This window comes from Phragmites australis, chromosome 10, assembly GCF_958298935.1.
Source record: "Phragmites australis chromosome 10, lpPhrAust1.1, whole genome shotgun sequence".
In the NCBI taxonomy this organism is placed as follows: Eukaryota; Viridiplantae; Streptophyta; class Magnoliopsida; order Poales; family Poaceae; genus Phragmites; species Phragmites australis.
The window spans coordinates 3,416,648-3,554,275 of NC_084930.1; the positions used below are offsets into that span (position 1 = coordinate 3,416,648).

At 44.6% G+C, this 137,628-nt stretch overlaps 14 protein-coding genes, 5 non-coding genes and 3 pseudogenes across 32 annotated transcripts in view; 10 read left to right on the forward strand and 12 right to left on the reverse strand.

Annotated features, from left to right (window-relative positions):
• The first annotated feature begins 13,501 nt into the window (after window positions 1–13,501).
• On the forward strand, window positions 13,502–14,113 carry LOC133931139 (uncharacterized). Its single transcript, XM_062377946.1, has one exon. It carries the CDS (start codon window positions 13,626–13,628, stop codon window positions 13,923–13,925), a length of 300 nt encoding a protein of 99 aa, XP_062233930.1. The 5' UTR covers window positions 13,502–13,625; the 3' UTR covers window positions 13,926–14,113.
• An 11,570-nt stretch (window positions 14,114–25,683) lies between these two features.
• Window positions 25,684–26,368, forward strand: LOC133931148 (uncharacterized). The gene has a single exon (XM_062377954.1). The coding sequence runs from the start codon at window positions 25,879–25,881 to the stop codon at window positions 26,176–26,178; it is 300 nt and encodes a 99-aa protein (XP_062233938.1). The 5' UTR covers window positions 25,684–25,878; the 3' UTR covers window positions 26,179–26,368.
• A 13,987-nt stretch (window positions 26,369–40,355) lies between these two features.
• Window positions 40,356–41,065, reverse strand: LOC133883569 (calcium-binding protein KIC-like). Its single transcript, XM_062322921.1, has one exon. It carries the CDS (start codon window positions 40,937–40,939, stop codon window positions 40,559–40,561), a length of 381 nt encoding a protein of 126 aa, XP_062178905.1. The 5' UTR covers window positions 40,940–41,065; the 3' UTR covers window positions 40,356–40,558.
• Window positions 41,066–43,897: 2,832 nt separating this feature from the next.
• Window positions 43,898–48,609, reverse strand: LOC133931444 (beta-glucosidase 25). 7 transcript variants are annotated; one of them, XM_062378324.1, is made up of 15 exons: window positions 48,469–48,609; window positions 47,310–47,615; window positions 47,124–47,205; window positions 46,980–47,046; window positions 46,832–46,890; window positions 46,129–46,200; window positions 45,972–46,059; window positions 45,781–45,868; window positions 45,407–45,662; window positions 45,214–45,329; window positions 44,877–45,100; window positions 44,761–44,792; window positions 44,561–44,663; window positions 44,363–44,471; window positions 43,898–44,234 (listed from the first exon to the last, which is right to left on the reverse strand). In XM_062378324.1, exons 6-15 carry the CDS (start codon window positions 46,168–46,170, stop codon window positions 44,048–44,050), a joined length of 1,245 nt encoding a protein of 414 aa, XP_062234308.1. In that variant the 5' UTR covers window positions 46,171–46,200; window positions 46,832–46,890; window positions 46,980–47,046; window positions 47,124–47,205; window positions 47,310–47,615; window positions 48,469–48,609; the 3' UTR covers window positions 43,898–44,047. The 7 variants fall into 7 exon arrangements, with proteins under 7 accessions (XP_062234308.1, XP_062234307.1, XP_062234306.1 ...); XM_062378323.1 differs by having other exon boundaries at window positions 46,129–46,204; window positions 48,469–48,608; XM_062378322.1 differs by having other exon boundaries at window positions 45,972–46,043; window positions 48,469–48,607.
• A 2,525-nt stretch (window positions 48,610–51,134) lies between these two features.
• On the forward strand, window positions 51,135–53,542 carry LOC133931447 (large ribosomal subunit protein uL24c-like). Its single transcript, XM_062378328.1, has 4 exons — window positions 51,135–51,349; window positions 52,634–52,672; window positions 52,754–52,981; window positions 53,103–53,542. The coding sequence occupies exons 1-4, from the start codon at window positions 51,227–51,229 to the stop codon at window positions 53,283–53,285; spliced, it is 573 nt and encodes a 190-aa protein (XP_062234312.1). The 5' UTR covers window positions 51,135–51,226; the 3' UTR covers window positions 53,286–53,542.
• Window positions 53,543–58,558: 5,016 nt separating this feature from the next.
• Window positions 58,559–62,565, forward strand: LOC133931446 (dihydroflavonol 4-reductase-like). Of its 2 annotated transcripts, none has more exons than XM_062378326.1 (6): window positions 58,559–58,819; window positions 58,923–59,093; window positions 61,263–61,480; window positions 61,565–61,727; window positions 61,844–62,057; window positions 62,172–62,565. In XM_062378326.1, exons 1-6 carry the CDS (start codon window positions 58,657–58,659, stop codon window positions 62,332–62,334), a joined length of 1,092 nt encoding a protein of 363 aa, XP_062234310.1. In that variant the 5' UTR covers window positions 58,559–58,656; the 3' UTR covers window positions 62,335–62,565. The 2 variants fall into 2 exon arrangements, with proteins under 2 accessions (XP_062234310.1, XP_062234311.1); XM_062378327.1 differs by having other exon boundaries at window positions 58,560–58,819; window positions 61,568–61,727.
• A 439-nt stretch (window positions 62,566–63,004) lies between these two features.
• LOC133883222 (uncharacterized) lies at window positions 63,005–65,056 on the reverse strand. The gene is made up of 2 exons (XM_062322459.1): window positions 63,873–65,056; window positions 63,005–63,781 (listed from the first exon to the last, which is right to left on the reverse strand). The coding sequence occupies exons 1-2, from the start codon at window positions 64,579–64,581 to the stop codon at window positions 63,132–63,134; spliced, it is 1,359 nt and encodes a 452-aa protein (XP_062178443.1). The 5' UTR covers window positions 64,582–65,056; the 3' UTR covers window positions 63,005–63,131.
• Window positions 65,057–70,897: 5,841 nt separating this feature from the next.
• On the forward strand, window positions 70,898–72,566 carry LOC133931449 (protein HEAT-STRESS-ASSOCIATED 32-like; annotated as a pseudogene).
• A 1,278-nt stretch (window positions 72,567–73,844) lies between these two features.
• On the forward strand, window positions 73,845–79,716 carry LOC133931448 (zinc finger CCCH domain-containing protein 13-like). Of its 5 annotated transcripts, none has more exons than XM_062378333.1 (11): window positions 73,986–74,130; window positions 74,835–75,507; window positions 75,619–75,753; window positions 75,854–75,887; window positions 76,699–76,834; window positions 76,938–76,994; window positions 77,509–77,606; window positions 77,727–77,798; window positions 77,888–78,093; window positions 78,317–78,516; window positions 79,355–79,716. In XM_062378333.1, the coding sequence occupies exons 2-11, from the start codon at window positions 75,492–75,494 to the stop codon at window positions 79,388–79,390; spliced, it is 990 nt and encodes a 329-aa protein (XP_062234317.1). In that variant the 5' UTR covers window positions 73,986–74,130; window positions 74,835–75,491; the 3' UTR covers window positions 79,391–79,716. The 5 variants fall into 5 exon arrangements, with proteins under 5 accessions (XP_062234313.1, XP_062234317.1, XP_062234315.1 ...); XM_062378331.1 differs by having other exon boundaries at window positions 73,990–75,062; window positions 75,151–75,507; XM_062378332.1 differs by having other exon boundaries at window positions 73,992–74,130; window positions 74,252–75,507.
• Window positions 79,717–81,458: 1,742 nt separating this feature from the next.
• LOC133883151 (uncharacterized) lies at window positions 81,459–85,339 on the forward strand. Of its 2 annotated transcripts, none has more exons than XM_062322372.1 (3): window positions 81,459–82,465; window positions 83,510–83,775; window positions 84,321–85,339. In XM_062322372.1, exons 1-3 carry the CDS (start codon window positions 81,549–81,551, stop codon window positions 85,058–85,060), a joined length of 1,923 nt encoding a protein of 640 aa, XP_062178356.1. In that variant the 5' UTR covers window positions 81,459–81,548; the 3' UTR covers window positions 85,061–85,339. The 2 variants fall into 2 exon arrangements, with proteins under 2 accessions (XP_062178356.1, XP_062178357.1); XM_062322373.1 differs by having other exon boundaries at window positions 84,327–85,339.
• Window positions 85,340–86,065: 726 nt separating this feature from the next.
• Window positions 86,066–86,151, reverse strand: LOC133883803 (small nucleolar RNA snoR20a). The gene has a single exon (XR_009903007.1). It is a non-coding gene; the product is annotated as a small nucleolar RNA snoR20a (small nucleolar RNA).
• Window positions 86,152–86,242: 91 nt separating this feature from the next.
• LOC133883774 (small nucleolar RNA R38) lies at window positions 86,243–86,333 on the reverse strand. The gene has a single exon (XR_009902983.1). It is a non-coding gene; the product is annotated as a small nucleolar RNA R38 (small nucleolar RNA).
• Window positions 86,334–86,546: 213 nt separating this feature from the next.
• LOC133883805 (small nucleolar RNA snoR80) lies at window positions 86,547–86,682 on the reverse strand. The gene has a single exon (XR_009903009.1). It is a non-coding gene; the product is annotated as a small nucleolar RNA snoR80 (small nucleolar RNA).
• A 93-nt stretch (window positions 86,683–86,775) lies between these two features.
• LOC133883796 (small nucleolar RNA Z157/R69/R10) lies at window positions 86,776–86,876 on the reverse strand. Its single transcript, XR_009903003.1, has one exon. It is a non-coding gene; the product is annotated as a small nucleolar RNA Z157/R69/R10 (small nucleolar RNA).
• A 75-nt stretch (window positions 86,877–86,951) lies between these two features.
• LOC133883797 (small nucleolar RNA Z157/R69/R10) lies at window positions 86,952–87,047 on the reverse strand. The gene has a single exon (XR_009903004.1). It is a non-coding gene; the product is annotated as a small nucleolar RNA Z157/R69/R10 (small nucleolar RNA).
• Window positions 87,048–87,888: 841 nt separating this feature from the next.
• LOC133883152 (uncharacterized vacuolar membrane protein YML018C-like) lies at window positions 87,889–90,918 on the reverse strand. Of its 2 annotated transcripts, none has more exons than XM_062322375.1 (4): window positions 90,431–90,918; window positions 89,354–89,934; window positions 88,824–89,244; window positions 87,889–88,593 (listed from the first exon to the last, which is right to left on the reverse strand). In XM_062322375.1, the coding sequence occupies exons 1-4, from the start codon at window positions 90,468–90,470 to the stop codon at window positions 88,283–88,285; spliced, it is 1,353 nt and encodes a 450-aa protein (XP_062178359.1). In that variant the 5' UTR covers window positions 90,471–90,918; the 3' UTR covers window positions 87,889–88,282. The 2 variants fall into 2 exon arrangements, with proteins under 2 accessions (XP_062178359.1, XP_062178358.1); XM_062322374.1 differs by having other exon boundaries at window positions 89,354–89,937.
• A 1,600-nt stretch (window positions 90,919–92,518) lies between these two features.
• Window positions 92,519–95,830, reverse strand: LOC133883577 (peroxidase 3-like). Its single transcript, XM_062322937.1, has 4 exons — window positions 95,509–95,830; window positions 95,223–95,414; window positions 94,989–95,151; window positions 92,519–93,243 (listed from the first exon to the last, which is right to left on the reverse strand). The coding sequence occupies exons 1-4, from the start codon at window positions 95,719–95,721 to the stop codon at window positions 92,816–92,818; spliced, it is 996 nt and encodes a 331-aa protein (XP_062178921.1). The 5' UTR covers window positions 95,722–95,830; the 3' UTR covers window positions 92,519–92,815.
• An 8,489-nt stretch (window positions 95,831–104,319) lies between these two features.
• On the forward strand, window positions 104,320–105,111 carry LOC133883485 (polyubiquitin-like; annotated as a pseudogene).
• Window positions 105,112–107,686: 2,575 nt separating this feature from the next.
• Window positions 107,687–109,711, reverse strand: LOC133883154 (polyubiquitin). The gene is made up of 2 exons (XM_062322376.1): window positions 109,550–109,711; window positions 107,687–109,066 (listed from the first exon to the last, which is right to left on the reverse strand). The coding sequence occupies exon 2, from the start codon at window positions 109,064–109,066 to the stop codon at window positions 107,921–107,923; it is 1,146 nt and encodes a 381-aa protein (XP_062178360.1). The 5' UTR covers window positions 109,550–109,711; the 3' UTR covers window positions 107,687–107,920.
• A 15,581-nt stretch (window positions 109,712–125,292) lies between these two features.
• Window positions 125,293–130,456, forward strand: LOC133930524 (CRIB domain-containing protein RIC10-like; annotated as a pseudogene).
• Window positions 130,457–134,369: 3,913 nt separating this feature from the next.
• LOC133883156 (early nodulin-like protein 18) lies at window positions 134,370–135,690 on the forward strand. The gene is made up of 2 exons (XM_062322377.1): window positions 134,370–134,749; window positions 134,870–135,690. Exons 1-2 carry the CDS (start codon window positions 134,578–134,580, stop codon window positions 135,559–135,561), a joined length of 864 nt encoding a protein of 287 aa, XP_062178361.1. The 5' UTR covers window positions 134,370–134,577; the 3' UTR covers window positions 135,562–135,690.
• A 165-nt stretch (window positions 135,691–135,855) lies between these two features.
• LOC133883157 (small ribosomal subunit protein uS11z) overlaps window positions 135,856–137,628 on the reverse strand; it is a 2,142-nt gene continuing 369 nt past the window's right edge. Inside the window, exons 2-6 of the mRNA XM_062322379.1 lie at window positions 136,977–137,096; window positions 136,854–136,899; window positions 136,682–136,767; window positions 136,403–136,532; window positions 135,856–136,271 (exon numbers count right to left, since the gene is read on the reverse strand). Coding sequence (XP_062178363.1) covers window positions 136,204–136,271; window positions 136,403–136,532; window positions 136,682–136,767; window positions 136,854–136,899; window positions 136,977–137,096 — 450 coding nt within the window. The 3' untranslated portion in view covers window positions 135,856–136,203. The remainder of the gene's footprint in view (window positions 136,272–136,402; window positions 136,533–136,681; window positions 136,768–136,853; window positions 136,900–136,976; window positions 137,097–137,628) is intronic.

Genomic DNA, 137,628 nt, shown 5'->3' on the forward strand with positions numbered 1-137,628 from the left:
CGGTGGTTCTCCTTGTCGCCCTCGGTGTGGGCGTGCCACGCGGAGGAGGATGCGTGGTCGAAAGCGGCGTTGTTCCACACGTGCACCAGCGGGATGAGCGGGTCGTCCTCCATCGCCGCCGCCGCCGTCGCCGTAAACCCCTTTCGCATCAGAGCCGGCACAACCAGAGGTCAGGGGCAAGTCATAATAATGACGACCAAATCGAATAGTGGGAAAGCGGTGGATACCTGGATCGATCGATGGGTGGAGACGACGAGTGGATTCCTCCTCCCCTCGCGTGATCAGGGGTGCGATTAGGTCGGATTAGGTGGCGATTTTTTCGAAATTTGCGGTGAAGATTGGGGATCGAATGGGATGCGGGGAGGAGGAAGAGGGTTTAAGAGGCGGGGTCTCACTCGACCGTTGGGACTCGGGAGCGGAAGTGGAGCGCGGCGATTGTATTATTGCAAGTGGATTTTCTAAAAAGGGGAAAAAAAGGGAAAAAACGCAGTGGGGCCAGCCTGGAAGTAGTGGATGGGAGCCCCCAGCTAGGGAGGTGGACGTTGTAGCCGGCAGATATTACAATTTTGTTTTATAATTTTTTCACAGGTGAAAAGTTGAAATTTGTGAAATTTCAATGAAGTTTAGGTTACTTTTCATCTTTTGGGTCACATATGGTAGTGAAAGAAAATTTTAAAATTAGATATTTTATTTTCTAAAAAATTCGCACAATTTCATTAAAATTTTAGTCCCTACTAGCAAGTCCGTATCCACCAAACACCGCTCTTACTTAAAAAAGAAAAGAAATAAAAAAAACTTTCATAAAAAAAGGGAAAAAAATCTACTCCTTATCTCTCCCATCAGAAAGCTTCACTGCATCACTTCTAGATTTTTAACAGTTTTTTAGCCTAGTTTTTAACTCTCCAAAGATTTCATCTTGCATCCATTTGCCGAACCAAGGCGAGTGTGTTCCCCGAGATTTCGTTTCTTCCTACTTACGTTTCCACGCTCCCTTAGCCGAGGCATAAAAAATCGTATGCATTGGAATTAGCGGCGTCAGGGCAAACTAAGCCTAAAAATTAAGTGAGTGCATACTTGGATGCTTGCCGCGATTTACCATGCCCCAGGTTAGGCGTGCTACACCACTTAGGCTATTGTTTGTTTCACGGCCAAACGTTTATTAGATAAAGAAATATTTTATTATTCCAACGTCTACAAAAGGTATACACATAGCCATATATTATTACATAATTTCAGCCGTCAGCTACAAATAAAAGGCCAATACATAGCAAAAGATAATATGACATGGATCATAAACATGATGAAAAACAAATTTCAAGCACCAAGCCTCCTAGTAAATATCTCTATTATTATGGTCTAAAATACATGACACTTCCACTTCATTCGATATCTTGCATCCTCCTTTTGAAGATCACTTGCATATAAGTGTTCATTTTGATTTGTCAAAAATAATTTTATTTCTTGTTAGCCATCTGACCCAACATACTGCACTTGTCTGAATTTCAACTTTAGATCCATATTGCATAGCTAATCACCAAATACATGTGAAACACTTTTCAAATGTGTAATACCGAAAGCAATATGCATAGATCTCCAAATAATCTTAGCAAACTAGCAATCAAAAACAAATATTGGATAGTCTCCTTATTATTAAAAAACAGTATTGGACACTACCATGTCAGTTTCACCTAAGTAGATTATCTTTTGTTAGTGACCCATCTAATTAAATGCCACAAGAAAACTTTGATTTTTTAAGAGGATTTTTAACTTTCACAAGAAATGATATGTACTATTAAAACCACGATTCCTCGTATTATTGTACATAGATTGTACAATAAATGTTCCATATAGCATGCAAAGACAATTTGAAAACATCTTCTTGGTCATTATGTTGCACAAATGTCTTCTTTGTTATCAAATCATTCCAATCATTCAATTTTCACCCTATTGGAGTCCTATGAAAGAATATATTAAAGGGTCCTAACTAAATCTGCAACAGTTAAATTTTTCTTTCTAGATATCCGTTATAGGTGTGGGTATAGTTCTCGAAATGTGGATCTTCCGAGTCATCTATTTTCCCGAAATCTAATTTGGGTACCATTATTTAGATGAAAACTCCCAATCTTAAGAATTGGTCTTTGACCTTCATTAGGCCCGACCAAAAGTGGAAATTCCTAGGTTTTCGTCCCACCTCGTCTATTGTTTTATTCTTTAAATATTTATTTCTATGCAATTGTTGCTACATCCCATCTTTATTTATAAGTTTGAAGAGTCATTTACTAGATAGACACTTGTTCTGGACATCAAGATTTTGGATGCCTAAGCCACCCTGGTCCTTAGGTCCGCATAAGATTCCTCATTTAATTAGGTGTTACTTTTTTGTGCTTGTCACTTTGCCAAACAAAATCTTGATCCATAATACTTTAATTTCTTAAGTACCCTGTGGGGAACCTCAAAATAGGACATGTACATCACAATGCTATTTAATATTGAATTAATCAGAATTAATCGTCCTCCAAACAGACAAGTGTTTGCCTTTCCAGCTACTCAATTTTTTTTTTCTGAAATCGATCCTCTATTATTCACCAATATTTATTACTTATCTTCCTGTTATACATAGGGATGCCAAGATATCTAAAGAGATAGTTACACATATCACACCTAAAAACTTACAAATATTGCTCCTCAAACTCTTTAGCCTTCCTGTAATAGAACAACTCGCTCCAGTGAAAATTGATTTTCAAGCTAGAACATTGCTCAAATGCACAAAGCAAAAGCTTTATATTCTCAATTTGATCAATATCATGTTCCATAAATAATATTGTGTCATCTGCGTATTGCAAGATAGAGTCTACCGTCAATTAAGTAAGGCACAACACCCTATATTTAACCCGTCTCTTTGACTCTGCCAATCAGAATAGACAGCATATCTACCACTATATTAAAGAGAATAAATGATAGAGGATCATCCTACCTCAGACCTTTCTTTGTCTGAAAATACATTTCTATATCATTGTTGACCTTGACTACAATACCCCATGTTATATACTGCTCAATCTATGAGCACCAAACATGAGAAAATCCCTTCATTCTTAATGTTTCTTGCAGAAATAACCATTTGAATTTATCATAGACTTTCTAGAAATCAAGTTTAAGGATCACCGTATTAAGCTTTTTCCTATATATCTTATGAATAGTTTTGTGTAGTATAAATACTTCTTCCATAATATTTCTTCCTGGAATAAACAATATTTTCAAAACACGATGCTCTATTATTATCCAAGCATGTATCATTTGTATATTTTTTTCATCGTTCATTTGTTTATACAATGCATTCTTGCTTCATTTAGAGAGTGTTGTGCCGACAGTCCAAGCGAGTGAAGGCGACGTTAATCTGCCTGAGTTATGTGAGTGTTGCGCTGAGAGTATCAGTCAAATACCGGAGCTGCAAGATGAGCATCTAAGTATATTGAACCTTTGTTTAAATTTAATGGAGTCTAAATTGATAAGTTGCTGCTTATGTACCTTCGCATGGTTAACGAGTCGATGCCGGGTTTATATGGGTAGAATCTATATTGAATTGCATTATCTCTCCCTTGAGTTGCTGATTATCCATATCCTTGTAGCCTTGTTAACCTTGTCAATGTCTAACTTAAGAGTTATTCGAAATGCTTAGCAATGCATAAGTTCGCGATAGAAGTCGAACGATGGTGCAACCATTGTTCGCGAGCTTAGGGTTTACTTATTGTTTACAAACGCAATGATAATGATGTTGGTTGTCTGAGTTGTGAGTATGAGACGAGATGTGGGCAGTGCTAGAGGTATCTTTTTCATCAGAGGAGTTCCTCGGTGTAGTTCAGGAGAGGAACCTAAATGCCATAGACAGCTTGCATCGTTTAAGAATCGTCTGTTGTTGTAGTTGGCTCTAACACTTTCCATACTAACCACGTGTTAATCTAATAGTAAGATAAGCCGACTACCATACGCCGTGCTGACACTTTCCGTACTAACCATATGTTGATCTAATACTAAGATAAGCCGATTGCCATTTATGGAAAAGTCTTTCCCACTCCACCGCCATCACGTTCTCCCATAGTTTACGGAATCTCGAGACGAGATTCTTTTTAAGGGGGAGATTTGTCATATCCTAAAATCCTAATTACAGAATTAAGCATGCATAATTACCATGACGATATATTCTATACGATTAGTTATTATTTTGAATATTTCGGGAGTGAAAATGGTGTAGAAAGAATTCAAATTGCCGCGCAAGAGAAAAAAAGAAAATGAGAAGCAAGGTGACGAGGAGCTGGAGATATCCAAGACACGCTCGCAGTAACCCCGATACTATAGGGGCATGTGCAAGTGGGCAGTTCCTGGTATGAGAAAGGTTTACACGAGACTCTACTTGTGGTGGCATGTGTGGCCACTCAAGCCGAATGGTTCTCGAGTCGTGTGGGTAAAGTTATACCCCCTGCAGAGTGTAAGAATAATTTGAATTGTCACACTCTTAGTCATGAGCATGTTTCTATTCATTTGCAGCGGTCGTAGAGTTACGAATGTGGGATATGTGGTATGGTTGGATGGGGTGGGTTTAAGATGGTTCAATTTACAGCTATGTTCATGAGATGGTTCCATTTACATTTATATGCAAGTCAAGGATTATAGAGTAGAAAAGTATATGTGGTTAAATATAGGTGCTCACATATAGGTGTTAAGGTTGCTTACGCATGTGAATTTAATTAACCTTGTAGCCTATTTCTTGCTAATCTTTGTAGTCAGATTATTTATATGTACGTATTATGAATTAAGTCTTATGAGTACCTTCGCACTCACGCTGCTCTTTCAGGACTACCGAGATAGAATTTTGGTTAATCATTATGAATGTGATTATGTTAAATGATCATTTCAGGTGATTAATTAGAATACAATTTGGACGGTTCCTTATATCAACGTAGCGAACAGAGCAGAGGTGGATGACCTCGAGGGCGTAGAATCAAAGGCAACGGAGTGCGGGAGAAGTCGAAGGAAACACGGCTTATGCGGCGAAGAGAGAGGCGCATGAGGTGGGAACAACCCGGTGGGAAGCTGAACTCGGAGACTATGCTCACAAAATAATCGGCAATATCGATGTGGAGGTCCTTGACGTAATGGTGGTGGAGGAGGTCGGGGCGCTGGAAGGCACAGCTGTGGATGGTGAGGGAGCAGGGCCGACACTAGAAGGGTGGGGGGACGGGGCGGCCGCCCTAGGCCCCCAAAATCCAAGGCCCTCTCATATCGTGTATTAGTGGTGTATGGGTTTTGGTCTTTAATTACGGTTAATTACTTTTACAAGCTAAGAAGGCTTTTGAAGTGAATTATCTTTTTGGTTATGGTTGATATGGCAAACGCTTTATTAAAAAATACATTTGATGAACTCCAAACATTCAAAAGAATATTTAGGTTTTTACTGAGCTCAATAACCTTGAAGTTATTAGATGACATTGAATTGAAAGATTGTTGCGCTAAATTTGCAAATATTTTCTTTCTAGATGGTTCGTACGATGTTAAGTTAAATGATTTAATATCTGAGTTAAAGGTTATGCAATTGACTTTGACAGATGTGCCAATGTCTTCTATAGATATTTTTAAGTATGTCAAATAAACATATTATTATTCTAATGTTTCTATTGCTTATCGAATCTTATTTATGGTGTCTGTGACATCAGCTGAAAGAAGCTTTTCAAAGTTGAAATTTTGAAAAATTATTTGAGGTCCGCAATGTCTTAAGAAAGATTAAATGGTTTGATAACTTTATGCATTGAGAAGAAATTGTCGGATAAGATTGATGTTGATACCATCATCAATAACTTCACATCTAGAAATGCTAGAAGAAATTATTTAAGATGATCTCTATGAAGTGTTTGAGGTGAGCGTTGTCTTAAGTGTTTATCAAAAATAATTTTTTAATGCATTGAATATTATCTTTATTATTTATATGTATTGAATTTTTTATGCTTCAATTTAATAAGGCCTCGTTTTTAGTTTCGTCTTGGACCACCAAAATCTTAAGACGGGCCCTATGAGGTTGAAGCGGTCGACACGGCGGCACCCACAGCGCTCGAGTGACTCGAGGAGCTGCTTCGCAGCGGCATAGGAGTGGAGGTGTAGGTCGAGGGAGGATGACGCGGGCCAGCGGCATGCCACAGTGACGAGAGCACGCCCGTGCGGATGGCGTACTTGAGTGGGAGCAGGGCCAGGATGCGCAGCCGTAGGTCCTCCGACAACATCGAGATGTGGTCCGCCTCCTCCTCAGGCGCTACCACCACGCTTCCTCCACCTCCACATCGGTCTGCCGCTTCTTCGAGTCTGAAGTGCCGAGCAGTATCGCCATTACATAGCTCTTAGCCCTCGCCGTCGGGTTGTCTCATTTTGCGCACCGACTTCCACCGCTCCGCCGCCCACTAGCTCCCCACTCGGCCACTTCTCTCTTCACCATGATTAATGGGTCGTGCAATCAAACCTACGCCATTACAGTGTAGCCCAGGGAAATCAAGTCTTGCCATCTCTTCCCTCTTTCCAGCCCAAGCTCTCTCTTTTTTTCACACTTCCTAAATTTTTTAGGTGCTTAAAATTTAAGAGCGTGAATCAGTTGACGGTGGCCGATGAAGTTTAGGGTTCAAGAGGAGATTTTCAGGATTATCGGTGTGCTTCCTGGGTTTATAGGGATGCTCGAAGAAGCAGGCTGAATAGTGAAGTAGGTGGGCACGAGCACGAGGTGGCAAGGTGGCGAGGGCGCTACGGACCGCGGATGGCGGAGGATGGTCAATGGGCCAGTGCCAGCGACAGGGGAGCAAAAATATCGGGTTAGTATGCCTGCGAGAGCGTCGCGGAGACAAGTGAAGGAGGCCACTAGGCGTGGGCGAGCTACGGCACCAGAGTTATTGTGCGACGAGGCTATGGATAGAGATTGAAAATGAGGATATCCAATAACTCATAACTGTCATCTCAAATTTTTCAAAAATATATACCTGTTTTTTAGCATTTTTTTTCCATCTAAAAAAACTGACACCCACACGCCCATCAGCCAACGGAACCAGTACTTTCGTAGATGCATAAGCCGTAAAAAAAATGGAATGTCAATGCAATTCATAGTATGTGCCCGTGGTTACGATCCACCAGGACTAAGAACTCCATTTTGTAGTTGCCATGTAAAACAAAACCAAACAGTGAACAGTTGCATCACGTTGGAACAAGTAACCAGGGATGCTAAATCGGTTGCCAATCACACAAACATGAACAGCTCACTATTGTATATTTTGTATTGGACCGTAGAGACATTGGAGAGCGGTCGGTCAGGCGGTCAGTTGGGCCCCCAGAGGAGCAGGTGCATGAGCTTCTCCGTCCTCTGAATCTCCGCCCCCGCCTCAGCCACCACCCGCCGCCGCGGCTGCTTCCGCTCACGCTCCGCCTCCCACGCCCTCGTCGTCGCCACCGTCTCAGCCTCGGCGCGCTCGGGCTTCCTCTTCGTTGCCTCATGCCAGCCCGCGGCTGCTGCCGGCTGCCGTTGCTGCGGCCTCGCGTCGTGCAGCGAGGCGCGGAAGGCGTGCTCCCGCGTGCACTCCTGCCCGTTGCACATGCCCGCCCACCCGCCTGGCCGACGACGCCCACCGCCACCTGGCCTGCACGGCTGCGCTCCGCACCTGCTGCAACCTCGTGTGACTCGTACGCTACGCTGCGCCTACTAGCCTAGTCGCGTGCGTTTAGCCACCACCGAACAAACCGCCTTTCTTATACACCCATGCCCGATTGCCTCAGCCAAACGATCGACGTGGACCGGGCGGGCGCCCACCCGGCTCCGCGAAAACAAGAAGCACGTCTCGGCGGGCGGGCGGGCGGGCGCGTGCGTGGGTTCCGGGCCAAATGGCGCGGCGCCCGACCAGATGGCGTGCGGTGCGGACTGCGCGCGCGGAAACGGTGGGGCTGGGAGGAGCGTCCACGGTTTTGGCTTGACCCGAGCGCGTGGCGCGGCCAGCTAGAAAAGACAGCGCGAACCCAGCGAACCAAAGCCACTGAAACCAGGGGTGGTGGCGTGCGCGGGTTTCGTACTTTCGTTTCGCCCGCGTGAACCGTTCTCAAAAGGGATCCCGGCACCGGCAGCCAAACTGCGGCCACGAGACGGCCAGCGACATGTCGTGTTCGTTCGAGAGGAGTCGGCATGACGGAACATGTTGCCCACTTCACCAGTGAAACCACGCGCCTTCTCCAGCGACAAGCTGATTCATTCATTTTTTACAAAGGAGGTTTTATTGACTTATGCTTACGTCAAGTTGATATAACAATTAATAGTTCATTTCTAGCTTCTACATAGCACGAGATATACACAGGACAAAAACGAAAAGAAATAAAACACCATTGTAAGTATAGCAAAAGAGGTTACGAGTAACAAAACAATACACCATCCGATGTTTAGTTTGACAGTCAAACCGGATAAATTGCAGTAACACCCATATACGTAGCACTGTATACATGTATAAATAGCCGGCAAGCTGATAAGCACATGGTTTGGTTGATTGAACTCCAGTGAACTTGCCTGTTGACCCCGTCAGTTTTGCGCGTGCCGAATTCCTCTGTGAACTCATTCTCGTACCGTCGTCGTACGTGGACTTAAGTAATAAAGCTTCTGATAATAGATACAGTGTGCAATTTCTATACAGCTAGAATAGCATAGCAGTTCAGCGAAGACCTAGCATGTAAAAAGGCTATGAAGCTCTGGTTAGCAAGTCCAGCTGTCCATATAAAATGTTCAATGACCGAAGTAGTTCCGTGTATATTAAAGAAGTGAACGGAACATGACTAGAAAAGTTGGATCCGACTACTGGACATTAGTCTGAACCAAGGGTCTAAAATTCGTTTGACCTCGAAATGCAGAGGTCAGCGAATTCATGGTATCCATGATATTTGAAAAAATTAATTAAAATTCAGTGAGAAATTAGCCAAATTCACTTGATCAAACTGTTTTGATCATGACAAAAAATGATCGAACTAGGCATTTAGTAACCAGATGATTTCACCTATTAATCACCCGATTTCGTCGATATTGAACCAATTTTAACGAAATTCAGTAACATAAAAAACCGTTGGATTTGTAACGAGGACCGACCAAATTAGAACAAAATCGAACGGGCAAAATAGTAACCGTAAAAAAAGGGGAAAATCATGGAAAATATGAAAATCAGGGAAAATAGGTCAAAAATGTGTAAAAAAAAACATGAAAAATAGTGGCATGACCTTTGCTATATTTTAGATATTTCGAAGGAAACAAATAGATATTAATAGCAATACGAGCATAATTATATAATTATTTAATCGAATATATCCATACATTACATAAATAGCACCTTAAATTAGCAAATTTGTTGAAATATCCATACAAAAGCTATAAACACAATCACATGCCACACAAGGTAGCACATTACTAGCATCCATCCATCAATACTTACTAAAGTGATGATCTATGCTTGAAATGTAGTTTCCATAGACCCACATCAGGTCCTATGAGATGGAAAGAAATTAGTATAATATCATGATATGCATATAAATTAGTTGTAGAAAGTAAATTATCATCAACTTCAATACCACTAGCTTCTATCGAGGCGATTACATCAGATTGTATTGTACTCCTCGGTAGACATGAGCATTATTCCTCATGTAGATAATAACTCAATCTTAAACTTTGCCCTGTCTATGCAGAAGTAGTTGATCATTATCCTTGCAATATAACATAAAACTCATAATCTTACCACTCATAGACTCACTGAATATGAGGTTGTGACTAAGCGTCAGGGACAAGATAGTGGTACTCTCCATCCCATAGTTGCCCCCGTGCTCGCACACCACATCTTTATCCGCCATCGATTACTACAAAACAACATATATCATACTATTAGCACTCCAAAAGTTCACATTGTCTTCAACACTTATATATATACTAGCTTGCAACACTGAATAAACATTGAATAAAACCAAATAGTAGGCGCTAACAAACGCTATCCGACACTAACCGACCCTAACAAACTAAAAACAAACCCTGACAGACACTAACCACTTGGAACCAACCCTAATCGACCAGACAAGATCAATAACTGACCACAAATCGACGAATAACAAGCGAATATGGAGAAAATGCGGTCGGTATGGAATGAATTGAACCTTAACCGAATTTCCTAGGACCACAAACTAATAATCGGCCGCATAATGTTAAAAATCGGACGATTTAGTGGTTTACTGAGCGGTTAACTCAAAATTTGTCAGCTCCTCAGGTGATCGGTTTTTGCATCTAAAATCACGAATACCGGAGAAGGTCGGTTGGTATGCACCATATACGGAGCAATTTTTGACCTTGCACTAGCGGATTTCCTCGGGCAAGCGACGGATCTAGCCGAGTGGATGGGTGGTCGGGGCGGGGGAGAAGATGTGTAACGCTTCAGATTTCAACAAACCCGGATTGCTACCGACTCTCATCTACAAACATAACAAGTTCGGAAGTTATTAAAAATTTTGGCAGGGTTTCCCTTGAAAATGTTGTTTTTCCTGCACACAATAACTATATGCACATCACAAACATGATATTAATAAGCGGAAGATGATCATAAAAGTCTAAAACTAGTACCCGATACAACTCATAACAATGATCCATTACACCAAAACAGTCACAAATTGCTTAACTAGCCAACTAGCCAAAACACGACGCTATGGTATGACTTGAGTATGATCACTTTCCACTAAGTGATACTATTTCCCCTTCTGAGTATGCCACAAACATTGGTGCCTAAAAACCAAATGAAACACAAGAGTAAGTAAAAACACTCAGGAAATACAGTATGGAACCAGAAGAACAGATGTATCAACAACACTATTGAAGAACGAGAAATATTGAAGTTTTTCCTTTCTCTTGAAAACCAGCAATAAAACTTTAGATTTTTTATCTGTGATGGAATGTATGATCTTCATTTGCATTTTACTGGTAAGTCGAGCAAGAGAAACCATCACTTACTTCGAGGGTCAGGAGCATTAGAACCAAATTGCACATCCGAAACACCGAAACAGAATTAGTATGAGAATACACATCCAGAACTATCAGAACATGATTGGCATGACATTACACATCGGAACACCAGAAGATGGTTGACTGAGAATTTCACACCTGAAACACCAGAACAAGGTTGATATGGAATTTCATATTCGGAACACCGGAACATGGTTGATTGGGAATTTCACATCCGGAACACCGGAACATGGTTGACTAGGAATCTCCCATCTGAAATGCTGGAACATGGTTGATATGGAATTTCACATCAGGAACACCGGAACATGGTTGATTGTTAAAGTAGAATAATTTGGACTGAAATCTTGATTTGAATGTATTCTTGAGATTGAATCACATGATCATAAGAATAGTCAAATATTGGATAAATAGAATTAAAAGGAATCAGTAGAAACAACCAATGAGAAATTTTGTGCTACAGCATGGGTTTTTCATGCACTTGCCTTAACCGTGGCGAGAGGTTGGTCTTACACCGCTAGCACCAACACTTCCAAATCATGTGGAACAAGATCACACTCAAAATCAATTCCATAATGTCCACATGAATATACATTGGATGCTTGAACTACTCTCTCGAATTGAACTCCAAATGGAACACTTAGAAACCCTTGTCAGACGGAAAACACCCCTCCTAGCGGTCTGACCGACAAAACGCACAATACCTAAAAAGGTCTTTATCCGCGAGCGGTCTGACTGCCCATCTCGCGGTCCGATCGTGACCCCAGGCGGTCTAACCGTGACCCCAGGCGGTCTGACCATGAGAACCCTTCAGAGCTACCAAAACTCTTTGTATGATTGACGGTCTGACCGCCACGCTCATGGTCTGATCGCTAGAACACATGAAGGCATGTTGATTGCTCTGCATGGTTTTGGACATAACTTCCACTTATCCAAACATAGCACATAAATACATCTGGAGCATCTAGAGAAAATTATCTACAACTTTCATGTTGCGTGAAAACTCGAATTCTATATCGATCGCACCCAGATTTAAAAAGATAAACTGTTGCATGGGTTTTCGGTTCCAGACAATGGTATTGTTTTGGCGATAACTCCCAAACCGCTTATCCAAATTGAACAAGACCAACGCCATTGGAAGGATATCGACGAGACTTACAACTTTTCTCTTTTCTTTTCTTTCTCTTCCTTACTCCCGGTGCTGGCTTCTCTGCACCGGGGCAGTAGCCCATGGGCTCAGCAGCTCCGGCAACGGCGAGCTCCGACCAGGGCAGCTCGGGATGCCGTCGGGATGGCTCGGCGATGGGTGGGCCAAGGCAACGGTGGGGCTCAACGCGACCGACGAGCGACAAGATGGTCGGCACGGTGATGACGCTTTGCGGCTGGTGGTGAAAATAGCAACTAGGGGCAGGTCAGCGGCCAACGGCTATAGGGTTAGGGTTAGGGTGGTCTAGGCTCGGGCATTGGGTTGCTCGAGCCCAATGCCCTTTTTATACGATGGCCAGCCAACTGAGTCGGCCAGTTGCTGATTTTTTTTTTCTTTTTAAACTAACAGTCTAGATTTATTGGGCTCGCTACGGGTCATCGGATGTCCGAAACGGACGTTTGAATAGCAAAATTGATTCATTTCGACAAGATCTTTGCATTTGTGGTCTCCGATCGTTCCTCCAAGCTACGATTTGAAAAAAAAAATACACTTTTCGCCCATTTAGAAGAACATGCGAAAAACATTTTATTTTGTCCCTTTTTCGCTTTGAATTTCTCCTAATATTTTAGGGCATTACAAGCTGCTCGGAGCCGGGGAGGTTCTGGAGCAAGAGGATAAGCTTCTCCTATTTTATCCATCCAGCTGGACTGAAATGGTCTGTTTGTATTGCGCATTCGGCATGTTTCGGTCTTTTTTATTTTTTCGTTCTTTTTCAATCCATCAATGTTTGAGCACATATCCCTTATGCAAACGACATTTATTTTGATTTTTTTCACATATTGTCTTAGAATTGTCTCTAGTTTTTAATAAAATTTTTTATTTTGAATTTTTTCAAATCCGATTTAATTTTTTAATTCAAATATGAATTTCAAGCAACGGTCCTCCTCAGCTCGCTCCCCCACCCCGCTCTCCACCATCGTCTCTGACAATGTACCAGATTTGTATCCGCCACCCTTAACACGCTAACCTTGTTTCACCGAACGATTTCCTTGCCCGCAGAAATAAAGGCCTTAAACCATTACCCGTAAAATTCTATTCAAAGATTTTTTGAAAAGGACGTTCCCGGCGTATGCTTTCGGTGAAAACAAAGGGAAGAATATTCCACTCCCGGCGCCCCAAGCGAGCCCTGGTTTTCGGGAAACTAGCAACCAGAGCCCCCTGTTTCGCCTCCCGCCCGTCGTCCTTGCTCGATACCGCCGCCGACCCTCAAATACCATCGGAGCTTCCTGGTATATAAACGCCTCGCCTAGTCGCCTCTAAGCGTCAACACAGAGCAGCCAACAAGCTAAGCTGTAGCTACTGCAAGACAGCCTCAGTGCGTGAGAGATCGATCGGCCTAGTCCGAAGCGAGAGGGAGCAAGTCGTCGAGTGAAGATGAGCGCGCCGTCGGTGAGCAGGAAGGCGTCGTCGTTCGTGGTGGCGGCGAGCATGAGCGCGGTGGAGGCGCTCAAGGACCAGGCGGGCCTGTGCCGGTGGGACTACGCGCTCCGCTCGCTCTACCAGCGCGCCAAGGTCAGCGGCCGCGCATTCCCGGTGTCCCTGTCGTCGTCCCAGGCCGCAGCGGGCAACAGCACCGCGGCCTCCACTTCCGCCGTTGGCAGGGCCAGGCCCAGGCGGTCGGAGGAGGAGAAGCTGCACAAGGCGTACCACCTCGTCTGCTGGGGCCCTAATTGATTAGGATTAGTTTTTCTTGCCCTTTTGGCACTGCTACTACTACGTATCAGATTTCTGCTCTTCTTGCCCATTTCGAGATGTATCTGCAAATTTTCATGTGCTCCGTCGTCTGATTGAGATGGGGATTGCTGGGTGAACAAATGGAAATGAAATATACCTTTTGGTTGTTGCTAATCTCAGCCTCGTCATCTTATTCTCACTGTCACTGGTTGCTCTGATACAGAGCGAGCTATCAGGTTGTGGTTGCTTGCTTGAGATGCCAAAGTCATCACTGAGTAGAGCGCCGGTGATCAGACGACCCCTCGAATGATAACACTGCTCATCAACGCTGCACTAAATGATGCATTTTATTCTCTCACCCACACCGGGCCATCAGCTCCATTTCTGAACTGATCTGCATCTGTAGTAACTCTTTAATACTCCTCCCGAAACACCGAGGCGAGTTCTATGCACTGTTACTGATGTACCACGGCTACTAATTTCGAGATGGATCAGCGTTGCGTTGTACTGCCGAATTCGGTGCTCGTACAAGCTCGAGGTAGCAAATTCCCAGCTGACCGGCGAGTCTCACGATTGTACTGGACAGGGAGTTGAGCAGTACTGCCTCCTTCTTTGGTACGACGAGTTGTAGCCTGAATGCCCCGGTGGGCTTGTAGCGATCAACTAATCAAATAGGAAAAAACTCATATTAGCTCTTTCAATTATTGCTTAAGTCTTGTTTGTCCCCTTCGAATTACAAATTCAGATATTTCACATCCTCTAACTATTCAAATCGATTCAATTTATCTTTTTAATTAGTTTTGATATTGATTTCCTCTTAAGTTAGAGTGAACTTCACATGTCATATGACATCTCATCTTTTCTTCTTCCATCTTTTCTCTCTCTCAAAAGAAAAAGACGACTGATATGCACACCGGAGCGTGTCTGCCTTGTTCTCGCCGATGAGCACGCCGGGGGAGCAGACAAGCCCCGTTGCCTAGCTGTGCCATACCATGAGCACCATGCCGACGATGACGTCTGTGCCGATGTGCTCCTTGAGGAACACCTCAATCATAATCCTCATGTTCACGGTGAGCACACACCGGCGCCCGCATGCCGAGAACACGTGCCATGACTCCAAGTGCAGGTCGGCGGCGCAGTAAAACTTAGGCAATACAGCACACGCCACGCCCTTGATGTTGGCGACCCTGACGCGACCATGGATGTGAAGATGAGCACCTGGATGCCAGCCATCTCAGACATGAGGTAGTAGAGGAGCAGCAGTCGTAGCTCATCACCGATCTTGAACGTCATGTGCGCGAAGCACACCGCCGAAGTATGTGAACGAGCTTTGGCCGCACAGCAGTGTGCCGTCCAGGTCAGCTTGAGCCGGGGCTCACCAAGGACGGAGATCGACGTGATGAGCTTGCCGCCGGACTTAGAGAAGAAAGGCATGGACCCTCAGTTTTTTTCCCAAAAACAGAGCATCGTCGTTGTTGTCGTCGATCTCCAGCTCTGGTCGATGTCCAACCCCACGGTGAACACCACCTGCTCCTACTCTACCTCCCTGGCCCCTCCTTTCTCTCTCTCTCTATAGCCGCAACCGCCTCCTCACCAAGCCGTCATGGCCGTTGCCTTGTCCTACTCGTCGCTAGTCGCCAGCAAGACCTCCCCATCCGATCCGAACCCATGACGAGCATCACCGTGGTCCTACCTCTCTTTCTCGGGCCCTATCTCTCCCTATTTGTCCCTGTGCGAGGCCCTCACCGAGAGCACCTCCCCCTTCATCCTTCTCCATCATCACTGGGCGCCGGTGAAGCAGTACTGGCCAAGGCAACACCACCAGAGCACTAGTCTCACCCCACATCACCCTCCCGCACCTCTTGTTTAGCCCCAAGCCACCACCGTCAATCCAGTGAGCTCTCGTCGCCGCTATGGCCAGCATATTGCGACTTGGACCCCACCTCCGCAAGCGCCTGTAGCAACGGCTAGGTACCACGAGGGATTCACAGTTGACCGCCTCCTCCGTTGTCAGCTTCCCAAGTGCACCCCCGAGCCAAGCCGAACTGCAGACGAGCTTCACTGCCTCCCATGGGCCCTCTTTCCGCACTAGACGCCGAGCTTCCACGCCGTTTGGCTAGTTCTAGCCAAACTTTGGTGAATGCGCCGTTGTCTACGCGTTGTGACGAGCCACCCCTCTCTCTCCCCCTTGGTGCTCTCTCTCTCTGTTTGGCTTATGCGTAGGACTCGCTACGCCACCCTAGTGTTTTTCGACCCGATCGAAACTGAGTTGTCGCTACGTAGGATGAAACCACTATCCAAACCGCCTTAGGGAGGAAAAACAAATAGTTTTAATTGTTGTGAGAGCCTCTATATCTGGTTTTTCGGTTCAGAGAGAAAAATCAGATAGAGGCAATAGTTAAATGAGCCAAAATAGACTTTTGCCAATCGAATAAGGATGACGAGCATGATGCGTATTGAGTTTGGCTTGCAGTGAATAAGATTTTTTATTTTTATATTTCAAAAATAAAAAAATTACAAAATAGGAGTCCATTTGAAAAAATTATAGAACTAGGTTACTGTCGTCCGTTGAAAGGGCGCCAGACACCAACAATACCATTTTTTTAAAAAAAATTATAATTATTTTGATAATATTTTAAATTTTGAGAGTAATAGAATGAAGTATTTTTAATTTTAAATATGTCTATCACCCTTTCAACGGATGACAATAGTCTAGTCTTGCATTTTTTATTCTAACTGATGTCTATTTTTGCATTTTTTTCATTTTCAAAATATAAAAACAAAAAAGAAAGCTCCAGTGAATAAAGGGTGGGGGTTTGAAAGTGCACGAAGCAAAGCAAAATCTGGCGTTTGCGCGAGTCAACAAATATAGAGATGGTATATCAGCAACTTTTCATTCGTTTCTTTTTTTATCCACACTACGGCCTGTGAGTTCAAATGTATACAGTACTATGGTTCTATGAACAATTCACCCAATACCAAACGGATGTACAAATGCACGTAGAAATACAATCCTGTGCAAAAAATCTCACCGACCAAACTGTAACGAGGGATCACGTCCAAATCAAACGTATGCGCACGCGCACATTTCAATGAGCAGCCCCGCGTGTGGACGTACGGCTACTGTGAAGAAACTGAGCTAGCTGGTGAATCTGTTTTGCGTAGAACTGGCACGTCTTGCAGCGCCGAAACAACTCGAAACCTTGTCAGAAGGTTTTTCCGACCAGCGTGCGGAACGATACATGACCACCACACTCGCCCTCGTGGATCTCAGCGAGAAGCTCACCGCCATCTGCCCGGGTGAAGCATTTCAGGAGGACACCGTTCGTGCCGCACCGGTAGAGACCCCCGTCTACTATGGCATAGCGTTTGGACTACCGTGTAATCCTCTCAGCTGAGGTATCATCCCCCGGAGAGGAACTTTTTATTTCAAGTACCCTCGAATCTTGTACATCCACGAGGCATCTTGAGAACCGCTAGCAAGAGCAGCGCACTCGCCGAGCGGCGGCACCCTGACGGGGCTCCCCACTGAGGACGCCGTCTGGGTCCCCTCAACTAGGCTCGAGGGTTCCCCTTCATCCTGGTTGGCAAGCAGGACGGAAGCCCGTGTGAGCCTATCTTCAAAGACTCCGGCAGGGACGCGCGCACGGGAAGAGGCCAGGTGAGAAAGGTCATCGGCCAGAGCGTTGTCGCGGCGAGATATATACCGCAGCTCCAGGCCGTCGAAGTGCCTCTCCAGCCTCCTGACTTCCGCCACGTACGCCGTCATTTAAGGATCCGTGCACTGGTACTCTTTCGACACCTGGTTGACCACCAGCTGAGAGTTTCCCTTGACCAGGAGGCGATAACTCCCGAGGCCCACTGCGGCTCGGAGGCCAGCGATGAGGCCCTCATATTCCGCCATATTATTGGTTGCTCGGAACTGCAGCTGCACGACGCACCGGAGTTCTTCACCCGTTGGGGAGGTGAGAACCACTCCGGCCCCCACGCTTTTCAGTGTGAGGGAACCGTCGAAGTGCATAATCCAGTACCCGGGCGCATCGTGCCCGGGATATGCGGAAATCTCTTCTTGGTCGATCTCGGGGACGTGCTTCCACTCTATCACAAACTCAGAGAGCGCCTGGCTTTTGATCGCCTGGCGGCTGAGAAAGTGCAGATCAAACTCCGTCAGCTCCACCGCCCACTTGACGACGCGCCCAGTGTCCTCTCGGTTCCGGAGGATGCGCCCCAGCGGATATGTGGTAACCACCGAGATCTTGTGCGCCTAAAAGTAGTGGCGCAGCTTCCGGGAAGCAACGAGCACGGTATAGAGCAGCTTCTAGGCCTGGGAGTACCTTGTCTTGGCGTCTCGGAGGACTTCACTGATGAAGTACACCGGTCGCTGTACACGGCGGGCCCGGACTGTGGCTTCACCCGAGGGCATGTCACAGCCCCCGAGCTCAGCGGCATGATCGGGAGGAGCCAAGTGCTCGGGCTCGACCCCCTGCTCGGGGGGGCCGCGAGGACTTGGGAGTGGTCGGGGGCGGTCGGGAGCTGGGACCCAGCACCTTGCCCATAGCACTCATCACGCTCCACCACCAGTACCATGCTCACGACTTGAGGGGTGGCCGAGACGTAGAGCAGTAGTGGCTCGCCCTCGGAAGGGGGCCACCAGTACGGGCGGCGAGGTGAGATATTTTTTCAAATCGCAGAAGGCCTGCTCAGCCTCCGGCGTCCAGTCGAAGTGACTGGTCTTCTTCAGGAGTTTGAAGAGGGGGAGTCCTCGCTCCCTGAGCTTGGAGATGAAGCGCCCGAGGGCCGCCATGCAGCCGGCGAGGCGCTGAACTTCCTTGAGTCGAGCCGGGGGTCACATCTGCTCGATGGCCTGGATCTTCTCTGGGTTGGCCTCGATTCCTCGGCTAGAGACTAAGAAACCAAGGAGCTTGCCCGCAGGTAACCCGAAAACACACTTCTCGGGGTTGAGCTTCAAGCGGGTAGTGCGGAGACTGTTGAAAGTCTCGGCCAGATCTTCGAGCAGGGTGGCGCGGTCTCGGGATTTGACCACGAGATCGTCGATGTAAGCCTCGACGTTGCGGCCAACCTGCGAATCAAGGATAATACGCACAGCGCGCTGGAAGGACGACACAGCGTTGCGCAAACCAAATGGCATTGATACATAACAATAAGCTCCCACCGGAGTGGTAAAAGAAGTTTTTTCTTCATCCTCTATCTCCATACGAATTTGGTGATAACCAGAGTTTGCATCTAGAAAACATAAAAGATCGCACCCCGCGTTGCATCTACAATCTGATCTATGCGGGGTAAAGGAAAAGGATCTTTTGGGCAAGCCTTGTTTAAGTCGGTGTAATTGACGCACATGCGAAGCTTGATGTTGGCCTTTGGGACGATGACTGTGTTTGCCAGCCACTCGGGGTGGAGGACTTCTCGGATGAAGCTGGCGTTAAGGAGCTTACTTATTTGCTCCCAGATGAACTCCAGGCGCTTGGGCGCCTGCCGCCGAATTTTTTGCCACACCGACCGTGCGTCCGAGCGCACAGCCAGGTGGTGCTCGATCACCTCCCTAGGGATCCCGGGCATATCGGACGGCTGCCATGCAAACACGTCGACGTTAGCCCGGAGGAAGGCGACGAGCGCGCTTTCCTATTTGCTGCCTAGGTCACCGCCGATTCGGACGACCTGGGAAGCATCTTCGCCCACCACGACCTCCTTCGTTGGAACGGAGGTGTCGGCAGCGAGTCGGGGTTTGGATGAAGAGGGTCCCGGGCCCCCTGGATGACCTTCGACCTCGGCTCGAGCTGAGACCAAGGCCGAGTATAACTGCTCGGCGCAGGAGATGGCGCTGCCAGTCTCGGCGGACACGGAGATGGGGCCCGCAAGGCCCGGCATCTTGACCGTGAGGTAAGCGTAGTGGGTGACCACCATGAACCGAGCGAGCGCCTGGTGCCCGAGGATGGCGTTGTAGGGGAGGGGAAGTTCCACGACATCGAAGATGACGTTCTCCGTCCGGAAGTTATCCCGGCTCCCGAATGTCACGGGCAGCTCGACCTGCCCAAAGGGCAGGGAGTGCCCAAGCGTCACCCCGTAAAAGGGGAGCGATGGCTTTAGGCGCCTAGAAGGCACCTGCAGCTTCTCGAAGGCCTCCCGAGAAAGGAGGTTCAGGCCTGCACCCCCGTCGATCGGCACCCTGCTGACCTTTACGTTGCAGATGGTGGGGGACACTAACAGAGGTAGTCGCCCCACGCATGCAATACTTGCGGGGTGGTCGGCAGGCTGAACGTGATCGGGGAGTCTGACCACTTCAGGGGCCTTGCGGTCTCTGCGCTCGGGGTCGCCGAGTACACCTCGCGTCGCATGGTCTTGACGCTGCGGCGGGAGGAGGGCGTGTACGCGCCTCCGTCGATGAAAGCAACAGTGTGCTCAGGCTCCTGAAAGCCAAGCTTTTGGTTGTCGGGGGCGGCTCTATCGTCGCCGCCCCTGCGGGGCTCCTCGCGGTCCCTCTGGCGCTGCTCGATGAGACCTTTGACCGTGTGACACTCTGTGAGGTCATGCCACTTGGTCTGGTGGATCTGGCACCATTTTTCCGGCTCAGGCTTCGCGGGAGCGGGGGCCCTTGCGGGAGCAGGAGCCCTAGGAGGGGCTCGGGCCGGAGCCTTTGCGGGCGCGGGCCTTCTGTCGGCGGTCGCTCGACGCGCTGGCCGGCGGTCAGGCTCCTGGACTGGCCCATGGGCGGGGCCCTGGACTGGCTCGATGGGGACAGCCTCACGTCTTCTTCTCTTTTTCTTTTCCCGCCTGTCGGAGCGGGAAGGACCTGGTTGATCGGCGGCGGGATGCTCAGGGCACGGAATGTGCCATGCCCGAGACTCCGCCGCCTTGGCACACTTGTCGGCCAACGCGAAGAGTTTCGCGGTGGTTTCGACTTCATGCGTGCCCAGCTTCTCGAGCATCCGCTCGTCACGGACACCCTGCCGGAACGCGACAATGATAGCGTGGGGGGTTATCCGCGGGATAGTGTTCCAGACCTGGCTGAAGCGCTGTATGAAGCACCGCAGCGTCTCCCCATCTTGCTGTTTAACGGCGTGGAGGTCGCACTCCAGGCCGGGACGTGTGAATATGCACTGAAAGTTTGCCACAAACTGGTGGCAGAGGTCATCCCAGGAGCCGATGGATCCTGGGGGTAAGTTCATAAGCCAAGAGCGGGCAGAGCCCCTCAAGGCAACATGGAAATAATTGGCCATCACATTTTCACTGCTGCCAGCCGCTTGGACAGCGGTGGTGTAGATTTGGAGGAACTCGATGGGGTCGATGGATCCGTTGTACTTCTCCGGCAGTTCTGACCGGAACTGATGGGCCATTTGACCCGGCGGAGCTCGCTGGTGAAGGCGCGACAGCCTGTGCCGTACCCTGCTGTGCGGGCAGTGCCCTTGGGCGGTGAACGCTGGTGAGCTGGGGAGCCCCGACGATCACGGGTCGCCACGGAGGAGGCCTGGTTCGCAGCTTCGGTCTCATGCCGGGACTCCCGTTGGCACTCGAGGGTAACACGCGCATCTTCGATGGCACTCCGCTCGTTGAGGTGCAAACGGAGGTCCTGAGGTCCGGTAGTGGATAGGGGGGCGGCACTCCTCTTGGAGGCCCCACGGCCAGTTCGACCACCACCTGATGATGGGCCGGTCTTGGCTGCGCCACGGTGGGAGGTAGCCCGGGAGCTTTCGGCCAACACCTGACGGTGAGTCGTGCCCACCAGAGCGGCCACCTCCTGGAGCCAGCGACCTTCTGGGGTTTCCCCCGCCGCCTAGACTGGCGGGTGCCTGAGGAGAGGTTGCGCAGCAAGCAGCGCACTCTCAGGACTGGCCTCGCCAAAGGCGAGCCTACACCGCAACAGCGCCCGGCGCTGTCCAGACGTGGATCTAGCGGCAGGAGTTTCCGCCGCCTGCTGTGGGTTAGGCGATGCGCTAGCGACGACGGTGGCAGCCCTGCTGAGCCCAGCGCCATGGTCCCCATGAGAGGGGAGCGCCGTGCGTGCGGACCGTGGCTGCTGCTGAGGAGCAGCGACGACCGGGGCCTCCTGCGCGAGGGGCTCCATTTCCTCACTGGAGATAGAGCCGGTGTGTCGGAGACGATGGCCACATGCCATTTTTTCTGCAGGAAAAAATAAACAAATTTAGGGATGCAACCCCCCTACCTGGCGCGGCAGCTGTCGGAGGACGAACTCCTAAAGCAGGGATCCAGAGGGACCCCCTTTGAGATTCGGCCGGAGGGATGATTCTGAATCTGTTTGCGGGAGAAATAAATGGGCGTAAATGCGATAGCAGGTGGAATGGAATGATCGAGTGCAGAATGCAGTAAATGCACTGGAGGTTTTAGACAGGCTCGGCCCGCACTGAGCGTAACATCCTACTCCTGTGTGGATGCTATAAATACACTGAGAATGTCTCTCAGGGATGTTGCTGGTTACAAGAATGTATGTCTATCCTAGAACTTCGGGCTCCTTGTTCTTCGGTGGTCTCAGCTTTTGTGCTCGTACTCAACCTCTGTCTTCGGTCTTCGTTCCCGTCCGAGAGAGAGAGTCAGAGAGCTGGATCCCCGCTCCTCGTTTCCATCGGCTCCTCTTAAATACTCGCCGGTGGTAGCGTGCCCTGAAAGGGAGGGCACGAGTTCCAAGGCACCATAAATGGAAAAGATGTCATCATGGACTGCTGCGTGAAGTGACGGCGGGGTTGAAAACGCGCCCCCCGCCTGGTCTCGGTCGTCATGATGCGCTCTGCAACGGGCGCCGTGGAGAGGGCCCACCGGGCAGCCACAGAGCGGTCCGGCGTGCCCGCTCGGTCTTGTACGCCTGACACAGCAGGGTGGCAGGGGGGGCGCCTTAGGACTCGTGATGCTATCCTGAGGCGCGCCGGATGACGCGGGATGGGACTCGTGCACTAAATGTCCTCACGCCCTCCTGCTAGAATGTGGCAGGGACTGACACCGAGCATGGCTGGAGCAGTTGGAAGTGACAGGCCACGCGCCCTCTTAAATACTGCATCGGGCCTTTCATTGGTTGACACCTCACCGCTGGGCCTCTGTGGGGGCCACCGGCGAAGGACTTCTTAGGCCGTCGGGGAACCGAGTGCTCGGAGGTTACTGTTCACAGCCCGGAGCACTCTCTCCCGGATATGCCTTCCTTGGGTCCTCGAGGTACTCGGGTGCTCAGGGGCCACTGTTCGTAGCCCCGAGCACACCCTTCCCGGTACTCAGCTTTCCTGGTCGTCGGGGGACTTGGGTGCTCGGGGGGCACTATTCATGACCTCGAGCACTCTCTTCCCGGCACTTGGCCTTCACAGATCATCGGGGAACTCGGGTACTCGGGGACCACTGTTCATGGCCCCGAGCGCCCTCTCCCGGGATTTAGTCCTCTCGCGCTTCGGGGAGATCATCCCCGCGGGAGGTCGCCACGTGGCAACCTGCTGGTCTGACCCCTGGTTCCTGTGTCATCGACAAACGTCATTGGAAGGATATCGGCAAGACTTACAACTTTTATTTTGGCACCATATTGAGATTATATGCCAATTAATCCCAGATATTTTATGAACAAATTAGCATAAATAACATGGAATCAAATCGATCTATTAGTTACTAATTTAGATGGCAAAATCCTCCATCCAAATTAATCCATAACACTCTAGGGACTAATTAGAGATTAACCTTATAGCGTAAACCGCAAATTTGAAACAAATCCAGCGAAATCTCAGAAAAATCCCATTCTTCCTTCCATTTTCTTTCTTTTCTTCTCTCTTTTTTTCTTTCTCTTCCTTACTCCCGGTGCTAGCTTCTCCAAACCGGGGCAGCAGCCCATGGGCTCAGCGGCTCTAGCAACGTCGAGCTCCGACTGGGGCAGCTCGGGATATCGTCGGGATGGCTCGGCGATGGGTGGGTCAAGGCAATGGTGGGGCTCAACGCGACCGGAGAGCGACAGGATCACCGGCACGGTGACGGCGCTTTGCGGCTGGTGGTGACAATAGCAGCCATGGGCAGGTCGATGGCCGATGGCCATAGGGTTAGGGTTAGGGTGGTCTAGGCTTGGGTGTTGGGCTGCTCGGGCCTAATGCCCTTTTTATACGATGGCCAGCCAACTGAGTTGCTCAGTTGTCGATCTTTTTTTCTTTTTAAACCAACGATCTAAATTTATTGAGCTTGCTACGGGTCATCGTGTTCCGAAATGGACGTTTGAATAGCAAAATGGATTCATTTCGACGAGATATTCGCGTTTGTGGTCTCAGATCATTCCTCCAAGCTACGATTAAAAAAACACTTTTCGCCCATTTAAAAGAATGCACGAAAAACATTTTTATTTTCTCCCTTTTTTCGCTTTGAATTTCTCCTAATATTTTGGGGCATTACAAGTTACTCGAAGAGCCGGGGAGGTTCTGGAGCAAGAGGATAAGCTTCTCCCATTTTATCCATCCAGCTGGGCCGAAATGGTCTGTTTGTTCTGTGCATTCGGCATGTTTCAGTCTTTTCATTGTTTCGGACTTTTTTTCAATCCATCAATGTTTAAGCACATATTCCTGGTGCAAACGATATTTATTTTGATTTGTTTTCACATATAGTCTTAGAATTGTCTCTAGTTTTTAATGGAATTTTTTATTTTGACTTTTCTTCAAATCTGATTTGACTTTTTTGAATTTAAATACAAATTTCAATCGCATTACAAATTCGGACCCCATCAATTTGACCGAATTTCACAATATTCAATCAGCTTTCGACAAATTTTTGAATCCCGGTCTGAACTCGACTAGCCAAGTGAGCTTGATTACCATTGAACGTCCACATTGCTCGTTTTAGGTTTTTTTAGAATACCTAATTATTATTAAACGGCCCATAATGTCAAAATACGAATGTTCATTCGACTGGGAAAAACATAAAAATTGAGTGCTAATTTTTAGTGACTAAAATTTTTCTTTTTTATAGTTGATGTTGTGGACCAGCGGATCTCCATCCAATAGTTCTTCCTCCAGCCAAGATCTTCCTCCTCGCATCAATCTTCAAGCAACAGTCCTCCTCAGCTTGCTCCCCACCTCGTTTACACCATTGTCTCTGACAGCGCACCAGATCTGTGTCCGTCACTCTCGACACGCTAACCTTGCTTCACCGAACGATTTCCTCGCCCCCCCCCCCCCATCCAAACCGGACGTCCTCCACCACCCACAACCAACAATGCTTGCAGTGAGTCGCCACCGCCGCGAGGCAGGCCATCTCTCTAAACCAGTAGCCAAGAAATCCTCTCCCCAAATCAAAACCCCACACCACGTTTCTTCGCTAACAGCGTCAACCGTAAAAAAACACCGTTTATTTATTGTCGTAGCGTGCGGTACACAACGGTGTCTCTTGGATGTTAATCATTTTAGAGCACGAGAGCAAGCGCTTTTCTGTTTCAGAAAGATAACTATTGCTCGCAAAAAGATAACCAAGGCCTTAGGACATCTCCAACAGACACTCTAAAAATTCATCTTCTATAATATTATTATAATATCTTTAATCATTTTAGAGCACCGAGAGTAAGAGCTCTTCTGTTTCAGAAAGATAACCATTGCCCGCAGAAATAAAAGCCTTAAACCATTACCCGTAAAACTCTATTCAAAGATTTTTTGAAAAGGACGTTCCCGGCGTATGCTTTCGGTGAAAACAAAGGGAAGAATATTCCACTCCCGGCGCCCCAAGCAAGCCCTGGTTTTCGGGAAACTAGCAACCAGAGCCCCCTGTTTCGCCTCCCGCCCGTCGTCCTTGCTCGATACCGCCGCCGACCCTCAGCTACCATCGGAGCTTCCTGGTATATAAACGCCTCGCCTAGTCGCCTCTAAGCGTCAACACCGAGCAGCCAACAAGCTAAGCTGTAGCTACTGCAAGACAGCCTCAGTGCGTGAGAGATCGATCGGCCTAGTCCGAAGCGAGAGGAGCAAGTCGTCGAGTGAAGATGAGCGCGCCGTCGGTGAGCAGGAAGGCGTCGTCGTTCGTGGTGGCGGCGAGCATGAGCGCGGTGGAGGCGCTCAAGGACCAGGCGGGCCTGTGCCGGTGGGACTACGCGCTCCGCTCGCTCTACCAGCGCGCCAAGGTCAGCGGCCGCGCATTCCCGGTGTCCCTGTCGTCGTCCCAGGCCGCAGCGGGCAACAGCACCGCGGCCTCCACTTCCGCCGTTGGCAGGGCCAGGCCCAGGCGGTCGGAGGAGGAGAAGCTGCACAAGGCGTACCACCTCGTCTGCTGGGGCCCTAATTGATTAGGATTAGTTTTTTCTTGCCCTTTTGGCACTGCTACTACTACGTATCAGATTTCTCCTCTTCTTGCCCATTTCGAGATGTATCTGCAAATTTTCATGTGCTCCGTCGTCTGATTGAGATGGGAATTGCTGCGTGAACAAATGGAAATGAAATATACCTTTTGGTTGTTGCTAATCTCAGCCTCGTCCATCTTATTCTCACTGTCACTGGTTGCTCTGATACAGAGCGAACTATCAGGTTGTGGTTGCTTGCCTGAGATGCCAAAGTCATCACTGAGTGCAGCGCCGGTGATCAGACGATCCCTCGAATGATAACACTGCTCATCAACGCTGCACTAAATGATGCATTTTATTCTCTCACCCACACCGGGCCATCAGCTCCATCTCTGAACTGATCTGCATCTGTAGTCTAACTCTTCAATACTCCCGAAACACCGAGGCGAGTTCTATGCACTGGTACTGATGTACTGCGGCTACTAATTTCGAGATGGATCAGCGTTGCGTTGTACTGCCGAATTCGGTGCTCGTACAAGCTCGAGGTAGCAAATTCCCAGCTGACCGGCGAGTCTCACGATTCTACTGGACAGGGAGTTGAGCAGTACTGCCTCCTTATTTGGTACGACGAGTTGTAGCCTGAATGCCCCGATGGGCTTGTAGCTATCAACTAATCAAATAGGAAAAAACTCATATTAGCTCTTTCGATTATTCCACATCCTCTTACTATTCAAATCGATTCAATTTACCTTTTTAATTAATTTTAATATTGATTTCCTCTTACATTGGAGTGAACTTCACATGTCATATGGCATCTCATCTTTTCTTCTTCCATCTTTTCTCTCTCTCAAAACAAAAAGACGATTGACATGTACACCGGAGCGTGTCCGCCTTGTTCTCGCCGATGAGCACGCCAGCCCGTTGCCTAGCTGTGCCATACCATGACCACCATGCCGACGATGACGTCTGTGCCAATGTACTCCTTGAGGAACACCTCAATCATAATCCTCATATTCACGGTGAGCACACACCGGCGCCCGCATGCCGAGAACACGTGCCACGACTCCAGGTGGAGGTTGGCGGCGTAGTAAAACTTTGGCAATACGGCGCGCGCCACGCCCTTGATGTTGGCGACCCTGACGCGACCATGGATGTGAAGATGAGCACCTGGATGCCAGCCATCTCAGACACGAGGTAGTAGAGGAGCAACAGCCGTAGCACATCACCGATCTTGAACGTCATGTGAAGCACACCACCGAAGTATGTGAACGAGCTTTGGCCGCATAGCAGTGTGCCGTCCTGGTTAGCTCGAGTCGGGGCTCACCAAGGACGGAGATCAACGTGATGAGCTTGCCGCCGGACTTAGAGAAGAAAGGCATGGACCCTCAGTTTTTTCCAAAAATAGAGCATCGTCGCTGTTGTCGTTGATCTCCAGCTCTGGTCGCTGTCCAACCCCACGGTGAACACCACCTACTCCTACTCTACCTCCCTGGCCCCTCCTTTCTCTCTCTCTCTATAGCCGCAACCGCCTCCTCACCAAGCCGTCATGGCCATCGCCTTGTCCTACTCGTCGCTAGTCGCCAGCAAGACCTCCCCATCCGATCCGAACCCCTGGCGAGCATCACCGTGGCCCTATCTCTCTTTCTCGGGCCCTATCTCTCCCTATTTGTGCCTGTGCGAGGCCCTCACCGAGAGCACCTCCCCCTTCATCCTTCTCCATCATCACTGGCCGCTGGTGAAGCAGTACTGGCCAAGGCAACACCACCAGAGCGCTAGTCTCACCCCACATCACCCTCCCGCACCTCTTGTTTAGTCCCAAGCCACCACCGTCAATCCAGTGAGCTCTCGCTGCCGCTATGGCCAGCATATTGCGACTTGGACCCCACCTCCGCAAGCACTCGTAGCAACGGCTAGGTACCACGAGGGATTCACAGTCGACCGCCTCCTCCGTCGTCAGCTGCCCAAGTGCACCCCCGAGCCAAGCCGAATTGCGGACGAGCTTCACTGCCTCCCATGGGTCCTCTTTCCGCGCTCCACGCCGAGCTTCCGTGTCGTTTGGCTGGTTCTAGCCAAACTTTGGCGAATGCACCGTTGTCTACGCGTTGTGACGAGCCACCCCTCTCTCCCCCCCCCCCCTTGGTGCTTTCTCTCTGTTTGGCTTATGCGTAGGACTCGCTACGCCACCCTAGTGTTTTCGACCCGATCGAAACTGAGTTGTCGCTACGTAGGATGAAACCACTATCCAAACCGCCTTAGGGAGGAAAAACAAATAGTTTTAATTGTTGTGAGAGCCTCCATATCTGGTTTTTCAGTTCAGAGAGAAAAATCAGATAGAGGCAATAGTTAAATGAGCCAAAATAGACTTTTGCCAATCGAATAAGGATGATGAGCATGATGCGTATTGAGTTTGGCTTGCAGTGAATAAGATTTTTTATTTTTGAAATATAAAAATAAAAAATTACAAAATAGGTGTCCATTTGAAAAAACTATAGAACTAGGTTACTGTCATTCGTTGGAAGTGCGCCAGACACCTACAATACCATTTTTTTTTAAAAAAAATAATTATTTTGATAATATTTTAAATTTTGAGAGTAATAGAATGAAGTATTTTTTTTTTAATTTTAAATATGTCTATCACCCTTTCAACGGATGACAATAGTCTAGTCTTGCATTTTTTATTCTAACTGATGTCTATTTTTGCATTTTTTTTATTTTCAAAATATAAAAACAAAAAAGAAAGCTCCAGTGAATAAAGGGTGGGGGTTTGAAAGTGCACGAAACAAAGCAAAATCTGGCGTTTGCGCGAGTCAATAGATATAGAGAGGGTATATCAGCAACTTTTCATTCGTTTCTTTTTTTATCCACACTACGGCCCGTGAGTTCAAATGTATACAGTACTATGGTTCTATGAACAATTCACCCAATACCAAACGTATGTACAAATGCACGTAGAAATACAATCCTGTGCAAATAAGCGGCACGTGGTTGTAGCAGCTGCGTGATCTCACCGACCAAACTGTAACGAGGGATCACGTCCAAATCAAACGTATGCGCACGCACGTTTCCATGAGCAGCCCCGCGCGAGAGGACGTACGGCTACTGTTTCCCCTCGGCGTCGCGCTGGAGGAACCTGCGCACCTCGTCGGGCGGCACGTCGCGCCACACCCGCGGCAGCGCCGCGCCGTGCCCGAGCTTGGCAAAGCCGTGAGCCACCCGGTTCCCTTCCCGGCGCACGTGCGAGACGCTCACGTCGTCGAGCAGCGGCAGCAGCGCCTCGATCCCCCTGCACTGCCTCAGGTCCTCCTCGGACCGCACCCGCGCGCGGCTCCGCACGACGTCGACCACCGTCTTGGCGTCGCCCTCGATCCAGAAGCTGCGCCACCCGTTCGCCACCGCCAGCTCGAGGCCCCGCCGGAGCGCGGCGAGCTCGGCCACGGAGCTCGTCGCCATGCCGATGCGCTCCGCGTAGCCCAGCACGAACCCGCCCCCATGGTCGCGGAACACGCCGCCGATGCTCGCGCGTCGGGACGGGTGCTTGGAGGAACCGTCGAAGTTGAGCTTCAGCCGCCCCACCTCCGGCTTCCTCCACGTGCTCGACGACTCCGATATTCCACCGTCACCGTGCCGGCCCCGCAGCCCGCCGCCTCCCCTCGGTGCTACCCTGCAGTCGCCGGATACGAGGCAGGCGGACAAAGGATTGCACAGCAGCATGCTACCTAGAGGACGCTGCACCCGCAGCATTGTTCACCAAAAAACGAGCGATCTTTACGTGTATTTAGCTTCCGCGCAGGCACTTTTCTTGAAGCGATGGCTCACTTGAGAGGCATGAATTGAAGTGTCGAACTGCTTGACCGGAGAATGGCAAGGTGTGCAGAACAGATCGTGGAAGAGATTGCACGGGATGGAGCAAGCAGCCAAGAGAGGCTTTGTTTGAAACGGCTCGAGGCGCGAGCTAAGCATCTGTGCTTGCCTTGCATCCCAAAAATGCCAGCGCGGGAAGCAACCGTACGTTGCTTGCTGCCTCGGAATTGGTGAGTGCTTGCTTTGGGGATCCTAAAAACCGACGCAGACCCTGCATGATCCATGCTCGCGGCGTGGTTGAATTTTCATAATGCACACGACTTGTGTTATATAACTGTTAACTGCCTGAAAGAATATTCTGCTGCCAAAAGAAGAGTGGCGTCGTGACGGCACAAACCCTGAGAAGATTTCATTTCTGTCTTGCGCAGAGAGGGGAGTCCGTTTCTATATTAAGGGGCAGTAGGGCATGGATAGAAGGACAACCTATTTTTTGTCAAGCTCTGCAGAAGTGATATGTTTATATTTATAATTCTATATAATATAAAAAGCACGAGTTGCTTTATTTTTTACGTCCACCAGTTTAATAGGCACATATCAATTTGTATCTTATGATTGATTCTATTCAACAGTCTATACCAATTTGATAGTCCATTGCACCATCTAATGGCTCAGATATTTCAGATGGTCCTTCCGAGGCATGTTAGGATCTGCCTGGGCTAACGGAAGCCGCCCGCCGCCCACCCCTCCAACTCTCAATTCGGCCCGTGCTTCCTCACCACAGCGCGGCTAACGGAAGCTGGAAGACCTCCTCTGCGTGGGGGACAAGCAGTTCAAGAACGAGGTGCGCACCATCGGTACGATCCACACCTCGTCCGCCTCCGCAGCTTCTCTTCCCGCGGCGGCGAGCGGCTGCTCGTCTACGACTACATGCCCAACGGCTCGCAGGACAAGGCGCTCTTCGGGAGAGCCGCCGCCTCTGCGGCCCCGACGTTGAGCTGGCTTGCTGTACCTCCACGAGGTGTGCTGGGACTGCATCAGCCACCGCGACATCAAGCTGGAGAACATCCTGCTCGACGAGGACCTCGTTCCCAAAGTCGCGGACTTCGGCAAGGCGAAGCTGGTGGGGAGGGACTTCAGCCGGATCCTGACGACGGTGCGGGGCACCATTAGTCCATTACCACGCGCCGGAGTGGATCTCCGGCGTTCCGGTCACCGTCAACGCCGACGTGTACAGCTACGGGATGGTGCTGCTGGAGCTCATCTCCGGGCGGAGGAATGCGCGGTGCTGGGCGGCGGGGGGGGAGCAAGGTGCGTCGTCATTGTCGGAGTACTTCCAGCTGGTTGCCGCGAGGAAGGTGAGCGAAGGGGAGGCGCTAGCTCGTCGGCCTGCTGGACGAGCGGCTGCACGGCGACGTGGACGTGGACGTGCGGGAGCTGGACCGGGCGTGCAGGGTGGCCTGCTGGTGCGTGCAGGACGACGAGGCGCGCCGGCCGACGATGGAGCAGGTGGTCCAGGCGCTGGAGGGGATCGTGACCGTGGATGTGCCGCCGATTCCGACGTCGTTGCAGGCTTTCGCCGAGGACGCCGGCGCTGTGAGTAGGCGTACGTACTTATCCGACGGCATCTCCCATCTGCAAAGCTCTTAGCTTGGCGCCATGCGTGCCATATGCGGTGTACGGGTGTAGGCTGCTTTCACTGTGTGCTGCACCATTTCATACCAGTGTGACAGTGTCACAGTTTGCATGCGTACGACAAGTTCCATGTTCAGCTACTGTTCTTTCGTGGGCTGAATTGTACACTTCTTAAATTTTGCGACTCGGCAGGCCTCAGTTTTGGAAAAAGGAAGTCGGTACAGGGCCGAAAAATCTCATTCTGCGGCCGGCCGACCTGTGCAGTAGCTGGTGGGTTCCAGGGGGACGGCATCGGCACATCGTGGCCTTGTGGGTGTGTCATGGATCGTGCGTGGCCCGAGATCCAGTTCCGTGTGATGGGGACCAAGGGCAACTTTGGCTGCGTTTGGATCTTGGTCAAGAAAACTTCCAGTTTTGTCACGCAAAATTCTGTGTTTGAAACCAACAAAAATTCCTGACTTTCCATGGCAAGATTGCTTTCGTGGGAGGAAGACCTTGCTCCACGAGGAGAGTCGAATTGGCTTGCTTTCGTCGACAAGAAACGAGAGCGTGGCAAGAAAAGCTAGTAACTGCTTCTCGTTGATCACGTAACCAAAGTATCGGTGGGGGCAAGCACGGCGTAGCTGCAACGAGCAAGTGTCACGAATTGAGGGAGAAAGTCGATCCAAACCAAAGAACAGCAAGAATTTGGGGAATTCGCCCTCAGGTACCAGGCGGAACTCTCATGTTTCCTTCACATCCAGTTTTGGGGTAACAGAATACAAATCGAGTTTGCCCACTCCAGGGTGTCTCCAGCTATATATATTCGCTAATCACTGAATTAAGCTAAACCAATCTCGGAATTAAGCTAATGGACAAAGAAATGAGCTAGGTTCCCAGCAGGTCTTAACCGGAGTAAAAGCGCGGTAAAAACGTTTTAACAGTCGAAGGCAGGGAAACGAAGAAGAACGCCGTCGACCGTTGATCCAGCGATGAAAGGGTATTGAAGCATCTCAGCCGTCCATGTATTCTTGGGTCATGACAATCGCCCCTCCTTGAGAAATCACTTGCCCTCAAGTGATTGATTGCTCTGAACTTTCTTCAGGGTAATCTGAGATGCTTCTCTAGGCCACCATTCTTTGATTACTTTGCTGTAGAAGTCTGGAAACAGCGACTTGATAAAATCTTTGTCTTCCCAGGTAGCTTCATCAGGTGGAGAGTTACTCCATTGTACTAACCACTGGGTAATAATTTGGTCCCTCCTTGGAAGAGCTCTGGTGTCCAGAATAGCTACTGGTTCCAGCTTGATGCGGCCATGGGAATCCACCAAGGGAAGATCTTCAGATGGTACAGCAAGCTCACCAATGTGTTTCTTGAGCTGACTAACATGAAAAACTGGGTGAATTTGGGCATGTACAGGAAGTAAGAGCTTGTAGGCTACCTGACCAATCTTTTGAATCACTTTGAAGGGTCCATAGAACTTAGTTGCAAGCTTCAATGAGTTCCTTAAGCCAAAGGCCAGCTGTTTTAGTAGCCATGATCTCATCTGAATCATTTAACCCTTTAGTCCTCCTGAGCAGTTCCATCAGTGCCTCTTGCATAGAATCCATTCGGTCTTGCACATTGGTCAACCTGACATCAAATACTCCCATCTGGGACTTGATACCCAGAACCTCCTCTTGCAAGTGCTCAGCGAATCCTTGGCTAGATTCATCCAATTCCTCAGTCAAGGTGATGCCCGAAGAAGAAGAAGCTGCAGCCGCTGCTGCTGCCTTAGTGTTGCGAGTCATTCTCTCCAGTGAGTCAGATCGGTTCAGGAATACTCCTTCCCCGTTCAGATCCGCTCACAAGGTCTACCGCCGCCCGGATTGGAGGAACTCAACCGAGGAATTTTACACCCAGATAAACTGAGAAACCCAAATCAAGGTCCAATCCACCGCCATCTCCTCCGACAGCTACAAATTGATCTGAGCTCCAGGAATTTTACGTCCGAACAAGTACCGAACAACCCTCGCTAGATCGATTCTGCTGCTAATTTCGCCGAAGATCGAAGAGCTCTGATACCAATTTGTCACGAATTGAGGGAGAAAGTCGATCCAAACCGAAGAACAGCAAGAATTTGGGGAATTCGCCCTCAGGTACCAGGCGGAACTCTCATGTTTCCTTCACATCCAGTTTTGGGGTAACAGAATACAAATCGAGTTTGCCCACTCCAGGGTGTCTCCAGCTATATATATTCGCTAATCACTGAATTAAGCTAAACCAATCTCGGAATTAAGCTAATGGACAAAGAAATGAGCTGGGTTCCCAGTAGGTCTTAACCGGAGTAAAAGCGCGGTAAAAACGTTTTAACAATCGAAGGCAGGGAAACGAAGAAGAACGCCGTCGACCGTTGATCCAGCGATGAAAGGGTATTGAAGCATCTCAGCCGTTCATGTATTCTTGGGTCATAACAGCAAGTTTGCTCATGCCAGCTATAGCTCCAAGCCTCCAAGTTAGCTAGAGATCCAAACGTACCCGAAAACTTCTACTTCAGACGGTGTCGAACACGGAGGGGAGCTACCGGGCCTTCCGTCTTCGGAAGAGAAGGCTCCGTTTCGGCCTTCTTTCTTTCGTTTAAGTTTCCTGGCCTTTTTGGTGCCCGGGTCAAGTCAGTCTGGTCCAGTCAAAAGAAGGCACTCTCACTCTGATTAGTCTGTTAATATGTTTATGAACAAGTGTGCAACAACGCAGAGCATCAGGCTTTCGATCTTGAGGATAAGAACATGCCAACAACGCTGTCTCCGGGCCTGAGCACTGAACAGATCGGACTGGAATTAGATTCGTTTCTCCCGGCATACAACATGCACGAACCTTTCTAATTTCGAGGCGAAGCACGCACTGTTGTGCCCGCTGGTTGCTACCAACGCCTGCACAGCAGCAGCGGCAGCTAGCTGGGAACTACAGAGCAAGTTGCACAGCAGCTGCTGCTGATTAGGAGACATTTTGTTCAAGAAAAGTGATAATAAACTGGCGACAGCAACTGAAGTTCACATGTCACGGTCACCGGTTCTCAACTGGTGGCGCTGCGCTGTATGTCTCGATGGCTACAGTGTCGGTAATAGTACTGCCACTAACCTGAATTCCAGAGGACAACTATGAACACGGAGAAAGCTATCCATCTGTGACATGTTCATGCACGCACGCAGTCCAAACCCCTAGCAAGCTCAGGATCCAGTACTACTGTTCGATTAAACACCAACGTGATCACAGCATCGGCACACATGGCAATGGGGGCACGTTGAGGAGAAGAATCCGAGAAGCTAGCGCGCACCCACAGCGGAAATGAATAATACAGCCGAGAGCTGACCAGCTGTGCGTGGACAGCTCATCTCAAATTCCGATCTGATTCACTGCTCAATTTGCAGCAAAGAACTGTTAAAGTTCCGGGGAGCAACTGAGCAAGCCTCACGTGTGCGTCGATGGGTAGCGTTGCGTGGATAAAACTATATCGGCAAGGGGATCAAGACTAGCGTGCGATCGAATTGACTAGCCGAGCTTATTCAGGGCTCAGGCCATGGGTGCCACCCTCCTCGGCGCACACGGAATCATTCCGGTTCGGTGCGCGCAGATGCCCCCGCGCCCCGCCGCGGAGGCTCCGCCGAAGCCGCGGCCGGCAGGGGAGACAGCGTGTTGCGGATCCCAGGCGCAGCACGCGACAACGCGAGGTTTGTTTTCGCACGTAGCTAGCTGTGCACAGGTGGTTGCAGTGGTTGCGGATCAGAGTTAGGCGCTGAGACGACTACTTGTGTTCGTGTATACAGCTCAGCGCCAATCATACAATTATAGTACTTAAATGGTATGGAGGTGGATCAACTGGTCGCGCGGCAGATCAATGTGCTGCAAATGCCAAACCATAAAGAAGCTAAGGTAAAAAATACATGACGATTTTAATTTCTACTTTCTTCGATGTACAATCTGATCACTGTTTTTTATTACAATATAGTTATAATATCTAATAAAAATATAATATTATAAAATTATTTTTCAATACAAATCTACAATATGATTTTTGTAGTTCCAAACTAAATATTTGAAAGCTATTGACGGTCAAAGTTTTTTTAGAAGAGAGATTATCCGGCTTTTATTGAAAACCAATAAAGATTCCGAACATACAGAACCAGATCAAACAGAAACAAAACACAACTCAGATATCAAAGAGATCTGGATATTGGATTTTAAGGGGAGTACTGCCCAACCACATATGTTTCCAAAAGATAGCCTTATCCCCTCTATTCACCTTATACGAAGCCCCATTGGAAGAGTTGTTTGATATTGTGCGGACCCTGTCAAAATTGTGAGGCCACTCTTTTCTTTGATCTGAAAAACAAACCATTAGACATATATTTGGCCCTCAAGATTTGGCACAATGCCTCCGGACATTGTTTACAATTTTTAATATCCATTTCACAAGCAAACAATCATTTCACTTCATGGTATTTGCAATGGCTAGTCCACCATATTTTTTTGTCTACACACAGCATCCAATTTCAACACGTGGTATTTAAATTTATCATCAGCACATTGCCAGAAAAAATTGGCTCTAATAGAGTCCATCTTTCTATACACCCCTGCAGGCAAATAGTAGAAACTCATAGTGTAGATAGGCAGGCTGCTTAGACAAGAGTTGGTCAGGGTCAACCTCCCCCCTGAGGACATGTTCTTTCCTTTCCAAGGGGAAAGTCTCTTATACATCTTCATGCTCACAAGGCTCAAACATCCTAACCCCTAAGTGCTGGTTAGAGATGAGAATCCCCAAATAATTCAAAGGTAGTACCCCCCCCCCCCCAATTTACAATTTAGCATGTTAGCCACCATTTCTCTATCAGCAAGATCAAAGCCAAAGACAAAAATCTCACTTTTATAGAAGTTAATCTTAAGCCCTGACAACCACTCAAAATAGTACAACAGAATCTTCAGATTAAGTATTGAATGATTTGACCCATCTATCATCAGCACAGTACCATCAACATACTGGATATGAGATACCCCCCTTGTTAACAAGTGAGTCAGGGCTCCAGTAACATGACCCTTATCTACAGTCTTCTCCACCATATCTCCCAGAACATTAGCTACCAAATTAAAAAGAGTTGGAGATAAGGGGTCACCCTGCCTCAGCTCTTGAAAAGTTTTGAAGTATAGACTCCTTTGTCCATTAATGTTAATGCACACCTATCCACCTTGGACAGGCTGCATCACCCACTTGATCCAAGTGTAAGGGAAACCTTTCCCAAGAAGGACTTTCTATAGAAAATTCCATCTAACTTTTTCATATGCATTCTCAAAATCTATCTTCAAGATGACAACTTTTGTCTTACTTTGCTTCAACTCATGAAACACCTCATGTAAGATCACAACCCCCTCCAAGATATTCCTCCCTTTGATGAAAGCATTCTGTTGATGATTGATCAAATGAGGAACAAGAGGAGTGATTCTATCAATTATCATCTTAATAAAAAAATTGTAGTCTACATTTAACAAACAAATTGGCCTGAACTACTGTTTGATGGAGGTTGGGTCCTTGACTTTTGGGAGAAGGGTGATAACAGCATAGTTCAGCCTTTTCAAGTCCAGGGTCCCATTATAGAAATCTTTCGTCATGTCCACAAGGTCACCTTTGAAAACATCCCAAAATTGCCTAAAGAAATAGGCCCCAAACCCATTTGGACCTGGTGCAGAGTCAATTTTCATATAAAAACACATGCTTATTTCTTCTTTTATGATCTCCTTGATCAAGACTTCTTAGTCCTAAAGAGATAATTGATGTTCAATATCCCGAAACCCCTCTTTGAGATGGATATGAGATTCTCCATTGGATCCAAACAATTTCTTGTAGAAAGTCACTACATGCTTCTCCAACTCAGAATATTCAGTGACAATTCCTTCTTCGGTTTCCAAACAGAGGATCTGGCATTTTCTCCTTCTGGTATTGACACAAAGCTGGAAAAACCCTGGTATTATTGTCCCCTTGCAGTATCCAATCTTGTCCACCCCTTTGTTACCAATATATCTCATCCATGAGATACAATAATTCCATCTCATGCTCAAGTTTATATCTGGTATTCTAGTCAATAGCACTCAACCTGAGGTCATCAGCTTTCTTGTCCATTTCCTCTAGTCTTAACTTGACTGCCTGCCTTTTCTTCTTGTTGTCTCTAATTTGAGCCAAGTCACATCCTCTGAGGAACTATCTAGTATTGCATAGGTCACCATGTCATTTGTCCAAAGAATATATTTGATTTGGCATCCTGTGCACCCATGCACCTTATCTTTAAGTAACCTTCTCCTTGAACCCTTCCTGTAGGATCCACTCCACTGTTTCTCATAGAAAAAAAATTCTATCTAGGTTGGGCCCTCTCATCAATATCCAAAACAATAGGCTTGTGCACTGACCCTACCCTGGTCAGAGTAGTTACTATGCATAGATGATAGTGTCTTTCCCACTCACTAGTGACCAACACCCTATACAAATTTACCATGACCAAATTCTCTTGTTTGTTGGTTTAGGTGTATTTGCTCCCTTTCTTATTCATCTCAATCAAGTGATTGATGTCAATAAAACCATTAAACAGGTCAATCAACCTTGGGTTGATATTACCAGCATTAATGTCCTCCTTAGATCTTATCAAATCGAAATCCCCACCAAGGACTAAAGACAGTGACTCCTTGTCACAAAGCTCTTGAAGTTCTTTGAGGAAATCAACAGGAAAAACTATGTTCAACAGGCCCATACGCTGTGACTAAATTCCACCTATGGTTTAAAACTCTACTTCTAATAGCAACCATGATACATAACTCCCCAACCCAAAAGATTTCTACTTCTAAACCATCAACCTTGATTCCCAAAAGGATACCACCAAAGAGCCCTCTGAAAGATAGCCAAGACCAAAGGAAATTCATATTTGTAGTCAGTTGGGAGAGTTCCTGAGTAGAAAAGTCATCTTTCATTGTTTCTTGGAGTCCTATACCATCTAATTTTTCTTGCCTAATTAGATCCTTAACCTGACCTCTCATAACCTTTTTTGCAATCCTTCTGACATTCAAAAAAGAAACCTCATTTGTGTGTTTTGCCTTTGTTTGAAGCCTTCCTTTTGGGTTTATTTGGCACACACTGTGTCACCATTTTGAACTTGATCTGTTATATCTTTTTTTATTATCAATGGTCTCTATGGCTATTTTAGAGAGGAGTTTAAAGTTATTTTTACCCATCATAACGGTCAAAATTTTAAAAATTTAATTAAATCATGATCAAAACGTTAAGAATTTGTGACCGGAGTGAGTATACCAAGCACGCAGGCAGAACCTACAGCTCGGCCGCGACCTGGCTACAATTCACGCCCGGTCAGCACCTCCATCAGCATCTGCCGGGAATCTTCCGCTTTTATTACTAGAACGAAACCAATAATCTTATGTGCATTCTTATATGCACCAGAGCAGTTCGGTTCACCAGTAGTTCTGCACAGAGATACTCTGTCTACAATATCGATTTGATTGATCTGAGACCACAATAATTTCTTTTGGGGGCAAGACGCGCGCCGTGCCCATTTCTCGTCCATTGAACAAGGCGAAAAATGTCAAAACAGCCATGCATTGAATAATTTCTTAGGTTCATGCATGTCGTGGCGCCTCCCCTAACTATATGGTCTACCGGTCTCCATCGGCGTTGGACCTCGACGTGGTATCGTCGTACCAGATCAGCCAGCCCATTAAAGCTACAACCGTACAAAGAGAAACGGTAAGAGTCAACCGGGAAATTGGGTGCGAAGCTCACGAGTTGGATGAGCAATTTGGTAAGGTGGTAGTGGAATCCTAAGTCGAGCCGAAACGAGTATACATGTAAGGTATACTCCGAAACGAGCGGAACATGACAGAACTTAACCCACCCATCTTTAACCGCGGAAAGCAGCAGCCTGATGTGGAGAAATATAACAGGATGGATGGAGACTCCACAGGTCATGTGAGGACTGCGGCAAGCAGCAGCCTGCTGCGGAGAAACGCCTCGAGAAGGCGTCGCTTTCGGCTGCTTTTGAAGCTTCGGGCCACCTTTCCGGAAGCTCCCACTCCAGCTTACATGTAACTCGTCTCGTCAGCCGGTCAGCCGATGCAAAAAAGAGGAGGAAAAGCGAGGCTGGCCAGCCTCCGACGCGGAGAGTTTCGTTCCTGTCAAGAAGGGTGATGAGACCGAGTAAACGCACTGAAGCACCGGCGAAACTTGACGTCCCATGCACTGCACGGCGTGTTGAATTGCGTGCTGGGGCTGCTCGGGTTTCAGACGCCCGAGCACTCGGGTGCTTGCTTCCGTTCGCTGACCTGACCTCAACACCAGGGAGCAGCAGGCTGCTGGCTGCTAACGCTTGACTAGTTCATCTTCAGTCTTTTTTTTTTAATAATGAAATAAACATTATCCTAACATCTGCATCACATAATGTGCATAACTGAGTTTCTTACGATTATACGCATCAGCGCAAGCGAAACTAGTGCTGATGTTCAATAGAACTTTGTGCGCGCATTTGCCAAATGCGCAATCATATTGATCGATCTCGAATGCGACTTTCAACGCGGTTTTCTTTTCTTTTGTATGAAGCAAGGGCAGAGCACTGAGAATTGCATAACTTTGTCAGTCAGACAGTCACCCTTGACAACAGTTTTGCAGAAAAGGATGGGGAAAAAATTCAGTTGTGCGGATAGCAGAGCTCCACGAGACAATGTACTATGTATAGCCTGTATGTATGTGTGGTAGTCAAAAGAAGAAGCGGGTTGATTAATTCAGAATCCACCGAGAAGGAACAGAGGAGTACACATGGAATCCATCGACCAATCAGCAGTCCCTTCTTGAATCCTGATGCTATGAACAACGGGAAGAAGAGGAAGAAAAGAAAAGAAGATAAAAAAAATCCTATCCATCTCGAATCGCCAATCGATGATCTCCTAGGCTCTAGCTGGTGAAGAGGAACTGCGAGGCCTGGGAGACAGCGTCGTCCAGCCACCTCCGCGGCTCGTCCATGAGCTCGGGGCTGAGCCGGACCATGAGCACGCAGAACTCCATCTCGCTGAGCGCGCCGTCGCCGTCGAAGTCCCCCTCGGCGAGCATCCCGCGGAGGTCGTCGTCGGACATGCCGCCCAGCCCCAGCAGCGGCGCGTTGCGGCGCAGGCTGTCGAAGGTGATGAGCCCGCGCGCCGGGTCCATGAGCAGGCGGAACCCGCTCGCCAGCTCCTGCATCAGGCCCTCCTCCCCCAGCCGCTCCGCCATCATCGGCAGGTAGTCCTCGAAGTCCACGGACCCCGCCTGCATCTGCCTCTGCTGCTGCGCCGCCATTTGATCGATTCGATGTGTGCTGCTGGCTGCTGCTTCTGAGCTCTGTGGTTTCTTGTTCTTGATGTGGAGACGAGCACGAGAGGCGGAACGGATGATTGATAGAGTCGGATGGGAGGGGAGAATAAATAGGCGCGGGGAAGGGAAGGGACGGGTTGGGTTCAGCGAAGGTGCCGAGGCCACGCGGGACGCGGGAGTGGATGGATGGATGGAGGACAGCACCTTTGCATAGAAGAGAGGAAATAAATTTTATATGAATTGATACTATAAAAGACTATTTTTTACTATATGTATTTATTCTCTTTTTTATTTAGTTGTTGGATCAGAAAATAAATAATGTACATAGAGTTATGAGAATCTTTCTGAATAACGTTTTATAAAATTTACGTATCAGAGAAGACATAGATAACATCCTCCTTATGTCCGTAACATGTTCCAACATGGATTGAAAGTAGTTGATGAAACTCATGTAACGTTAATTATAATAATAAATATGTAGGACAATTTTATGTTTACACGAAATTCATCATTTTGAAACTCACATTAGTAACTAGCAGTGACGAAGCTTTAAAAAAAGTCAATCTAGCCAGAACTTAAATTAGGGAATCAGATTAGTAATTTGTTGACACTTAGTAGTAAAATTAATTATTTTTTAACAATTTTTTCAAAATTAAGAGGGCCATGGCCCATTTTGACCTTCACTATCCTCCGCCACCGGTAACAAGTGATAGCTATCTCGATGATGCTGTAGAGTGAAGCGTACGCAACGCAGTCGTATAGAATTTTTTCCCAGGATGGATAGGGCCACGTGTGCGTGCGAGCGCGGCGTGGCGCAGTGCGGATCGAGCGATTGATTCGTCCGGTTGGTTCGCGCGGGTTGGGTTGGCTGCGAGGGGGTGGGGGAGGGGACAGGTTGGATGGGCGTTGGCTGGCTCGTGTTGGACGTGGGCTGGATGGGGCGGGGGCGCGCACCTTCCTGCGCGCTTCGGCTCGGTGGCACGGCGGGAGCGTGTGGCCGGCCGGTGCATGTTGCTTCACCGTGTGATGGATGCATGGTGCGACCAGCGACCGACGCGAAGACGGGAGGTGGCGCGTGTCATGGCGTGCGTAGCCAGGGGATGGTGACCCACTGGTGTGACGGTACAAAGGATTTTGTGGGATCTACACTACAAAGATGTGGAGCTTCTGTAGCATGTCTGGACCGTCCGTTGGGAGATTCGAGGGTTTAGATGACTAGATCGCCCTTTGAAGCATCAGCTCAAAGGGCCTGTCAAGGTGAGCTCTGGCATGGTATCAACTCACGCTAGTTATAGTGATTCTTGCTACGAATACTGATGAACACAGGCCTCCCGTCTCCATCTGCCGAACCTATTCTAACTGCATGGTATGGTGGTTTGTGCAGTTATGTATATCTATACTCTGTAAAATAGATCTTCATCATACATTTTATATGATCAAATAATTCACAATTAAAATTAATTTATCATCTTCTATAATATAGAAAGTTACAATTAACAATCATCACATTCCTCACATGTTGTCATCAATCATCTTCCTAGATTACAACGTGATCTATTTTCTTCTGTCACTATATTTCCAATCCCAAATTTAAATCAAGATAAATAACCGTCACGTAATAAAATATCATGCACCCAACATCATCCATCTTCACATCGTACAGCCACCTATATTTCATCATCGCATATGCAAACTCCTTTTCTGTTATGCTATATATTTTTACCTTTTCAAATCACTATATTCTGTATTAATTCTACGTATGTGAAATATATATACAATTGCTAATAGTGTCGAATAACGAGGATTCGTGAGCAAAGCCCGAGCCTGATTATTGCATTGAGCAGCTTCGTGGCAATCTGCTTCGCATCGTTTTCCTGAACGAAATCTTGGATTTGCGATTAGATGGCTCAAACAAATGCCGTATCAGATCGAGTAAGGAAAGAGGAAGTTCACTAGTTCAATATCTTCTCATCTCGAGAAGTGTACCTGTCACTTACGTATCTATAAGAAGTTTCCCACCCAACTTTTGCTAGCGCTGGCGCTCATGTCACAGGATTAAGCAGCAGCAGCAGCATATTGCACTGACTTTCAGGCACAAGTTTCCATCGAAGCTTCGGTCAGAACTCAGAACCCGAAGCCTTGCATGAAAATCTCGGCCCGCCCCCCGGCAGGAACCGCGTCGCTTTGTTCAGTCCAACTCACTACGGCCAGCAAGCTTTTTCGCACGAGAATCTCGTACGGTCCCGTCCCCAAGATAGCTTTTGCTTCGAAGCTTGGCCTGCTTGGGCATCCTCTTTTTGGGGTTTTCCTCCTCTTTTGCTCACACACAGGACCGGGGCATGGCGACGGTCAGTTTACTCGTACCCGCTTGCCGGGCATCCTTGTCAGCCCTTTCAGTTTCACGTCACGCTCGCCTCCATCTACATATTTTCCATGTGTTCTTCCTCTCCAATTACCAGTATCTTTTTTCTGCTGGGGCTGTCCCTTTCAGAGTGGGGATCAGCACAGGCAGCATCCTGACAACTACGTCCCTGTCTGAACATTTGACACGCGGTGTGGCGCATTGGCACTGAAAAGCAGCAGAGATGCATCTTGCTAGAAAAAGAAGGCAGGCAGGCAGATCATGGTGTGAAATTGCAATGAATTTTACATCACCTCGAGCCGCCTCAGCATGTTACTTGCAAGCACAAAGGCAGAGCTTGGAGCAGGAAATTTCAGGGAGGAGACCATTTTCTGACCTGAACGTGCTGCAAGCCCAACGCTGCCCAGCCTTCCGGAACTGAAAACCACGCCTTTTAAGGGCTTGCCTTCACTGGCTCTGCTCATCCTGCCCCATAGCTCAAATAAAATCACGATAGGTTCTCGGAACATCTGCGTGTTTCAACATTGGGACAGAAAGAAAAAGGTAGCATCAGCATACATGAACATAGAGGATCTGGTGTCTGGGGACTGTAATTCTCATTCTCTTGTTGATTTTGTAACATCAATGTACAAATATAACGATGCATTCAACAGTGGTTGACGGTCGTAAGCTATGGAAGTTATGTACACTTAATTAATGGCCATTCTAGAATCACTTTCACTCTATGCTATCTACATGATAGCCGTCTTCTGGGCTAAAACCTGGCTGAACCATTCGACTGACACCTTGGGTATCCTTGTCAGGTTGTTGTTGTAGTCGATGTAGTAGAGACCAAACCGCACCGTGTACCCTGAGTTCCACTCCCAGTTATCGAGCAGTGACCATACAAAGTAACCATGGACATTGCAGCCTTCCTTCCTGCAGCGATTCAGATTGAAGAGGTGGTGAGTGGCAAGAAAAACAGGTTATTATAGTCGTACACACAAGGGTGACAGACGGTGTTGGCGGTTCCGATCAGATGTATGTGCATGGAAGTGAAATTTCACCTTATAGCATTTAGAAGGTTAGACATGTAGTCGTTATGATATTGTATCCTTTTATCATCCTGCAGAACATTTTCTAAGCTTGAAAAGGGGTGATTTGCATCATCCATACCTGCCATATAAACACCTCTTATGTTAGTGACCCTCTCAATGCAAAAACTCTTATCAGCTGTTAATATAGTAGAATCTTCAGCCACTTACCATTTTCAGTAATGATCACAGGCGGATTTCCATACTTTTCTTTTATGTGCTTCATCAGTTTGAACATGCCCCAAGGAACTATGTGCAGCCAGCTTGATGCTGCCTGAAAGTTGATAAACGCACTTGTCATTCAAACATTTGACTATAAGATGGAAACTAGAAGTAGAACAAGTCTGAAGAAACAGTGGGCGAAATTGTACCGTTTCTCCTATTCTCTTTCCATGCCTATAAGCTATCATAGTGGACGCAATGCAGAAATCAGTAATACTGAAAATGGACAAACAAGAGTAGAATAACTTCATTTAACAAGACTGACCAGTTGGTATGATTGCAGCATCGGTTGAAGCATCATTCAACACAAGTTTTCTGATCCGCATTCTGTCATTCCTAACATATAATGTGGTATAGTGGTTTATACCCACAAAATCTAGCGAACCAGATACTAACTCTGATGCCTGAGTTGAAAACTGAGGCAGCCTATCGCCTGCAAGTTTCTGCATAGAAGGAGGATAGTGGCCAAACATTAAGGGGTCCAGGAACCTGTATTCACACTTGCAAAATTTCATAATTAATATATGAACAACAGCTATCTACTGCAAGTACATAGGAATCGAGTTGATATGAATATATCAAGATAGTAGTAGATGTATTACCATCCAAGCTCAAAGTCCATTGCTCGTGCTGCTGCCTCTATGTCTTCATCGACACCTGACAATGGTTCATACCACTTTGAATCAAGTGCAATTCCAATGAGACCTCCTTGTTCTTTCTGCAATAAGTACATAGAGCCATTCATGTTCCCTAATACTAGATACGTCACTTGGAGATGTGTTTACAATAAATTACCTTGAAATGTTGCTTGTAAGAATGAAAAGCACCAGCATGAGCTAAGAGTATGTTGTGAGCTACAATATATGGTTCAGTTGATGATTTACCCTCCCTGCAGAACAGATGAGACAGAATGGAACATCTCCCAGGTGCTTGAATGCCAAGGTCGTAGCCTTCAATCGCAAAATTATGGGGCTCATTGAATGTGATCCAGTATTTCACTCTATCTCCAAATTCCTTGAAGCAAGTAGAAGCATAGTGAACAAAATCCTCCCTGCATAGTTTAGCTGTCAGCATCAATGAAACCAGTTTTCCTGAATTTTTTCGATGCTATGTAGATGGAGTAAGCAACGGTTTCATCTAAAAGAAGATGATATAATGGTTTTCCATACACAATTTGGGAGTTTAACCATCCACCGTATCTGTCTTCTAGTGCTTGGGGAAGGTCCCAGTGAAAGAGTGTTACATATGGTTGTATACCTGACCCACAAATATAGACAAAACCAAAGAAAGACAACCATAAACTGACAGTTGACAACTTAATTTGCATTACTCAGCTACTGAAATCTAGAAGAAGGAATACCTTTATCTAATAGAACATCAATGAGGCTGTTATAGTAATTCAATCCTTCTTCATTAGGTTCGCCTGTTCCATCTAGAAAGAAAATCATCTACTACTTGGTACTTAGTGGAAAGATAAAAAAGATAGATATTTTACAAAGAATTTACTTATTACATACTTGGAAAGATACGTGACCATGAAATAGAGAACCGGTACGCATCCATGCCAATATCCTTCATCAAGTCCACATCTTCCTGCCAGTCAGGGTTGGGTTTGTCAGTTCTGGATAGTTTTTCGGTGCAACCGGTGTTCTTATTTAATTAACAACCTAGTCTAAGAAGTTAAATTGATTGGACAAAAAATAATAAATGGTCTATCTCAGAAAGCCATTTCGTTGATGTAAATGGTACATCATATGCGGGAAGACCTTATAATTGCCTCTAACTGTCCTAATTTGACAGCAGCATGCTAGAGAAGTGGGCTTGCAGCTTATTCTAGAAATTAGCGTGTCAGCACACTAGAAATGGAAAAATACCAGAATAAACTGGCGCCAGGATAATTATGTGAAAAATAAATAAAATGATGCTTGCAGACATGAAACAAACATGAAATACACAGGTGATTTCAGTTTTACAAATGACCAGCATATGGTCAAATGAAGGGCAGTCAACTTTTCATACCACTGCCAGGAATGCATGCAATCAAAGGACTTGCTCATGCCTTGAAAGTTTTTCTAACACATCATTCTGCTTTGATTTGATCAACCAGATATTAAAAATCCAATGTATTTAGTTAAGATATAGTCCAAGTTCCATCTCACAGAATAATTGATTGAAATAATCAAATAGAAGATAGCAGGAGATTTATAAATTGATGATTACCTTGTAACGATGATAGTGATCAACAGCAACATCTGCATTGCTGAAATCTATCACCCGCCCTGCAGAAAAGACGCTACTAGAGTCATAATTGTGGACAGAGTTAGCATCTCATTACCTCACTTTTTGCAACAAATCCTCATTACTGCACCAGGTCGTCTTGTGAGAGTATCCCATATTGTAGGTCCGCGTTGACCCTCATTGACAGCGCCTTCATACTGGAAACATATTGACCAGAATCAGCCATCAAACTAGGAGCATATCGGCTGAAATCAAAGAGATTGCAGTAAGCTACCTGGTAAGCTGAAGAAGCAGTGCCAAAGACAAAACCAGGAGGGAAGTCTGCTCTCCTTATAGCTTTAGCACAAGCAGCAAAGCTGATAATGATAGGAACCAGTGTTAAAACACCCATGGAGTTTCCTTCAGTTTAAGCACCGACTAATAGCGTCCCTATTCCATGAATGATAAGATATATATAAACCTTGTTGAGTTGGTGTAGTGGGAGAAGCAACTGAAGGCTGAGCTTCACTTGTCTTGGAAGCCTGCTCAACGTGCGTCTCTGCTAAGTAACTCTTGTGGAATCCAAAGGGTGCAAAATCTCTATCACGTTGGACATTTAATCAACAAGGGAAGGAAACTCCTTGACAGGTCCAGCTCTGAAGTTCCGTCCAAAAAAAAAAGGTCCAATTCTGAAGAGTCACGAGTGAAGCAAGTAGAGCTTTGCTTGTGTGCAACAATTTCAGTAAGATAGAGAGTTGCCCACCACTGCAGCATTCATTGATAATATCTGCATTGAAAGCCTTAGTATTTTAGGAAGCTACTCCAGTTTGAGAGTACTGCTAAGCCATTATCAGTTAGCCACATAAACTGAAGGCCTTATTATTAGATGATGCCTATTCTTCCAAAAAGTACCACAGTGCAATGTATCAACCATTATCCTTCCAAAATTATAATGCCCATGATGCAAAGCGATAACTATGACCAGAAAACTACGGGGATTATCCTAGCAAAACAGAAGACCTTTCCTTATCCATTTAGTTTGGTAGCACCACATAGGAACAAAATATTGGGTCACCAATTCAATATTTGCATGGTGATCTCAACATGAATAGTGAATGTGGAAAAATAAAGGAAAATAAAAACAAGATTCTTAGTCAAGATAAGGGGCAATTTGTGCCAAAGAGATTTGAACAGTCACACGCTTATCCTATGGGAAACATAATGGTTTGCTTGCACGTCAGGACCATTTCTGGATTCAATTATGGTGGTTACATGAAAGTGACAGGAGCGATTTGGTGATAGTCATCCGGAGGAACAAGCAGCTGGACGAGCCCAACTGCCCAGGAATGTAGTGCACGTGTTGTCCAAGACTACGTGTCATCAGTATCCTATGATGATCGTTCAACACAACTGCAGAAGTACAGAAGCACACAACTACTGAATGCCAAAACGTAGGCTGCGTTTGAGGGATCAAGGGTAGGTTAGTTTGCAAAAGATGCCTGATGTCTCGGAATGAAAGCTTCGAACTTGCAAATTGCAACGACTAATGCTATGGCTTTTTCGTTAAAAAAGAAATGCCATGACTTTTTTTTCCCGGAAGATAAACTAATACCATGATGATGATCTGAATGACATCTCACCTTCCTCCTCTCGGCGTAGATTGGGTCCTGCAGTTGCAAAAGTACAATTTTTTTTTTATGTCAACGCCATCCACCCACCCCCACCGTCCCCAGACCGTCGCTGTAACGCGACTTTTCACAGCAAAAAATTATGCGGAAATCGCAATGTTCCCATCCTTCTCACCCAGCGCCTCATGCGTAGGCGCGCCCCAGTGGCATATGAAATCCGGCGGTTTCGCGAGATCCAGGTGGAGTAGAGTGGAGAGGTTCGCTTGCCTCAGCAACCGTCGCGTGGCTTGCGCGCCCCGGCGCTGGCGACCGGGGTGGGGGGGGGGGGGGTGCCGGAGCCGGAAGCGCCTGCGCCTCTCCCCACCCAGGGAAGCATCTCGCGCGGGCTCGCAGCTCGCGTGGCGTGTGGGAGAGAGGGAAAGAGAGAGACCAATACCGCCCGCCGTCACCGTCCTGATGCTGATGCGTGCCGTCGCTGGAGACGAGGCCACAGCTAACAACCAGGGTTAACCTTACCGACTGGAGCTCGGAGATAACAAAAAATTCGCGGAAACCGCGATAACCGATTAAAAATTCAAAAAATTCAGATAAAATTTATTTGGTAAAATTTAAAATTTAGAAGAAAAAAATTTACGATTTTAGCCGTTCAGTAACCGGTCGGTTTGGACCAGTTACTGAGCGGTTTTTGCAATTTATCGAGCGGTTTCCTCGAATTTTTCGTATTGTCAGTAACCGCTCGGTTTTCTCGATTTATCGAGCGGTTTTCTCGATTTTCAGTGAAGTTTAACCAAAAAAACTCAAAAATTATCTCAATCTTGTAAAATTAATAACTAATTCATCTGAGCTTAAAATCAAGTGAAACATTTTTTTTCCTTGTAACATGATCTGCATGATAAAAGTATTTATACTCATAAAAAAAATTCAAAATTTTTTGTGAGAAATTGTATTCGTTAAACCAAGTTAAATGCATAGTTTACTCTTTGCTAATCCAAAAATCATGAAACTAATTTTGTTAGTCTTCTTACATGATCCTATGTCTTTTAAAAATACATAAACTCATGAATTAGTTATTGTAACATGCATGATTGTGTAAATGTATTGCGACTAGATTAATTCATAACTGACCCATCACACCTCAAAAATTAGTGAAACCACTTTCATTAGCTTATTTATACTATGATTTACGTAGCAAAAATAATAGTAGATATGAGAAAGTTAATTAAAATGCTGTTTCTTAACATATTCACTTTATGCTTGTGAACTTTGTAAAAATCATAGAGAAATTAATAAAACTCTAAAAAAAGTGAAATCAATTTTAAAGATTCTCTTAAAATATGTTTTACACAAGAAAAATATGTGTTTGCATGTTACACTTTTTCTTAACATGAGTTAATAACTGAGCCGCACGTTTCAATTTTTTCATTTTTTTCAAACTTCCTCCCTATAGAATATGATGCAAATGATATTATTTTTAAAAAAAATTCACAGAAGGTCTTAGAATTGTGTCTAGTTTTTTAAAGATTTTTTTAAATTTTATTTTATTTTTTTCAAATTTTTTGAATTCAAATTCGGTTACCGCTCGGTTTCTGAAACCGGACCGGACCGAAAAGGTCGGTTATCGCGGTTTTTGAGCAGTTACCATCGGTTTTTTAACCGTGCTCACAACTCACTAAATTTCTTTTTATAATTTTTCATAACTATTTCAATAATATTTTAAGTTTTAAAAGAGAGTAATATAAGTTTTAAAAGATGACATATTTATTTTTTAATATCACCCGTTGGAGAGATATGTATATGACAGCTATTAAAGACGTCTAAATGGGCCGTGTCTACTGGGCAGGCCCGAGGCACGGCACTGTAGGCACGGCTCAGGCACGGCACGGCCCGATTACCGACGGGCCGGGCCGGCACGGCACGACGCCACGGGCAGTGCCTGGGCCGAGCGCGCGGCACGACGGGCCGGCACGGCACGGCCCGGTCAAGTCGGGTCGGCACGGGCACGGCCCGGCACGGTCCGACCCGTCACTATTTTCTATTTTTTTATTTATATTTTTAATTTTTTAGCTATTTTTAAATATTTTTTTATCTATTTTTAAATATTTTTTTTATCTATTTTTTATATTTTTATCTATTTTCTATATATTTTTTATGTATTTTTTTATTTTTTTATATTTTTTAATCTATTTTGGCCCATCGGGCCGACCGGGCCGTCGGGCCGAAATCGTGCCCGGGCCGGCCCGGCACGGCACGGTCACCGACGGGCCGTGCCGTGGGCCGAGGGAAGGCACGCGGGCCGACACGGCACGGCCCGTTACTGTAGATGGGCCGTTTGGGCCGTGCCATAGCCGGGCCGGGCCGAGTCGGGCCCGTGCCGGGCCGTCACGAACGGCCCATTTGACCATGTTTAACAGCTATGAGCGAACGATAATAGTCTAATTTATAATTTTTTTAAAATATATATTTATTTTTGTATTTTTTAGATATAAAAATAAAAAAGCTTACGTATAAAGCGACCCACCACCGTCACAAGGAAGGGGATAGAGAGGCCATGAGCCTAATTGGATTGGGTCGTGGGGGCCCAACTGTATCGTGCTACATGCCTGGCCCGTTTAGTTTTGAGGCCCAGCCCGTTTAGCCTCCAGGCCCACGTATAAAGCAACCCACCACCGTCACAAGATAGAAGAGCGTGCTATCCTGTCCGGGAACTCGGGTAAGGCGTGCGCTATCCTGTGCGGTTTGGGAGCGAGAGAGGAAGAGGACGAAGGCGAGGATGGCTGGGGTGGCGGCGCTGCAGGGCGCCATGGCGTCGCTCTCCGTCTCCGCGCCAGGCGCGGCGAGCACCAGCACCTTCTGGGGCAACCCGCTCTCGACCTACTCGGCGCCGCAGCCGGGGGTTTGTGCCGCCTCCCAATTCCGTTCCTTTTCTTCTGCTCTGGTGTTTTGGTAAATAAGTAGCCGCTCAGGAATACTGTAGGCTGGAGTAGCGTTGCCAAGCACGATTGCGGGAAAAATGTTCTTTAGAAATGCCAGCTTACATTGTGATTTAGAGGTTTAGTTAGAGCTCATCTGTAGAGCAGCATCGAAATGGAAAATTATCGATATTTTGCTTTGCTCATTGTCCATTTCAAGTTTGACAAACCAGGCTTACTAGTATGACTAAATTTGGACCGCCGCTTAGGTGCGGTGAAGTTCCTTTTCCTTTCCTTTTTTCTCTTTCCAATTTTGTGTGGACGCTTAAATGGCAAGGTTTGAGTAGACCAAACAGATTAGCCGTTTTCAATTAATTGTGAAATAAGAAAAATTCCTTTGTTTCTGATATTCAATGGTTTATCTTTTCGCGTATATTGCCGCATTTATTTATTTATTTATTTATTGCTGCTGATATAAATAGATCAAAAGGGTTTACCCCTGTCCCATTTTATTACAAAACGAGACTGAAATATGCTAATATAAAGAGTAGGATGACGTGTAAGATTAGGATGGGTTGGGTGGAGGTAAAGATTGTTCGAGCCCCCTGGATTTAGTATGTCAACTGAGGAAATTGTGCTGTCTCCGATGGGCTGCTGTTAAGGTTTTTTATGTTTATGCCTGAGCTTTTTTTTCTTGTGCCAAAATATGCTAATGGCAGTATTTTTCATGCTTATTCCTGGAATATATGACTCGCCTATAACATCCTGGCGCACATCACATATAACTCACCAGAAACAAATTTGGCTTCAAAAAGCGTACTTGACCCATGCCTTCTTTTCTATAATGCCTTCAGTATGTCTTACCTCTTCAAATGCTATACATAGCCTTCTGTTGCCCTCTTCCTCGAAGTGAAGTTGCTCCTGGAAAATTCTTAACTAATAAGAAATGGAGTATAAACCTCACTGTCTTAGCCAACAAAAGCAAGCCAAGATAAGATAATGAGGCTGGATAACCACTATTGAATGCATTGATGGAACTACTGTATTTAAGTGATGATTCATACTGAATTTTGCTCAAAGAAATATACAAAAAGAGCAACCCACCATCATGTTGTGTCTGGACCAGACCTTCATGAACCATGGCCACTATGTGGGATTCCTGCCATATCTCAAAAGCATATGATTTTTATCTCTTTTTATTTGAAATAAAATATTATGTTATTTTCATGTGAAGCTCTGACAAGCTTTTTAATATGTCCAATATGCAGATAAGATTTATGATCAAGACATGTCCAATTGAAATGAGAGTGAGTACAATTTTTTAGTCCAAGTATCTGATGCTTTTTCGTCTATTGTTAAATGTCCTAAAATTTCTCTTCCCACTGCAGCTTAAGAGATGGGAACGAAAGAAGTGTAAACCGAACAGCCTTCCTGTGCTGCACAAGATGCATGTTAGGATTGGGGATACAGTACAAGTCATCGCAGGCCGTGAGAAAGGTAAGGTTGGAGAAATTGCACGCCTTTTCAAGCACAACAGCACTGTGATAGTGAAGGACCTGAACTTGAAGTCGAAGCACAAGAAAGGCACAGAAGATGAACCGGGCGAAATTGTCATGGTCAGCAAAATTTCTCTTGAACTACTTTCGGGCGTGATCCCTTGCGTACATTCATTTCAAGGGTATAGTTTTAAGTGCCTAATTGCTATCTCCTGATTGGACTTAAATTTCCTTTGGCCAGATTGAAGGTCCCATTCATAGCTCAAATGTGATGCTCTACTCGAAGGAGAAGAATGTGGCAAGCAGGGTTGGCAATAAATTCCTTGAGGATGGGACCAAGGTCCGGTACCTGATCAAGACCGGTGAAGTAATCGACAGTGTTGAGAACTGGGTAAAGGTGTTCAAGGAAGGAAATTCGGAGTAACCATGTTAGTATGAAAAGACTGCGCATGCTCAGAACCCAGGCTGCTTCTTGCATGCCGAAATGAGTTTTATGCTTATTCCTCTGCTGCTGTTGCTTGTGTTTCTTAGCTTCGGAATCTCGGATTGCTTTCGTTGTAAATTATACAGCTATCACCATTTTTGCAAAGTGTCACACCCCGGAAACCGTAATCCGTCATTAAGTATGTATATGTATCATAACGCTGTGCTTAGTGTAATTACCCATATGTGTTTTCACCATATGTATATGTATGGGAATTGCTTTGAAAAAGTTTAGATAGTCCAAAGTCATTTAGGAAGGGCTAGAAAAATAATAGAAAGAAACGGGAAAAAGAGAAGCCTTTTAGCATGGTAGACCTTATCCGCGGTCTGATCGGTGATAGCTGCGTAGAACCACTTAAAAAGTCTTTCACTGATGCTCTTATCCTCTTCTTTGTTCATTCTTCTTCACCGAGAGAGAGAAAGAGAAAGAGAGGGAAAGAAAGGAAGATCATCACCATTTCTTCCATCTTGAGCTCTACGGAGACCGAAAATCGAAGGAAGAGGTCATCCCTAAGCCTCCCTTTGCCAGAGCAAATCCGAAACTCTTCTTCCACCTCTAGACCGATCGGAGCACCCTGAAGCTGATCTTCACCTCGGAGCTTCCCCGGAGTCAGCCAACCTCAAAGAAAATTTTCTCACACCAAGGTAAAACTTCACAACCTCGTTCTCCCTCGAGTTTCCCCCACTCCCCATGGCCATAGAACCAAGCTCTACTTAGCTATAGACATTGATCCATGCTTTTGGCCTATGAATGGCGCTCAAACCACATAAAATGGATCCCCTTATTATATGAAGCGTTTAAGTGCCAGCCTTATCCGAAGGCATCATAGGAATCATTGCCAGCGGGCACACCAAGTGCTCTAACCGCCGTCCCATGAGTCGGAGCTCCCCTCGGGCCGGTCTGACCACCGAGAACCAAACCGACGCTCTTACTAGTAGTCTGACAATCTTTCCCATGATCCGACTGCCACTCCAAGCGGTCTGACCGTGATACCTCAGATAGAACCGTTTAAGTACAGTTTATTGTTACTAAAACTTGTAAAATTCATTATAAATTTCCTGTAGCTCCAAAAATTATGAAATCAATTTGGTTGGTTTCATAATAACCTCATCTACCTATTAAAAATATCCACAACCATTGAATAGTTAATTAACTTTCTTAAATTAATTAATTAGGTTAAATCTTAATTGATTCACTGATAATTCATCGTAAGTCTAAAATTGGTGAAACCAATTCTGCTAGTCTTTTATTGACTTGTGATAACTAGGAAAATTGCTATAATAATATATTGCATCGCATTTTGTTCATGATCATACATTATATACTTATTGCGATGTATTTTCGTTCTTTTAGCGAACGATGTTCTAGAGAGTGGCGGCTTTTCTTGAAGTGTTTTCTCGTGGTTGTTTGTATTTGTGAAGTGGAGAATCAAGACAAACATCTAAGCATATTTTACCTTATATTTTGAATCATGTGATGTCTAAATTGATAAGCTATAGTTTTATATATGTTATGCACGTTAGCGAGTCAGTGTCAAATTTTGTAGGTAAAACCTATATTGATGCATTGTTCCTACTTTGATATTGATGATATTAATCCTTTTAACATGATAATAATCATATTAATATTTAACTTAAAGTATCTGATATGCTTAGTAATACATAGGTCATCGGTAGAAGTAAGTGATGGTTCGACCATCGTTCGCGAGCTTAGGACTTATTAATGTTCACAAAGATAATAATAATGTTAGTTTGTATGAGTTGTGAGGATGAGACGAGATGTGGGTGGTACTAGGGATAGGTTGGGGGAGAACCCGAATGTCATAGATCGTTTGCATCAATTAAGCACCGTTCGTTGTTGCAATTGGCTTTAGCACTTTTTCGTACTTAACATGTATCTGTATATGAGATGGATGAGTTGAATACCTTTATAATTATGATCATTTGACGTGCAAGTCTATGTTATTGTGGATCTAATGGCTTATAGAGGTATCTAGTTTGTTACCTCCGCATCTATAGACGCATGTTCAAACGGTTGAGGCTTACGGAAAAATATTGTCACGAGTACCCCTTGTGTGAACTTTAGCGGATCGCACAAGCCGAATGATCTTCGTGTCGTGTGGGTAAAGATATACCCATGCAGGGTATAAGATCAATTCGAATTGTTGCACTCTCAGTCATGAGCACGCTTCTGCCTATTTGCATCAATCATAGAGTTTCGAATATGATTATGATGGTATGAGAGGAAGTGGATAGAGATGATTGATGATGGGTTGTTATGGTTTGAGTTACATATATGCTTATATTGATGATCTTAGAATATGAGGGTACTTTTGGTTAAGTGTAGATGCTCATATATTTAAGTTAATTTCTGTTTTTCATATACATTCATTTAACATTGTGGCCGATTCCTTACTAATTTATTTAGATGCATAATTCTTAAAATAGGATTATTATATGTACCTATTATAGATTATATCTTGCGAGTACCTTTATATTCACACTGCTTATTTGCTTTTCAGGTGGAGTTAGGTGCCAGCTACTTAAATCTCACTGAAAGTGGTATGGTGGCAAGCAGTCGCTATACTACTTGTAACCTTGATCGGTTACCTTGCGGGCAAATGATGTCACCGATCTTTATTTTTTAGATATTTTTTTTGCTGCGATTTATGTATATTTATGCTAAATAGCACTTCTCTTTATTTAGTTCATCCACTTGTAATCTCATTTAATCGTGATGTTATAATATACATGTTGGTAGAGATATGTGTGGATTAGCTTTTTTGAATTATCAACATATATCGGAACTGTCAGGATTAGATTCGAGTTAATTATTGTTGGCTATGATTGTTATGATGAGATATGAGTTAGTATATGACGCGTTGAGAGACAGACGTTACTAATTCTCATCTTATTAAATAATTATCCTAATAATTAAGTCAAATTTAATTTAGACGGATCCTCACACAAAGTAAGACATGCTTATCTTATTTCACTAGCTACAATGGCTCACTTACATTCTGTCATTTTCATGCAAAAGTTATTATAATGTAATTGTCCAAATCTCTCTTTGATGATCTTTGACTAATTTTGTCAGTTGCATTACTAGTCGAAATACAAACAACATCCTGCTGGCAATCAAGACCACCGTTTCTGCGTGGTCAATGAACATATAGTTCTACTCTGGAAAGAAGAGGACGAACTCTGGGAAGCTGTTCCGCCAGCTAATCTGATTGCAATAAAATTCAGTCGCACGTGCCGAGAAGTAACAGTATCTCTGGAGAGTGGAGAGACATGCTGGCGACCGTCGAATCCGCGCAGACGAAAGCGTCTCTGCATCGCGAACCAGTGACGCTGCGGCCGGCGGGCGCACCTAGCCTCGCGCAGAGCAAACGCCTCGTCGCCCTCGCGCCGGCCCCAGGCTCCACGGGCCATGCCGTTGGTTCCAAGACCACGAGGAAACGGCCGCCGACGCGCGCGTCCCCGTTGCCGGTGAGGTGAGGGTTGGTGCGGCGTCGTGTGCAGTCGGAGTGCTCGTGAGTGAGGGTTAGGTGCGGCGTCGTCTGCAGTCGGTGTGCTCGGGCACCTCAAATGCAAGTCGAATTTTGATATCAGTATTAAATTTCAAATTATATTATATACTCTTTTCGATTGTAAACGTACGTCGTTTTAGACTTATGCATAAAGATTAAAAAAAGTAGATTTTGATGTCTTTTATTTATTCTATATTAAAAAAATATAATTTATTAATTTGTGAGAGTGACAGTATTTATTGAACAAGGTAAGAAGAGAACTAAAGAGAAAAAAATATATAAAAATTAAAAAATAACTTATATTTAGATAATAGTTAAACAGGTTAAAATGACCTATATTTACCATTAGAAAAAGTATGTTTTAAATTTTTTATCAAATCAAACATTTAAATTTAAATTGGATTCTAACACCTCTATGATATCTGGGAAAGGCAAATATCTTAAAGAGGCGGATCCGGCCGCTGCACGTGAATTGCACTCGCATCCAGGTGCCATCGGACCGCTCCTGATGCATACGTCTTCGATATTTGTGACGACTCATATAAGAGGCTTTTCTTTTCGCCCTTGTTTATTCAGGATAGTACATCTGGCATCGTGTGTGGACTGTGGAGCCTGGGCACGGGTTTACTGAACTGGTTTTTGTTTCCAGCGAAACCAGGGGTGATGAATCATCTGTCTGTTTGCTCCCTGAACACTCCTGAACCTGCCGATGGTCTTGTCTCGCGATTTGGAACGGTAACAGCCTATCAGCCGTGTTCCCGCAAACACACGTAAACTTTGCACATACGAGTCTAGTGTATGCACACGGAAAACTTGTTTTATATAGCTCCGGACAGCAGCAGCATTTGCCGCCACAGGCGGGCATAGTATTTTCAACTTGGTATACATAACTATCACGTTTGTACCCGCGTTCACAGCCATGTGTGTTCCGTCTCACTCATCCCACGCTGCTGCCGCCGTTGTTATCCTCCAGGCTTAAGCTCGCGACCCCTGCCTCTCTCGTGTCCCTGTCTCCACCGTCCTCTATCTCAGTAACGTTGTTGTTACGTAGTTACACACAATTTCAACCTCTCAAAATTTGATGTACTCACATATGTGGTCATCACTTGTGCCTTGAAGATACGTGAGCCACTATGTATGATCGTGGCTATTGGGTCGTGAGCTATGACCTCATCAATATCGGTTAAGTCGTGGTAATATAAGTTTGAGCCGTTGTGGACCGAGTTACCAAGCACACTTACAGAACATATCACTAGCTAAGTATCCGTGTTTTGTAACGAAAAAATAAACATTAAACGTTATAACATCAAATATAAACTTAAGGCATGGAGATAAGAATGCATCATGAAAGCGTCAATAAATAAATATGTTGGGAGCAATATTATAGTTTGATTTTAGATAGAATAAAAAAAGAAGTATGAGATTATCTATTAATTTTCTTCTTAATTTTTTCTGTTATTTTTATTAGTAAAATAGATCCTATATCCGTACTCAGTAACGAGGCGAGAAGGTTAGATGACGATAGTGAATAGTAAAAATAGATAAATTATTTAAAATTTAAAATTTTTATTAGATAGGAGTAGAGTAGAGAAAAAATATGACATAAGAATCGATTCATATTTTATATAATTCACATATATAATTTTTTTTATAAAATTTTGGGTATATAACTTATCCCTTTAGTAGACCGGCCAATGTTTGATGCGAGGGGCACCCGTGTAAGCGTTCGGCGCAGGTAACCAACAGCCAAAGAAACGAGCGTGAGGGTGAGATCGATCGATGGGCAGCGTCGTCGTCGGCTCGTCGGAGGAGCTGCAGCTGGCCGCCGGGAGTAATCCTCTGGTGGTGTGCGTGACGGGGTCGACCGGCTACGTCGGCTCGTGGCTCGTGCGCACCCTGCTGCGGCGAGGCTACCGCGTCCACGCCACCGCCAGGGACACAGGTGCGTGCGTCGGCCGATTGCTATATCTACCTGACGAGAGCGAGGCGTGTTGAGCTGCGACCATGACCGAGGTGCCGGGTTGCGCGGTGCACGCGCGTTTCAGGCAAGGCGTGGCAGGTGTTCGCCGCCGTGGAAGGGAGGGACCGGCTCAGGGTGTTCCGGGCGGACATGGGCGAGGAAGGGAGCTTCGACGCCGCCGTCAGGGGATGCGTGGCGCTCTTCCATGTCGCGGCCTCCATGGAGCTCCACGTACCACCAGGCCAGGACAACGTTGGTGAGTTGTGACATAAAGTTGTTGACAGCTGACTGGTTCCTCCCTTCTGCGTGATCCATGGAAGCTCATAGATGAAGGGGTCATACAGCTAGTGAATAGCCTTGCGAGATTAAGATGAGATCGGTCAAACTCTACTTATAGTACAATAAGACAAGAGGTGCCCGGCTGGTCAGTATGCTACTCCGATCCTGATCTAGCTACCTCATTAAACCTCCTCGCAAAAAATGATCTACGTCATTAAACCAATCCAAAATAAAACGCATCTGCCAGGGAAGCAATTTTTTTTAACCCATTTTGTTTACATTGGGCCATCGCGTGCTGCATCCACCCTCCAACATGACATTCTTAGATTTTGTTTCTAATCTTTGGATATGTGCTCTTAATATTCGTGCTCCATCCCCCTACTCCAATATGCTTTGACGCTACGAGTTCAACAATCGCATAAACCCACGAGTGTTGAAGTGTAAATTAATTATCTACCTTTGTCATCATTTTAAGTTTTGAGATTAGCCAGTCATTACATGCGCCTCAATATGGTATTAAAGCTAGATGTATAAACTATAAAGTCCAAATTAACCGGTGTATGGAGCTCAATATCAAGAATAACCACTTTCGATGACCACATGAGCGAGCACCTCACTTGAGGGAAGCCAATGGAGCCAGCTTGCCACTGCTAACGTCAAACGCCCGCTCCACCAACATGTAGTTTTTGATGAAGCAAAGAGAGCAGGAGCAGAAGCTAGTGATGGAGTAGCTGCGGGCCATGCATGCACCTCAACGGTAAAAGACTGCATGCCACCTTCGGTCAGCACACGAATGTCGTGCGGCTCACTCCAAAGAAGCCGACTGACCACTGCCGCCAACGAAAATACTCCACTCCGCTGACAGGTTGTTGAGTGAAGCGTAGGGGTGGAAAGAGGGCGACGACAGAGAATGGAGGCAGTCTCATTGAATGCTAGGGCAGTGCAAGCGTATAGTAGCTGTGAGCCCATGAGTCCATGACACGCATGCAGCTCAATAATAAAGATAACCACCTTCGGGCGGTGGCAGATGAAGAGGAACAAGGTTAGAAGGGTTCATTTAACTCTCTTCCTCTTCTTGTTTCTGTTTCTCTTCTTCTTTTTCTTCTTTCTCTTCCTCATCCATAATAGAAAAAAGTTAGGAAATCTTAAGAGGGCTTTCATTGGATGATTGGATCCCCACAGCCCCTAGATCTGCCCATGACCTTCAGTGAGCACACGAACGCAACATAGTCTCCCCAACAAAGCCTCTTTCGACTGACATGTGGTTTTGAGTGGAGACCACTGGGAGGCAACATGGCTAGGTTTAAGCTACAATAGGGTGACGACGATCGGCGAAGGGATGAAGAGACGTGAGGTGTTGGATCGTCATCAAATGGCTCATAACACTACGTGAAGAAGAGACGTGAGGTGTTGGATCGTCATCGAATGGCTCATAATTCGAGTGGACTAAAAAATAATCATATAATATATGGACATGCCATCAACAATTTTAGTACAAAATTAGTACAAGATATGTATACAAGCTTTTTGCTAGCCCCCTTCATATTTGTATGAGCCATACAATAGGGTAATCGCGCGCAAGGCAAGTGTCGACACGATTAGGTTTGGGCTTTGTTTGGTATTGAGGTGGATTATGATAATCTCATTTAGTGGAACTGTTTTTAGCAATCTTGATGTTTGACTAACTGCTTTTCTTTTAAACTAGGTTGCAAAAGAGATTTATGCGTTTAACTGTACACAACATTCATGTGAGGATCAACAGTTGTATAACAAAATTTATCTAAACATAGTTTCGCAAAAAAGATTATCTAACATAATTTGATTTATCAACAGACGAGACTCTTCACACCTGTTTTTTATAATATTTTAAAATATAAGCGTACCACAACACAACCACAACCTAGGACGGCTGCAGGAGACTAGAGGAGGGAGGGAGAGATCCTGGGTGTTGGATCTTCATCCGATGGTCCCAAATTCAACCGATCTAACAAGACAATCGCACAAATAAATAGACAGGCCATCAACCAATTTGAGTGCCTAGTTAAAACAGGAAATGTACCACGTGCAACATTACTTTTTCTTAGCTTTTCTTGGATCTAGTTTTACCATCCTGGCACTCACACCGCTACTATCCCTGTTGTTGAAGAGGAGCGCGTGAGGTCAAGTGTGCTGGAGCCGGCGACGAGGGGAGCCATCAACGTGCTGCAATCCTGCGTCCGCTCGGGGACCATCCGCCGGGTCGTCTTCACGTCCTCCATCAGCACGATGACGGCGGCGGACGCGGAGGGGCGGCGGAAGGTGGTCGTCGACGAGTCGTGCCTGAGGGCCCTCGACGACGTCTGGCGCACCAAGCCCGTCGGCTGGGTGCGTGCGTGCGTAGACACTCCACTTCGTGCAGCACTCGATCGATCTTTGCTCTGACCTGTGTCACTATGTGCCCTTTTCTAGCAGGTTTATATCCTGTCGAAGCTACTGACGGAGGAGGCGGCGTTCAGATTTGCACGGGAGAAGGGCGTCCATTTGGTGTCAGTCATTCTACCGACGGTTGCCGGTCCGTTCCTGACGCCAAGTGTTCCAACAAGCATCCAGCTTCTTCTTTCACCCATAACAGGTAACCAAACAGATCGATCACAACTTCAAAAATATATATGCATATGCACGTCTTTGTAGGTTGTCATCGGCATTGTCCTGAACGTGTTTTTTTTTCCGTCCGACACGACGTTGCAGGTGACCCAAAGCTCTACTCCCTGCTGGCCTCCGTGCACTCCAGGTTCGGGTGCATCCCGTTGTCGCACATCCAGGACGTGTGCGACGCGCACGTCTTCCTGCTGGAGACGCCGCGCGCCGAGGGGCGGTACCTCTGCGCCGCGGGCAGCCACCCGATGCCCCAGGTCGCGCAGCTCCTGGCGTCGCGCCACCCTCCTTTCAGACCGGCGGAGAGGCACGCACGCACGCACACGGCTCGTCTCCCCGAGATCGATTTCTTCAGGGGTTCTTCTTTTTTTTTTATCAGCTGCTGACGCGTGATCTGATCTTTTGACGACTCGTGATGCAGGTTGAGCAGAGATTTCGATGCCTCGGACCCATCGGTGGTTTCGTCCAAGAGGCTGGTGGATCTGGGTTTCAAGTTCGAGCATGATGCTGGGGAAACCGTGATGGTTAGTGTTGCGCAGTGTGTTGATCATGGGTTCCTGAAGAATCCTAAGAGCTGCAATTAGTAGTTCATGTATGAGAAGGGAAGCTGATCCTATGATGTAACTGCACGCGTTTCAGCGGTGATGTCATGCGTGTAGTTACATTAGAGTATCTCTCCGTATGAGAAGGTCTGCTTGGATTGGGCCTTAGGATGAATGGATATTGTGGAGCTAGAAGGCACTCTTTTGCATATGGGTCGTACTTTTTCGGTCCAATTTAAGAATCCATTCAGATATGGTGGTTTTATGCTCTTCCGTTCAAGGAAAATTCCCGCGCTTTGATCCAGTAAAGAAAGAACAAAATAATAAGAGGGAATATGCCTCCTAGTGTTCACTAACATATGGAATCGTTGCTACTAATAGGTACTTATACTAACATATATGTTATTTTCTTGCGTGGGCTCGTTGTTTCTGCCAAATTTGTGAATCTATTGAAACCGTTTGGAACGCATGGATATCTGCCGAACAAGTCATTTCAAATACTGCTTTTACGATCTTTAATTCATGGGAAAAGTTCCCGCGCTTCGAACAGACAAAGAACAAAAAAGGCATGGATCTGCTCAGTGCTCACCGGCATCTGAAATGGATGCTGCTCAATCAGAAGTATAATGGAAATTTGTGATAGACAAGATCAAAGCAGAATGTAAACAAGATTATCATCTCCGGCAACTAATGAATCGAATAGTACCTCTAATCAAAACCTGAATTTTTTTTCCTAGACGAATGAAGTACAACTTCCGATCTCTGTACCAAAATAAAATAAAGGATAGAATCACATCTTATCCTCTTATTATCTATGATCACTAAATCCAGTAGCGTGATCAAGAATTACATATGACCACGTAGCACGGGAGAAGAGCTCTCGGGTTCAGCAGGTACAGCTCCTCGATGCTTGAGCCGGCGCCCACCTTGCCGGCGACTGAGTCGAACCCCGGCTGTGCGGCCATGTCCTGCAGGTTCTCGAGCGGCCGGTGGATCCTCCCGGCGATCGCCCTGCACAGGAGCAACGCGTGCTTCACGCCGGCCGTCCCTGCCTCGCCGGCGGCGGCGCCGGTTTCTTGGATGCACTCCAGCGCCCGCTTGCTCGTGGACGTGGTGAACACGCCGACGCCGTCCCTGGACTCCCTCGTCGCCGAGAATCCGTGCCGGATGATGCGGCAGACGTTGCACCCGCCCGACGTGCAGAGGCTGTGCGATCCGCTGGCGCCGAGGGAGCAGGAGACGGTCGTGCCGTGGAACTGGAGCAGCTCGTTGCCGTCGGCGATGCAACGCGGGTGCTTCTTGGCCAGCTCGGCCGCCCTGCCCATCACCGTCTCCCTGAACTCCTCGAACCGGGCCACCGATCTCTCCATGTTGTGAACCTTGACGACGCTCTCGACGCGATCCAGCGCATCCTCGGGCTTCGACCACCCGGCCTTGCATATGATCTCCACCACCCTCCTCGGCCAGTCGCCATCTACCATCTCAGTGACTGCAAGAACCGGAGCCATGAAATGTAGCGCACAGCTTTCTTGAATTCTTGATGCGTGGATCGGGGTAATGGAACAGACGGTGGCGCTTACCGGCGTGGTTGACGAGGTGATGCGATTCAAGGGCGTCGTTGTTGGTGAAGCGGACGCCGCAGCTGTGGCACCGGACGCCGAACTCGTAGGAAGGTCTGGCGGGAGCCGGCGACCCGTCCCCAAAGTCGCCGTAACCGGCTTCGCGGCGGAGAGGCGACATCGCGCGCGGGGACTTCCTCTGGGGGAGAGGGGTGGTGCTGCACCGCATCAGTAGCGGGCTGTGCGCGAACGGCACCCCGCCGCGGCCCGGGCTGCCGACCCGGAACTCGCGCCCGGAGGCCGCCCCCCTGGCCGCGAGCAGCACGTCGTGCGTCACCGCGTTCATGACGTCGTTGCTCCCGATCGAGCTCGGGCTGCAGCAGGCGCTGGGCACGGCCGCCGGCGGCTGCCGCTCCTGCCGCCGGATTCTGCCGTGCTGGCTGTGGATCACGTCCCGCAGGTTGGAGATGGAACGCGAGCACCCCGACCGCCGCAGCAGCGACGACGACAACGACGACGACGGCCGTAAGGACGATTTCTTGACGCCCCTGGAGCTGCTGCCGCGTGAGTCGTCCCGCTTGATCACGTCGCAAGAATCCTCCGACTTGCAGTAGCCGAGGCACTTCTTGAGCGCCGTCCTCCATACCGCCGGCATCTTCTCCAATCTCCCGTGCTTCCACTGCCTTCTTGGTGGATGCCCCGATTCGAGAACACCTTGGTGGATGATCATATTGCTGCTATGAGGCACTATTTATCAACCAAAACATAGCATACATTTAATGAAAATACGAGTACAATAAATAAATTTATTGGATATGCTAAAGATTACCACCAAGATGAGTTGAGGAGGAGCCTGGAGAAGCCAAATGAGGCAATGAATGAATGTATCCAAATGCCTTCAATACTACCACATGATACATTTCTCTCCATTGTGTCCAATCTTCATGCTGGTCAAATGAAAAAAGAAATATAGAAAAACGGAAACAGGCCTAGCTTGAGCCTTGAGGTAGTGCTTTATGATGTATAGCTGTATACTATGAAATTTGATCCATGGATGCGAAGTTCAAACAGGGAGAGCCGCACTGTTACATGCAGCCAGAGGCAGTGGTAACGGAAAGGCCGAGTGGCCAATTTGGTCCATGAAGTTTGACCGAAGGCTCAATTTGGTCTCTGAAATTTGTTCATGTCAGTCCTCGAACTCTCTTCTTAGCTCCACGCGAATGTGAATTAGACAACTCAACGTCCAGTCACAACTATAAGTGAAATGTCCTTTTGCCCATGTGAAGTCTAGATCAAAAAAGAAAAAGAAAACACCACACACATCGCTCTAACGCTTTGTCGCTCTCATGTCCTGATCCTCACATTTCTGAAAGCAAAATTTATAAGATCTAGTCTTATGAAAGATATTCTCTTCGGTGATGACACATGTTCATCACACTCTCTACTCTTCAGCTCTGTACTTCACAAGGGTGAGAATGACATTTTACATAGGGTCGGTGACTAGGTGCTAAATTATCTCGTACACGTGGAGCTCTATGTCATTTAAGGACTATATTGGACCGAGGAAGAGAGTTCGAGGACTATAGTGGACCAGGGCCAAATTGAACCTCCGCACAAACTTTAGAAACGGGAGAGATTAAAAACTAACCACTGGTCAGTTCAATAATGGTTGCTCTAAAAATTAAAAATGAGTAGACTGCTAGTGCAGGCTGTAGAGTGCTAAAGAAATGTGAGTTCTCAAGATGATTTTCTGCGCTGTTCACGTTGTCAGTGTATTGAACTATGGTTTGCTAAGCAAATCCTAGGATACCGCTTAAGAAGGGAGTGATGTGATGCTTCCCCTGTCTCCACCTATATATAATGCATCTCTCTCGGCACACTACAAGGTCATGTGAGCATGGCAGCAAATTTGGGGCTTGCTTCTCCAACTTATTCTTCTAACATACTTCTTAGACAGATGGGTTGTAGGGTTAGGAAAGTGTGGCGTGTGATAACTGTGGCGAGAACTAAGCGCTTATTAAGTTTGTTATCTGAAAACAAATATACATTAGTTTATATAGGATGAGTTATTGGTAATGTTGAATTTTAAAATGATTTTGGTTGGTATGAACTTGTTTGTGTGTGATCTTATTTATGGCTAAACAAAATTTAAATTGGAGTATACTGTTTTAGAGTTTAGGAAATTATGTCTCATCGGAACATCCGGTGTGTGGGGTTTTGATCACACCGGATAGTCCGGTGTTACGGTGAAGTGAGCACCGGAATATTTTTAGTGTTGAAGTATAAATAGAAGCAAACACTGGATGATCCGGTGATGGACTTAAAGAACGTCAGAGTATTTTCTGCAGAAAGTAGATTTTTGGCGTCAAGTTTGAATATGTATGTCGGATGGTCCGGTGCTGAGTTTGTGAACATCGAAGAATGCGCTGGACCTTTTGTTGCAGAGAGGTTGCATAATGGTGGTTCGGTGGATTGGCACGTGTCGGATTATCCGGTGATGTACATGAGATCATTGGAAGTTTTCACCAGACCTTTTCTTGCATAGATCTGGAGATGTTTTGAAGTGTGAAGAAATATGTTTGCTCGTTTCATAGTGTGTAGGTGACGTATACAACCTGCAGGTGGTCGAAGCTAAGCGGGTGCTTGTTGCCGGACAATCAAGAAGGGACGAACAGAGTCAAGGCTGATTCTAACTGAACACATAGACGTTAAGCAAAATATGAAACGGAGGATGAATATGGCGTGTTAACAAAGTCAAGCAAAGGGGATGCCGGTGCAAGTGACAAGGTGGTCCAATAGATCAGGAGTGAGAGAGACTTACCGGCGGTCAAGATCGCAAGACAAAGAACACGTGTCATCATCGGAGTGCTTGCTTCAGGTGGAAGCAAGTTGCGACTGATCACGCTAGGGTTTTGCGGTTTGGCCTTAAAACCATGGGAGGACTAGATAAGTACGTGACATCATTGCGAAGCTTGTGTCGAGACAAAGCTAAGTTGTAAATACGCCGCGACCATCAAATGAATTAATAAAAAATAGACTAAAATGACCTCAGTGGTAGATATAAGTGTATTAAAAGAGAGGGGTATTTTAGAACAAAGCTAGAAAACTTATGGGTCAAATTTTCTAGGACTATAAATAGATGGGTAGGGCTATGACAGAGGATGAACCAGCCATTTAAGCCTCTTGTGCTACCCATATAAGAGTATTGTGCTAGGGTTTTAGAGGAGAGCATGTTGCGTGCTTAGCATATGTAATATGTGAGAGTTTTTGAGAGAAAAATCTTTGTAATCTGCCTAAAAAAGAGCTGATATTTTTTACTAATGAAGTTTGTTTTATTGTGTATGCTTGAATTCTCATCCTTCTAGTTTTTCTCTCTTGGTTCACTTGTCTTGTGTGCAAGTTTTTCTTTTTAGTGTTGATTATCCTTTTTCTTTTTTAGCTAAAATTTTAACACCTTGGGAAGTTATTATTCTTGATGCTAAAGGCATAAAATCCACATACACATGCATATGTGATAGGATCTTAAATTCTCTTGCATTTAGACTATTATCTTCGAGATCTTCTTCACTCGGTGTTCATTGTTTGCCCCTTGAGTGATCTTTTCTCAAAATTATGACTCACATTTTGTTAAATCTTCAAGTTTTGTTTTTGATTTTTCTCGGAAACTTTAGACTATTCGGTCCCATCACTGGACACTCCGGAAACTCCGGACTCTCCGGTCCCTTCTTCGCAGTCTTCGAATTTTCTGGGTAGGTGTAGTTTTTCTGTTACGTTTTGTTGTGATTCTTTTTTAAGGTGCGTTAAGTGATCAAATAGGAGAAGACCATCAATTTTACAAGAAATCTGCTGAGACACCTATTCATCCTCTTCTAATCGCCACTCTCGTTCCTACATTATCAACACAAACCAAACCAAACCAATACTGGTAATAGCAACAGAAGCCGATTTGTATTTTGTCTATTTCCATCATCTATCGTAATAGAAGCATATTCCTATTTTGTCTGTTTCCAATACCCATCGTAATGAAAGCCATTTTCTATTTTGTCTATTTCCAATGTTTGTCGTAATAGGAGCCGCTTTGTTTGTTGTCTATTTCCAATATAGTAGGATGTTGTAACGGAAGTCGGTTACTATGTTATCCGTTTCCAATATCTAACATAGGCCATGTCAACAGAATCTAATGCCATGAGCCAACAATTAGAGCATTATGAAGTCGTTGGCAAAAACTAAAATTTTGCATGCCTTCGGTTTGTCGTACTAGCTAGACTCATTTTTGGTAATCCGAAACAGCCAAGCTCGTGAAGGGGTGGACACATATTCGAACCTATACTCGAGCCGCTTGAAGGTTACTTTTGCTCTCATCTCCACTAAGTTTCATATAGCTTTCTCCTATGCCACTTCTCTCTTCACGACTTCTGAGTTCATCGGTGGCAAGGGACCACATGATGTCCTTATAGCGCAACTAGTAGCTTTGTCCTTTGTTTCTCCCAAATAGACTACCAATTGTGGCGATTGCGGTGAGCGCTTTATCTTCAAAGCTCCACGGTTGACGCCACCACACTCTTCATCTCCAATGTAGATTGGAAACCTTCCAAGAGCCTAGCTCACTTAAGTCTAGTCATATTTTCTATTTCCTTGATTCCCCCTATCCATCACAAATGGACTCTAGATCCAGTGTTCTTGTCATGCACCATCAACGCTGGAGTATGCCATGACTATGAGCTTCCTTCGACATCTTAACCAACAATCAACATAGAAGCAGTTCAAGAAATAATCTTTAACAAAAGGTATGGGTTGTATGACAATAGTAGTATGTTTTGGGGGTTTATACTCATCAAGATTTAGAAATGTGCTATGGAAAGTAGAAACCGACCCTTCTGACTTTACAGAGTGAAGTCACGGGTAAACAGTACTCGTGACTTCACTAGCGAGATAGAGTGGCACAATAACAAAGCAATAGTGCTACAGTACCATGAACACTAACTCATCACAATATTTTCAACAATGCTTATGCTACAGTATTAGCTGCAAGTTTAATGTTTACACTCTCATACAATACTATTCACAACACTATTTACCTGTGACTTCAGAGGAGCCTGTTACTGGAAAGTGATGCTACAGCCTGGGCATAAGAATGGGCATGGATAACTGTTGATTCATTCTAGTTTAATTTAAATAACTAATTAGATAATTTTTCTATTTAATTGATTATGTTAAATTAGAGTGGATCAATCCATACCCATTCCTACCTGGCCAATGTTTGGCGCCGCATCAGACGTGCAAATGTGTTGGGCTCACGCAGGGCAGCACGTAGAAATGAGATTTGGATCCCCTGACTTCACACCTTTTGAAGTTAGGGGCATTATAGCGTGACTTCAAACTCGTGTGGGACGTTGATCTGAAATGGACGCACAAGATTTAGTGATACAACAATATTATAAACAGTAAATGTGAACAATATTTCGATGAACAGTAAATCTAAACAGTATTTGACGTCAGGTTACTGGTTTCCACTGTAGCATCAGACACATTTTTTACTGTTGCTCTGAAGTAAGAGGATCCAAATCTGTCGAAATGAGCAAAGTTTAGCCCATCTGGCCAGGCCCCAGTTCAGATTGGATAAAAAGAGTCAAGATACCGACACTTGTCGGCCTTGCTGGGTCCCACAAGCTGGCGACACGTCATCATCATGAAGAAGATTTTCTACAGCCTGTCCTACGAAATACGATGTCTTCTATTATTATACGTGTCTATTTTTTCATAGTTTAGCTATTGATCACAAGATGAATAATATAGATAGAATCTTAAAAGAGTCTTTTTGACAGAGTCTATATAATTTGTTTTTATTGTGAAACTAAATTCTATAGATCTATGTCTTATAAATGTGACTATTTTTTCTCTTATTTTTAACTTAATCATTAGATCAGGTTTTTTTAATAAGATTATATAAAAAATGCTTTAAGTGGGTCAAAATACAAAATTAGACAATATACGTGACTATATTTACAGAAATAGATAACATATCATCGTATTTACAATTTTAGTATTCATATTCGGCACCTCGTTTACCGAAAATTGACTTTCGGTACACCGTACATAGAAAATATCATGGGCTACTACACCGTGTATGAACAGTAACAGCAGTGCGTTTGAATTTTGCTTTCCCTCTTTTTCAAAACGGTGGTCTTCTGTTACACCAAAAATTTTAAAATTTTATTTACTTGTTCCATAATCTATGTGCAACCCATTTTAATTGGATTCACCGAAAAATCCTTTGTATATTTAAAACTAAAATTTTCCAAAAAGACTACTTTTATAACTTGTAATAATTGTTAGTGTCTCAAATAAATTCCCAAAAATCTAGAAAAATTCACTAATATTTTTCTTATGTGATGGACTAATTTTTAAAATTATTTCTAGCCCTAGTTTATATGATGAAAAAGTGAGTTCCTTTGTAATGCTTCATTTATATGCATTTTTATCATTTCATGTAAATAAAACATTACAAAGAAACTCAGTTTTTCATCATATAAACTAGAACTGAAAATAATTTTATAAATTATTCCATCACATAAGAAGAATATTGGTGATTTTTTTTAGATTTTTGGAATTTATTTAAGACACTAACAATTATTACAAGCTATAAAAGTAGTCTATTTTGGAGAATTTTAGTTTTAAAAATACAAAGAATTTTTCAGTTAATACAATTAAAATAGGTTGCACATGAATTATAAAACATGTAAAGAAAGTTTTAAATTTTTTTGAGTAACAGAAAACCATTATTTGAAAAAGAGGGAAACCGAAATTCAAACACACTACTGTTACCTTTCATGCGTGGTACTGTTATTTTCGGCACATCGTATACCGAATATGTTTTTTTATACGGTATATAAAAATTAATTTTCGGTAAACGAGGTACCGAATATAAATATTAAAATTATAAATACGACGATATATTATCTATTTCGATAAATATGATTACGTATATTGTCTAATTTTGTATTTTTTCCTGTTAAGTGGAGACCACGACGACTTAGGCAGCAACGATGGCTATGAGTGGGTGGCGAGAGGAAGTGGTGGCGCTGTCGCTGCGCGGGTACGGCTGCGTCGAAGAAGAGGAGGACGACTGGCCGGAGAAGCCGCGGCGGTACGGGGTGACGGAGATGCGGAGCCCTTTCCACTCCTTCCGCCCCGTCCACCACGCACTGCAGGTTCGCTGCTGATTCACATTCTCTACCCCATTTTCACAGCGTTCTGTGTTCTGTTTTGTTCGTTTGGTATTGGGTTGCGCGTGAGCGAGTTGAACTGGGCGTAGTCTGGGTGCGTTTCTGTTCCGGCCTGGCTGCCGAATGCCAATATCCAGATTGAAGTCCTAATTAATGGCGTTATTGCATTCGATTGCCAACTTTTCGAACTGAATTGGCCGATTCATGCAGATTGGTGGAATATAATTTTATCGAAACTGTCCAGCATCTAGGTTTACTCCTTGGATCTTTGTCAAGGAAGAATTTAGGTCTAACTGTTTCCTTTAAAACAAAAGGGGGGAAATTAGTTATCCTTGAGTATAATAGAATTGTAGTTGAGAAACTTGGAAGAATCAATAAACATTCTCTGAAAGAAGGTCCATAGCTACATCTGAGTTCTTGCATGCACCAGCCACCAAGTAGCCATGTTGCTTAACTGGCTGAAGATGTGCGCTGTTTCTTTTCACCGTCTTATCTATTTCTGTCAGCACATTCTGAAGCTTAACATTTAGAAAAATAAGGAAATATTGGATTCTCTTGGTCCTTTTGTTGCCGGTTTGAAGTTCTCTGGTGGATGCCATAGTCTGATGGGAAAAGAGTTGGTTAGAGAGATCATTGATTTAGCACACGAGCATGACATATATGTGAGCACAGGTGATTGGGCAGAGCATCTTTTGCGTCAAGGACCATCTTCTTTCAAGCAATATGTAGAGGTATGTAGGTCTGTTAGTGCTTACAGTATGCATAGAACGACCATGGTCTCTCAGTTCTGATATTCCTGCATCTGGTGATAGGGTGTTTGGGGCGTACATAGCTCAAGTCAAGGAGCAGACCTCGGGCTAATAGGGTCATCCGGGCATGTCTTTCTACTTGTACTCGAGGGGAAAAAATATGTACTATGCTACTTCAGTTCTATCATAGTGAGTGAATTAGTATGGTTGCATGAAGCCATAAGCTTTAACAAACACTGATGACCTTGGTGAAAATTTGTCATTCAACATTAGTTCCGTACTTTTGTTGTAACCGAGGCAACTGAGCTATTTCACTATTTGCCACCATCAAAATATTTTTTAATCACTACTTTTCGTATCATGTCTACACCACATTCCTTTACTTATTCGCAAGCCATGTTTTGCAGAAAGAGTTGAAGATGTTCACCTGTTGATTAGGAGACCAGAGCGATCCTTGGAAGCAGGAACATATATGAATCCTGATGTGCCGACCTTTTTATGAATCCGAGCTGAGACCTGGTGTCCAATGTCCATGGAGTTTTAGCTCCGCACCTGTACTCGTGCAGCTTGTTATTGCTTCAGTGGAACCGAGGGAGATTGTTCTCAGGGCCTAGTGACTAGCGAGGTAGCATTTGTTGTGTTGCTATCGATTTGCTACGACAATAGATTCCGTGCAGTGTTGCATGGATGTTCATGTCCATTGCCGTCAGTGTTACTAGACATTCATATCTATTTTTTTTAATCGGACATCTCAAATTCAAGTCGAATTCTGATATCCTTGTTGGATTTTGAGTTGTATTTTATGTGTCCAAATTTTCTTTGCCGAATCAGATACTCGAATTCGAGTTGAATTTTGACCTCCTTGTGATAACACTTTGCTGTAGCTTTGTTTCGGGTGCATGCTTGTTTTTTTCATGAGATATAGTGGGTTGGCTTATTGGGCTCAGTTGGACCATTGCTTTGTCCCGGGTTCCATGGGCCTAGGCCTATAAGGATTGTCTCGTCATACTGTGTGTTAAGCTTTTTTATTTATATATTTTTATTTTTTAATATTTATAAAAATATATATTTATTTTAAAATATTAAACGTCTAGATTACCTTTTGCGTGTTGAAAAGACGATAACAAGATGTCACCTGCTTGTGGAGATTACGGTATAATGATCAAAAATTAAATACCCTAGTTGACATGACGTCCATATCAATATATCACTAACCAATATGTTACACTTTTGCTGTTACGTCTTAGAAAGACGACGGAGCTATGTTGGACTCACTGAAAAAACGATGGAGCTATGTTGAACTCACTAAAAAAGATATTATTTGTTCAACCAGCGACACATATTCCTACACATACACGGCTTGCAAGTGTTGTTGTATGCACGTGCTCTCACATCATGATAATAGTGCCTTTTACTTTAATCTTTGTTAATCACATTCATGCTTTTTAAGAGGTGGAAAAGCTAACTTTGCCATGATCCCTTCCTTACTTATCTGATAATTTTATTGCTACTAAGTTGATGCTAATGGTTCGAATTAATGCAATCGATCCACTCAAGTAAATAAACAGGCGAATTAACAGCATCTTCAAGTTCATTATATGTCCGCACAGGTGAAAAGAAAAGAAACAACACTTACTTAATTCCAACCGAAGCTGGTATATGCTTGTTTAAGAGCAGCATGCAACAACACCTGCAAGTCACATATGTGTAGAAAAAAGTGTCGTTGGTTGAATAAGAATATCTTTTCTAGTGGGTCTTAATAGAGTTTTATCGTCTTTTCAATGAGCGATAAATAAATATGTTATTGTTGGTTGGACGATATATTGACGTAGGCGTCATATTAATTAAAATATTTAATTTCTATCATTATATCACAGGTTTCATAAGATATTGCCGGTTGAATGGATGATAATATATACAGATGGTGGTAACGTAGATATTTAATATTTTAAAATTAGTGTGGATTTTTGCAAATATTAAATATATATATAAATAAAAAATTCCCCCGTGTTCTCCATTTCTTTGCCTCGCATTCGTCCTCGCCTTCGGTTTCGTCTCCTCGGGCGCCGCTTCGTGGAGTCGCCGTCCGTCCGTGAACCATGAGGGAGGGAATGAGCGAAAGAGTTGGAGGCGCGGATGCGTCGGGACCTCCTCCCTTCCGTGGCCCGGCGTACAAGACGAAGCTGTGCAAGCTGTGGAGGACCAGGGGCGGCTGCTCCCGCGCCTCCTGCGGCTTCGCCCATGGCGAGGCCGAGCTCCGGAGGCCCCCTCCCCGTGCCTCGTTCCAGCCTCGCCCTCGACCTGGTATAGACCCAACGTATCTCCTTCCTTCCCTCCACGACCTCATTCTCGATCCGCGCTTAATTGGTCTTTTTAGGGCTTTGCAACGCCTTATTGATTTCTTCGTTATTGTGTTGTACCCAAGATGCGCTCCATATTGTAAGAATCTTACGGCAGATTTAGGTTGTGGATGGCTTCAGTCCTTCTAAGAGAGGAAGGATGTGTTTTTTTAAAGATGCTCCTTTTGTCTGGTCATTGGATCGAGTTGTATCTTCAGATAATGGTTGTTCGTCGGAAACATTGGGAAAAGTGTGAAATTGCTGGCTGTTCAGGGAAGAACAAGAGATGGTAGTGCTGTCTGAAGCGCACGTTTCTGCAGAAACTGTGGATATGTTCTTGTCCCAGGAGCAGAGCTAGTAAACTGGGAAAATTGTTTGAGGAAGTCTAACAACATACAAGAGCACCCTTGGAGGATATACAAGCGGTTGCAATTGTAATAGCTGATCATGTTCCGAGCATTTCTAGTTTCTTCTTGAGGCTGAGAGAACTCTGCACTTCTATAGCGTAATATTATAATGGTTTGGTACCAGAATCATTTCTATCAATTTGTATTTCACCTCCTTGCTTTATGGTGCATATATGATCTACTACCTTTTCTATATAGTACTTGAGTTGAATGCCAGTTTTTGCAGAACTAAAAATTACCAACAAGCCTGATTTTGTTGCAGAAAAAACGTGGCATTCTTGCTGGTTGTTCTATTGATTTTACTACTGTTCGAATTAGCTATCACCTGGGCAAATTTGTTGGTATTGACTGCTTCCAGAGGATGACACGTCCTATTTGTATTGCTGGCCATTTTTAAATTGGCAACCAGTCATTTTATGGTCACTTGAATGCAATCTATTTCAGAAGAACTTAATCTGAGAGATATCATGCAGTTTATCTTCTCAATCAGGTTCATGTTATGGCCAATGTGCTTTAACCTTGTCGTTAGGAGCTTTTGCAACTAACTGATACACACTCTTTGAATGTACTGTGTCAAGTTCTCTTCTTGGGCTTTATTCTTGCCTGTCCTCCCAAACATTATCACAGAACAAGGTGTTTTGACAGTCATATATGGATAACATCTGAAAAAGTGAAATTAAATTTATGGTGACGTTGGTGTTATCGAAGATTGCATGATCAAATTTTGGAGATTCCATCGAATTCACTTCAGATGACTGGTATTCCAAGTGCTGGATCTATTTTAAGTGGTGAATCATGATTCATGATCATGTATTCGGTATCTCCTCTTGCATAGTCGTATTGGCTCTGCTGTTTAATGGTCTACAGGCTACAGGGTTATCCTGGACCCTCTGCTACTTATAGCTAATTGAATAATCATATGGCTCAAGGTTGTGGTAAGCTTAATGGGTTTGTTTGTTGCCTTGCCTCTATGTAGCTCCATCCTACTTTTGTTTTTGACGGCATAATGTTTCTTTCTATAAAACTTCCACCTTACTGACTTGTAGGGAGACGAGACTCCAGTGATCATGACTTTAGAGTCAGGCCTGAGAGAAGACATTCACCCCGTGGGAGGTATTCCACTGAAAGAGATACCAGAGGTCATTCATTTCGTGATCAGAAACCAAGTTCTCAAGATAGGGGTAATTGCTCTCTCTGTGCACACCCGCACCAATAATAAGGTCATTGGTGACACAGTCCATTCTATCTTTTAACTCCTTTGCCCTGAAATTTTACTTGCAGGATCTAGTCATTCAAGATCACCTATTAGGAAGAGGTATGTAGCAATGACTGGGATTCATTTTCAGCATATGGCCTTTGTTCAGTTTGTTGTGCAGTTAATTAACTCTGTTTGTACTAGCTTAAATTTGCCCATTCCATCGGGCTTATAGTCTTTGTTCATATGGCCTCATGACTTAGTTCTTGCTAATTATTGATCACCTTTTTTTGGCATCTATGATAGTTGCGATGCAAAACATATGGTTTGATGTTATGCAATTTACTAGCAGGGGCACATTCATGCTTCTCAGAAATCATTACTAAATTGCAATGTTTGTTTCTTATTTTAGTTAAATATTTCATTAGATCCTATGCTAATTGTCTCCATCATGGCAGCAGCCAGTTTATTTTGTACTTTTGTTTCTCAGGCATTCTTACTGTACAAATTTCATTGTATATTGAGTAAAACTTTTAATGACTTAGACATCAGCCTGGCCCATTTCTGCTGATATTAGTGACCCATGCTTGAAATTGTGACTCTGAATTATTCTCTGGTTTAGTTGTTAATCATTCTTGAGAGGCATATCTTAAGTTGTGTATATTAAGCCTCTACCAATTTAGTTTTTTTAATCTCAAATTTTCCAAGTAGGTTATTGTTTGTTGGACCCTTTATCCTATTGTTTGTACCACAATCTACCATGGAGTCTAATTTCTTATCCATTCCTAACTCTTAGGAGGGGGGCATTTGGGTTGTTTTACCAAAGAGTGTTATATTCTTATGTTAAACATGTGATCTTTGCACATGTCATTCTTGCAATTCGGTAGATTCTGAAATTGCTTATCTTCATGCTTCTGTGTGGATTTTTCAGTGAGAGAAAGCATAGGAAAAGTCCTGATGGTGGAAAAACTGATTCATCAGAAAGTTTCAGAACCTCTGATAATGAAGACAGTGAAAAGGATGAAAGACACTCCAGCAGTGATGAGAAAAAGGATTGTGAACCACAGGTAGGTTTGAACCATACAGTCCATCTCATTAACATAACAGTATACAAGTGGAACTGTCTCCATATTCTTCGAACTGTTAAAAATATTTACATATGCTCTGCAGCCTAAACAAATTCATATGGATGTGGAAGCATTACTTGAAGATAAATCTAAACTGGAGGTCAGTTATGAATCTAGTGCGCGTGTTACATATTGAACTTTTATCAGTAATTCAGCTATTAATATGTTCAGATGCATTGAAAAGCTGATGCCTGGATTTCACCAGTTTGTTGTCTTGGCCAGTCGTTCACTTGGCTGCAATTTATTTTAGTTGTATATACAACTTGGATTGTTTCAAATTTTTATTATTCGTTCTTTCTTAGTTGTAATGATTATGTGGTGGAACTTTTCTGTTGGGGAATTTCAAATTTTCAACTTTACAAGATATTTAATCCATTAAGACAGAATCACAATCACCAACTTTTTCTTGTATAAATTATAGCGCTAACTGCCAAAATCCGATGAGTAGTTCGTTGTGATTGAGCTAATATTGATATGGAATAATGCTTTAAACTGTCATTTTGTACTCGCTTAATAGTTGTGCTTGATGTGTTTCTAATTTTCTTCCCATAATAGCATAATCATTCTTGTTTATATAAAAATATTACACTTTTTAATGTTTCATTGTATCACAGATGATGTTGGAGAAGAAGATTGAAGAAGTGAGCAAACTTTCTAGCATAATAGGTGATCTTGAATCACAATTGGACGAAGTGAAAGAAGATTGCCAAAGGTTTTCTATTTCTTCAACACAGGAGCATGATATTATTATTTTTATATCAGTTGGTGGGTTCTTCAGTCAAGAAAAGGTTCCCAAATATTTGGTATTTATGACACTACTCTTTTGATTCAGGATGACCTCCAAAACAAAGAAAGTCATCAAAGCACATGGGCGTTACATGAAAGCACGGGAGGATTTAAAGAGGCAGGTTTCTCTTTCCTCATATATGAACTATACCTGAATGTCTGTTTTGTCTGAATGAGCACAGCTATTGACACATCAAAGGTATGCAGGTCTCAAGCGCGTTTTGAGAGGTTGGCAGATTTGCTTGCTTCAGACACTTTGAAGCCTTGTACCAAGGAGCAAGGTTCCAGTGGGAATGCCAATGAAGATCAATATAATGCTTTGGAAATGAGCCCAAATGATCGACGACAGAATCATGTTTCAACAGCTAAAAAAAGATCTATTGTCCTCTCAACAAGTGAAGAAACAAAAACTGGTAAAACCTTGATGAGATTTTGGGAGACATCAATTTGATCCACCCCCCCCCCCCCCTCTACGCATTTTGAATGTGTTGTCATCTCATTTTCTGTTAGATGTTGAACTCATTTGTTACAACATGATATATCTCCTGTTCACACACAGTTTTGTCTTGAATATGTGCTCAAACTTTTGTTAGGACCATATGTCTTTTCATGACCAAAGTGTGGTTTCTTTTTCAGGGAAAAAAAGGAGAGAGAGTGATGATGATATTATGATCCCAATGTCTGTGAAATATAGACAAGAAGATGCTCTTGAACCCTTTAACAATAGTAAGGGAAATGGTACACCGAAATCGTTTTCTGCACAGAAGAAATTAGGGGAGGGTGACTACAAAGAGGAAAGAAACATTGTTTCTTTAAGTAATGTTTTTACAAACAGGGTGAGATATCTTTCTTGCAGCAACTCATTTTACGATGGACTGTTTCTCCATCCTTTTGAAGTGCAGTATGATCAGTTGATGCTATTATTTTATTATACAGTTAACAGTTCTCTTTATACCTTTATACCCTTTTATTTCCCTAAGGTTAATGCAATTTTTGTAAATTCTGGTGATTGCTCTTGGAGTCTTGGTCATTTCTTGCTAGAAGTTAGGTAGCATTAGAGGTTTGAAATTTATTTGTTTCCACTTGTCATCAAATCGGGTAACCCATCTAAGTTTAGTTCACTTGGTTAGTTTTATCTGGTGAACAATCTACAGCATATATGCTCATGTAATCTTCCACTTTCTGGTGTTTTGTCCATACAGAGGTATTGAGCTGATACCCAGCCTCGTGCCATGTCAACCCTCATTATTTTGTCTTATGATTTAGTATGCAGATTTTGGTAAATGGTCTCTTAATAACAAGTATATTTATGTATCTTCATAATTTTGAAAGAAATCTGCAGTATTCTTCTACCTGCTGATTGATTTTTGGGGTATTTTGAGTCCTATGCATATCTTTCCCTTTTTTGTCATTCAGATTATGAATATTCCAAAATATCGTGGGCATTATATGGTAATTTTTGTGACTTGTCTGTGTTTATGATTTCTCCCCATGAAAAGTTTTGTTAGTGCCTCTACATTGTTTTCCATACTCTTATCAACATCTTCCTCTATCACCACTTGAAGTGTTTATATTCTAATCCATCATGAATATTAGCTAATTGCTTTGGGTATTATCCTTCAGCAATTCGTCAAACAACAACCTGACATTCTGTGCCGATTTTTTTTGCTTCAGTACAATGGCGAAGATGAGGAGGTCCATGTTGATTAAGCAGATGGTGTTTGTAATTGGACAAAGATTTGAGCTGTATGTAATCACTTGATCAGATGGCGTCGATGTCCAGCAACTTCTGAAACTACTACTTGCATCTTCTAGTATGGTTTATGCTTCGGGCAATAGGAGCTTAACATCTCGGTATATGTTCTTGTGTAGTAATTTCTGGGAAGTCGAATTTCCATGTTGTCAAACAAGTAGGTTCATGATGCTTGCATTTGCTTAAATTTTTACCTTTTTATGTTCCCTGGATTCTTTAAGATGCTACCGATATGTACAACAAACTTATGTGGTACCCTTAACTAGTTTGAGATTTTTGGATTCTTTGTGTAATTGTGTTCCACTACTGCAGTGCTGCTACAGTCTATGATTGACTTGTTCACCGTGGTTTCACTTGGTACGGTGACCTTGACGTAGCCAGGTGTGATTTAAGGTGGGTTTGACTGTCTGAATTCGGACCGATTCTCTTCTAAAACGGCTTGGAGAGCTAAATCCTATAAGTCAAAACGATTCTAGTCGAAAGGCTTGTCTGAAACGGCCTGAATCAGCGAAGCGCCTGTTTAGGCTGTTTGTCCCAGACTGCCCTTCGGTTCCCATCTAACAAGATGCCTCAAAAATCTATATTTCCAATCTCTTTTCTCTATAGGTTTAGACCTTCTAAGAGGCTCTAAAAAAATCTACTAACTTTTGTATAGATTCTATAATCTATATGTAACCCATTTTAACTGATTGAATTTTAAAAACTTGAACATAATTCAAATTAAAATTCATAAAGTGACTGTTTTTGCACATTCCATGAACTTTTAGATCTTTAAAATGATTCCAAAAAATAGGAAAATTTTTGTTAATATGCATCTTAATTAATGGACTACTTTCTAAATTATCTCCAGATGTATGTAAATTGTTGTTATTGCAAAAAAAAAAAACCCCAAAAATAGTATATTAGCAAACGGTAAAATGGTCAATCGCACATCATCCTCTTTTCTAAGAAACTGAAATCAGACAGCTTGCCAAATGATTTCCATATGTGATTCTGATTCACCAGATTAATGTTTCAGAGAGAATCCAAAACTGAAATATTTCTAGGAGAATTTAGATTCTAACCAAACGTACCTTTACTGATATGCTTCCATTAGGGACTGGGGAATTTTTTTCCCTCAAATTTATGTAGGAATTGAATAATCTATTAAATTCATTTATTCCAAACTCCAGATAGGAAGAATAATACGATATTTGGATGTTTTATACTATTATATACATGTTAGATTTCCGCCTAGAAATAAAAAAGAGTTTAATAGGATGGACTTTGCAGGAATTTAAAAAATCACGGGCATTTCCACAAAAAATCCGTAGCGGGCCAGGCATATAAAATCCAATTTACGTTGGTCGGGTGAAAAATGAATACCAGTAGTATGTATTGTAACCACAAAAACACGAATGTGGTAAAATAATTCACATCCAACTATCAAACGGATATATACGGATTCGTTTTTATGATATTGATTCAGATGTAAATATTGATATTAGCCATATCCATATATAATAAAACACATGGATACTAGGTAGCAGACCCAGTATATTCCATTACATCATCGTTTGACACTTTAATTATATAGAAATAGATTGCAATTCACTTCAATGGGAAACCGTGATTTCTTTACACTTTAGTTATGTATGTTGTCAAATATAAATCTATTATAACTCGTGGGGTCTTCAAATAATACTTATTTTTCACGCTCTTGTTATATAAATTTATTCTTTTGGAATTATCGTTAAAATTGTAGGTTATTCACATACAACTGAATTGAGTAGATACTCAGATGTGAATTCAGATTTGAACAATCTAATTCGTATTCACATTTAAGAATATTTGAATCTGTATCCAATTCTTTCCACCCGTGGATCGCGATTAATAGTTGCGATCGAATTTACAAGCAGGCCGTGCGGATCGAGTTGTAATTTCTAAGTGGGCCAATGGAGTCTGCGTGAAACGCTGGGCCCATTAGCCCAGTCCGTCGGCCTACACAAGGCCGACGACCCGCTTGGCGTGGCATCACGATTCACGAGTCCTCTCGGGCCTCCCCTGTTCGCCGCCACCGCCGTCACCGGCACCCCGAGCCCTAGCTCACCTCTCCTCGCCGCAATCCGCCGCCTCATGGACCGACAACAAGCCCAGGACTACGCGGCGGCCGCGGCCATGGCGTACGCGCAGGCTCAGCAGCAACCGCCGCCGCCGCAATACGGCGGGTACCACCCGCAAGCGCAGTACCCGGCGCCCCCCCACCCTTACGCCGCACCGCTCCCGCAGTACGCGCCCGCGCCTTCTCCCTACGCGCGAGCCATGCCGCCCGCCTACCCGCACCTCCCGCAGCACCAGCAGCCGCCTCCCCACTTCACGGCGCACCCGCCGCCGCACGTCATGTCGACGCCGCCGCACCACGCCTACGTGCACCCGCCGCCGCCCTTCGACTCCGCGCCTCCCCCGCCCGCTGCGCCGCCGGCGGACCCGGAGCTCCAGAAGCGCATCGACAAGCTCGTGGAGTACATCGGCAAGAACGGACCGGATTTCGAGGCCATGATCCGGGACAAGCAACACGACAACCCGGACTACGCCTTCGTCTTCGGCGGGGAAGGCCACGCCTACTACAGGTACATGCTCTGGCTCTCGCCGCGCCCCCCGGTGGCGGCGGCGCCGTACCCGCATATGATGCCACCGATGGGGCCAATGATGCGGGGGCCGCCGCCGATGCACCAGCCAGGGTACCCGCCGTTCTACGACGCGCACCAGCAGTTTGCTGCTGCTCACGGCCATGGCGAGTATGAAGCTGCGGCGCAACCCTTCAAGGGACTTTCCGGGCCGCTTCCCACGGATGTCGCTACTGAGCTGCACGACGTGCTTAGCAATCTTAATGGCACCAAGGAATCGATAAAGGGAGCCAAGACGTGGTTTATGCAACGGTTGCCATTTGCGCATGCTCTGGCTGAAGCTCTTAGGGAGAGAGTGTTTGCTTTGGAGGACTCGGAGAGGCAGCTGCACATTATTTTTCTGGTGAACGATATTCTGTTTGAAAGGTATGGCTTGAATTTGACATCTATTTTTTTTAATAGAATTGCGTATCTAAAATGTTGTCTTTTAAGTGAAGTTATTCAATTGATTCATTATTCTTGTGTTCATGTTGATGAGGGTATGAGCAATGGAATGCTTCAACTTTCATGTGACTGAAATACCAGTGCTTTAAGTATTTGCCAATTGGCAAACATTGTTTCATCTTATCAACACTAGTGCTGCATATTTCAAGCATCAAGGCTATTTTTCTCTTCATAATTCACTCAAAAATTAGGGTTGTTTGATGCGATCTTAGTTCACCCCCAATTCATCAAAGACTAGTGTACTTTTTGCAAAGACCCACGTTTGAACAATGGAGGAATGATTGCTCCTTGGCAAATAGAAAGCCTTCGAAAAAGATGACGACAACAGTCTAATGTTTTTTTTACAAAGTACAGAATCAATGGAAATAAAAAACAACCAGCTGAGAGTTCACATAGCTTTGCACTGCTGATGAAAGTGGCACTGCAGAAGTCTCTAAGCATTTATTGGTCCATTGGAAACTTTGCAGTGCAATAAACATAGCAAATAACATCTAGTGAAGTTGTGGTGTGCTTTTCTGAATGATATTTTATTTTAGCTTTTGCTTGCATCCATTTGTTGGGATGATGGATAATCAGATCTTAGTTTCCACATAACATGAGTAAACATTAAAATATAGGATAAGATTAATTTGTTTATACATTAAAATAGGAGGGTCCATGAGGGAAAATAGAAAATTTATGGATACATCAATGTCAACTTGATAACGGAAGTTGTGCTATATGTTGTAAAATGGGCTGGTGTTTCATGATATTGAATATGGATCAAGCTAAGTAGATTGAAATGGTTTAGATCACTTGATATTCTGTTTGATTAGGATATTTAGCACTTGATCTGGAGAAGCTGCTAATGCATGACCCTTGATCAATAAAATGTAGTATCCGAGGGCTTCAAATTGCACATGACATTTAACTATGCATATTTCATGTATAGCTGATGATTTGCTTACCATATTCCTCATGCTACAGCTTACAAAGAAGAACTAATATTCGGGACCTAGACAATGAGGCTCTTGCTTTCAAATCTGTCCTGGGCTCCATGCTTGCTAGGATTTACAGTAATCCTCAGGGCAAAGATGACAACCAGACTCGTGTTGAGAAAATCCTGCAGTTTTGGGGTTCAAAGGAAGTTTATGACCAGGAAACTATCGCTAATCTTGAAAGGGAGATGAAAGGTGGGTTGTCATATCCTTTGGCACCACGACATGTTTCACCAGATCTGTCGACCTTTTCAGGTATCTCCTTTCTCTGCCTCTTCTTCTATCTTTATTTATACCTTTCTGTCTAGGCACTTCTTTTTAATCTCCCTTATCTGAGGGTGCTACCTCTGTTATAGGGCTTTGTTGTATTCTTTGTGTCCTTAACATATGAATTATAAACTGATTACCATTTTGTTCTTCTGATTCGGCAACTCTCATGGCTGCAAGTGTGATATGTTGATTCCCAAAAACTTTATGGGCTGGTAGCTCTGAAATGCATTTGTTGGTATATATCATTACTGATAGTGATTCATATTTTTCTGGATTTCACTCCCTTAAAACCTAGCTGGTCCACCATCATTGCTATGGTTATACAACCTGAAACTTTTATTCACTGCTTGATTACTTTGTATTTCTCAATTAAATCATCCTATCAATTGATTACTTGTACTTCTCAATTAAATTACCCTATCAATTAATTGTCTGGTGTTACTGCATTTCTTTACAGTAGCTTTTAAGATATATTGCTTGGATTTTTTGCTTGTTGGAGTGAACCTAAAAACGGATGGATGTTTTTTCAGGATCAGCGCAGGTGCACTCAAAATGGTCCTCGGAACCTCCAGAGAAGGATAAGACTATCCATCCTGTTTCTGCTCCACCCCAATCTGTGCCACTTGCACAATTTCCAGCAAACCATCTTCCAGCTGGTGTTTACCCTCCTGTAGGTCAAACTACTTTTCCGGGATCTTTGTCAGTGCAACCATCTTTACCTATCTCTGTGCTTCCTCAAAGTGCTGCTCCAGCTACTACAAATGATTCAAATCCACCTCCTTATCCACTCTTCCCCCCTGGCCTCATTCCCGGAATGGTTCGAAAGATGCAAATCGGGAGTGGTGTGCCATACTCTCCCTTGAGCCCACTTGACATCCCCACGGTCATCCCTCCATCGACTGCTCCAGAGTCCGAGATCCTTGAGCGTGTATCGAAGTTCTTCAGGGAGATTGGGGAGGTAAACCCATCAGAAGGTCCAATGAAGCAAAGTAGTGAGGCTGATGATTATGATGACTACGAGAGGGAACTTCCTGCTAGAAAGGGAGGCGCGTGCATTCCTCCCCCGCCTAACCTGCTTGTAAACCCTGAGACAGGGATGCGTGCTGATGGCTCAGTTGATAGCAAACCAGGGTCCAGCCAGCGATTGGGTCTTGGAGCTTCTGCCGATCCAAATGAGGTGAGCCAGTATGATGATGTCTATTCTTCTTACCGTAAGCAGAGGAGCACTACATACCATTCCTCTATCACTGCTCGCTCAACATCTAGGTGAAATTGGCTGGTATATTGGGAGCACCCCTTCTCATCTTCTTTTCTGTTGGTGCGCGATGAAAGTAGATTACATGCGTGGATAGAATTGTCATGTCAAATTGTTGTACAATGCTACTTTGTATTATTGCAAGAAAATGTGAACTACGGCTACTTAAATTTGGGCGTAGTTTGCCAGTCCCAAATTATGTCCGTTCCGGACATGTTGTATGTCTGTTTTTCCTGGATTTGGTTTTCAATGTCTGAAGTCGTGTGTGGGGTTAATATCTGAAGCATTTGAGGATATTTCAGCTGTAGCTCCGTTAGTTCTGTTTAATTATACTTAGTAAATAATTTTCGTTCCGAGATCATATCACCTGGAATTTGAGATCCTGATGATTACAGAACCATGGCCTCGCATGTTGGATATTAAAAATTGCTGGGCCTGATAATGTGATACAGATTCGCCATCTCAAAATTTGCTCGCCCTCTTGTGCGCATTTTCTATTCTTTCCGCTTAACCATCCAAACAATTAAAACTTCTTAGGTTAGCGTAGGCAACTGAGCCAAAAATTTGTGTACTTAAGATCACACTTTCATTTCATGAAGAGAATCGCACCATACAACTGATACAACATCACGTCACAGCAGATGATGGAACATCACATTGCAATTTACAACGCATGTACACGGTTTTTGTTTTTGATTACACTATTGCCTGCGCTACTCTGCTAAGCTCAAGGATGCTCATCTTCCTCGACTGAAATGCAGATTTTCGACGCTGTGTCCATTTTTTTTGCCGAATCAGGACACCCCGAATCAGACTCGGGCCATGTGAGATTCGAGTTGCATTTCACGTCCAAAGTTTCTTTGCAGAATCGGAATCCGATTCCATCATCTTGACCATGTCCAGGTATGGCTCCTGAAATGTGCTGACCAACACAATGAGCAATACGCTGCCAGCATGGGCATACGAAGCAATATAACTACCAATGGCTGCAAATAAGAGTGCATACTTGATGATCACATGGCCTCAGACCGTCCTAGTTCATGAAAAATATCAACATGATACAGGCAACAATGTGCCTTTTCAGTAACCATCAAGTCATCAAAGGCCAAGATCTAAAACCAACGATGGATAGCAACTCAATAGTCATTATCAATAAAAAATTACAACGAACATAAAAAATGTAAAACAGTAAGATGCAAATGTGTCAGATTAAAGTGTTCTCAGCACCCTTAGTAAGGAATCAGACAGGGATAACTGTATTTTACTTGTGTTATCATCATCCACGTCTCTAAACAACAACAAAGAAACAACAAAATAAAAAAGTGTGCAAACGAAATCAGATCAAGAACTGGTTTGAGGTATCTATCAGATCTTCCTATTCAATATGAACGAACTGTCATGAAACGCCACAATCCAAAGAGATTGGGCGCTTTCCCTTTCGAAATTTCGCATCACTTAGACCCCACAAACCCATACGAAAGGGAAAATCAAATCAACATGCAAATATATGTGGCCTTTCCAGGATTGGATTGACACCAAAAACGCCACCAATCAGGATATAACCACACATCGAGAGAATAGAATGTCGCGTCCGAGCCATTATACCGAGAAGAACGAAATCATCCTCCGGAATTGGTAATGGACGCATCTAATTCTAATCTAATCTAAGGATCCAAAAGAACGAAAAATACTGATCTAATCTAAAGATGATATGATGTTGGTCTTCGAGATTTTGAGTTCAGACAGCCAAGGGTTTGGTCTTCAACTACTACCACAAGTAGTAGTATCAGAAACTCTAGTCCACAACAAAATTGCTCATCATCACTCTGAATCTCCAATCAACCATGGCAAAAGAAATTAGAACCAACGATCTAATCTAAGCAAGAAAAAGGCTGAGGAGCGAGATTTGGGAGCTCAGACAGCCAAGGGTTTGGTCTTCAAATACTACCGTAGCAGTATCAGAAACTCTAGTCCACAAAAGATTGCTCATCACCGCTCCAATCTCCAATCAACCATAGCCACAAACGAAAAGACGAAAATCTAATCTACGACGCAGCTAAAACACGAAGATAAAAGGAAGCACTGCGCGGAAGCGGCGGCGGCGGCGGCGGCTGGCGCTTGGAACCCTAAGAGGGGAAGACAAAGGCAGGGTCAGGTGATTATTTATAGCCTCCATGGCGGCGAGGGGGAAGGAGGAGGCGGGGCAATCTGAGCGTCGTATAGAAGAAAACCTAGAAATTATGGGCTTTCATGGGCCTTTTTGCACTTGAGAGCATTCATTTAGAATTTGGGCTTCACCATATAGATGAACCTGGCTCCGTATGTTGCAATAAAAACATAAATATTGGATGTAGTAATATATGATGTGCTAAGGAAGTGTCGCTAAATAAATATGTCATAAGCAATGACGTAGTTTAGTTTATGATAGGATCTGAAAAAGGAGAAGGAGATTATTCGCTAATTTTTCTTCTATTTTCTTTATTTATTTTTATTAATAAAATAGATTCTATATCCGTAGCCAGTAACAAGATAGAGAAGATATATGACGATGGTGGATGGTAAAGTAGGTATTATTTGAATTTTAAGGTTTTTATTAGATGGGAAGAGAGCAAGAGAAGATGTGACGTGAGAATAATTATACATCCACAATGTGTTAATTATAATGCCTAATATTATGGTGTTCCTCTCAAAGAAATAATAAAGCATAATTTTATCATGTTTGCTGTAAACTACAACTTGTTCTAAAGGCTCAAATGTTATTTTTGTTGCAAGGAACAAAGCAAATATATGCTGCAAGTCAAAACACATAGAAGTACACAGCATGACTGGTATACAGCTTGAAATACCGTACATCATAGGTTCAGTTACCATTGCCATAACAAATAACATCGGTTCATCATGTACAACAAATTTTAGCTACGTATACCATTCTAAAAACGCACAACGCCTACCAAAAATTACAAATGGACTTTCTTCTCCCCAATCAGACTGGGTTGGTTGTACAGATGTAAGGTAAATAAGTACAAGACAAATACGAAGCGCAAAACGCTCGTTGCTCAAAGTTCTGAACAAACTAAGTCTAACTTCAATCCATGTCCATCTCTTCTGTCCTGGAGTCATGGCTCAAGGGAAAATTACAGTGACTGTATGCTGGTCTGTCCAACCCATACATAATGTTTGATCACTCATCGGTGACTCGGTGTGACAAGAATTATGAACAAACAGGCCAGGTTGCTACTATGAGATAGCATCAGTAGCATTTCTACTACTGGGCAAATGAAGCGGATCATCAACCATGCTAACAATAGGAGCTTCCTGCTCTTGCTGAGCAGCCTGTGAAGACTCAGATGGGATGTTGATACCAGCAAAACCGACCAATACAGCGGCAGCTCCGATATAGTTCAACAGATGAGGAGCATGACCAGTGAGGGTGTCCACTATGGCAGCAATTGGAACTTGAATTGTGAGACCAGCTGTGGCGACTGTAGTTGTTGTGAGAAGGATTGCTTTTGCCCATAAGTAGTCGCTTAAAACATTGTCTAACAAACCTGCAAAGAATTCCACAGATCATAAATTAGAGGCAATTTATTTCTTACTCTCATGCTTACTTCTTGATCCTTTACTAGTTATTCCCATATATGTAGCTACGTCATGTATATATCCACGCAAAGTATTGATCATATGATGATACAAACATGATGTGCTATCATCGCTCATGTTATAAGTGAGCACCTCATGCATCTGACAGGGAAAAATCATGAATAAAGAGCAAACCAACCTTTTCCGACAATAAGACCAACTTGTTCCCATGTCAGCTTGTGGAATGGCTCCAGCTTGGCAAAATTCAACACCAATGCAACAGGAAGGAAAAATAACATATTAAACAGTCCCAGGAATCCCAGAAACTGAGCCATACTCACTTGCCCTTGGCCCTCTTTCTCATCGGGCAACTTTTTCCGTATCAAGGTGATATACACAGCATATAAGCCAGCAGAAACAATAGAAAAGAAGTCTCCAAGAAGAGGATTTGTGGCAATAGCATTAACTGTACTACTCGAATCAGCCAGGCTGACAATTATTGTACCTCCCATGCAGAGAAGCACACTGATTAGCTTCACCCATGTGAATGTTTCTCCGAGAAATACTAATGCAACCAAGAAAGTGAAGAGGCTTGATGTGCTGCTCAAAATCGTGTTTGACTGCAGGTTCAGAGAAACAGGGGCAAATTATAGACCAAGTAGTGACAGGAGAAAAGGAAAATAGATGTCAATATGGAAGTAACATGCAGTTCTTCTAAGTAACACTTACTGTAACGGTGGTGTATCTTAGAGACAGGTTGAATGTAAGCTGTGCAAGAAACCAGAAAGGGCAGACTACCATGCTAACTCTGGCCACACGAGCACGCGTCCAGCGTCCTTTTGCATCCAAGCCTTTGCTACAATCTGCAACACTTAGCTCCGACTGGCCTGGGAAGTTTGCATCTGGAGCCAAAGTGTCTTGAGGCAACCTTGTTAGTGAGTGCTCCGATGTTGCATTAATCTCGTGCCCGCCACTCTGGAGAAGATTCACACTTTCCAGATCAGCGGACTGCTGTAGGCTTGCAGCATCCTTGAATTTCAACTTTGTCCAAAAGTTATTGATTGAATCCTCGAAGTACCGAGCAACCTCGACTATGGGAATGTAAATAACAAACAGAGAATTGCATATGTATGTAATCAAGAACGGGGAAACACCACCATCCACCACAGATTGCACGATGTAGCTAGCGGCAATCCATATGCTCGCAACAGCAACGATGTAAATCAACCCCAAACACCATCTCCACGACTCGGTGCTCATCAATTTGGCCCACTTGCTGCTGCTTCTGCTGTGGACACCCTCCAAACCTCCTGCTAAGGCGAGGTTAAAATGTTTAACATTAGCATGAGACGATGATAAAACCAAGTCACTGAGAGCAGTGCGACTTTAGTAATTTAACACCGAATGGAATTAGGATATCTGAAGGAAAAGATAACTTGAATCCAGGAAATTAAGGACCACAATCTTTCATACATTCCGGCTTTATATCCCAGAATTAGTAAGAGATTCCTTATTCTGCGCAAGTGACGTACCCAATTCACTCATTGCAATAACCAAGGAATGCTTCATAGCTAGGAAACCCAACAAATGCCTCTACACCCCCGCAAGCTTGACACCAACTACCAATCATCAGAGCAGCGAGGACGGACGAGAAGATGAGAGAAGCAAGCAACACAATTCTAGCGTCGCAAACCAGAGAATTTGTCGAGCATAATTCCACATCCACATGCGACGATACCCGCTACGACTAACGCCAATTGAAGAGGGTGAAAATTTGCAGAGAGAATAAAGCGAGAGCCGATTCACCTGGTGCAGAGATCGAATCGTGCTGGGAGGATGAGCCCATGGATCCGATCTCTGTGGAGATCGCCACCTCGCCGGCAAACCCGGATCCCGGTCTCTCCCACCGGCCCTCTTCTTGTTCCGCCTCAACGAGCTACGCGCCGCACCCCACGCGCGACGCCGAAGAAGGGAGCCGGGCGCACGTCTCCACGGCCTCGCGGCCAGACGCTCCAACGGCGGCGGCGGGTGGGGGCACGAGGGTAGCTCGCTGCTCGGCAACGGGGCGCGTGGGACAGGGGCGACACCCCTCTTCGAAGTTCGGCACGGCGGTGGCCGGCGAGTTCGGAGGGAGCCGCCGTCGCGGGCAGATTTCGGGGGTAGGGGTCGGTTGGTGCTGGCTCGGTCGCTTCTCTTTCGTTGCGTGGGTCCCGGTGTCAGTCTCAGCCAAGCGGCCTAACTTTTCTTTCTTCAACTCTTTTTAGGAGTTGCAAACTTTTTTTTTGAACGTAAGAGGAGTTGCATACTTGCGATGGTTTAAAGCAAACGGCCGAACGCTACGACTCGTGGAACACGTGATAGCGAACCTTCGTTCTTGTTCGCGTGACAGGAGTTTTATATGGGTTTGTCGAGAAACAAGAGTTGTCGATTTATATACTCTCTTATCATAAATACTTATTAACTTTGATTTTTACGGTTTTTATGTATAACTTTGATTATTATTATTTATTAAAATATAGTTATAATATTTAATACAAATATAATATTATAAAGGTATTTTTAAAAATAAATCTACGTATATGATTTTTATATTTTCACACTAATTATCTAGAAATTATTGGTGGTTAAAGTTTTAAAAGTTTGATCGGATATTGATCAAAACGATAAGTATTTATGATCGAAGGGATATTAAATTCTGTTTGGCAGAGCTGCAATTCCGATATCTATGTATAGTTTGAAGTTGGTAGGATAAAATAAAATAGTTAAATATTTATTTTTAATTTAAAATAAAAATAAGTTGTGTCAACCAAATACCTTCTGACTGACCACAATTCTAACTCTAAATTTTTTAGAGCTATATATGACTAACTTCTAAAAAAATTTAGTGAGAGGTCTGCAAAACAAATCCTTATCTATACTTGTGAATTCTCTTCTCTATCAATGTCACAGGCTTATTCTTGTGCTGGTTGTAAAAAAAATTGCTTTGAGATTGGTGCTTCAGGGAATTAAAAGCAAACTGTACGAGCACCCTCTAGAAACATTTATCTTGGGCGCACGATGGTTGTCCATTTTGATTTAAAAACATACTAAGTTTCAGCTAGCGACCATTTGCATCACTGTTTTCACGCACCACCAATCAACCAACCATTGCAATTGAAGTTTGTGGCTTTGGTAACCAAGCCGCACAAATTGCACAAACAACCTAAAGGCTAGGGTTCTTTTTTAGCTCCAAAATAATTTTTGGCTCATGTGTGCTGGGAACCGGCCTGATGCTAGCAACCGCGGCACCATATCATTGCAATCTATTACTAATCCTTATTTTGCACCATATCTTTGTGCAAAATAAATGCACAAAGATAGATCACTCAACAGTTCGCAAGTGGAGGCCGCCGGTTGGGAACTTAAAAGCCATCGGTTGGAAACTGAGTAGATGGCTGAACCGTTGAGCTCATAAACTTGGCCACGACCGTGGAGGTACGCAGGAAACATCACGTGTTCGTAGAAAACTGGTATGTGCCCGGCGAGCATGGCCACTGCAAGTTATAAAGGAGAGTTGGTCTTCTTTCTTCTCCTCCTCCAGCTTATCTCACTCTTCTTCTCCTACTTCTCTTGGAAAAAATAGAGGAGCGGCTTAGGGGTTATAGGGGTGGCAGTCGGCAGGGGGCTCGAGCCCCTCCCCCATCCACCGCTGCCTCCGTCGATCGCCGATCGCGACGTCTCAGCGGAGTTCGTTCATCCGCCCCGCCGACTGGTCCGTGCATGACATGACGACGCTCGTGGTCGCATCCGTTTCGTTCGCTGCTCCCATGCAATTTCCCTAGGTAGATCAGTAACCTGCGAACTGAGTCTTGGTAGCACCGACGAGTTCGATCAATCACGACACATGAACCATGATTGGTCTCACCGAATTTCCCCTTTTATTATGCAAAGTTACAGTTGAAACAACATCTAAAAATCACCACCCAGAAGAATCGAAATGAAAAAACAAACACAAGGAAAAAAATGTAACTGAACATACAAACAACGCGATCGAACCACTGAAGACGCATGCAGATGCAGCAATGCGCATACACGAGCACGCCTGCCGAGCCTGCACGCACAATCATGCGCACATCCACCAGGAACCCAAGAAATTTGGAAGAATTCGGACCGTTTGTGACGAAAATTCCCGCGTTCCAGACCAAACGGAGCCTAATGGTTGTTGACGAGGGCGCAGTGCTTCCTGATCTCGCCCTCGGAGCCGGTCTTGACATCGATCATGCCCATCCTCACCATGGACCGCGCGAACACCTGGAAGAACACCTCGGGGGGCGCGTTCACCACGCTCTCGATGTCGGCCTTCGCCGCGGCGTCGGTGATCAGCGCGGCGTCGGACTGGAACAGCCCGCGGCGCTTGAGCACGATGCGGTAGTAGCTGAGGTCGAAGGTCAGGAAGCTCCCCGGGTCCATCTCCACGATGGTGGTGTTGTCCGTCGGGGTGGGGCACTTGGTCCGCCGCAGGTTCGCCGCGTACAGCGGGTCCAGCGACGGGTCCGCGTCGCCGGGGCCGCCGCGGCCGGTGAAGTTGTACAGGCGCTCGCTGAAGGAGTTGCAGTGAGCGATGCCGATGGTGTGAGCGCCTGCAGATGATCATCGGCAGGCGCGTAAATCCCAGTCACAAATTAAGCAGGAATTTACTCACAACAACACAAATCAGTAGCATCAACCTACTTTAAAAAAAAAACTTCAAAAGTATTAAGAAAATGCTAACATTGAAAGATATACACGTTTGCATTTTATCAATCTTTTGATAGATTGGAATAGACCAGGTGTATAGTAGTTAGCAGTAGCGTGCATGTCCACATCAGAACAGGTTGCCCATTAAGAGCATGCACATATAAAAGATGCCCCTCAGTGACAAACTAGCCAAAACTTAACAGACAGTGACAGTGTAGCCCAAAAATTGATTGTAATCCTGCTATTTACTAAGTAATGAAGCTCCTCGATCTCAAAAAGAAAATCAGCAGAATACTGAATAATTATTCAGATTCTAACTTTTACCCGCATAATCAATCCAGTATTAGCAATATGACATGCTCTGAAGAATGAGATCTAAGGTAAACTGTGACTTTACCTTCTAGAAGAACAATAAGTCGTGCAACTTGGTCAGCATGGGATGCAGGTGGTCAGTTACATCTCTTTCATTTATCCTAGTAGCTTAGTTAGTAGAATCAGAGTTATGCGCTTTACAAGACCCTTATTGTCATACTGAATCATTTAGCCGGCTACCAAACTCCAACTACAGAGAAAGGACAAAAGCATTGCTTACATGACGTTAACTACCGGCCTGCCCTTAGCAAAACATTGGTCAAATTCTTTTGGATTTTTGCAAAAAGAAATAAAGCTATAAAGAAGAACTGGCAAAGCCACGTCAATATCTGTTCTCCATTCTCTCTCACAAGAAGAAGTGCGTGCAGCTGTGCTACATTGCATTGCACCGAAGACTGAACACACCAATCATTGTCCAATTTAAAGCCTCCTTTTCTGTTGGCTAGATTCATTCTAGAAAGACGAAATTATGTGTTTAACATTGACTTGAGACGTAGGCAACGCCACTAAACGCAACTTAAGCTGAACTTTGGTCTTTTATGGAGAGATTATAGACTGGCAAATGCTAGTATTCAGTAAGGCAATAGTAGGTAACCAAGGCATGTTGTCTGTACTCTGTACACGTTCAGGTGTCTGTACTACCTAGTGTTTGTTCAGTTGTACACATGACAAGCTAAAGAAGTTGCCGTTCTTCTTTATCTTGGAGCCATCTAGTTTGGGGCAGCATTATTGGCCATGGGAGTCAGTGGGTAGGAGCGTGTCCGCGCGTGCTAGTTGCCGACTGAACACATACAGAATCTGCCAAAGCTTAGCACTATTTCTAATCACCTAGTACAATCCCAGTGCTTATGCCAGCCTCGCGAAACGTGTTCTCGAAAGAAACGATTCACTGAGCAAACGTTACATCACTCTGTGTCGGTGCCGTTGGAATTAGTACGTTTAAACAGATAGTTTGAATTATCGAACATACATTCTAAGCTGAAGACTAATCAACTCTGTCATTGTTAATTTGTCTCTTGGCAATCGGTTGTGTTAAGTTCATTGGCAGGTTAAAATGCAGAGAAGATTTCTGACATAACTATATCATGACACGATCATTACACGTGTGTCAATTTTTAGTGAATTTCACATGTCAGCGACGAGGTAAGTAACGTGTAGTTACGTCGAAAGAACTTTTGGGCTGAAAATCATATCTTCTTGTTTTTAGCACAGTAAACACGGAGCTCTGAATGATGGATGTTGGGGGCAGTGGAGTCATGGTTGGATTGGTTTTTACCTGAGAGCCAGACGAGGTCGGCGAGGTCGAGGCTCTTGTTATGAAAGGATTGGAGGAGCTCGGTGAAGTTCATGGTGGGCGCGGGGATCTGGTCCAGCGCCTCCTGCTTGAGGGACACCGTGCCGTCCCGCCTCCCCGTCGGCACTTTCCAGAACGGCCCGCCCTTCATCCAGTCGTCTTCACGTCAGCAACAAGTAACCCGGAATCAATGTGGTCATGTGGCCAGATGCTTACGATGACGCCGACGGAGTCGCGCGCGGCGAGCGCGAGGATGTCGGCGCAGGAGACGACGCCGGGGCACTCCTCCTCAAGGAGCGCCTTGATGCGGTCGATGAAGCCGAAGCCGCGCAGCGTCAGGTTGGGCGCCGCGTCCTTCTCCGCCTCGCTCCCGCCCGTCGCGTTGAGCAGCACCGACGCGTCGCAACCCTGCACGGAACGCGCGCGCGCGCGCATTGGCATCACCATCCACCACCACCGAGGCGCGCGGCAAGCACGAAGAACAGAGCACGCGCGTACGTACCCTGACGAAGCAGTCGTGGAAGTGGGTGCGGAGCAGGGTGGCGGCGACGGAGGGCGCGTGGGGGATGTGCTGCTGCGTGTAGTGCTTCACGATCTGCTCCGCGCGCGGGCAGCTGTGCTCGTAGAACCCGTCCCGTAGCTGCGCCGTCGCGCCGCCGAGAACCGCCGCGGCAGCCACCAGCACCACCAGCGGTGCCACCACCATTCTCACCATCTCTCCGGTCACTTGCCGGTGCTCCCCGCTTCAGGCTCGAGCAACAAGCTAGCTAGGTAGCTTCTGCGTGTGGCTGCCTCGGGCTCTCGAGTGGTACAAGATACCGAGCCCTTGGATGCATTTATAGTAACAGGCAGCCAGACGATGCGGCTGCGTACGTGATTAGTGGGTTTTGGTTCGCGCTTAGTATTTGATATTCTGACGGAGTGAGGTTCGCAAGTACTCTCTTCCGACCGAAATAAATATCATTTTAAACATTAATACGTATCTAAAATATAACTTTAACTACCTTTTTTATTATGATATATCAATAAAATATATAAAAATATATTATTCGAAAAATACTTTTTAAAATAAATCTATATATATTATTTTGAATATCTAAACCTAATATAAAAAACAATTTATAACTAAAATTTAAAATAGTCAACTATACGTAAATTAAAACGATATTTATTTTGTACGGGAGCAGTCGGTAGAGAACGACGACGCGGTCTCTGGACAGCGGGGTTTAACAACCGGCGCGCGGGTCGGTAGCGAGAAGAGTACCTCTGGGCTGGCCGTCAACTCTTGGCGTACGTACGCACGCGGCAGAGCGCAAATGGATGGCTCGCCGCTTGCGCTGGAGGAACGTCAATGTCGCCAATGATCGCCGAGCAGAGCTTCCGAGTGGCACCAGTCAAGCGCAGGTGATGTACGCTTGCACTATTGCTCGTCTCGGATTATCTTTGCTTGCTGCAACTGCCGCCTCCAACAGCTGTGCAGTACTGTACGCCAACTTGGTGGTCTTCGTCTGAGATTCTTCACACATTCAGACATTCAGTAGACTTGAGTCGAAATGCAGAACCGTGGCACACGATTTTTTTTTGAAAAAAAAACGGAAGGGTATGTATGCGAAATGGGAGGGAAATCTACCGTCTTTCGTTCTCCGTTTTGCAGTACGCTAACTGCTCAAGAGAATCATGGCACAAATTGCCCGCGCGCCGAGTCTCTTTATGCTTTCTAGCTCCTCCTTTCTCTGCATGCATGATTCAGCTTCCTGTCCAAAACAGTGCCACAAAACACGCTAGGATCCTCTGATTTTAAGTCAACATAATTTTGTCATTGATATATGAGGCCGGCGACTTATAACCTCATATGTTAGTGATAAAGTCATGATGACGTTCAAGTTAGAGGAATCCGGTTCCAACGAAACAGAAGAATACGACACCTACCCCCACACGCACGCACAATAAAGCGCCATCATGTGAGATTTGGAAAGAACGGAATTGACTTATCTTGGATCATCAAGAGCAAATCATCCAATCTATCCAGCATGAAGCTGTTTTTTTTTTTGGGGGGTTTTGCATACGGGCGCCATCTAGGATGCCTTATAGCCTTATAGCACGAGAGTAGACTTTTTTTTTAGGGCTACGGATGTCCCAGAGTCTCCAAACCTTATCTTAGGTCTGAGATGTAAAAAAAATTAGGTATCGATCGTCTAATTTCCTTTTTATTAATCTAATAGACAATTTTCAGCCGGTTTTCTTAAAAAATAAAAAACCATCCGCTGTGTAGGAAAATTGTGAACAACTGAACATCCACTGCACCTGCACTTCCTCTCTGCATCTTCTAGTACCCTCTCATACTTCAGATTGCCGCATCATGTGCACTTTCTACTTGTACTGCAAAGACAGTGTCAACTGGTATAAAACATTCAGGACCCGAGGGTGTTAGTCCTTAATCACCCTAAGACATGATCACTAGCCCTAAAAATTAAACACACACATCATTAGTGAAAGCGTGAATATATTACTAGAGCCGGATGATGCCATTAGATGTTTGATGATGCTTCAATGCAAAGAGATGTTGACGTAGATGTACAAGTCGGTGAGGGTGATCATGTCGTTGTAGATGAGCTTGGCGCAGTGTCGGTGTGACGTAGGTGTGGTGGCACCCAGTGGTGAAGCGGTGGCGGTCTCCACACCGTAGCAACACACTTTGGATCGGCTAGGGTTTAGAGGGAAGCGGCTGCACCTTAGATGGACTAATCAATCCATTTGGAAGACTCTCTCGTCTACTTATACAGTGTTGCATGGGATGAGATCGTAACCAGGTGGTTAGTTGCACCCCCGATCAGGATGCTTGTGTGGGATGCAGTCCCCCTTAGGACTCGGTCTCTCATTGTCCATAATAGAGCCGAGATCAAACACCAACAGAGGGACGACCGTTGCTTCGTTACCAACAACTGCAATTTGGTATGATACACTTGTAATCATTGATTTGCAAAGACAAGTAGCACAATAACACATCCTGTATGCACGGCTCACACTATTGTAAGGAACGATGACGTTCTAAGAGGGGAGTGAACTAGGATACTTAAAAACTAATTGCTCCAAAAACTTCATAAGATAAATCTATGTCAATTTATATCTAAATATGCTCTACGTTTATCTAGTGTGTCTACTCTACCGCTTAAGAGAATTACAACATACTCTAGCAAGGTAAATTGCAAATATGTAAATACAGAAATGTAAATAAGGTAGAGAGACAAATTCAATATAAGGGATTTTTATTCTATTGTATCTATGGCACACAAGCCACCCTTAGTCTGCGTTAGAGCTTCACAAAGAATATACTCCCGGTCACCAAATCTCTTCTAGTCACGGCTCTTGAGATACCAAGTCACCAAAACAAAACCTTAAGCACGATGAGCCACCAAGGCAAGGTCTCACCATTAACATCTATTTCAGTCATTTGTACGTCGTCTTTACTTCGGAGCTTTAGTCATAAAGGCAAGGGCCTCCGCGTCCTCGCACAATCTTCTTTCGGCGTTCCACACCAAGTCAGAAGGTCAACAAGTTACTGGTGAGTCACCAAAACTTCAAGACGCCGGCGTACCTCTTGGTACACGGTTAGATCACTCTTTATCCACTCTCTAGGTTGCAGCATCTAACAACACTTCTCTCTAAGTCTATAAACACTAATCACCATCTAATGGTGTACTTATTCACCTTGGATGAACACTTTTAACACTTTGATGGATTGGATGTCTTCTCAAGTGTATATGGGTTTCTCTGGACTCAGCACCTTTAAATGCCCGAATGGGTGGTTATATATAGCATCAAACCTGCCAAATAGCCGTTGTTCTAATGACTTAACTTTACTGTGAACACTAGATGATCCGGTGACACAGTAGTACAAGCATCAAACCATCCAATATATACATTAGTGGATACTTAGCTATTGTAATCTCACTTAAATACATTCTAAAAAACCAGATATTCTGGTGTAACTATAACTCCATCACCGTACTATCCAGTGAGTAGACTTGAGCCTGACTGAGCCAATCTCTTCACTTTTGAAAAATACTATGGTGTTGTCACTCCTTTATCATCAGACCTTCCGGTGTGTACAACACTATCTTCTGGGAATTCTCATGCACTCTGTTAAATACTTCGGTGTGCATACTTGCTTCATCGCTGGACCATCCAGTCTGTTGATCTCCAACTGCCTTCTTCTGGAAATACTCCTGTATGTATTGCTTCATTGAGCACCAGATCATTTGGTGAGGATCTATGTCAAAAATGCTATGGTGTATTCTCTGGTTTATTACCGGACCTTTCGGTGAGTGCAACTTCCCTAAACTCTACTGACAGAAATACTCCGGTGTACACTTAGACCTAACATATAACTATTCGGTAAGACTAACAGCCTCTGGACATAATGCTCCAGTGAGTACAAACTTCTCTGCACTGAACCATCAGGTAAGGTAAATCTTACCGTGAACTTTCCAATTCAATCAAATTTTGTTCTGACTTCAGTAGTTTCTTCATATATCATATCTATAAGACATATTAATATATATTCTTTAGAAACATGTTAATTCTAATAATTATGTTACTATTAATCATTAAAATTATAATCATAAACTAATAAGGATATTTTTGCTATAACTGTATGTATCATGGTATGGTAGCCGGTAGGGAAAGAATCCTTTCGGGAAAGAAGAGGTCTAGTAAGAATCTGATCGACTGCAAGGGAGCTACGCAACTCCGAGGTGCTACCTAGTGTTCCTGTCCATGAAGCTTCTTCCTTCATCTTTTCTGTTACAAATGACACTGTCCACGCCGAACTGAACCATCCCAATAAGCTCCAAAAAATTTATGGTAGTTAGGGCATGACATTGCTCACCAAATTCTCGTGTTCCTAGCTCTTGGTCCTTGGCTCTCGTCGCGCTCACCGACAGCCTAGGCTTATGGCTACCGGCTGTCCTGGCAAGCCAGTTCTTCTTATCCTGAAGCATATTCTACACTAACTATTTTGATTCATATTTATGGTGATAAATGGATAAATGCTAGATACGCCCCAACCATCTCTGATCTCTCTCCAAAAAAAAAAAAAAAAAATCACCCCAAATTTGGCATCACATTATAGTTTTCACGGGCTCCATCGGTTGTGTGAGATAAGGTAGGTAAGGCTTTACAGAGAGTGAAGCCCATCAAAAGCAATGGCCTCTTCCTGCAAGCATTCCTCCCCTTTGCTGCCTTCCTAGAGTTTACACATTTCTTTCAGTTGAGATATATGAACAGCTTTTGGAATAACTTACCACAAGAGACAAGAGAAAAAAATAGCGACTCTGTGGCATTTCCATGGTTTACATTACACGCAATGCCAACCTATGAAGTAGCTAGTACTTCTTATTCCCTGATGATCAGTAACTCTGATCTAGTTCAGGACCACTCTGAATATTCTTCTTTGCCTCAAGGAGAACCGAATCAGCTCAGCATCTGGTTAGTACTTAGTATACAATATGGACCATGCATGATAAAATCAAGTTGTCCATGGCTCCATGCCCATCACTCATATTAGTGCAATAATAGTTTTAGCTAGTGACTGATACAACTGTGACACAGCTGTCAAGAAAGGCATATTAGGGCTAGCAAGGCAGTGTTTTGCTAAAAAAACTCTTCTTGTTACCAAATTCCAGCTCAAGGTTTGCTGACCATGGTCCTGAAGGAGATAATTATTGAGGTGTATTCCAAATAATTTTTCTTAGGGAAATTCAGTGCTAAGAAATATGCGCGAATATACTTCATTTCTTCTTACGTTTATACACGAGATACCATTTTATCCTCTATTTTTTCATTTTGGTGCAATGGACATGTACTGTGTACTTTGTATTCTTTTCTTCTTCTTTTGAAAAGGCGTATGCTGTATTTAGCAATGAGTAAATGGTACTATCTTTTTTTTAAGTAGTATTCCCTCCATTCAAAATAGTAGACGTAATTTTTTTTTACACTTGATCTTCAAAATTGGTTTTTGACTAAGGATTTCTTACTTAAATATATTATTTATAGCTACAAAACCTATATAATGTGAAATTATTTTGAATTGTGAGTCTAGTTGTATAATTTTTATACACTAGATATTCTTGTAATTTGATTAAATGTTAGCACAAGTACACAAAATTTAACTTTTTTTAAAAAATACGCGTACTATTTTTGAACAGCGCAATTACTATCTTTTTTCATCCTACTCTTTCTTTACTTGGAACAACACGCAAATGCTTGCCGGACACCAGTTAAATGCAGTCACGAACAACTAGTCCAAGTGGAACTCGAAAGCACAAAGTGATTTGGTAGTTTTTTAATGTAGAATAGTACTGTGACCTCCCAACTTCCATTTGGTTGTAAACATATATGCTTCCAACTCTCACGAAGGCAACACACTATATTTAATACATCAGGTACAGACACTCTATACAGTTCATACTAATATTTGGGCATCTTTCTTAGAGCCAACTGACTTCATAGTTCATACTGCCCCTTTGTTGCACAGTCCAAATCAGAGAGGTTAAGCAGAGAAGTTCAGTTTGGCGCTGCCTGCCACATGATTTTAAATGTAAAAAGGTATCAAGAATAGAATATGTATAATCACATGAATAGAACTAGTTACCTAATCACATGAAAAGACGCTGGTGAACCAATTGTTCCTTGAGCCAGTCCTCAGGCAGCCGATCCGGGTTCATGCCCCGGCGGCTGCCTCTGAAGGTGCTCTTTTAGCCCTTTTAGGTGAGGGTATGGGTCTCCATAATGAAAAAAGAACTAGTTACCTAATTGTGTTTAGCACGATGTCCCAGCCCTTAGTGACAGCTAACAAGCTCTAGACCCTGCAAGCCGATCATATCAAAGGTTTTTATATGAAATCATTGTCCCTTTCCTGACCAGTACATGATTGCTGTGAGGATAACTTGCAAGGGCAGACAGACTCCGACAAAGTTCAGGGACAGCCGCCGCTTCAGAGTGACTAATGTTCCTGCAAAGATCAGTAAAAACTTAGAATATATAACATGCCATTTATATGGGCAAATCCTTGGAAATGGCCTACATCTCTACATCTATGTCAGATGTAGGTTGTCAGCTACACCTCTCTCTTTCAGTCCGGTGGCCCCTAATGATAGATGCCTATATGATAATAAATACATATAATCATTTAGTAGTAAGTTGTCACTGCGTAATCTTTTTAAATTTAACATTTTCAGTTGATCCAAATATTCTTTTCATTCTGACGAGTTCAAAGTTTCTTTTATGAATTATGAACGTTGAAGTGATTAGTGAATATTTTCAAAAATAAAAAGGAAAGTGTGATTGGTGAAGGGACCCATCCAGCAGTAACTAGCATCACAGCTGAAAAGAGACGCTTTCAAGGAGACAAAAAGGGAGAAAAAACTAAGGATAATTCCAGTCAAGTTGTTTTTTCTTTGAAGAACTTTCCAGTCAAGTTGTTGATGATCATCACGTTGTAGTTGGTGCCGACGTACACGTACGCGCCCGTTGTGCCAGACAAATGATCTGCAGTAGCGGCAAATCTCGACCCTACCGATCACGTGCTACAGTAAAATGCTATAGACATGTCATATCCACAATTCATCAGAACCCTGTAGCAACAGTAATTAATGATTAAATGGTGTACCACTGTAGTATCAAGCTTGTTTTGCTGTGCAAACAGTAACCATCTGCGCTAATCCATCACTAATGCAGAGGAAACCAGACCGACACTAGCTAGACGATGATGATGCTTCTTGAACTCTAGTACATGCCACAGTAGCCCTTGTCCTTGATCCATACAATCTCTAGCATCTACTCCTTAACAAGGTGGCTATTCTTTGTCTCACATAGTCACATGTTTAACCATTTTAAGGATGGATATGGTTGTTAAATACGTGGTGATTAGTGGATTGGTTATGCACATGACGTCGATGAATTGGTACTATAACTACCGTTAACGACAGCAAGGCCGAGACATACACGTCCGAGCAGAACAAGGCAGTGCGCTCAAGCACATCAGGTACATGAAGTTTCAGTTAGTTGCGACGTTGCTGTCTGTCTATCCTTGTCATAGAGCACCGTGCGGATTCACCGAACCTGCAGGCAGCAGCTGGCTGTTGGAGCTGGACGGTGCAACATGCCATGGAAGAGTCAGGAAAGTCGTCGTCAGACACGTTGTTAGTTTGCGGTTCAGTGATTATTGAAGACCAAACACATGGCGCCTGCCTTGGCTACAGTACAGACTGCAACCGACGAATTGATCGGCGTCGTGTGCAGCTGCCTAAGAAAATATGCAGCACAAGGTGCTGAAATTATGCGCAAATGTTTCTGCCGGGATGACTCGATCTTTGCACCATGCAAGCTCACACTTTGTAACAGCCAGATCTTCAGATCGGGCAAAGATGCGGCGCAGTCGATAATCCTCTGCTTTAGAGAGGCAACACAAACGCGCAAGTCATTGACGTGAATACGCATCACATTCATTCGCAGTCACAGGTGCTAAGATCATGTACCTGAGCAATACGGATAACTTTTAAAGGGCTTAGACAAAGAGACCCCTTTCTCCTCTCCTTTTCAATCTGGTGGGTGATGCTTTGACCACTATGCTTACTAATGCTAGAGATAATGGGTTGATTAAAGGTCTAGTATTAAAGGATGCTAAATTTCACGATAGCATCCAACGACTTATAGTCAGTTTCAATCTCCCGCTTTGTGGCGCTCTTCCACCTGGCTCGCCTCCAAATCTGTTTATAGTCCTCTAGTCACTCTAACATAATGTGATGTCCTTCTCGTATCTTGGTTTATAGGTCGTCCTCTATCGTCTGTGATCAATGCTGCCTTATCTTTTCGCCCTTACATCCACACTTTCATTGAACCAACCTTCCTCCTCGAACCTCCTCCAAGTTTGACAACTATGGAGAACACCCGAAAACCAAAAACTCCTGACCTTAACAGCGTCACCGGCTTTCATCGTCTGATCATATTTTCTAAATTTTAGATATCTAAAAAGTTAGAAAGTGTGAAAAAGGAGCAATTAAACGTGAGATACCGATCAATCAATGCACGAGTGAACCCATGCACACATAACTCACCATCACTCTTATTGCACCCGAACACAATTCCCCGAACATAATTACACAACTAATAATATCTCCACAGATATGTTAGTGGGTCTACATACTTAGAGTTAGGTCATACTCCTGATCTTTCCATCGCGCCTAGGGTGAAGCGGTCACGTGTGAATAAGAGCCGGGACGTGACGTTCGCGTCGCCGCGAGGGCCCCGCCGAATGGACGTGACGTTCGAGACGCCGCGGGGTCGGTGGTTCACCGTCGAGGTTTGGTACTTCGAGACTGTGCGGGAGATGAAGGAGGCGATCCACAAGCGCGAGGGAATCCCCGTTGCGTCGCAGCGGCTCTTCTTCGACGGCCGCGAGCTCAACGACGACCGCGACGCCGCGGACTACTCCATCCTCCAGGGCTCCCGCGTCCTCCTCCTGCCCGACGACACCCCCACCTCGGCCAGCGTCCGCGTCGTCGTCTCCGCGCCGGCGCTCGGGCGCAGCGTCACGCTCGACCTCCGCGCTCCGACACCGTGGCCCGCCTCAAGGAGCTCCTGCAGGACCGCACCGACGGCGCGCTGCCCGCGGCCAGGACGGCCGTGTTCTTCAACAGGGTGGAGATGGAGGACGGCAAGACGCTGGTGGATTACAACCCTCCAGTCGACGGGATGGACGTGTCTGTCGTCGTGCGCCAGCCGCCGGCAGGCGGCAACGCGGCAGGGCCCAGGAATCAGCAGCAGAGGGTGGCGGTGAAGGTGAAGTGGGGCGCGAAGGCGGTGGCTCTGGAGGTGGGCACCATGAACGCCATCCGGGACCTGCGGCGGGAGATCGAGAGCGCGGCTCCGCACCTCCGGCTTCCCGAGCGCGACGGCGGATACTTCTTCGTGTACAAGCAGAACGTCATGGAGGAGGACCGCACGCTGCGGTGGCACGAGGTCAAGAACGGCGACACCATCGAGATCTTCAACGGCAGCGTCACAGGCGGCGCATGATGGCATGACGTAGAGATTGAGGCCGTGGGTTTAGCAAGGGGTTTATGGTTGGGGAAATTTGGGATTTTACTACTCCCGTCGTTGCCGCTAGCTAAAATATTATCGGTGAACACGAATACGTTAAAATGTCACTCTCGCTGATACCCATCTCGCTATAATGTCACCATCCTTTTTCTCATCAATTTCTTATCTGTTTCGGTAAAATAGTGGATGGATAGACTACTTTGCCTCTGCCGATTGACAACTCCTCTCTTAGTTTATTTTCGGGATAAATGGATCTACTCCACCTAGGGTTCCAATCAGAGAAGAGAATTGAGGAAATGGTATAGAAGGAGCATCTCAAATGGAAGAAGAGGGCGGCGGGCGTCACCTGCGCAGTCGAGGAGGCCGTCGGAGCTGCTGCAATGGGGGCCGTCGAAGCTGCTGTGGAGTCGCCTGCTGCCTGCGTGCCAGCGGAGAGAAAGGAACTGAGCCGTGCGTCTTTGCCTGTAGTAGAGGTCTCGATTCAGCCAGGGGCAAAGTAGTCTATCCATCCTCTATTTTAGCCGAAACAGATAAGAAATTGAGGAGAAAAAGGATGGTGGTATTGTAACGAGTGGGTATCGGTGAGAGTGGCATTTTAACGTATTCGTGTTCACCGATGGCATTTTAGCTAGCGGCAACGACGGGAGTGGCAAAATCCCAAATTTCCCTTTATGTTGTGGTGTGTTGTTGCATGGTGGTCTGCTCTTTAGTTTCGTTTTGGTAAAGTCGTCAGGGCATCTGGGCATGGATGGATGACAGTGATGGACCAGAACTATTCTAGCGGATTTCAATTTTCAAGTTTACCGTTGAAATGACCGAAAATTACGAAATTTTGCTAAAATTTCTATCACTTTTCTAATCTTTTTTGTGGATCTCATATGTTAGTGAAAGAAAATTTTAAAAATAAATATTTCGTTTCCTTTTGAAATTCATGAAAATTCGTCGAAATTTTAATCCCTGCTAGCGATACGTTGTCTGCAAAAAGAAAGTATTACAAGTGTATAAGCAAGCATCAATTCTCACACTGAAAGAAAAGGAGTTTTAAACAAATTACAATCCCCTTTGCTGACAGGTAATCTAAAGTTTCGGTGGACGTTTCGCCCTCCGTTGGTCCAAAGAAAAACAAATAATCTAAAGTTGAATAACAGACTTTATGCTTGCTACCAAGATCTTTCACACCAGCGTCAGGACAGCCTTGACATCCTTGAGCGGATCGAGATCCCCTGATGTTGACGACGGCGCGTGAGATCCTCGTCCATCCTTGAGCATCCCAGCATAGTTCTGAAGTGTTTGTCAGCTCCAGTAAGCAATGCATTGCTCCACTTTTCTTCGATTAGGAATCCTTGTAAATTGGCTGAAAATTCATGTGCATCTATGCGCCACACCTGCTTCCTTTTGGTCCAACCATGTGTTACAGTACCAAAGAAAAAAAATTTACACTTCCAAATTGATCATAAAATTGCAGCACAATAGCATTTTGGGCAGCATGCTTATGACACGTTTGTTTGGACTTATGTTTTTAAATTTTTTTAAAAGCCATGTTTTTATCTTACCTGGAAAGTTGTTTTTAAAAATAAACTATTAATTTTTATAATAAATTTTTAACTTCTCAGTATGTAGTTTCTTAAAAATATTTTTTAACGTATTTATCAGCTTTAGTTTATTTTTCTAAAAACAAATTTCTGACTTTTTTAAAAAACCGCTTCTCTATAGTCCGTTTTTTCTGACTTCTAACAACAATAGTAGAAAACAAACAACGCCTTAGTATCACTGATCCAGAATTTAACAATGTATTCATTGCCGCAACCAATCTACTTATCTAGGAAAATCAGAGAGAAGACGACGTACATATATATTCTTTTTCACTACAGAAATATATAAGACTCAGCTGTAATGATATTTGTCTTAAATTGATGTGTGAGAGTAGCTAGGAAAAATATAAATATGAAGTAGAGTCCTTTATCTGAATTTGGCCTTCCCAAATGGCACGAATTAACTTTCTGGCAAAGTCGATCCATTTTTGCAAGGGCAACGGATCTTAACCAGTCATCACATCTGAACAACTGAAGGTTGCAGATATAATCCCTTCAAATCGTGATTTAAAATACCAATCTAAAATCATCCGAACACCAATTCAGTCGTACCAAAATCACAATCAACATTAACCAACACTGACCGAAATCCACATTCAACGCTTGAGGAAGCAGCAGAATTGCCACAAGTAGAAACTGAAGTTACCGCGAATACAGTAGCACAGAGAAAAAAAAAATATGGGACTTATCTTATGGCATATTTGGTGAAGAAATTCTGCCATTTTTATCGTTGGATTAATAATCGATCTCTTCTTCCGCTTCTTCCTCACATCACCGCCTCCATTCAACCCCCTCCCCTCCCGGTTGGATCCAAGCTGCTACCCTGCCCAGCTCCTGCCGCTACCCCAACCTGAAACCCTAACCTCAACGTCACCAAAGAAGACGTCGGAGGAGCTTAAGGAGAGCCTCTATCGACAGATAAATAGCAAAATACAAGCATCCACTAACAAAATAAACATAATCTTTAAACGATCTAAAAACCATAAGGAAACAGAATGCACACGGAGCTCAAGGTTCACTTATTCATAGTTCAACCAAGTTCACGAACACAACCAGAGGACATAGGTCTCACATCGGACAGGCGAACAAGCACAGACAAGGTTCGACTAGGACACGGACCAGACACAGACACCGACAATGACACTGACAACACCATTGGAGAGACGCCGGAGGCACCAGACTTGTGAACCCAGGGACGACAGCAGCTACGTGGCCCAGGACTTACTGGCCACCACGGAGACGGAGCACCAGGTGGAGGGTGGACTCCTTCTGGATGTTATAGTCCGCCAGAGTGCGGCCATCCTCCAGCTGCTTGCCGGCAAAGATCAGACGCTGCTGGTCTGGGGGGATGCCTTCCTTGTCCTGGATCTTCGCCTTAACGTTGTCGATGGTGTCAGAAGACTCAACCTCCAGGGTGATGGTCTTGCCGGTAAGGGTCTTGACAAAGATCTGCATACCACCACGCAAGCGGAGCACAAGATGAAGGGTGGACTCCTTCTGGATGTTGTAGTCTGCCAGGGTGCGGCCATCCTCGAGCTGCTTGCCAGCGAAGATGAGACGCTGCTGGTCCGGGGGGATACCCTCCTTGTCCTGGATCTTGGCCTTGACGTTGTCGATTGTGTCAGAGGACTCGACCTCCAGAGTGATGGTCTTGCCGGTGAGGGTCTTAACGAAGATCTGCATGCCACCCCTGAGCCTGAGCACCAGGTGGAGGGTGGACTCTTTCTGAATGTTGTAGTCAGCGAGGGTGCGACCATCCTCGAGCTGCTTGCCAGCGAAGATGAGACGCTGCTGGTCCGGAGGGATGCCCTCCTTGTCCTGGATCTTGGCCTTCACGTTGTCAATCGTGTCAGATGACTCGACTTCAAGAGTGATGGTCTTGCCAGTGAGGGTCTTGACGAAGATCTGCATTCCACCACGAAGGCGGAGCACCAGGTGGAGGGTGGACTCTTTCTGAATGTTGTAGTCGGCGAGGGTGCGGCCGTCCTCGAGCTGCTTGCCAGCGAAGATGAGACGCTGCTGGTCCGGGGGGATGCCCTCCTTGTCCTGGATCTTGGCCTTCACGTTGTCAATCGTGTCAGATGACTCGACCTCAAGAGTGATGGTCTTGCCAGTGAGGGTCTTGACGAAGATCTGCATTCCACCACGAAGGCGGAGCACCAGGTGGAGGGTGGACTCCTTCTGGATGTTGTAGTCAGCAAGGGTACGGCCGTCCTCAAGTTGCTTGCCGGCGAAAATGAGACGCTGCTGGTCCGGGGGGATGCCCTCCTTGTCCTGGATCTTGGCCTTCACGTTGTCGATCGTGTCCGAGGACTCGACCTCTAGCGTGATGGTCTTGCCAGTGAGGGTCTTGACGAAGATCTGCATCTGAAAACATGAACATACCAGACGCAAGGGTAAGCAACCAATCTAGATGAATATACAGAGGTCAAACAGCAATCGAGGGAAATCCACACCAACAGCACCACCTAAATGAAGCCAACCAACAATCTAGCCAAAATACGCATGAACCCTAACCCGATTCAACAAAAACCAAGCCTAAGCATCTCAAACCCAGCCGTAGGATCACGCGCATGCTAGCAGCCACCCGACCATAGCGCGGCAAACCACATCCACATGCGACAAAACAAGATCGGATCGAACTAATCAGATCATATAGAACAGGAACGCAGCGAGCAGCACGGATCTATACCACATAGTCACATCTCAGCCCGCAAATCGACTACAGATTGCAGAGCACGAACAGGAAAAAGGCAGTCTCGCAACGTAATCAGCACCCGACCCGCAGATCTACCACGAAATCGAACAGGAGAACCTCGATATCAGAGGGGTCGAGAAGTCGAAGCATACCTTGAGAAATTGGGAGAGGCTTCGCTTCGATCGCTCGGAAGATTTTCTCCGTGTTGGTTTGGGGATTGGATGGATGAGGAGGAGCCGAGGGGTTGGGAATTTATACGCGGCGCGCTCGGGTGGGGAGGGGCGTCCCGTGACGCTACGGCGGGAGGTGGGGCCCGATGGGGAGGAGCGGTTGCGTCGTGGAGTCCGTCCCTACCACTCAATTTTCGGGAAAGGCGGAGGCCGCCGCGGAGATATCGAGGTCGATGACGCCGTTTGCTGCTGGGGTTGGTGGCCGTTACATTTGGACGACGACTCACGCCGTTATGGGTCAATCATGCTTGGACGTTTCTGTGTTGGGTCGAACCGACTTTGTACTACCCACTATAGCTGGAAACGAGCCGACTACCGAGCTGAAAAACGGGTTCGGTTTGGGCTCGTGAGCTAAGTCCCTAGTTGAGTTTGGAGGTAGATGCTTAGCTATCGTTTCGTCTGCGCCGACGAGGTCGGAGGCTCGGAGAGGCAGCGGCACGGTGACAGCGGGTGGGCAAAGAGGAGGAGGCGGCATAGCAGGTGGGCAACGGTATGGTGAAGAGGAGGCACCGGTAGTGAGCGAACGAAGAGGCGATAGGCAAGCAGCACAACGCCTTGACGAGTAAAGGTGACCGCGTCTCTCTCAATCTCTCTAGGATGTGAGAGATGAGATTGAGATGCCGATGTGAGAGTAGGATAGTGGGAGGTTGGCTATCACGCATTCACGTTGGGGGCTAGGCCGTTGGTCTCGGCGCTAGGTTTGCTTTGTGAGTTGTGGTCTGTTCGTCTAAGTTGTACCGGTGATCAAGCTAGTAAGCTCCTCGTGAGTCAATTTGAACTCGACTTGTTAGACCAACGAGTAAAAAAATGGTTCGGACTCAACTCATTTAGCCTTCAAATCGAACCAATTTAAATCTGAATTGACTCGTGAACCTTAGACTTTATTTCCAACCTTGAACTTAAGGACTTGTTTAGGAAGTAGAGCGTGCAGGCATTCCACGTGAATTTCGCATTAAGCAAAATTTTCTTTGGAGTTTTAAGAAAATTTCGTGTTCTAAACGAAATGGTTACCCACCAATCATCGTGCTAGTATAACATATCGGTGATACTGCGTGGCTAGTACTCCAAGCTCAACAAAATAATAACTCTAAAAGATCACACTGCTGCCGCCTTCCGGAACAAACAAAGCATCTCCCCTGCGTGTGTGATCACGGCGAGCAACGTCCCCTTACCGACGTGATCACGGCGAGCAACGTCCCCTTCCCTGTAGACGTTGCTTTCTTTCTTAGGTTGAGCCTGGAAAGACGTTTCTGCTCTTTTCCATCTCTCTCATATTAAAGTAAAGTAAAAAAAAAACAAACGAAAAGTACGTCGTTTTGCAAAAGCGGTTTTCCTCCTTATCCGCTGGTTTCTTCACATCGACAAGACGACAAGCAAAGAAGAAACATATACAGCGTCTCGTTTTCTTTACTAGTTGGCGAAGGCGTATGGAATTTTCACAATGTTTCTTACGTAACACTTTGAGTTCATGCGCGCCTTGCTTGCGATAGAGTAGTTTCGCCACGGGAAGCAAGGCACTGTGCAACTGCGCTGCGTCCTGGTTTTAAGATTATCTTCAACCATATTTTTTTTTATTTCGTTCTTTTTTTCAATCTTTTTTTATTTTTTATTTTTTTATTTTCTCTTATCTTCAACAGTTTTTTTTAGGAATCGCGAAGCGAAAGGAGAGAATCTTGTTCTGAAAAGAATGATCTTAAAAATCTTTTCGTGACGAAAACCGTAAAAATAAATCGTTAAAGTACTAAATAGAAAAAAAATTCTTTCACGACAGAATTTTCATCACTAAAAAGAAGCGGTTGGACATGATCTAACTTTGCTGTGCGGCGCTCCATTAAGCCGTGCAAAAGGGCAAGGCATTATTCAACGCAGCAGACTCGCGCGAATAAAGTTCCAGCGCGACGATGAACGAACCATCACGCTTAGACTAAGAATTTGTCAACCATGGAATCCCTTGGTGGTTGTCCAAAGTCTAAAGAAAATGTCCGTGCTCAAAACCCATTGGGCTTTCTCAGGACATTGAAGATTCTTATTTTTTCTTCTGGTCCAAATCATGTTTGAGGGTTTCCAGGCAACATCCAAGGCCTGGAAAGTGGAAACCGTGTATGGTTTGTTGAAATCTCAGCTGGATTCTACTACGATCTTTTCCTTTCTAGAATTGAGTGGTTTTTTTACTCCACTCGGGTTTAGAAACCCATTTTTTCTACTAATTACTTAAGAAATAAGTTGAATGTGTCTTGATTCATATGTGATAAGTGATTGATAATAGTGTCGATTGGGTTTGATAATTTTGAGATTATATATAGACATGTTTATGTACTGCAATTATGATCATAACTAATCAAAGTTACAGAGAAAATAAAGTTGGTTTCTTTGTATCTTAGTTTAGGGAAATTATACACATTGAATGATCCAGCGCTGAAGAAAATGAATTCACTGGATGATCTGATGTTCGCATGGAGTACACGTTAGAGCATTTCAACGAAGAGGGAAAAATTGAAATACACGTCAGATGCTTCGGCGTTAGGAATCAGTGAACGCCTGAGCTTTTCTTGCAGAGAGGTTGCAAACTGGTTCTGGTGGACTCGTATACGCCGGATGGTCCGGCGCTGGGCAATCTGTACGTCAGATGTTTCGCCGAAGTAATTTGTTCGAAGAGGGTGCAAAATAGGTTCCGACAATAATTGATACGCCGGATGGTCCAACGATGAGTATGAATACACGCTGAACTATTTCTTGCAGAGAGAATCTTAGACGGCCTAGTCTGTTGAGTTGAACATGCCGGATGGTCCGGCGTTCATGATTTTTCAGAGATATTTCATTTATGTAGGGATTTTGATTTCGACTATCTGTGATGGAGTTAAATGGCGCTGAAAGTACATATTTGTTTATCTTATGGTATGTAGGTGATGGATGCAACTTAGCGTCTGACGGCTAGAAGATCGGGGCTAAACGGTGAGTTTGGTGCCAGACTGTCGAGGGAGCCGAGCGAAGTTAAGGGTGATCCTAGCTGTGCATGTAGAAGTCAAACAATGTTTGTGAAGGTAGATAAAGACGACGTCTTGACAAAGTCAAACGAAGGGGATCCCGGTGTAAGTAACAAGGCGGTCCGAGGGATCGGGAGAGGGAGAGAATTGCCGGCGGTCAAGATCGCATGACGGAGTACACATATCATCATCAAGATGCTTGCATAAGGTGTATGCAAGTGGTTGTGAGTCATACTTTGAGAAGCATGCAAAATGGCTTCTCGGTTTGGCCGCCCAAACCGCGGGAGGATGGAATGCACGTGGCATCATCATAAAACTTGCGTCGAGGCAAGGCTAAGTTATGAAGGCATTATGGCCATCCGATTGACAGAAAAAATTCGGATGGAACTATCCCCGTGGTAGGTGGGAGTGTATTTTAAGTGAATGGCAGTTTAGGGATACGATTGCTTAAGGGTTAAGCAAGCCTCTTAGGCCTATAAATAAAGGGGTATGCCTGGTGAAAACACGAGTCTTTGAGAGTTTTGAGAGCCTTCCGCTTGTGTTGTGTGGAGAGAGAGATTGATGCTTAGCCTATATTTAGGTTAGAGTTTTTGTGAGAAAAATACTTTGTAATCTGCCAAAAGAGTGTGTTCCTCTGAGCTTAATGAAGAGAGTGTTTTATATAGGCTTGAGTTTATCTCTTTCTAGTCTCCTGCTTAGAGATGACAATGGGGCCCCGAAACCCGAAACCCGACGGGTAATTACTCCATTAGGGGCCGGGTATGGACCACTTCTCATACTCGCGGGTCTATTAATGGGGAAAATCGTCACCCATCAGGTGGAGCGGGTACGGGTCCGTTCTCCTACTACCCGTACCCGTACCCGTTCTCCTACTACTCGTACCTGTGTACCCAATCGGGCTAGTTGGGCCTAGGTGGGCTTCCGCCGCCCCACCCAGTGGCTTCCGCCGCCGTTGCCTCCTCCTCCGTCACCCCTCCCTGCCGCCACCGCCGCCTCACCCTCTGTCGCCCCTCCTGATTGTTGAGTGTGAGTTTCCGGGTGTGGGTAACCCATCGGGTACCCGTTACCCGCACGGGTATGGGTATGGGTAAATATCGTACCCGTGTGCGGGTATGGGTATTGTAGCGGGCGTAATTTTTTCACACGGGTACGGGTACGGGGTGGTACAACCCGACGGGTCTAGACCCATTGCCATCCCTACTCCTGCTTTTGGATCTCTCATTTTCGTGCATGTTTTTGGTGTTTCCTTGTTAATTTTTGTTTTCCTTGAGAGCTACTTGTTTTGAGTCGTGTAAGAGGTCTTCTTCTTATTGCTAGAGGGTGAATCATCTTATATGAGTTGATCTTGAATCATCCCAACCCACTAGATCATCAACTTAAAGAAACACTTCTTTCAGCGGCTAGTTCTCTTGTGTTTAGGAGTTATTCGTCAAGTTGCTTGATTCTTTGCACTATTACTCTTAAGAGGAGCATTGGTTTTAGAAGTTTTGCATTTGTTTTTGTCTCCCATGCTTCTGCATGTGTTTTTGAGGTGGGTTGGGTTCAAGAATAGGAAAAGATCATCAATTTTGGAAGAAATTTGTTAAGACACTTATTCACCCCTCCTCTAATCGCCCATCTCGGTCCTACAATGGGTATCAGAACCGGTTTGATCACTTTTTGACCTTTATCGGCTTTATGATCATTAGGCGACAATGGAGAGACATGAAAAGATTTTTCTCTTTGATGAACGTGATTTTTTGTACTGTTAGGTGCGCATGGAGGCTTATCTCTTAAGTCAAGGAAGTGCAATATGAAAGGTTGTAGATTACAACTATAAAATTCCTGTTGCTCGCACTTCTTAAGTTCGGAACAAATAATATGAAGTAACAATAAGGCTAGAAATATATTGTTCACTAGATTGAGACATAATGAGTTTGACAGAGTTTAACATCTTTGTACTGCTAGGTAAATTTGGACTACTCTTAGTGTCTTTCATGAGAGCACTAATCACATCAAGGCTTAGCGTCAAAGCACGTGCAATCAAGAATATCATATGTTTGTGCAGGGTTCTGAAAAGTCTTTGGATACTATGTTTGCTAGATTTGATAGAATTATGAGCAACCTTAGATCCACTAGGGTTTTGCCCTACTCTGATCATGAGAGGGCGATCAAGTTTTTCTATGCTTTTGTTCGTAGCATATGAGAAGTAAAGATCTTGAACATTGAAGAGTTATCCAGTTCTGACATATTGACTTGTGATTAACTCTTCAGCAAACTCAAGTCCATCGAGATCGCCAAGGCGACGAGGATAAGCCTAGTAAAATCCATGCCTCAGAACATGGCATTGGTTTCAGGACCTAGCGGTGGCAGTTAGTCTGGAGTTTGTGTTTCTTATGCTAACCCTTCACTGAGTAGTTTTGCGTTATCTTCTTTGGTCTCCATCACATAGGAATAGGTGGATTCTCTTGATGATGAGGATCTCACACTGATTATGAAAAGTTTACCCGCTTTTACAATAACTATCGAGACCAGAGAATGGGTGGTCCTTAGTCTTGTTTTGAGTGTGGTGACACCACCCACTTCAAGGCAGACTGCTCCAAGCTCAAGAAGAGAGAATATCACAATCACGACCATGACAAGTACAAGAACTCTAAGAAGCCCTTCTTCAAGAACCACAGCAAGTTGGCTAAGAAGATGGCCAAGGAGGCATCTCGAGCTTTCGTAGCAGTGCTCAGCGATGTCGACATCTCCTCAAGTGAGGAGGAGAGCTTGGAGGAGAAGTAGAGTGTGAAGCACAAAAGGAAGAATAAGGACTTCACTGGCCTCTACTTCATAGCGGAAGACAACGATAGCGACTCCGAGTATGATCCTTCTGAGGTATCCCCTTCATATGTCAACTTCCTATTCAGGTTGATACCTTGAATAACGCTCTTGTTAGTCAGTATAGATTACTTAAGAAAGAGATTCACGAGTTAAACAAGGTCAAGTATAGATACGAGTGTGTGGCAACTGAGTTTGCCTTGTTTAAGTCTAGGATAAAAGATAAAGAGTGTGAGAGTTACCTTTTGGTCATGAGTGAGCTTACCAAGCTTCAGACTTTATATGCTCAAGTCACCAGTCGGTTTGAGACTGATGAGAAGAAGCTCCTTGAGAAGGACTCTAGGTCTACTCTCTTGGGTGCTTGCAAAAATTATCATTTACTTGCAAAGGATGTTAAGATGAAAGACAAGCATGTCAAGGAGTTAGAATCTAGATTGGAGAGTGCTAAGAGCTCTAAGGATGTGCAGCCGAACTATTCTACATACATTATCCTTAACGACAAACTCAGTTGGGTTAGAAGGCAAATGAAAAATCTCATGGCATTGGTTTCGAGACCTAGCCGTGCATGTGGAAGTCAAGCAAGGTTTGTGAAGGTGGATGAAGATGGCGTGTTGACAAAATCAAGCGAAGGGGATGCCGGTGCAAGTGTAAGGTGGCTCGAGGGATCAGGAGCGGCGGTCAAGATCGTAAGATTGAGTACATGTATTGTCATCAGGATGCTTGCATAAGGTGTATGCAAGTGGCTATGAGTCACACTTTGAGAAGCGTGAAGGCGGTTTCCAAGTTTGTTGCAAAACCGCGGGAGGATGGAATGCACGTAGCATCATCATGAAGCTTGCTTCAAGGCAAGGTTAAGTAATGAAGGCATCACAACCATCCGATGGACGGAGAAAAATTCGGATAAAACTACCTCATGGTAGGTGGGAGTGTATTGTAAGTGAAGGGCAGTTTAGGAATAAGATTGCTTAAGAGTTAAGCAAGCTCTCTAGACCTATAAATAGAGGGATATACCTAGTGAAAATATTAGAGTCTTTGAGAGTTTTGAGAGTCTTCCACTTGTGTTGTGTGGAGAGGAAGAGAGATATACTTAGCCTATATTTAGGTGAGAGCTTTTGTGAGAAAAACACTTTGTAATATATCAAAAGAAGGCATTCCTCTGAGCTTAATGAAGATATTATTTTTGCATAGGCTTGAGTTCATCTCCTTCTAGTCTCCTGCTTTTGGATCTTTCATTTTCGTGAATGTTTTTGGTGTTTCCTTGTTGATTTTTGTTTTTCTTGAGAGCTGCTTGTTTTGGGTCGTGTAAGAGGTCTTCTTGTTGCTAGAGGGTGAATCATCTCATATGAGTTGGTCTTGAACCATCCCAACCCGCTAGATCCATCAACTTGAAGAATCCCTTCTTACAACGGCTAGTTCTCTTGTGTTTATTAGTTATTCATCAAGTTGCTTGATTCTTTGCGCTATGACTCTTAATATGACCTTAACCAGAACCTAGTATTTACTTTCATCTAAGACGAGCATTGGTTTTGGAAGTTTTGCATTTGTTCTTGTCTCTCTTGCTTCTGCACATATTTTTGAGGTACGTTGGGTTCAAGAATAGGAGAAAGGCATCAATTTTGAAAAGAAATTTGTTAAGACGCCTATTCACACATCTTTAGTCGCCTATCTCGGTCCTACATTATTTCACTTGCTTGCCCTAAGATTCTACTACAATAATCTCTCAACTTAGAGATGCTTTAGGGATGACGAGCTTTTCTACTGTAAGCATCTAGATCCCTAATTCGAGTTTTGGTGGTCAATAACAACACGATCATCTTGACTAACGTGTATTTTGTAGGATTATTGAAGGTTAGGTCATGATGATGATTCTTGGGTATTCTCAATCTCCATATTGGTATTCATGATTGTCAAAGGATATACACGAATATTAAGAACTATTTAGTTCAATTGTTGCAAGAAATTTTGTTGACACTTAGAGTAGATAGCGCTCTTATTTTTCCTTTGGCCGTACTAGAAAGGCGAAGATCGAAGAAGGGTCAAAATTTAGAATGAATTAAAGAAGGCCAAATTTTTTATATACATCGGATCTCATGTATGCATCGGATGATGCACTGGAGTATTTATACAGAGAGCATTTTCCTGATGAAGCTAGTGAAGAAGCTATGACCATCAGTTAATTCGATGTGCATCAGACACAACGGAGTGAGTTTCCAGAAAAGGATTTTCAGTGAAGTTTTGAAGTTGTACACACCATAAGATCCATTGAAGACATCAGAGGATCGACCATCGAAAGTTTCGGTGATCATCAGAGTGTACACCGGAGTAAGTTTACAAAAAGGTCAAAGTTTGGAAGCTATGGACATTACGCACACCGCATGTTCTGGTGTTGGAGTTTGAGCCTCACCGGATCATTCGGTGAGTGTTTCCGTACAATAATGGCTAGTTTCGGAGTTTTGTGGACTTGTACACACCGAATGTTTCGATGAGAAGAATGAAGACTACACTAGATCATCTGATGAAGGTAATTTTTTTGGCCGAGGGGTAACGGCTAGTAGACCTGTCCAAATGGGCCATTTGGCCCAACACGGCCAAGGCTTGTTTAGGCACGACCCAGCTAGCTCAGCTAACTAACCGACTTGTGCCATGCCGACCAGCGTACCGGAGGTGCAACCCACGGTCTGGCTCGTGAAGCACAGTGTGGTGCCGGGCCGCCCTAGGCATGGTTACGGCACGGCGGGCTGTGTCAGGCAGGGTGGTTGGGCGGTGGCATGATAGGGGCGGGGGCAGCAGGCAGCGGGGCGGGGTGGGGTGGGTCGAAGGCGTGGCGACCAGGTGGCGGAGCGACGAGGTGACTGGGCGGGTGGCCGGGGCGGGCCGTGCCCGTGCCGACCCATCTAAGCTGGCATGTGCCGTGCTGGAATAGCGTGCCACACACTCAGCCTAGGCATGTGTCATGCTTGGGTTGTGCCTACAATGGCGTGCCTCGGGTCAGTCTAGTAGGCACAATCTATTTAGACAACTTTAACATCTAGTTTGTGGTGATTGGCTATAAATACACCTCCCTCTGCACCATGAAGACTCTCTTGGTTGCTGGTTGAGCTCATTTACATCATTAGAGAGTTAAGATAAAAAAGAAGCACTTGACTAATTTCTAAGCTCCTTAATTATAAGATTAAAGACATCATTAGTGCTAGAAGAGTAGCTAGAGTGCATCCACTCATCTCCTTGGCTTAGATTAGGTCAAGTGAGATTCTTAGCTTATTACTCTTGACGATTGGTGTCACCTAGACAACTTGGTCGTGTTTGATCTTGAGGAGCTTCCTGGTGAAATGATTGTTGAAGCCTCAATTGAAGATATACCTGTGTGGAGTTCACCGATCTGGAGTGAAGAAAGGCTACAACTAGAGAGCACTTGGTCCCTTACGCGGGATCAAGAGGGAGTTATACTCTTTGCGTGGATGTTTCAATGAGGACTAAGGAGAGGGTCAACTCAATATTATCTCCCTTCACTCTCTTTACTTTTGAGCAATTTACTTCTAACATTTAATTTTTGCATTTATATTTTTGTAATTTCCTTTAGTAGAATAGGGTTAGTGCTTGATTTGGCTTTCTTATGATTCACCTAGAAACTAGTGCATATCTAGGTTAAGATTTTTACATTTCTTTACAATAGTTTTAAGTTAAAAAAAGTTTTAGAACCCAATTCACCTCCTCTTGAGCATCTTGATCCTACGTCTCCAAAACATAGAAATATCTAATTGTTTAGAACAATTTTTTTTCTTAATAGGAATGATGCTCAGAATAATTTATCTGTTCGAAGTAATCACTTTGTTCTAAAATCCAATCAGCCTTGGATTTGCTAGGACCATGACGTGGTTGAAACTTTGGGCCTGATGGCCGAAATGGGTCAGTCCTGGAATAAAACAAGCTTTCATCGGTGAAACCAGCCCAACATTTTTTATTTGCTCTTTCTTGAGAGATCTTTTTTCAGGCTTAGTGGGATTAATGATGGCAATCGGGTGTGGCGGACATAGGTACTACTTCCCTATACCCGTACCTACGAATTTTTGTTTGCTCACGGGCATACCCACAAACGCCCGTGGGGGAAGAACAAAGAACAAACCCGTCGCCCACAGGCATACCCGATTACCCGCCATGAACTATACAACCAGATCTCACATGAATTTACATCCATCAGCCCAAAATCCAAATAAACATATGAACTATACAGTCATAGAACCATCAACCCAAAATCCAACTCTAAATATGCAAGCCACAAACACAATGACCCGGTGCAAAATCATGATGCTAACCAAAAGGTAATATTCTGATCAAAATAACATGCATAAAACAAAAGACTTCAACTCGTTTGAAGGAACAAAGCAACTCTAATTTCCTCATCGGTTCCCATCAGGGAACATGTGAACAAGAACTAAATAATTAATCCCAACTGAACATCAACCTAAATAAATATGTGAACAAGGTATAGAAACAACACTAAAATGTGTCAATGACAAGGTATAGCAACAACACTGAAATTCAAATTATAGAAACAACAATATATAGCAAGAAAGAAAGTACTGAAGTCTGAAATAGACTATTTTAAGTAGCAACACATGACAAGGTTCTGAAATTCAGCAAGTAGCGAAGTAGCAACAAGCAAATAAGCAATATAGCCATATACACATGAGTACATGATTGAAAATATGAAATATTCCTCTAATCTGAGTCGACAGTCGAGAAGCATGTCTCCTTGATCCCATATTCCATCTCATCCAAGCATGTCCGTAAGCTCTCTATAGTCTCCAACCCTTCACTTGATTAGCAAATAATCATTTGCATTAATAACAAAAAATTACAAACAAATAGGACACAACACAATTGTATATTTAATTACCTTTTAGATTGTTGCGAAGCCAATTCTAGGAGCACATTAATGATTTCAACAAACTTGGTGTTAGGCAACTACGATGTTCATTTAGAATTCTTCCACTAGTGCTAAATGTAGATTTAGAAGCTACAGTTGTGATTGGAATTGCCAAAATATCATGAGCTATTATCCAATGTAGGATATCGAGTACCAACTACTTTCCACCAACTAAGTATATCAAAGTTCTCATCGGTGTAAGGGAGATTTTCTTTCTCCAAGTAGCGGTCCAACTCATTTTTGGCCTTCACTAAATGAGTAGTTTTCTTATTGACGGCTAGAGTTTTGAATAAAACATTCACTGCCTTAGTCTCAACTGAAGATTTGGGATGTGCAGAAGATGATGTGTCCACCACCTCTTCACCACTTGCTGATCTATACTCATTTAGTAGTTCACACAATAATTCATGGCTCTTATTAACATGATACTCAACATTTTCTTCACCAAACAAAGCAATATAGCAAGCATGCAAGTATGTCAATTTATGAGTTGGATCAAGAATAACAGAAATAGCCATCAAAGTGTGAATATCAGACCAATACTTATCACAAAATTTCTGTCATGGCAGCTGACATTTCTTCAATTATTGGAATACCATATACTTGCCACTCATGTATACTCATCTTGATTTCATAAACTTTAAGGAAGAAGATGTTAGCTGTCATATATTTTATTCCAAAAAATGAATCAGTGAGGTCACTAAAAAGAGCTAATCTATCACAAACCGATGCTGCAAAATTCCATTCTTCATCAGTTAGAGGAGAAGTAAAATACCTATCAAGTTGATGACTCGATTAAAGACCTTCCTATATGGTATAGCAACACTAAGCATGTTATAGGTTGAGTTCCATCTAGTTTTGCAGTCAAGATGTAACTCCTTTTTCAATTCAACATTTTGAGACAATGCTACTTTCCGGAACATTTCATACCTTTTTGGTGTAGCAACATAATAAGCAACACTCTCCTGTATCTTGGTAACAACAGTACCAATCATCTCCAGACCATCTTTAACAATTAAATTTAGAATATGCGCATAACATCGCATATGTAGCACCTTCCCTTCCAACATCAGATTATAAGCCCCAATCTTTGACTCTATCTTTGGAACCATAGCATCATTTGTAGTGCAATTATCTAAAGTTATAGTAGACAACCTGCAATCAAGATCTCAACTTTGGAGGTATTTATAGAGAGTTTCACATATTACATTTGATGTATGAGGGTATGGTACGTAAAGAAATCTGCAAAAAAGAAATGATTTCAGCAAGACACAAAAGGAAATAATTTCAGCAAGACATAGATAAATGATTTCAGTTCAAAAGGAACTAATTTTAGAAAGACATATAAATAATTTCACCTCAAAATATAGCTTCTAAGCGTCCAAGACTCATCAATGAAATGCCAGGTGACTGCCATGTATCCCCTCTTTTGGTTATCTGTTGTTCAAAGATCAGTAGTAACAGCTACACAATAATTTTTCCTTTGCAAATAACTAATAGCTTTCTTTCTCTCTGACTCATAATGACCCAAGATATCCTTTATAATAGTATTACAGGTTCCAATCTTAAAGAGGGGCAGCAATGCACTAACAAAGCTATGAAACCCAACATGATCAACAATGAACAATGGATACCCATATAATATATATAGAATATAGTGCTTTCCGAGCTAACTCTTGATCAAAGACACAATTCTCTATGGCAACCGAACCATTTTCACCTGACCCAAATCTCAAACTAGATTGCATCTTACCATACGTCCTCCTCTTATAAATGCAAGTTTTCAAATGTACAGCCAAATATTTAGTGTCATTCTTTGTTTCACCAGAGAACACTTTATTGCACCAAATGCACTTAGCCTTCCAAACGTTATTGACTAGCATTCTTGTGAAATCATTTCAAACATGAGAAGTCAGCTTCCTCTTCGGGGCTCTAGCTTCAGATGGAGTTCCATCTTCAATGGTTATGGGAGCAGCTTGAGATCCAATAGGAGGAGAAGCTTGAGATCCTACAGGAGGAGAAGCTTGAGGTCCGACAGGAGTAGCTTCTGATCCAATAGGAGGCTTGCCATCATGAACTGTGGAGAAGAATAAATGTTCAATTACAACATGTAGTGAACTAGTTCAAGCATATCCATCTAACATCTGAACTTCAATTTGATTAGCTACAAGGAGCCAGGGATGTAGCATGTAATGAACCAATTCATGTGCTTGCAGAATAAATGATCAACAACTACTGTAAGAACAAACACATGGTCTCTACTCTCTAGGATCACAATCATCCAAGCATAAACATTAGCAAGCATCCCAGCATCTTTAATCAGGTAACAATTAGATTAGTCACATAATTAGGTAACAATCAGATCAGTCACATAATCAAGTAACAATCAGATCAGTCACAATTGACATACTTGCATAAACATTCATGATTTACTTTTAGCACAACCAGGTAACAATCAGATCAGTCACAATCGAAACATAAGCATTAGCAAGCATCCCAGCATCATTGATGGATTCATGGGCAAGCACGGAGAGGCGTGATCTGAGCTCGTTGGCAGGATAACACACTAACTTGCAGATAACACAGAAGGCTAGCGGGATCTGAGCTCGTTGGGCTGGCGGGATCTAAGCTTGTCGGGCTGGTGAGATCTGAGCTCATCGGGTGGGCGGTGGACGGTGGGGTCTGAGCTCGTAGGGCGGGCGGGCGGCCGGCGGGATCTGAGTTCGTCGGGACAGTCGCTAGGGGATGCAGACAGCGTTGGAGGCTACGGACAGGAAGCATGGTGGCGGTCGGGGGGCTCGAGGCATATGGCGGTGCAGTGGCGGACGGAGACAGGGACACGGGGGGTTGAGAGCGTGCGGGGTGGTGTCTGTGACTCTGTGTGTGAGCGAGTGGCAGCGGGGTGGGGGCTAGGGGTGGAGCGCTTGTGGAATCATCTGTGTCACCATGTGTGAGTGACTGGCAGTGGGGTGGGGGTGGAGCATTGGTGAAATCATCCATGTGTGAGTGGCGGCGAGGTGGGGGCGAAGCGTTGGTGGAATCGTGGAACATTAGGGTTAGGGTAAGTCGGGCCCACTTGCTATATATATAGATGGGTAAACGGGTTTCACGAGTATGGATATGCCTTGCACATACTTGTACCTGTTTACCCATCGGATAGCAAATTACGCCCAGGAACATGCCCACGGGCAATAAATAAGAAACAAACCCGACCCTATTAGGGTATTTACTCGTGAGTAAACCGGTAAAACTGCCATCCTAAGTGGGATACATATACAGTGGAACAAAAATTACAACGGCATGAAATTGTTACCTGTGGCGTTTTATGTTGTCCATTTAGCATCATCTATGTATCTCATTCTGAGATGATACAGGCCACAGAAGCATGGTCATAAGCGAAGCCTGATTTCCTGGCTGAAACCTGTTATTTTCGAGCCTGCACTTTTTTTTCTTCTGAAGCCTCAAATCATCAAGAAAATCATAAATGCAGATAAGCAACTGCATGTATCCTTGCAGAATGATGCCAAAGATCTGATTTTATTTTTCTTTTCTATTGGATCCATTGAAAAAAGTGGATTTTAATGGGCCAAAATTTAGAGTGAAACTGAAGGAATTGTTCGCTGATGCTGAACTTTCAGCTAAATATTGGACTTGGTAAGGAAGACCCCATGGCCACAAGAATCAAATTTTGTACATATTAGACAGTTAACCTACTTAAAAGTAGAAAGCTCCACTCCACTGGATGTTACTCAAAATTTTGTACGCAGCTTGTTGGTGTTTTCTTTTACTGTTCTTGATCAATGCTCCCCAGTACAACCAAACATTTGCTGCTGTAACTTGTGATGATTAAAATTCAATAGGACCATCAGATACCTAGCATTGATAGATGACAGATTTGAGCAACCATTCAGCCTTTAAATCTCATCTCTATCAAATGAGTTGGTGGCGGTATGCATAAAAAAAAAACTTGGTAGACACTATCAATGCATTTTTGCTTGCTTGGATAGTATGTTGTATGAGTTATTAGTTTATTACTGAAGGCATAAGGTAGATCCAGCAATTGTGCATGTCAAATGTAAATACTTTTCACATATATAGATTCAGGTCAACACTTGATTTCATTGATTTGGTGGAGTGTCTTGGTCGAGAAACTTTCAGATGTAGTTAAATGTGTAAAGAAAAAGTGTACCCTTAAGATTCACTAAAAGTTCACTTATATGAGAAAGAGACTATGCAACCGTTGTTTTACAGACACACAGCTATCCTGTTTTCAAAGAGATCGTGCATAACATTAGTTACTCACAAGAAGAAATTAAGGGGGGCAATGACACAACAAAGTGATGCTAAACATTAAACTCGCAAGGTACAGCTGCAACATCACAAGTGTCAACTAGGCACCTGTCTCGAGAAATGGCCAGAGAGAGGAGGGAGTAGAAGAGGAAATACAAACCAATTTGTCACCTTTATTTAAGGAGGATTGTGCAGTCCATATAGAAGGTTCAGATTTCTTCCCATCTTCTCCCACCTTTCTCTTTTCTACTCGCTTCATTTCTAAACTGAAATATTTGTATATCAAGCTCTTGTTCCCTCTTTCTGCATTGTGTTTCTCAAAAAAAAAAAAATTATCAGATGTAGGGCAGCTTCTGTGGTAGAAGAGGATTTCCAACGAGTTCTTTTTTTTATTATTTTCCTCCTTAGGAGAATACGCCAAGAAAGCTTGTAAATTTCGTGCAGCAAAGAGACATAACCTTGGAGGTAACAGCTACTTTTCTCTCTCTTGTAAATTTCAATCACGCACAAATTCATGCACTGTGTGATTTTTGGTCTCCATGGCATGATTCTGAAAATGACCTGACATTTAGTCATGATATCTAAGCATTGCCTTCAGCATTCCAATTTTGCTTGAGGGCCTTCTGCAAGAGGCCTTCTGGATCAGAAGGAAGGCCTTGCCAATGTCGATAACGATGAAGGGAATATTCAAAGGGTTGAAGATCATCGCTCAAATATTCAGTAAGAACCATTCTTCCAATGTTATCTCACTCCCCTGATTTCTAGACTATTGCTACCTTATTAGTCATTCAGATTAACTTATCTGACTATGATGGAACACACCATGAGGATACTAGTTTGTTGTATGAAGTTCATAAACTATGGATCTGTGCAACTCTCATCGATGATTAATAATCGGATTAAATCTCTGTGCTTTTTCAGCAGTGCAGAGGGAGCATGAGATGGAGATCAGGTACCCTACAAATGTGAGGCATGTGTCTCACATAGGTTTGGGTGCTGGTGATTCGTGTCCAAGCTGGGTAAGGATCACCTCATGACTGACTGGTCATCATGCAAAATCTTCATGGCAAACACCTACCGGTTTTGATTTGGTGCATGACTGTGACTATTTGAGCAGATGAATGAATTCAGAGGATTGGAGGAGGTGTCAGCAGCAGCATCCGCGAGCTCTGCTGCGCAGTCAAGGCAGTCCTCCTAGGCAAGTAGCTTGTTCTCATTCCTTTTTTTTTTCGAGGAAAGAGATTGATTACTCAAGAGAAAATTACAATCCTGGGAAACCAGTGACTCAACGCAAAGGGGAACTTGTATACGCCACATCGCAGAGTGTGTTGTATATTTCACCAATTATGCAAGTTCATGAGCGACCAAATTCCTCTCCCTCTTTATAGCCTGGAATTTCACATCCGGCAAAAGACAACTAGCCTACTTAACGTCCTCAATCAAGAAACTAAATGCCGACTTATCCAGGCTCCTACAGTTCAGAGCGGTGATGACTGAAGAGCAATCCAATTCAACTATTGTCTTTCTCTGGATCCAGTCAGCAGCTAGGTCTATACCTTCACTACACGCCATTAATTCCACCTCCTCCGTTGAGGCACCATCAAAGATCACATACCAGGCACACAAAAGGATAGATCCTTGATGAAATCAAATCGCAATACCCACTCCTTCCTTTCAAGATTCTGATGAAAACACACCATCCACGTTGACCTTCACCCATCCATTCGACGGAGGATTCCAGCGAACATTCCCCTTCAGCTCAGTCTTGGCCAAATTAGCTCTCCGCCATTGTTCAGCAATTAACAGAAACGCCTTCTTGCCCTTGTCGTTCACCACACCCTCCTCTTGCCGGACCATGGCCAGTGCCTCAATATAATTGAGCAAGAAAAGGACAGAAATAGCGATCGGCGGCCTGCTAGCTTTGTGCATAATTTCATTTTGAACATGCCATGTGCGCCACAAGAGGAGCGCAACCTGCGCACTGATCTCCAGAGTTAAACTTGAGAATAGATCTAAGAGCCAATCCAGACCAATGTACGGAAAATGAGCCTCATTCAGTATGGTCCAGTGCTTCCTAATCGCTGACCGAAGTGCTCTAGCCTGATTGCAGCTTACAAGTATGTGATGTTCAGTCTCTGAATCCAGGCCACACATTTCACATGTGCTCAGGCTTTCTAGCTAACTTTTCCATTTGTTAACACGAGTGGGTAATCCTTGATTTTTTTAGACAAAAGGAAAACCCCGCTTTTATTGAAAGCGAAGACATAGTCTTACAGAACTATGATTACCAGTTAACCAAAAGCACAAAAGGTAGCAACTCGAAAGACCACATCAACCCTATTACATAAGAGGAAAAAGAGACCGCAAGCTGACTTATTACAGAAACATCACATCAGATATGTTGTTCAAAGAAGGATGAAAATTCTTCGCCCAAAGCAGCACTCTGCTGAGATTTGTTCCACCTTCATCTTATCATTCACCTTTAGAAGGAGCTTCAACTTCTGTAAGTAAGAAATGACAGTATAAACGACATCAATAAGCTAATTAGGGAAAATATGTTGGATAGCCATCTTGTTCCTAGTGCTCCAGATAGCCCAAGCTAAGCCTGAGAAAAAAAAAAGAGACCTAACTTGTAATGAACACCAAAGATACCATCAATCCAATCCTGCAGCAGACTATCAACAGAAGTTGGTTGGCCCTCCCAACCAAATACTTCCGCAATGATACACCACATAAAGCGAGCCAACACACATTTGAAGAAGATATGGTCAGCTATTTCAATACAGCCACATAAAACACGACACCTGCTCCCTCGTCGATGTCTCTTTTTCAGTTGATGACCAGATTGCACTCTGTTCTGAAACAACTGCTAAATAAAGATCCTAATTTTCAAAGGTACTCTACATTTTCAGAGCTTTTTAGCTAAGCTATGAGGCATGCCCCCAGAAGCGAGGAAGTTATACAAGGATCTAGTAGTGAAATGCTTAGAGGGAGATAGAGACCACTCCACACCATCCATCTCATCCGTGAGATGAACATCTCTAAGTAATTCTTGTAAAGACTCTCATTCCTACTTCTGTAGCTCCTCAAAAGTCCTTCTGAAATTAATACTCTGTTCATCCTTAGCACAATCTGCAACCTTAGCATTAGGATTATAGCATACAACATATATCATGGAAAACTGAATCCTCAGAGGAGTACTCTCTAGCCACACATCATTCCAAAACCGAGTCAGACTCCCATTGCCTATATGATGAATATCACCCCATTTGAACAAATGCTTGATATTATGTAAACCTCGCCAAATTGTCTCACGAGCTAAGAGGATAAACCCCGATCATGTGGGTAAAGTTGTACCCCTGCAGGATGTAAGAACAATTCGAATTATCGCGTTCTCAATCATGAGCATGCTTCTATCCATTCACATCGATCGTAGAGTTTTCGAATTTAGAGAAACGACATAGTATATTGGGTTTGGTTGTTAAGGATTATTGATTATATGAGATGATTTTTTTTTATATTTATATACAGGTTGATATTGCAGGATAGATATGCTTTTAGTTAAGTATAGATGTTAGGTTGCTTACGCTTATGAATTTACTTAACATTATGGTCTATTCCTTACTAATAACTTAAATGCATAATTTTTGGAGTCGGATTATTATATGTACTCATTATGGATTAAGTCTTGTGAGTACCTTCGTACTCACGTTACTCTTTCAGGTTCTAGCAGTGAGGAGGAGCTCGTGTTTAGCTACTTCATGCCCGCCAATGTAAGTGGCGGGAATTAGTAGTGAAAACTACTCGTGTGGCATGTTTTTAGTGGATTCTAAGGGCATATGACTTCACCTAACTTTTGTTGTTAATAGGTGATATCATCCGCTACGTATTTTTCTAGTTTTGGTAGGAGGTGATCTGTTCTTTACTCTACTAGCTTTCTTTTGTTGTAAATTGTGTAATTAGTTAAGTGATTAAAAACTTGTAATATAATTTAACTACTCTCTCTTTCTCAAACTCTGTTGTGATGTTATATATTGGAAAGACATGCGTTTCGATCTTGAATATAAAACACATATCGAGACTACCGGAATTAGATTCTGATTAATCATAATAGATGTGATTATATTATATATCATTCCTGATGATTAATTAGAATATAATTTAGACAGTTTCTCACATCAACCCCTATAGGGTCGAGAGGTGGATCCATTTCCTCTTCGATTGGTTCTCAGGCACAGTTGAAAAAAACCGGTGTCTCGAGGCCTAATATAGCCAGGAGCAGTGGTCATCAGTTGCAGACGAGGTCCCAAGGGAGACGTGCAAGGAGGCGTTTGCACGAGACCTCCCCTGAGCTTAACCTTTGGCGAGAGGTCCATGGCTCCCGTGGCAAGTGCTGGGAGGCCATATGAATCGTTATTGGCGTCGCCACTAAGTTTGAAAACCTTCTCACCGGGTTAAATTTTAAGTTGTTATGTATGGTCTATCTTAATGTTTATTTTTCTCTTCTGATACTCATCTATCTATTAATTCTCTTATCTAGTTATAATTTTTTTATATCCTTCCACACCAATCTTCACACAAAATAGACGGTTCTGATAAACCCGGCGTCTGCGTTCCCCTAATGGAATTTTCTTGTTCGACCCGCGCAGGCCGCCCACAGGCCGCGCGTTTCCACTGCTGTTCCGGGCCGTCTGCCGCGAATCACGCTGCCAGCAGGGCCGGGCACGGCTCGATTAGCCTTGGTGCCGTACACACTGGGCCGTACTGTAGCATCCCTACCGCTACCGTCTACCGACCCACCCAGTCGGATTCGTAATGGTGCTTGTGCAACCTGGACCGGATATGAGCCTTCTGCTGGTCATTTTAAAATCTTTTTTAAAAGGAAAATTTATGTATTCTTGTTCAGTTCAATTTGGGCCTCATTTCCGTAGTTTCATTGCAGCTTTATAACTTGAGGTTTCTGCTTGGAACACCGCGATTTATTCTGCATTCATATACTATGAATTAAACAGTTGTCTGCAAAATTCGTTGAACATTCCTGCATTTCAAATGTGTTCTAAATTTTTCGCGTGGGCACCTGGGAACGGATTACCCGTGAAATTCGTGCGTGGTTTGTGAGCACATGTGGCTTGCTTATTGGGCAACATATTTTTTGGCAACTTTACACTTGCCCTTGTCAGCACATTTAATCTCGGAATACGTGGTCAGCGGCATTTACTCTCGGAATACGTGGTCAGCGGCGTATGAACATTAAAATCTTGTTTCAGAACTCTAGTTTTGAGATTTATTTGGAGTTTATAGAATAAAGTAAAATAATCAAAATAATGTTTTTAGTTTAAAATAAAAATAAAATGTCTAAACCAAGATTCCTTAATCTATCCATAGTTCTAACTTCAATAATTTTTAAAGCTATGAATAATCAACTCTAAAATTTTTTAGAGCTGATGTACTACCCTTCGCTGCAGTTCCTAGCAAACTCTTATGTCTTCTTTGATTTCCTGTCGCACGTTCTTCAACTGCTGACTCGCATTGTTGTGTTGCTGCAGACTTGGAGCAACCGCCCGGCATGCTGCTGCCTATAGATGTCCACCCAGACACCTCCGGCCAGGGCTCCGCCTGCGCTGGCAGTGGCACCCCAAGAGGCCCCAAGAAGGCGAGGAGGACGAAGAAAGCCAGGGCATCGTCGCCTGCCTCGTCCGCGAGGTCGTCCTCACGGAGGTTGATGGCCTCGTTCGCCACAGCGTGCGATGATTCCGGCGAGCCGCAGAGGGCGCTGCGAGTCGCCTGATCGCAGAATGACGCCGGTGCAATCTCTGTACGTACATGCACGTCGCCGCGTGTTAAATAAAGATGGAGCCAAGTTTCTTCGAAAAAAGAAAAGGAACCAACTGAAGAATAGACCAATTAGCAGACAGAACAGGGGTACGGCTCCATGCTGAATAAACAGTTCTTCATTCTTGCGTTTTGGACACTTGGTGAACGGTTTTGGTTGCTGCTCAAGAACTATCGATAACAGGTGAAGAATGCGTCAAATTGGCCATTCTGTTCAACTTGCAGATGCGCATGGGCCCGTGCTCCCACCTCTGGGCTCTGGCCAATTGACATCTGAAACTTACCGTGGGCATCATAAGAGCACGCCACAGATCTGGACAAATCACTAGCTTCTTCTGGGATTTTGACCTGAAGAACTATTGCGCTTCTCAGAATTGCGACACTTCTTTGAATTTCTCTGCACTTCGTTGTCTGATCCCTGCGGTCTTCTTTTCCACGACGCGGCGAGCTCCTCAAACGCGTTGGCGTAGAGCTGCCAGCGTGGTCAAAGGTGGCCCTAGGGGGCTGGTCTTTAGATTTCGGTGACTTGAGGGAAAAAAAACAGAGCTTATATTGAATTGAAACATAAATAATAAATATATATATTGTAAAGATAATATTCGATATATTAAGAAATTATTTCTAATAAACACTTAAAGTATATAAAAAATAACGTTTACCTCCAACAATTTGTAGTGATCATATTAAATAATTTCTTCTAACATATGCTAAAAATTAAAAAAAAATTACAGCAATTGAAAACTAGTGCAAAGCTATAAAAGCAAATAACCGACTTAAGAAATCTTACCAATTAGCACGTGGTAACATGAAACTCTCAAGAATTTGAATCCCAAAGACCACAACCCGTGCCATCAATTGATGGCTTACAGAGCTTACTGCAAATGTGCAAATCTTACCGATTATACCAAATCACCGACAGAGATAATCTAATTACTTCAAAAGTGTAATTGGTCAAGTCATCACGTGCCGAATGTTGATGTGCTAATTGTTAAATTGTACAGGTGAAAAAGCTGAAAGAACATGTTGCATGTTTGCTACTCTGCTTGCATGTTTGATGTTGCATCTATCAAGTCATCACTCTTCAAGAACAGGTTCCGATGTTGCCTGCGTGAGAACTGAGATGAGAATTTCTTTACTTGAGACTTTAGTCTTCAGGCTAAGCGGCAATCCCAGATGGCCAGATTCTCGGGCACTCAGTGGCAATTCCAGATGCCCTGAAGTTCAGGCTGACTTGATCGATTGCACTCAGCATGTGAATACGTGATGACTTGATTGATTTTCCCGGTAGAGTGCTTAGGTCGTCAGGGTCACCGCCGTCAGCGGCGCTGTGGTTGCGGCCTACTGCTTGTGGCGGCACTTGCCAGACGCCAGACGATGAGACAAGTTGACGAGGAGACAAGAAGACACTAGAATACAAGACCAGATCGGCTGCATCGGCACTTCAACAATAGGCACACATATGTGGACGACGTGCACTAAGTGCTAACCGCACGATATGAGCCATATAGCCATATGAGTTGCTAATATGCGATATGACCTGCACAGTATGAGCCTAACAGACTTACCTGGGTCAAAACTCAGTACAAAAGAGAAAATACACTATATGTATATGGGAAAGCTCCTAAGTTTTAGAGGTCCAGGGCGGCGCCCCTCTTCCCCCTGAGGGCTGGCCCTGGGTGGCCACCTAGCGTCGGGCGGCGGCACAAGAAGCTCTGCCGTCGGAGCTAGGAGCAAAAGTACATGGAGAGCAGGGGTGCGGATGCGTTTACACAAAAATCGAAAATCAATGCTAACTCTTAGAATTTTACCTCTATCGCATCTCCTACGGCTCAAACTCCTGCATCCACAGGCTGATGTCGAGTGTAAAGCTGTGCGTAGATAAGATCTTGCATCCTCTCTATTTCGCTCTAGTTTCGCTGCTGATCAGAGCCGCTCGCTGACTTGTTGGGTGGCGTGGCATACCACGTTGACCTGAGTCGTACAATTCCAATCCAACGGCTAAAAAAAGATTCAGGTGTGGTCGTTGTTTCATTTACAGTTCATCTGGTCGGTATATCGAACAACGACCACCCCGGGCTCCGAGGTGCCCACCTGGCGGTCACCATCGACGGCAACCACGCCGTCCTGACCTCCAACCGGCCCCGAGACTTGCGTCGACGGGGAGCGTTGTGCTCCTCCCCGGCAAGATACGCTCGCTAAGCCCGCGTCTTCTCCGGCAGACTAGTGTGTGTCTTCGAGTTCGGCGGCGCCACGCGAATCCCAGCCAGCACCATGTGATCTGCTCGAGTCCAAAATCGATGAAGGGCATCGCTGAGGGGGTTCAAGGTCGATCGGGAGCGCCATCGTCCCGACCGTGCTGTCATTGCTGCATCCACGCATTTTGTTGTAGTTAGACTGTTTACTTTCTTCATCTACGATTCATTTTCTTCAACATCAGCCTATGGCATGATCAGATCTATAGTTTTCCTTACAAGCTGATATCAACTCGGCAAATTGATACAACTTCCACAATTAAATAGGCTGTTTGACAGAGCTATAGATATAAGAATTTTTGAGCCAGGTATCTCTAGCTCTAGAAATTTATGGAGTTTGCGCTATAAATTAATCAAGAGTATTTAGATATGCTATTTTATTTTCATTTTAATTTAAAAATAAAAACAAACCATCTTATATTAATTTACAAACTTAATATTTAATGTAGAGTTGAGAGCTAGAGCTCTACTAAATGGAACAAGTAGTAGACTATTGTGTGTGACCTGCGAGCACTTTGGCAATCTAGGTGAAGTTTCTCAGCAGTGCTCAATTCATGGATGACCATTTTGCAGAGCAGTAGTGCTCCAAAAACGGAAACTGCAGTTAGATACTGGTCCTAGTTTTGTAAGACCATCTTCAATAGCTACCTTAAATTTTCATTTTTAAAAATACTATTAGAGCATCCTCTATCACTATTACAGCATCTCTTATTTTTTCATCTCCAGCAGCTACCCTATTTTCTACATTCTACTCCTCTTTTTCTCTCTTCGGTCCCACTGTCTTTTGTCCCTGGACACACCGTCAGCCACTATAAACAGTACTGTTACAGTGATGCGTGCTGCTACAGTACCCCCCAATACAGACCAGCTCTCCTCTCCGCAACACTGTACAGCGTTGTGCGGTACTGTAGCATTGGATGAGGTAGCTGCTGGAGTTGGCTTATGAGCACGTCATATATCTGGACAAATCACTAGCTTCTTTTGGGATTTGACCAGAAGAACTATTCTGCTCCTCAGAAATTCTATACTTCTTTGAATTTCTATGCACTTCGTTGTCTGATCCCAGTAGTCTTCTCTCCCATGGTCAGTCGCATGTGGCGACTGCTGAGAAAGAACCACAGCCACCACCCCTCGTGGCTCCGCATGCAGGCAGCAGATGCAGTACGTTCTCCTTGCAACCAGGTCAAGTCACGAATAACTTCAGCACCAAATGCAAGAAAGTTCTGAACACTTTTTTGAAAAAGATTGTTATCTCCCACTATGTCTGATCTGTCGATCGATCAACTCAATCACTCTTTTCTTCTCGTTTCTCTGGACTAATTCGATTGGACATTTGGACCGATCAAGCATCAGGCGGGCCAGGAACTTTCTAGCGACTCTGCTGACCGAGGCGCCAGGCTTCGACATGTGTGTGGAGCACCACAGAGGAGCACGGATCATTGCTCCTCTGAAAACGACGTTGGCTACGTATCTAGACCGGAGCGAGGAGGAACCGTCGTTCCAGCTCAGGGGACACTCGTCAGAGCATCAGCCGTCCACGGCGGTGCAACGCCGTGCAAAGCACAAGACGACCAGGACAAGTCCTCCTGACGCCTCCAACCAATCACAAGAAAAAGGTGGTGATCGATCAGGTGCATACCATGGCCGACTAGCCAAACGCAACACCTCTGCAGATTAACATAGCCAAAAGCAACGAACCTGACACCGTGTAAAGCCACTTGAGTTCAGACCTGAGCCAGGCTTACAAATACCGGTCAGGCCCCTGCGTTTCGATCACCACAAGGGGACCACGCAAGTACACAGCTCCTCCTGTTTCTTCTCCCAAGCTCCCATCGATCACAAAGAAGACCCATCTCGACAGACATGGCACGGCCTTACCGTCTAGGACTGGTCTGCTTCTCCCTCCTGGTCGCTGCGGCCAGCGCGACGCAGTTCAGGGTCGGGGGCCAGAAAGGCTGGAGCGTGCCTGATTCCGGCTTCGAGCCCTACAACACGTGGGCGGGGAGGCTGCGGTTTCAGATAGGCGACCAGCTCTGTAAGTTCCACGAGATCGCGCGCCGGCCATGATGGCAAAGATGCAGCGAGACATCTCTTCGTTTTTGGTCACCTTGTACGTGCTGTTCTTGAAAATTTTTGTGCGTGTGTGTGGGGGCAGTGTTCGTGTACCCGAAGGAGACGGACTCGGTGCTCCTGGTGGAGCCGGCCGCGTACAACGCGTGCAACACGTCGTCGTACGTCAGGAAGTTCGACGACGGCGCCACCGTGTTCACGTTCAACCGCTCCGGCCCCTTCTTCTTCATCAGCGGTAGCGAGGCCAACTGCAGGGCCAACGAGAAGCTCATCGTCGTCGTCCTCGCCGACCGCAGCGGCACCCGAACCCCGCGGGCTCCGTCTACCACGCCGCCGCCGTCTTCCGCGGCAAGCCCCTCGTCGCCTCCCTCTGCTGCCCCTATGCCAAGCCCATCGTCCCCTCCCCCGGCTGCCCTTCTGCCGGCTCCTGCAGCCACCCCGAGCTTGGCGCCGTCTCCAGCAAGTTCGGCTCCTGCAGCCACCCCGAGCTTGGCGCCGTCTCCAGCAAGTTCGGCTCCTGCGGCTGCTCCTACGACCACCCCGAGCTCGCCACCGTCGCCCGCGGCTCTGGCCCCGTCGCCATCCACCTCGCCTGCCACCCCAGGAGGCGTGCCGCAGCCACCTTCTGCTTCAGCCAACGCGCCAAGCGCCGAGGGTGGCAGCACGAGCACGCCGACGCCACCTGCAGCCAAAGGTCAGAGCGGGGCTGCCACTGTGGTCGCGGGCTTCGTCGGCTCGCTAGGCGCCTACATCGGTTACGCCATGCTTGCCATGTGAAGTGTTCTGCGGCGACGCGTTTTGTGTAATGTATCTTGAGTGAGATAACTTACACTGTGAAGAGGATCATTTATATTTGTATTTGTTCTCGTATTTGCTGATAATAAAGGCATGCACCGTTGAGCTTGATTGTCCTTGCCAACTATCCTGAAATGCTCAATATGCAGTTATGCACTGAAGCTACATTGCAGAACTACGTTTCGAGGCAATCAGACAATATCCACATCGTCAAAAACTAAATTTCTCGAAATAATAACGCAGCATGAACTTAATCTGAATAAGCACAGGCCGAGGAAAAGTAGATTCTAAAACTGGTATTCAGAAAGCAGAGGATTCTGTTCAGCACCATGCAAAACCAAGCAATAATGCTGTATCTTATCGAGCTAACTAATAATCAATCTGAAAGGAAATACAAGGTTCTATAGAGTGAAAACGCATGTTTTAGCATAAATATGACAAGTTAATTCCTCAACCAAAATAGGAACCAGGCAACATCATAGATTCGACTAACAGTAAATGGTACTCAACATAGAGCAAAATTAAAGCTCCTCTTGAGAAGCGTAGAAACAGCAACACTATCCAGAGAGGACTAGTTTCTTGATGGCCCGCGCCAAGAGATGACAAGTAGCCTGAACAAGGCACCTACAGCCTCCTCCCCCTCCTACCACCCTTTCTGCGAGTGCTGTCAGTGGGAATCGGGGTAACATCCTCTGCACAGAACACAAATGGCGCCATTAATATACACAAGCAATATAACTTTCTATCAACATAACCGATGCAACTATATCAAAGCAGGAAAAACTGGTTGAGTTGGATCTTAGCAAGATATCAGAATACTTACCAATGCGCCCAATTTTCATCCCAGAACGGGCAAGAGCCCGGAGAGCAGATTGAGCACCAGGTCCAGGAGTCTTGGTCTTGTTGCCTCCAGTGGCACGAAGCTTAATATGCAGTGCAGTGATACCAAGCTCCTGAAGACAAAAGAACCAATTCACAAATTACTTATCTGGATGCAGCAACTCTAACAGCAGCCTTACATTGATCTATGCTTTCAGTTAATTAAGCAGACATCATCTTTGGATACACAGATGAACAAATGAATGAGACCGATTACACATACCTTGCATCGCTGTGCAACATCTTGGGCTGCAAGCATAGCTGCGTAAGGTGATGACTCGTCACGATCAGCCTTGACCTTCATCCCACCTAAATGGTTCATAACATCATGGTTACAATTAAATACCATTACCAATATTGCTCAGGCATGGAATGACCAGGAAAAAGGATTATACCAGTGATCCGAACCAGTGTTTCCCTTCCAGACAAATCAGTGACATGCTGCATATTAGAGGATCACAGTTAAATTTGGCCAGCAAACGAAAAGGTCCATCAGAGGTAAAGTATACAGCACTTACAATGAAAGTGTCATTGAAGGACGCAAAGATGCGAGCAACACCAAAGACATACTCTCCTTCACGGACAGTGGGTCCAAGGGTGACATTTTCCTCCTTGGGCTCCCTGGTCTTCCTCTTCGACTGCAAACATATACTACTGTTAGGCGCCATTTAACTTACCAAACTCACGTGACAAAGTCTAATAACACTTCCGCAGCACACAATGCTGTTGGAGGATCAAAATATACCATATTAATTGGGCACAAGAAGGTAGCCTAAATTGCTTGCCAGGAGTTACTCTAAGGAAAAACTACTGGAGTTACCCTAAGAGAAAACTGCTAGAAGCCAATCAAAAGCGAACCCAGGCTGCAATTCACTAAGCAAATAAACCATTTCCAGAACTCGAACAACACTTGCAATACAGTGCATATTGTGAACAACCATGCTTTCATCAAACTTCTAAATTTTCCAACTTCGAAACAATTCAACCCTCGCAAACCCCACGCAGTCGACAACTCTTAGTAGAATCTAATAAGTAGACTTCAGCCGAATAGTCAATTCTACCACGGATTTGACTGCATACCTTCATATTACATTCGGGGACGCTAAAGATCTTCGCCTACAGCACTACATCAGCTGTGATTAAATTTGAAAAAACCTTTGCACCACACAT

Excerpts from the sequence above, each read along its gene's own strand:
- LOC133883222 (XM_062322459.1), bottom strand. The coding sequence starts at position 64,581 with ATGATCATCCACCAAGGTGTTCTCGAATCGGGGCATCCACCAAGAAGG. Across the intron at positions 63,782-63,872 it reads TCACCTCGTCAACCACGCCG|TCACTGAGATGGTAGATGGC; the intron begins GTAAGCGCCACC and ends CGGTTCTTGCAG.
- LOC133883569 (XM_062322921.1), bottom strand. The coding sequence starts at position 40,939 with ATGGCGGCGCAGCAGCAGAGGCAGATGCAGGCGGGGTCCGTGGACTTC.
- LOC133883577 (XM_062322937.1), bottom strand. The coding sequence starts at position 95,721 with ATGGTGAGAATGGTGGTGGCACCGCTGGTGGTGCTGGTGGCTGCCGCG. Across the intron at positions 95,152-95,222 it reads GCGACTCCGTCGGCGTCATC|GGCGGGCCGTTCTGGAAAGT; the intron begins GTAAGCATCTGG and ends GACTGGATGAAG. Across the intron at positions 93,244-94,988 it reads CGACCTCGTCTGGCTCTCAG|GCGCTCACACCATCGGCATC; the intron begins GTAAAAACCAAT and ends GATCATCTGCAG.
- LOC133931448 (XM_062378329.1), top strand. The coding sequence starts at position 73,926 with ATGAGGGAGGGAATGAGCGAAAGAGTTGGAGGCGCGGATGCGTCGGGA. Across the intron at positions 74,131-75,618 it reads CCAGCCTCGCCCTCGACCTG|GGAGACGAGACTCCAGTGAT; the intron begins GTATAGACCCAA and ends ACTGACTTGTAG. Across the intron at positions 77,607-77,726 it reads GTGAAAGAAGATTGCCAAAG|GATGACCTCCAAAACAAAGA; the intron begins GTTTTCTATTTC and ends CTTTTGATTCAG.
- LOC133883156 (XM_062322377.1), top strand. The coding sequence starts at position 134,578 with ATGGCACGGCCTTACCGTCTAGGACTGGTCTGCTTCTCCCTCCTGGTC. Across the intron at positions 134,750-134,869 it reads TCAGATAGGCGACCAGCTCT|TGTTCGTGTACCCGAAGGAG; the intron begins GTAAGTTCCACG and ends GTGTGGGGGCAG.
- LOC133931139 (XM_062377946.1), top strand. The coding sequence starts at position 13,626 with ATGAGCGCGCCGTCGGTGAGCAGGAAGGCGTCGTCGTTCGTGGTGGCG.
- LOC133883154 (XM_062322376.1), bottom strand. The coding sequence starts at position 109,066 with ATGCAGATCTTCGTCAAGACCCTCACTGGCAAGACCATCACGCTAGAG.
- LOC133931148 (XM_062377954.1), top strand. The coding sequence starts at position 25,879 with ATGAGCGCGCCGTCGGTGAGCAGGAAGGCGTCGTCGTTCGTGGTGGCG.
- LOC133931447 (XM_062378328.1), top strand. The coding sequence starts at position 51,227 with ATGGCTGGGGTGGCGGCGCTGCAGGGCGCCATGGCGTCGCTCTCCGTC. Across the intron at positions 51,350-52,633 it reads ACTCGGCGCCGCAGCCGGGG|ATAAGATTTATGATCAAGAC; the intron begins GTTTGTGCCGCC and ends TCCAATATGCAG. Across the intron at positions 52,673-52,753 it reads CATGTCCAATTGAAATGAGA|CTTAAGAGATGGGAACGAAA; the intron begins GTGAGTACAATT and ends TTCCCACTGCAG.
- LOC133931446 (XM_062378326.1), top strand. The coding sequence starts at position 58,657 with ATGGGCAGCGTCGTCGTCGGCTCGTCGGAGGAGCTGCAGCTGGCCGCC. Across the intron at positions 61,481-61,564 it reads GCACCAAGCCCGTCGGCTGG|CAGGTTTATATCCTGTCGAA; the intron begins GTGCGTGCGTGC and ends GCCCTTTTCTAG. Across the intron at positions 61,728-61,843 it reads TCTTCTTTCACCCATAACAG|GTGACCCAAAGCTCTACTCC; the intron begins GTAACCAAACAG and ends ACGACGTTGCAG.
- LOC133883152 (XM_062322374.1), bottom strand. The coding sequence starts at position 90,470 with ATGGGCTCATCCTCCCAGCACGATTCGATCTCTGCACCAG. Across the intron at positions 89,938-90,430 it reads CGATTCGATCTCTGCACCAG|CAGGAGGTTTGGAGGGTGTC; the intron begins GTGAATCGGCTC and ends ACCTCGCCTTAG. Across the intron at positions 88,594-88,823 it reads TGGTCTTATTGTCGGAAAAG|GTTTGTTAGACAATGTTTTA; the intron begins GTTGGTTTGCTC and ends AATTCTTTGCAG.
- LOC133883151 (XM_062322372.1), top strand. The coding sequence starts at position 81,549 with ATGGACCGACAACAAGCCCAGGACTACGCGGCGGCCGCGGCCATGGCG. Across the intron at positions 82,466-83,509 it reads AACGATATTCTGTTTGAAAG|CTTACAAAGAAGAACTAATA; the intron begins GTATGGCTTGAA and ends CTCATGCTACAG. Across the intron at positions 83,776-84,320 it reads AGATCTGTCGACCTTTTCAG|GATCAGCGCAGGTGCACTCA; the intron begins GTATCTCCTTTC and ends ATGTTTTTTCAG.
- LOC133931444 (XM_062378319.1), bottom strand. The coding sequence starts at position 47,240 with ATGGGTGTTTTAACACTGGTTCCTATCATTATCAGCTTTGCTGCTTGT. Across the intron at positions 45,330-45,406 it reads CTTACAAGCAACATTTCAAG|AAAGAACAAGGAGGTCTCAT; the intron begins GTAATTTATTGT and ends TACTTATTGCAG. Across the intron at positions 44,793-44,876 it reads TGCTGCAATCATACCAACTG|CTTATAGGCATGGAAAGAGA; the intron begins GTCAGTCTTGTT and ends CCACTATGATAG.